The 144,179-nt window shown below is 42.5% G+C and overlaps 3 protein-coding genes across 7 annotated transcripts; 1 reads left to right on the forward strand and 2 right to left on the reverse strand.

Moving 5' to 3' along the window:
• Positions 1-14,208: 14,208 nt before the first annotated feature.
• Positions 14,209-86,084, forward strand: ACP6 (acid phosphatase 6, lysophosphatidic). 3 transcript variants are annotated; one of them, XM_003809191.7, is made up of 10 exons: positions 14,209-14,917; positions 27,679-27,807; positions 27,928-28,058; positions 28,415-28,494; positions 32,211-32,298; positions 33,132-33,264; positions 34,915-35,015; positions 37,238-37,333; positions 39,065-39,230; positions 39,910-40,108. In XM_003809191.7, exons 1-10 carry the CDS (start codon positions 14,699-14,701, stop codon positions 40,051-40,053), a joined length of 1,287 nt encoding a protein of 428 aa, XP_003809239.1. In that variant the 5' UTR covers positions 14,209-14,698; the 3' UTR covers positions 40,054-40,108. The 3 variants fall into 3 exon arrangements, with proteins under 3 accessions (XP_003809239.1, XP_054958197.1, XP_034821046.1); XM_055102222.3 differs by lacking the exon at positions 39,910-40,108 and adding an exon at positions 85,007-86,084 and having other exon boundaries at positions 14,222-14,917; XM_034965155.4 differs by lacking the exon at positions 39,910-40,108 and adding an exon at positions 56,400-59,061 and having other exon boundaries at positions 14,222-14,917.
• BCL9 (BCL9 transcription coactivator) lies at positions 61,265-75,725 on the reverse strand. Of its 3 annotated transcripts, none has more exons than XM_034961421.3 (7): positions 75,594-75,725; positions 74,512-74,606; positions 72,873-73,062; positions 71,586-71,685; positions 66,427-68,668; positions 64,952-65,212; positions 61,265-63,639 (listed from the first exon to the last, which is right to left on the reverse strand). In XM_034961421.3, the coding sequence occupies exons 1-7, from the start codon at positions 75,644-75,646 to the stop codon at positions 62,522-62,524; spliced, it is 4,059 nt and encodes a 1,352-aa protein (XP_034817312.1). In that variant the 5' UTR covers positions 75,647-75,725; the 3' UTR covers positions 61,265-62,521. The 3 variants fall into 3 exon arrangements, with proteins under 3 accessions (XP_034817312.1, XP_034817277.1, XP_003809240.1); XM_034961386.3 differs by having other exon boundaries at positions 61,265-63,603; positions 74,290-74,606; XM_003809192.5 differs by having other exon boundaries at positions 74,290-74,606.
• Positions 75,687-75,893, reverse strand: LOC129394575 (uncharacterized). Its single transcript, XM_055102418.1, has one exon. It carries the CDS (start codon positions 75,891-75,893, stop codon positions 75,687-75,689), a length of 207 nt encoding a protein of 68 aa, XP_054958393.1.
• Positions 86,085-144,179: the final 58,095 nt, after the last annotated feature.

Below are 144,179 nucleotides of genomic sequence, written 5' to 3' on the forward strand. Positions count from 1 at the left end.
TGACCAATTGGTTATTTAGAAGCATGTTGCTTAATTTCCACATATTTGTGAATTTTCTGAAATTTCTTCTCTTACTGATTTCTAGTTTCATACCATTGTCACTGGAAAAGCTACTTGATATGCTTCTATCCTCTTAAATTTGCTAAGACATGTTTTATAGCCAAACATATGATCTATCCTGGAGAATATTGCAATGCACTTGAGAAGAATGTGTGTTCTGCTGCTATTGTATGGAATATTCTATAAATGTCTATTAGGTCCATTTGGTCTAAAGTGTAGTTCAAGTTCAATGTTTCCTTATTGATTTTCTGCCTGGATGATCTATCCATTGTTGAAAGTAGGGTATTTAAGTCCCCTGCTATTACTGTATTGCAATCCATCTCTCTCTTCAGATTTATTAATATATTTGCCTTATATATTTAGGTGCTCCAATGTTGGAACATACATATTTACAATTGTTACATATTTGATGACCCTTTTATTATTGTATATTGACTTTCATTGTCTCCTTTTACAGCTTTTGACTTAAAGTCTATTTTATCTGATATAAGTATAGCTACTCTCACTCTCTTTTGGCTTCCATTTGCATGGAATATTTTTTTCCATCCCTTTACTTTCAATTCATGTGTGTCCTTTCAGGTGAAGTGAGTTTCTTGTAGGGTGTGTATATTTGGTCTTCTTTTCTTATCCATTCAGCCACTCTATGTCTTTTGATTGGGTAATTTACTCCATTTACATTCAAGGTAATTAACAATAGGTAAAAACTTACTACTTCCATTTTGTTAATTGTTTTCTGGTTGTTTTATAGATCCTTTGTTTCTTTTTTCTCCCTTGATGTCTTCTTTTGTGATTAGATGATTTTCTCCAATGGTATGCTTTGATTCCTTTTTATCTTTTATGTATCTACTATAATTTTTTGCTTTGTGGCTACCAAGAGGCTTACATAAAACATCTTATAGTCGTAACAGGCAATTTTAAGCTAATAAGAAGTTAATATTAACTACATAAAATAACTACACTTTTACTTTATCCACTCCCACATTCTGTTTTTGAGGTCACAATTTACATTTTTTATACTGTATATCCCTTAAAAATTATTGTGACTATTATTATTTTTAATACTTGTTTTTTAACATTCATACTAAAGATATAAGTGATTTACATACCACCATCACAGTTTTATAGTGTTCTGAATTTGACTGTGTACTTAATTTTACCAGGAAGCTTTATTCTTTCATATGTTGTGTTACTATTAATAATTAGCATCCTTTTTGCTCTGCATGAAGAATTCCCTTTAGCATTTCCTGTAAGACAGACCATGTGGAATGAACTCACTCAGCTTTTGTTTATCTGGAAAAGTTTTCATCATTCTTTTATTTCTGAAGGACAGCTTTGCTGTGTATAGTATTTTTGGTTGATAGGGTTTTTTTCCCTTCAGCACATTTAATATATTATCCCAATATTTCTTGGCCTGCAGCGTTTCTGCTGAGGAATCCACTGATAGCCTTTTAGGAATTCCTTTATAGATGATTTGCTTCTTTCCTCTTCCTGTTTTCAGTGTCTTCTTTTTATTTTTGATTTTTGACAGTTTGATTGTAATATGTCTTGCAGTCTTGTTTGGCTTGAGTCTAATCAGAGTCCTTTGACCTTCCTGTACCTGGATATTTCTTTCTCAGATTTAATTTATTTTCTGTTATTATTTCTTTAAATAAACATAAATTTCTCTCTCTCTTTCTTCTACTTTAACTCCTATAACTTGAACATTTGCTTTTTTGATACTGTTCCATAAATCCCATAAGCTTTCATCATTCCTTTTCATTCTTTTTTCCTTTTTCTCTTCTTGTTGCATATTTTCAAATAATTGTCTTTGAGTTTGCAGGTTCTTTCTTCTGTCTATCAATTCTGCTGTCAATGCTTTCTATTGCATTTTATAATTTAATTCATTGTATTTTCCAGCTCCAGAATTTGGTTACTTTTTCATAATTTCAATCTCTGTTAAATTTCTTGTTTTGGTCATTTATTGTTTTCTTGATTTCAATGAATTATTTCTCTGTATTTTATTGAAGTTTGCTATACAACTATTATTTTGAATTATTTATCAGGCATTTATATATCTCCATTTCTTTAGTGTCAGTTACTCATGTTTTATTTTCTTCCATTGGTGATGACATGTTTCCCTGATTATTCTTGATCTTTGTGGCCATTTGCTGGTGTCTGCTTATTTTAAGAAGTGGAGACTTATTCCAGTCTTTGCAAACTAGGTTTGTTTGGGAAATCCTTCACCAGTCAGCATGTCCAGAGATTCTGGGCAGTCCATCTAGCGTGGCCTGTTGGCGTACTTGCTGCTGGAGTCCTTGGGTGAGTGGGCCTTGTGCCTGGGTTAGCAAGTGGGAAGACCTGGTGCCTGGGTTCATAAGGTTGAGCTTGGATCCTGGATCCACTGAGGTAGATGTATTGATTGGGTCTGCAGAGGTGAGCCTGGAGCCTAGGTCCAAGGGCAGATCTACAGCCTATATCCATTGGGGGTGGCCTGAAGCCTGGTTCCATAGTAGCTGATCTGAAACTAGGTTGAGCCTTAAGCCTGAGTCTGTAGGGGCTGGCTAGGCCCTGGAATGGGTCGGAGACTGGGTCCACTAGGATAAGCCCAGAGCCTGTATCCATGGGGACTGACCTGACACTGGGGTAGACCTGTATCCTGAGTTCATGGAGTTTTGGGTCTATGGGGGCTGGCCTAGAACCTGGGTATTTAGGAGTAGTCCTGGAACCTAGGTCCATGAGGGTCAGCTTAGCACTGAGGTCAGCTGGGACAAATCTGGCCCTTACATCTGCTGGAACATGGGACTGCAGGGGCCAGCCTGGAGTGTGGGGCCACAGGGATCAGCCTGGCACTAGGCAGGACTGAAACCTGTGTCTGTGGTATCAGCCTTGTGCCTGAGATGTACTGACCTGGCACTGAGATGGGCCTAAGGCATCAGGCTGTGTGGGCTGATGTGGCTTTGGGCTGATCTTAAACTAGGGCGGGCCTGTAGCTTGGAGCTGCAGGAGCTAGCTTTATCTTGAGCAGGCCTGGAACCTATATCTGCAGGCCAGCCTGAAGGCTGAGTGCTGGCCTGATGATTAGGGCTGTAGGGGTTGGCCTAGTTCTGAGATAGGCATGAAGCCTGATGCTATGGGGCCCAGCCTGATGCTGGGTTGGGGGGCATCCAGAGCCTGAGACCACTGGGACTGGTCTGACCCTGGAGTAAACCTGAAGATGGAATCTTCAGGGTAGGCCTGGAGCCTGATCTGTGAGGGCTGGCCTGGCACTATAGTGAGCTCAAAGCCTGAGGCATGGGGGCCAGCTAGATGCTGGGGTCAGACTGGAGCATAGGGATGTTAGGGTTGGCTTGGAGATTGAGACTGGGGAGCAGACCTGGAGCCTGGGAATGTAGGATCTGGCCTGGTGTCAGTGAGAGGTGACAGCATGCTGGCAGTCCTCACAGCCCTCTCTCGCTCTCAGTGCCTCCTCTGCCTGGGCTCCCACTTTGGCGGCACTTGAGGAGCCCTTCAGCACACCGCTGCACTGTGGGAGCCCCTTTCTGGGCTGGCCAAGGCCGGAGCCGGCTCCCTCAGCTTGCAGGGAGGTGTGGAGGGAGAGGCGCCAGCGGGAACCGGTGCTGCGCGCCACGCTTGCAGGCCAGCTGGAGTTCTGGGTGGGCGTGGGCTTGGCAGGCCCCACACTCGGAGCAGCCGGCTGGCCCTGCCGGCCCCGGGCAATGACGGGCTTAGCACCCGGTCCAGCAGCTGCGGAGGGTGTACTGGGTCCCCCAGTAGTGCCAGCCCACCGGCGCTGCGCTCGATTTCTTGCCGGGCCTTAGCTGCCTTCCCGCGGGGCAGGGCTCGGGACCTGCAGCTCACCATGCCTGAGCCTCCCACCCCCTCCGTGGACTCCTGTGGGGCCCGAGCCTCCCCGATGAGTGCCGCCCCCTGCTCCATGGCGCCCAGTCCCATCGACCACCCAAGAGGTGAGGAGTGCCGGCGCATGGCGCGGGACTGGCAGGCAGCTCCACCTGCAGCCCTGGTGTGGGATCCACTGGGTGAAGCCGGCTGGGCTCCTGAGTCTGGTGGGGAGGTGGAGAACCTTTATGTCTAGCTCAGGGATTGTAAATACACCAATTGGCACTCTGTGTCTAGCTCAAGGTTTGTAAACACACCAATTAGCACCCTGTATCTAGCTCAGGGTTTGTGAATGCACCAATTGACACTCTGTATCTAGCTACTCTGGTGGAGACTTGGAGAACCTTTGTGTTGACACGCTGTATCTAGCTACTCTGGTGGGGACTTGGAGAACCTTTGTGTTGACAATCTGTATCTAGCTAATCTGGTGGGGAAGTGGAGAACCTTTGTGTCTAGCTCAGGGATTGTAAATGCACCAATCAGTGCCCTGTCAAAACAGACCACTCAGCTCTACCAATCAGCAGGATGTGGGTGGGGCCAGATAAGAGAATAAAAGCAGGCTGCCCAAGCCAGCAGTGGCAACCCGCTCCAGTCCCCTTCCACAACTGTGGAAGCTTTGTTCTTTAGCTCTTTGCAATAAGTCTTGCTACTGCTCACTCTTTGGGTCCACACTGCTTTTATGAGTTGTAACACTCACCGCGAAGATCTGCAGCTTCACTCCTGAAGCCAGCGAGACCACGAGCCCACTGGGAGGAAAGAACAACTCCAGATGCGCCGCCTTAAGAGCTGTAACACTCACCGCGAAGGTCCGCAGCTTCCCTCCTGAGCCGGGGAGACGGCGAACCCCACCAGAAGGAAGAAACTGCGAACACATCCGAATGTCAGAAGGAACAAACTCCAGACGCGCCACCTTAAGAGCTGTAACACTCACCACAGGGTCCGCAGCTTCATTCTTGAAGTCAGTGAGACCAAGAACCCACCAATTCTGGACACATCATGGGCCTAGAATCTGGGGCTGTGGGGGCCTTCCCAGTGCTGGGTTTTATCGGTGGGCACAGTATTGGGGTTTGAGGCAAAGTCTGGTACTTATTTTCCTCATCTTCCCCGAAGTGAAAGGTATCTCTCTGTGGACTGTGCTGCCTGGTATGGAGGTAAGGGTGATGTGGGTAATGTAAAGTTGTCCTTCCTATCCTCTTCAATGTGTCTTTTCTTATTTCTGTGCTACACTCAGGTGCTGTAATCTCTCATTTGGTTTTCTTCACTCTTGTGAAGGTATTTTTATGCATGGATAGTTTTTCAAATTGATGTTTCTGTGGAGAGACTAGCACTGGAAAGTTATTTTCTGCCATCTTGCTGATTAAGACACAACACTTTTCAAATACAAAAATTAATAACCATAAGTAAAATGTAAATATACTTGAACTTTTTTTTTTTTTTTTTTTTTTTTTTTTTGAGGTGGAGTCTCAGTCTGTCGCCCAGGCTGGAGTGTAGTGGTGCGATCTCGGCTCACTGCAAGCTCCACCTGCTGGGTTCACGCCATTCTCCTGCCTCAGCCTCCCGAGTAGCTGGGACTACAGGTGCCCGCCACCGCGCCCGGCTAATTTTTTGTATTTTTTAGTAGAGACGGGGTTTCACCGTGTTAGCCAGGATGGTCTTGATCTCCTGACCTCATGATCCACCCGCCTCGGCCTCCCAAAGTGCTGGGATTACAGGCGTGAGCCACCACACCTGGCCACATACTACATAAAGTTTGAGCTTAAAAATAAAATAGAATTATAATTTTTTAATGTGTACTTAGTCCATCAATGATGTCATCACTGAGCTGTGTAAAGCTTTCCAGTGCTGAAAACCTCTTTCTGAATCTATGCTAGTTAAGAGAATGATAAAGATCTTGTTATAAACTGCTCTTAAATATTTTTCTCTAATCCACTGCCATGGTTTTAATGTGTCCCCCAAAGTTCATGCATTGGAATCTTAATCCTCAGTGCAAGTATGTTGACAGGTGGGACCTTTAAGAGGTGATTAGGCCATGAGAGCACCATTCTCATGAATGATGAATGCCATTATTACAGGAACCTGTTCCTTATAAAAGGACAAGTTCAGCCCCCTTTTCTCTCTCTCACCCCTGTGCCTTCTGCCATGGGATGATGCAGCAAGAAGGCCTTCACCAGATGCCAGTGCCTCAATCTTGGACTTCTCAACCTCCAGAACTGTGAGCCAATACATTTCTGTTCATTATAAATGACCCGGTCTCAGGTATTAATGCTGTAGCAGTACAAAATAGACTAAGACACCCATTATCTACCAACAATCCTATCTCTTGGTTAACAACTTTGAGGAGATTTTTTTCAGGGGCCAAGGTTACATTTCTTTGCAAGAACAGTTTTTTTAATTTCTAACTGCTATGGTTTGAATGTTTGTATCCCTGAAAAATTCGTGTTGAAACATAATTCCAATTGTAAAAAGTAAAGTAAAGGTTCCTCTTCAAAAAGACTTTCCTCCCCATCTAATTAGGAATAAATAGTGATTTCACTTAGAAGCAAATTTATTCAAAGACCTGTGCTAACATTCCTAGATATCTGCTAGCCGTAATAAAGAAATCAATGTACTTTGTGTTCTTCGCTCCCACAATTTAGCCTAAATATTTGCCCTGGCATGCTTATACTGGTCCAAGCAAGCGTTAGGTCATCGCCTGTTCCTCTTCTTTATTTGGAGGTGTTTTTTACCTTTCTCAGCATTCCACAAGTTACCTCCTCCTTCCTTTGTTCTCCACTGCCTTTGCCTCTTTTAAAAAGTTCTAAGTTGCAAGCCAATTGGGACAAATACAGAATGTGAGGTCCCGTTCCAACCAATGGAAACCAGACACAGCAGTAGGGTGGACGCATGAGGTTATAAATAACCTTGTCTCCTTTGTTCGGTGTACTCTCATGGCAAAACTGCTGGTGAGTGTACCCTTTCTGCAGAAAGTAAAAATGGCCTTGCTGAGAAAATTAAATTTATGTTCAAGTGCTATTTCTTTATGGCACCGGGAAACAAGCATTTCTAACACAGTGCAACAGTATTAAGAGGTGGGGTCTTTAGAAGGTGATTAGTTCAGGAGGGCTCCACTCTCATGGGTGGGATTAGTGCCCATAAAAAAGGGCTTGAGGGAGTGAGTTCTCCCTATTTAGCCCTTTATTGCCCTTCTGCCCTTTCATCATATGATCATGCAACAACAGGACCATCTGTGGAGCAGAGAGCAAACTTTCACCAGATGAGAAATCTGCTGGCACCTTGATCTTTGATAACCCAGACTTCAGAACTGTGAAAAGTAAATTTCTATTATTTATAAATTATCTAGTCTTAGATATTTTGTTACAGCATCCTGAATGGACTAAGACAGTAACAAACTTTTTTTTTTTTTTTGCTTCAAAGAAAGTATTTCTGGTTTGTCTTTATTTTTCCATCTCATCTTCCATAAATGAAGATTCTAATACAGACACCTTGTTAATACCAATAGTATTCCATTCATGTCCATGTGTTGGAAAGTCTTTGTGATAGATAATAATTATTCTTGTATTAGAAGCTTTGCTTTGTTTTCTTTTTTCTTGAGGATTATAAAGGCATATAAGACAGCTTTCTAAATACAGTCACCTATACATGATTCCCAAATTTTAATGAAACGTGTCTCTGGTATGTCTCAGAACATAAATGTTTCAGATTTCAGATTTTTTTAAACTTCAAACTAACAGTATCATACCAACAGAAATACCAGTATTCTAGTACCTTTGAAAACAGCATGGAATATCAGAGTGGTGGAACATTGAAAACTGGTATTGTAAGTCACTCTTCTGTGGGCAATGGGGAGCCAATAAAGATGTTTAAACAAGGAAGTCACAAAGATGTATAGACACAGACGTACTCTGTTAGAGTTGTAGGAGTTGTAGAGAGTATTAAGCCCACCTCCCTCTGTCCCTCTGTCGAAAGGTCATCAACTTCAGCATGAGTCACCAACAATGCATACAGGAAGTTGATTAATGAGGAAAGAAGAGATTGGAGAAAGGCATGAAAGACATCTATTATTCTCCCCTCATCATTCATTCACTCTTTTTAAAGTAAAAACAGTTATCTGAACCTCTTTTGAAGAATCGCCTGTACCCCCTAGTAGCTCATTTAGTTTGGGTGGGTTTGACTTCCCCTTCAACTTCAGGGATGGTTGGAAATGACTGGTTCAAGCATTAAGCATATATCTCAAATCTGGCAAAAAATTCTGAGGCCCAGAATTTCTGCTTGTGTGGGGAAAAGAGCTCTTTATTTCCAGTTAGACTGCTTGAGTCATTGTGTAATGAAGGAGTGAGCTCTGAGTCACCAGAAAAAGTTTGAGGACAAAGGCAAAACAGTAGAAGATGGAGCTGGAGGCTACAAAAGAAATAAAAAATCAATATTAACTGAGCTTCTATCCAGCTAAGCCTGAAGGCAGTTCTCCTGAAATTTTCAATTGTGTGGGCTAATCAATTCTTTTGTCTTTTTTCCTGTTAAACCAGCTTGAATCAGGTCTTCTGCCACTTGCAACAGAAAGAACCTAAGTGATATTAAGGAAAAAACAGGAAGCCATCCATCAGGATTGAGGAAATGGTAGGAAAAAAGAGACTTATTGGAGAGAAGTCACAAAGGAAAGTTTTAATCTCTCATCTTACAGGGGTATTATCCATGCTAAATATCACACAAATTGCTACCCCCTCCGTAATATAAGTTAAGCATTATAATATCTGTAATATCTGTGACTCATAGTGTGGGCCCAGATGCCAGACAAACATGGGTTCAAATTTAGTTTACTCAGTTTCTGCCACTTAAGATCTGTGCATTCCTGGGCAAGTTACTTCTCTGTTCTCTAATTTCAATTTCTTCCTTTACAAAATGGTGATAGTACCTACAACTGGAGTTACTATAAGGATTAAATGTCACATTACATAATGCCATGTATATGGTTATGGTAAGCACTTAATTCAATTACTATTATTGATGTTTTTCCTTTTTCCAAGCTTCCTGGAGATATAACTGGGGGAAATAATTTGTTGGAGGTGAAACTACCAATCTTCCCTGCTTCACCATCTATCTTTACCTCCTCCTCTTCATTTTAATAGAAGTGACGACCCTTAATGAAAGATGCAACCCTTCTCTCCTGTCCGAGGGTGACCCTTCCTATTTTTTTCTTTATCACACATTCTCTCAACTCCTTAGGAATTTTTCTCTACCAATTATTTCTTTTTGTCTTCTTGTTTCCCCTCCATTGGGAATTGTCCTCATTGTCTTAGTTCATTTTGTGTTGCTATAAGGGAATATCTGAAGCTGGATAATTTATAAAGAAACAAGTTTATTTGGCTCATAATTCTGGATGGCTGGAAAATTCAAGGTTGGGCATATGCATTAGGTGATGGCTACAGGCTGCTTCCACTCATGGTGGAAGATGAAGGAGAGCCAGTGAGTGCAGAGATAACATGATGAGAAATGAAGCAAGGAGGTGGGGAGGTGCCAGGTTCTTTTTAACAACTAGCTTTTGGAGAGTGAGAATTTATTCACTTCTGAGGGAGGGCATCAATCTATTACTCATGAGGGATCTACTGCCATGACCCAACACTTCCCATTAGGCCCCACTTCTAACACTGGATCAAATCTCAGCATGAGGTTTAGAGGGGACAAACATCCAAACTATAGCACCCATTTTATAAAAAACACCTCCATACTAAAACTAAAACTAACCCCTCTTTGACTCTGTATCCATAGTTTTCAATGTGTGATCTGAAGAGCTTCTGTATCAGAATCACCTGGATGCTTGTTTAAAACACAGAGTTCCAGACTCCACTCGGCTATAGTAAGACATATTGGTGCTTCTGTACCTACATTCTAACAAATAAGCCAAGTGATTATGATGTACCATAAAGTTGGAGAAAACTGTTCTCTATTGGGCTCTCCATGGTACCTGGCAAACCTCTGGTTACCTAGCTGTGACCCTCTCTCTTGTGTATACTGTGGGTATCTTACTTTCTCACATTCCTCAAATTGTCAAGAGCACCAATCACCACCCCTCTAACTCATACTCTGATTTTGCAGAAAAAAAAAAAAAAAACAAAGAAAAAAGCCCCATGAATCTCCATGCCATGAATGTATTTCACCCATGCCTATTCTTTCTTATTTCCCTCCTATAAACATGGAAAATACATACTTTTTCTTTCTGAAGCTAATTATGCCACTTAAGCTCATTTCTGATTTTATCCTGCCCTCCTAAGCACTTAATCAGATCTATTATCCTGTCTCTCCTTATCTGGAAACTTATTTCTATCAACATTTAAACATATATACAAGCTTCTCTCATCTTCAAAAGACAATTCTCCCTTAATTTCATGAATCAAACACCTCCAGCTACTGCATTTTTTCATTCCCTCTTCTCAGCTAAGCTTCTTAAAGATGTCTACACTTACTTCCCACTTGCATTCCATTTCTGCCCCATTATTGGATTAGGATTCCACTATTTCACTGAGACTGCTCTCACTTAACTAACAGAAGATTACTTTGTTGTTAAATCCATTGGACACTGGACCTTACATTACTTGGCTTCTCAGTTCCATTTGACACTATTGTCCATTCTCTTTTTTAAAAAAACCTTTTTTCTCTTGGCTTCCTTGATACCTAAGTACCTTATGATCTACATATTCAAAATTAACTTGGTAATTTCTGCTTAACCTCCTTCCCAGGTGCATGGCATCATCTGCAGGTTGTCCAAGCCAGAAACGTAGTCATCCTTGACTCCTTCCTCCTTCTCACTTGTTAACTACCTCTTACATGTTTCATAGCTGGATTGCTGCAACAGCTCCTAACGGTCCTTTCTCCAGTTTTGCTCCCATCCAATCCAGAGTAATACTCTGGAGGGAAAGATCATAGTTATACTGGCCACTAGATTCTAAATATTTGCTATAGGTAAGTTTGAAAATTAGGCACCAAGCTTCCTGACAACCAAGACAAAATTGAAGGAAAAGTAATCTTCATACTTCTTAATGCTTGTTCTAATTCTAACACTCTAAACCAAATTTCTCAGGAGGAGATTTATAAAGGAAGCAATAAATGATGTAATGAGCAATGGCTCAACAACATTCCTATGATATATCCTATAATTTCATTTGGCAAGTATTTATGGAGTACTTACTACAAGCCAGGCACTGTGCTCACCACTGGGGAAAAAAATGTGAATGTGGTTGTTTCTTATCTAATCTCATTATTAAAACTGAGTTTTTACATAATATTAAATGCAATCCTCTGAAGACAATTTGGCTGGGAAAGGGCTTATTTCCCGAGCCATCCCTGCCTGGTAGTTTAAAACCAGGGTCAAAATAACAGCTACTCAGTGTTCCCCTGCTTCCTGCAACCACCCTAACACCCCCACCCACACGGTCCTACCCTGGGTCAGGACTTCCAGTCTCTCTCTTTCTCTCTCTCTTTTTTTTTGAGATGGAATCTCACTTTGCCGCCCAGGCTGGAGGGCAGTGGTGCAATCTCGGCTCACTACAACCTCTGCCCCCAGGTTCAAGCGATTCTCCTGCCTCAGCCTCTCGAGTAGCTGGGATTACAGATGTGTGCCACCACACCTGGCTAATTTTTGTATTTTTGGTAGAGACAGCGTTTCACCATGTTGCCCAGGGTGGTTTCAAACTCCTGACCTCAGGTGATCTGCCTGCCTTAGCCTCCCAAAGTGCTGGGATTACAGGCGTGAGCCACTGCGCCCGGCCCAGCCTCTTTTAAATTGCAGCTCACTGCCACTACTATCACACACAAGATACGTCTGGACTCCCCATGGTTTGTCTCACATGTGTTGACAAACAGTGCTTTTAACAACCACATGAAATCTGCTATTTTCCACCCTCACTCTGGTTTCTTTTGGAGATCTGCTGCTAAGTTGTTCCCCACACTTCCCCACACTCCCCCTCCAACAGAACACGTGAGCCCTGACAGGACCATTGCTGTATTAGTCCGTTTTCACACTGCTATAAAGATACTACAATTTATAAACAAAGGAGTAAATTTACTCACAGTTCTGCATGGCTGGGGACAGGGGGAGGCCTCAGGAAACTTATAATCATGGCAGAAGGGGAAGCAGGCACCTTTTTCACAAGTTGGCAGACCAGAGAGGAGAAAGAAGGAGGAATTTCCAAAAACTTATAAAACCATCAGATCTCCTGTGTGGAGAGAGAGATCCTTCTTTCTCTTCTTATACAGCCATCAATCCTACTGGATTAGGACCTCACATTTATATCTTCACTTAACCAAAATTGCTACTGGAAAGGGGTCCTGATCCAGACTCCAAGAGAGAGTTCTTGGACCTCGGGCAAGAAAGAATTTGGGGTGAGTCCATAAAGTGAAAGCAAGTTTATTAGAGAAAAAGAGAAACAAAAGAATGGCTACTCCATAGACAGAGCAGGGGCATGGGCTGCTCAACTGAAAATACTTATGGTTATTTCTTAATTATATGCCAAACAAGGGGTGGATTATTCATGAATTTTCTGGGAAAGGAGTGGGATTTCCTGGAACTGAGGGTTCCTCCCCACTTTAGGTCATATAGGGTAACTGCTGGCCCCGACATTCATAAATTGTCATAGTGCTGATGGGAGTGTCTTTTAGCATGCTAATGCATTATAATTAACGTAAAATGAGCAGTAAGTTTGACCATAGGTCACTTCCATCAACATCATGCATTTGGTTGGTGTTGGCCAGCTTCTTTACCACTTCCTGTTTTATCAGCAGGGTCTTTTTGACTGGTTTCTTGTGATACCAGTCCTGCTGACCTCCCCGCTCATCCTGTGACTGAGAATGCCTAACCTCCTGGGAATGCAGCCCAGTAGGTCTCAGCCTCATTTTACCCAGCCGCTATTCAAGATGGAGTCACTATGGTTCAAATGCCTCTGACAGAATCACCTTCTAAAAGTCCTATGTCCAAATGCAGTCACTTAGTGGGTACGAATTTGGCGGGGGACACAACTGAGTCCATAGCAAACAGTATTCGATTTTTAATCACATCAGCACACACAATAAGACTCTGAAAAGTGAGTCCCTTGGCTGGGCTAGGGAGAAAATTGTGACAATATGTAGTGTTCCAAAATGACCCTCCTCCCTGCATCAGGGAGCACTCAGAACCTTCCAGCTTGGTGAACAGAATTTGTTCTCAGGCCAGGAGCCATGCTCTGTAAGTATGTTGTCTTTACATCTGGCCCAGTTTGATCTTTGGAGATAGACACATAGTGGGTCCCAGATTGTGTCCTGTTGCAAAGATCTGGAAACACAGGCTTGGGATACCTGTATATCAACAGAAACCAGACTAGCAGGTGGTAAGGCTGGCATTGTTCTGTGTTCCTAGGTTTTTTTTTTTTTTTTTTTTTTGAGACGGAGTCTTGCGCTGTTGCCCAAGCTGGAGTCGTGTGGCGCGATCTCGGCTCACTGCAAGCTCCGCCTCCCGGGTTCACGCCATTCTCCTGCCTCAGCCTCCCGAGTAGCTGGGACTACAGGTGCCCGCCACCACGCCTGGCTAATTTTTTTTTTTTTTGTATTTTTAGTAGAGACGTGGTTTCACCGTGTTAGCCAGGATGGTCTCGATCTCCTGACCTCATGATCTGCCCGCCTCGGCCTCCCAAAGTGCTGGGATTACAGGCGTGAGCCATGGCGCCTCTTAGGTTCTTAATCACTGGGACACCCACAGGCAAGGCCTGGCTTTTTCCACAAGAAGTATTCTGGATGGAAGTAAACACATTAGTGAGCTTAAAGTTCTACATGATTACAATGACTTAAGCTTGAGAATTTTTTTAAAAACAGAGAAGGGAGTAGTAAATGACTAAATATAAAGCACCTAGTGCTGTGTTTCGCAAATGGCAATCACTCGGCAGGTGTCTCAGCTCCTCGCTGCAGCAACCAGGCTTCCAGGACTGGAAGGAAGTCTTCTACATTCAAAACTAGACTCAAACTACTCCCCTCCACCACCCAATTCTACTCCTGCGCTCGCGATCCTCCTGCCTGGCAAACTCCATGGCCCGACAGATTCACTACCACTCCACTACCGGACCAGGCACGTCCGTGGGCCATCCACGCCTGGAAAACGGCTGGCTGGGCCGGAGGGGCGAGGCCCGCAGGCGAGGGGGGCGGGTACAAGCCACTTCTTGGGAGCCGCGGTACGCGCAGCCTTGTGGGAGTTGTAGTTTCCGCAGCTCTGAGTCTCCAGGCGAGGTGTCACCACAGGACTCGTTTTCCCGTGCTCCTGTGCGCGGGTCCACTTGGGACGGGTCCCTGAGTAGGTGAGAAGGTGGGTAGGAGCTTGCTTATAGAAAAGTGGAATCGAGTAGTCCTTGCTGGTGGAGCCGCTGCCGCCAGGGAACTCAGGGCCGGCTCCTGTTCCTTCAAGAGTGCTGGAGGCCAAACTTGAAATACAAGTTTAATGTTCCTCATCGGGCAAAAGATAAGGATCCGATCTCCCCCGGCCCGGTGTGCAGCAGGAGCGACCAACCCCGACCCGGGTTAAAACTCCCAGGGACTCTTCGCTGCTGCCACCTCTTGTTCTCTTCCCCGTTCCCACTCGGGGTCTCCCTCAGGGCCGGGAGGCACAGCGGTCCCTGCTTGCTGAGGGGCTGGATGTACGCATCCGCAGGTTCCCGCGGACTTGGGGGCGCCCGCTGAGCCCCGGCGCCCGCAGAAGACTTGTGTTTGCCTCCTGCAGCCTCAACCCGGAGGGCAGCGAGGGCCTACCACCATGATCACTGGTGTGTTCAGCATGCGCTTGTGGACCCCAGTGGGCGTCCTGACCTCGCTGGCGTACTGCCTGCACCAGCGGCGGGTGGCCCTGGCCGAGCTGCAGGAGGCCGATGGCCAGCGTCCGGTCGACCGCAGCCTGCTGAAGTTGAAAATGGTGCAGGTCGTGTTTCGACACGGGGCTCGGAGTCCTCTCAAGCCGCTCCCGCTGGAGGAGCAGGTGAGAGGTCGGCCCGGGCTGGGGCTGATGGGGCGAGGACCGTGTGCCAGGCCAGGAGTCTCGCCCTGACACACATCTTCAGAGCTTTACTCGCGCGGAGCGGGGCTCGGGTTGGGTCCAGAAGAAGGGAAAACAGCAGTAGCCAGTGACTCCCCAGGCTCTTGAGCAAAGGACCTGCTGGGGTTAGGACAGCACCGGAACTTCCAGTTTTGCCCTGATGGCGCAGCCATCAGTAAGCGCTGCTTAAGACGCATGGGAGTCGCCTGGGGATCCTGCTACGTTGCAGATTCTGATTCAGCAGGTGTGGAGTAGTGCCCCAGGTCAGCATTTCTATTAAGGGTCTAGGTGAACTTGAATACAAGGGTGCAGTGCACTTCTGTGTGACCATTTTGAAGGTGGTTTGTCAGAGCTGAAGGGCTGAAGGGACTTTAGTGATAGGAACCACTCTTAACTGAGATTACAGTGGATAAGAGGTCGTTGCCTTTGGAAACAAACTTTATAACTGCTTTTTCTCAGGGTTTGCTGGAGGCCATTTGAGATCTCCTGAAGTTTTTTTTTTTTTGTAACAAGAGTTGTATTCTAGGGTTCTCCTTTTCTATTTAAGGTTACTAAACCTATAGTGGGAGGGATTTGAGGTCGGAACAAATTAAAAATGGGCTAGTCTGTGGCAGTAATGTTTTAAAAATCTGTCTGGTTTTGTCAGGATAATTATGACTAAAGCACAAATAGTTTTAAAAAAATGATTATCTTTCCTGGATGTGACTTTTTATAGCAGAAAGGCCTAGTGAAGAGGAACAGGCAACCTGAAATCCCCAAACTCCCAGGTATTACACCTGTGGAGTGCTTTTGTATCGTTGGTCTTCCAGGTTGATGTTGGAGGAGGTCGAAAAGATTGTCCAAAATTGATGTTAGGTATACTCTTCATAATAACAGTTGCTTTCTAGAAACCTTCAGGATTGTGTCTTTACATTGTACAACTGGAAACCCATTTTTCAAGGTTGGCCGCACATGAAATTAAACTTCTAAAGCATTTTCCACATAAATAAATACATTTGGAAGGCACTTAATTCTATTACCAGGTTTCTAGTTAGCCTTACTCTGGCTTTACCACTTGCTCTCTGGAACCGGGATTTCTTCTTTCATTTTGATTCTTTGATTTTTTTTTCAGTCTCTTACTTTGCCTTTTTATATTAGATCACTAAATTTTCCTAATGATTTTGTATGCAGCCCATCTCTGATGCTCCCCTTCCCCCAATTCTTCTCTATTTATTCTTGGTACAGAAGGACTGGGGAATCACATGTAGGAATATATATTATATTCACGTAGAAGACAAAAAATTATCAGTGGTAATGGAGAGTAAAACTTTGAATGTGTAGGCCTAGACCTAGTATGTACCATATATATATATATATATATATATATATATATATATATATATATATATATATATATCCTGAAGGCCCTAGGAAAAGATTTAGATTCTTTCAGGGCTTTATCCCTAAGGGAGAGTGGGTGTGTGATGGATATCTTCTGCCTTTATGGTTGAAAGGTCCGTTGTAGCTTAGGAGACCAGCTTCATTCATCTTCAATCTGTGTAGCCACAAAATAGCATCTGAATCCATGGCCTGACTTTGCAATTAGAGAAGGCATATTACCTCTCCTTTCTGCTCATATTCTCCAGACTTTAGACAGATGCTTTAAACATCTTCGGCTCTCTAGTATAAAGTTGTGTGCATGAAAATCAGGGGTGAACCAACTCTCTTTCAATTTAGGCTATGAGCAAATATTAGCCTCTTAAAACTTGTTTCTGGATAGTCTCTGTCCAGTGTTCATTTCAAGATCCAATTTGATAGAGGTTGTTATTGGGATTTTTTTTTTTTTGAGACAGAATCTTGTTCTGTTGCAAGGCTGGAGTGCAGTGACGCGATCTCGGCTCACTGCAACCTCTGCCTCTCGGGTTTAAGCAATTCTCTTGCCTCAGCCTCCCGAGTAGCTGGGACTATAGGTGCACACCACCAGGCCCGACTAATTTTTGTATTTTTACTAGAGACGAGGTTTCATCATGTTGGCCAGGATGGTCTCGATATCTTGATCTCATGATCCATCCGCCTGCTTCAAGTCTCCCAAAGTGCTGGGATTACAGGCGTGAGCCAGCACCCGGCCGTTATTGGGATTTTTTAATCTTCTTGGTTCTGCTATTACTTATAGTCAGAAGGGACTGCCTGGCAAAAATTTTTTGTCTTTGGTACATGTTTCCTGATTTCTGACTGGTTTATAGATTAATATATGTGACAAGTCACTTCATTCAGCCATCTCACAAATTCTCAGAAAGTAGCATGATTTAAAACTAGATGTTTTGGCTGGGTGTGGTGGCTCATGCCTGTAATCCCAGCACTTTGGGAGGCTGAGGCAGGTGGATCAAGAGGTCAGGAGTTCGAGATCAGCCCGGCCAAGATGGTGAAACCCCATCTCTACTAAAAATACAAAAATTAGCCCGGTGTGGTGGTGGGCGCCTGTAATCCCAGCTACTCGGGAGGCTGAGGCAGGAGAATTGCTTGAACCCGGGAGGCGGAGGTTGCAGTGAGCCAAGATTGAGTCACTGCACTCTACCCTGGGTGATAGAGCAAGACTCCATCTCAAAAACAAAAAACAAAAAACTAGATGTTTTATTGGGTTGTTTTCTTATGGCTTGAATGGCTGTTGGTTTAACCTGTTTTGCTAAAAGATTGTGCTTTGGAAATAAAAATATAGAACTTGATTGGCCATTTTTTTTCCTGATCATTAGAGCAGATCCAAACGCACTATCAAAAGAAAAGATTTGGCACTGCTTCCAGGCTTCCCTCAACTCCCCTGGGTGTCAAGATGGCCTCCACCCAGGGAGATTCCTCAGTTTTTATAAAATAAAGTCCAACCTACCCCAGCTTCACTGTTGATTAAGACATTTGGGTCCCTATTTATTTGACAATATAGATGAGCTGGGAAGCATAATGTAAGAATCTGTTATTGCTTAGTACCTTTCCAAAACTCAGCTAAAAGAAGCGGTATTCAAGAAGCATTACATGAGGTCCACCCATTCTTCAGGATCGATGGTTCTTAACCGTGGTGGAACATTGGAGTCAACTGGGAAGCTTTAAAAAATACACATGCCAGGGTCTCCCTCCGAAGGATTCTAATTTAATTGTTCCAGGGTATCCAGATAATGTAAAAGACTCTCTGGTGAAGCTTGAGAATTATCTGGACTGAAGAGCATTAAAAAAGTGGAGGCCCCACTTTTTTGGGGGATAATCCAAATGCGGTTATCCCAGGTTGGGACTCAGGCATCAGTAACTTTTAAAAAATGTCCGGGTAATACCAGTGTACAGACAAGGTTTAATATGATTGCTTTATTTTAAAATCTACACCTGGAAGGTTTTTGTTTACTTTTATGTAGATTTGTTCTTTTACCTGGAATGTAGTATATCAATCCCAGTACAGAATTGCCTTCGCTGAAATGTGCTTTGGTAAGAGGTTATCTTTCTGTGTTGAGAGAACTAGGAGAAACAATCCCACAGAACTCATTGCTGTGACTGCTGAAAAGATGTTCATTATATTACTCTATCCTCTTTATGAGGACCCTCGGGAGGAATCTGTCTGTTAGCATTAGGAATGGTGTGCTTCTCCTGAACAATTGGCTTGCTTTTTTCTTTAAACTAGTCTAGCTGATCAAGTTTGTTTCTTTATGTAAAAGTCAGGAAGCTGGGTGCCAAGTCTGTGGCCCACCTATAGTAAGTAAACAGATCTTCATGGTGTACATATTTTAGTAACCGTGTTACTGCATCCATTTCTTTGTCCCTACATTTGTTTGCTTTTGTCTTTCTTGCCTACTTTGAATTGGTTGTCTTACTGTATTTTAATTTTTGCTATATCTACTTTATTACCCCTTGAAGAGGGGTATACACAAAATAAGTAAAATTATCAAGTTAGTCTTTGCCACTAACTGGGAAGCTTAAGAGCAGGAATGAGAATGAGAGTGTGTATGTGGGGTGGACACTATTATATGAAACTGATGTATCATCCATTCTTGAAAATCTGAAAACTGTACTTTAGACTTGACGTGACCTGGACTCCAGTCTCCTAGGAGATGCCAAGGGTCCTCTCTTGGTGAATGTGCCTAACAGATTTCTTAGTGAGGCTGAATGGCCCTGTGGAGCTTTGTGTCAGGCCCTGTGGTGGACACTGGAACTACAAGGATGGATAATTCAGTCTTGCCTTTAAAGGAGTTTCAATGTGATAAAGCAGAGACAACAGATATCAATTAAGGCAATATGCTGGGAGCACTGGGAACACAAAGGAGGTGTCTCCAAATGTCCAAAACTGAAATCAGCTTTCCACCTGTTTTTCTGTCTTGGTCTTAGTTTTAGTCAAGGAATATCTCCATTACAAGGCTCAAAAATCAAAGTAGTCTCTTTTTTGTTCTTCTGTGTTTACCTCCCAACACAGTCCCCACATAAAGCTTTTATTTACTCACTTGCCAAGTCTAACTCAAATGTCTTACATCTACCTCTTCTATTGTTACTGGCTTAGATGAGGCCTTAGGCTCTCATGTGGACTATTGCTAACATCTCAAAATGGGCTTTTCTGCATCTAGTCTTCCCATTCCAATTGTGATGTATGCTGCCAGGTTTCAGATTTATTCTGTGGAGCCTGTGGGCTAAGAGGATGTTGAGCGGCTGGAGCTGTGGGATTCCTTCCTACTTCAACTAGAGAAATTCGAGTTTTTGCCTTTATACGTACAAATCTAAAGTTAAACTTTATGTGGTATTTTCTGATTTAAAAATTGGAAAACCATTCCCAGGTTGAGGCAAACCAAACCACTTCTTTGCCATACACATTCTTTACCATCTCTGCTTTGCGCAAGCTTTCTAGTTATTTTTGGAATTCTGAATGTCACCCTTTATAAGTACAGGTATTTGCCTGTCTAAATACTATTCATTTAAAATGCTATTCCCTCAATGAAACTTCTCCTGAATCCCCAGCCAGAAGAGAAGGTCTGTCTTGCCTTTAAACTGCTATGGCCTTCATATGGTTTCTTGCAGCACATGTCAGCTTCTATTATGGTATTGCTGTCATTTACATTCACAGCTGGCCTTTTTTCTTTACTAACTTGAACACCCAGGAAAGGCAGGGTCAAGTTTTCTCAAGATGGGTATCTTCCACAGGAGCTGGCAAATTGTTGGAGCTATTAATTGTACCTACTGTGTGTGAGGCCCTTTGCTGGGAAACAGAAGTCAATAGATGACCGAGTCTCTGTTCTCAGGAAGCCAAGTCTACTGAACAGGACAGACCAGTAAAGGAGCTCGTTTAATACACTTTGGTAAAGGCTACTAAAGAGAGCCACTGAAGCTACTGTGAAAGCATAAGGCCATGACCAAGGTTTCTGGGAACACTTAAGCTGAGTCTTAAGGAATGAACAAAAGTCTTTCTAAATGAATGAGGAGAGAAAATTCCAGGCATAAGAAACATGATACTGAAAGGCCATGAAATATGAGAAAGGAAAGGAAGTTGCGTGGCTAGTGAGTAAGTGTGTAGAATAGGGAAGAAGTGGTAAGGGGGCTGCTAGAGAGGAGGTGGGGCCACATGAGCCATGAACCCTCGAAGGGTTTTTTTTTTATCCAGAGGGGTTAGAGGGTCAGAAAGAGGGAGCAGTGATTAACTGTGAAAGAAGGAAGAAGGCCTCTCTGTGAACACCTGGTCCTCTGATGTGTCAGAAGGAGGTTCAGGTGTTGGAGACCAGGTGCCAGTGGGACTGACACATGCCTTTGGGAAGAATGGAGGGCTCCCTAGATGTAAAGAGAATCTGAGGCTCCCAGTACCATTCTCCTGGGATAGTTCGGGGAGGGTAGAAGATAAATATGACGATATGTGACATAGTAGGTTTCCAAATGTTAGTTTTAAAACTAAACAAAGTAGTAGGAAATTGAGTTAAATATTTTTTTTGTTATCAATGTTATAGGAATTCAGATTTAAAAGATAACCATCAAAAGCCAGAGTGGTCAGTGATAGGGAAGTAAGACTTGAGCTATCCTTGAACATTGAAGACAAGGTGATGGGCAGATAGGAACAGGAGTCCCTCCAAGCAAGAGAAGCAAGCTGGAAGAAGATGCAGAAACAGTGGGCAGGGTCTAGGTTGGAGGGGAGGAAAGAGGCAGTGAAGCTGAGTACAGGGGCTGGACAAAGGGGGTAGAAGTCCTTTTTTTAAATTTTTTTAAGAGATGGGGTCTTGCTGTGTTGCCCAGGCTGATCTTGAACTCCTGGCCTCAAGTGATGCTCCCACCTCAGCCTCCCAAAGTGCTAGGATTACAGGTATGAGCCACTGCACCCAGCCACAATGTAGAAGTCCTTGAAGGACAGATGCTTTCCTCTGAGACATTAGGAAAAAGCTACTGATATGATGACACTGGCTTAGCAAGATTAATTAGGTGATTTTGAAACATACAATGCATTATTATTTATTGTAGTCACCATCCTGTACAATAGATCACTAAAGCTTATTCTTCCTGTGTAACTGAAATTTTGTACCCATTGATAAAAATCTCTCTTTCCCCGTTTACTGCACCCCCCCAGCCTCTGATAACCATCACTCTACTCTCTAATTCTGTGAGTTTGACCTCTTTAGATTCTACACATACAAGCATACCTTGAAGATATTGCAGATTCAGGTCTAGACCACCACAATAAAGCAAATATCGCAATAAAGTGAGACCCACAATTGTTTTTTGTTTCCCAGTGCATATAAAAGTTGTGTTTACACTCTTCTGTATCCTATTATGCAATAGCATGTCTAAAAATGTACATACCTTAATTTAAAAATGCTTTATTCCTAAAAAGTGCTAGTGATTACCTGAGCCTTCAGTGAGTCATGATCTTTTTGCCAGTAGAGGGTCTTGCCTTGATGTTGATGGCTGCTGACTGATCAGGGTAGTAGTTGCTAAAGGTTGGGGTGGCTGTGGCAATTTCTAAAAATAAGACAACAGTAAAGTTTGCCACATTGATAGACTCTTCCTTTCATGAAAGATTTCTCTGTAGCTTATGACACAGTTTAATAGCATTTTACCCACAATAGAACATCTTTTGAAATTGGAGTCAATCTTCTCAAACTCTGCCACTGCTTTATCAATTAAGTTTATGTAATAAATCCATTGTTGTAATTTCAACAGTATTCACACTATCTTCACCAGGACTAGATTCCCTCTCAAGGAACCACTTCTTGTAGTAACTTCTCAAGCATTCAAGTTTTATCATGAGATTGCAGCAATTCAGTCAGAACTTAAGGTTCCACATCTAATTCTAGTTCTCTTGCTATTTCCATCACATCTGCAGTTACTTCTTCCACGGAAGCCTTGAATCTTCAAAGTCATCCATGAGGGTTGGAGTCAAATCTTCCAAACTTCTCTTAATGTTGCTATTTTGACCTCCTCCTTATAAATGTTCTTAATGACATCTAGAATGGTGAATTCTTTCCATAAGGTTTTCAATTTACTTTGCCCAGATTCATCAGAGGAATCACTATCTAGGGCAACAATAGCATTAGAAAATGTATTTCTTAAATAATAAAGACTTGAAAGTCAAAATTACTCCTTGGGGCATGGGCTGCAGAAAGACATTGTGTTAGCAGGCACAAAAACAATATTAATTTTGAAGAGGTCCTTCACATCCCTTGTAAGTTGGATTCCTAGGTATTTTATTCTCTTTGAAGCAATTGTGAATGGGAGTTCACTCATGATTTGGCTCTCTGTTTGTCTGTTGTTGGTGTATAAGAATGCTTGTGATTTTTGTACATTGATTTTGTATCCTGAGACTTTGCTGAAGTTGCTTATCAGCTTAAGGAGATTTTGGGCTGAGACGATGGGGTTTTCTAGATATACAATCATGTCATCTGCAAACAGGGACAATTTGACTTCCTCTTTTCCTAATTGAATACCCTTTATTTCCTTCTCCTGCCTAATTGCCCTGGCCAGAACTTCCAACACTATGTTGAATAGGAGTGGTGAGAGAGGGCATCCCTGTCTTGTGCCAGTTTTCAAAGGGAATGCTTCCAGTTTTTGCCCATTCAGTATGATATTGGCTGTGGGTTTGTCATAGATAGCTCTTATTATTTTGAAATACGTCCCATCAATACCTAATTTATTGAGAGTTTTTAACATGAAGGTTGTTGAATTTTGTCAAAGGCTTTTTCTGCATCTATTGAGATAATCATGTGGTTTTTGTCTTTGGCTCTGTTTATATGCTGGATTACATTTATTGATTTGCGTATATTGAACCAGCCTTGCATCCCAGGGATGAAGCCCACTTGATCATGGTGGATAAGCTTTTTGATGTGCTGCTGGATTCGGTTTGCCAGTATTTTATTGAGGATTTTTGCATCAATGTTCATCAAGGATATTGGTCTAAAATTCTCTTTTTTTGTTGTGTCTCTGCCTGGCTTTGGTATCAGAAAGATGCTGGCCTCATAAAATGAGTTAGGGAGGATTCCCTCTTTTTCTATTGATTGGAATAGTTTCAGAAGGAATGGTACCAGTTCCTCCTTGTACCTCTGGTAGAATTAAGGACCTCTTCAAGGAGAACTACAAACCACTGCTCAAGGAAATAAAAGAGGATACAAACAAATGGAAGAACATTCCATGCTCATGGGTAGGAAGAATCAATATCATGAAAATGGCCATACTGCCCAAGGTAATTTACAGATTCAATGCCATCCCCATCAAGCTACCAATGACTTTCTTCACAGAATTGGAAAAAACTACTTTAAAGTTCATATGGAACCAAAAAAGAGCCCGCATCGCCAAGTCAATCCTAAGCCAAAAGAACAAAGCTGGAGGCATCACACTACCTGACTTCAAACTATACTACAAGTATACAGTAACCAAAACAGCATGGTACTGGTACCAAAACAGAGATATAGACCAATGGAACAGAACAGAGCCCTCAGAAATAATGCCACATACCTACAACTGTCTGATCTTTGACAAACCTGAGAAAAACAAGCGATGGGGAAAGGATTCCCTATTTAATAAATGGTGCTGGGAAAACTGGCTAGCCATATGTAGAAAGCTGAAACTGGATCCCTTCCTTACACCTTATACAAAAATCAATTCAAGATGGATTAAAGATTTAAACGTTAGACCTAAAACCATAAAAACCCTAGAAGAAAACCTAGGCATTACCATTCAGGACATAGGCATGGGCAAGGACTTCATGTCTAAAACACCAAAAGCAATGGCAACAAAAGCCAAAATTGACAAATGGGATCTAATTAAACTAAAGAGCTTCTGCACAGCAAAAGAAACTACCATCAGAGTGAACAGGCAACCTACAAAATGGGAGAAAATTTTCACAACCTACTCATCTGACAAAGGGCTAATATCCAGAATCTACAATGAACTCAAACAAATTTACAAGAAAAAAACAAACGACCCCATCAAAAAGTGGGCGAAGGACATGAACAGACACTTCTCAAAAGAAGACATTTATGTAGCCAAAAAACACATGAAAAAATGCTCATCATCACTGGCCATCAGAGAAATGCAAATCAAAACCACTATGAGATACCATCTCACACCAGTTAGAATGGCAATCATTAAAAAGTCAGGAAACAACAGGTGCTGGAGAGGATGTGGAGAAACAGGAACACTTTTACACTGTTGGTGGGACTGTAAACTAGTTCAATCATTGTGGAAGTCAGTGTGGCGATTCCTCAGGGATCTAGAACTAGAAATACCATTTGACCCAGCCATCCCATTACTGTGTATATACCCAAATGACTATAAATCATGCTGCTATAAAGAGACATGCACACGTATGTTTATTGCGGCATTATTCACAATAGCAAAGACTTGGAACCAACCCAAATGTCCAACAATGATAGACTGGATTAAGAAAATGTGGCACATATACACCATGGAATACTATGCAGCCATAAAAAATGATGAGTTCATGTCCTTTGTAGGGACATGGATGAAATTGGAAATCATCATTCTCAGTAAACTATCGCAAGAACAAGAAACCAAACACCGCATATTCTCACTCATAGGTGGGAATTGAACAATGAGATCACATGGACACAGGAAGGGGAATATCACACTCTGGGGACTGTGGTGGGGTGGGGGGAGGGGGGAGGGATAGCACTGGGAGATATACCTAATGCTAGATGATGAGTTAGTGGGTGCAGTGCACCAGTATGGCACATGTATACATATGTAACTAACCTGCACAATGTGCACATGTACCCTAAAACTTAAAGTATAATAAAAAAAAAGGAAAAAAAAACAATATTAATTTTGTACATCTCCATTAGCGCCTTTGGGTGACTAGGTGCATTGTCAATGAGCAGTAATATTTGGAAAGGAATCAATTTTTTCTTTTGAGCAGTAGGTCTCAACAGTGGGCTTAAAATATTAAGTAGACCATGCTGTAAACAGATGTCCTGCCATGCAGGCTTTGTTGTTCCATTTATACAGCACAGTCAGAGTACATTTAGCACAATTCTTAAGGGCTGTAGGATTTGCAGAATAGTAAATGAGCCTTGGCTTCACCTTAAGGAAACCAGCTGCATTAATCCCTAATGAGAATCAGCCTGTCCTTTGAAGCTTTGAAGCCAGGCATTGACTTTCTCTCTAGCTATGAAAGTCTTAGCTGGGATCTTCTTCCTATATAGGCTGTTTCTTCTGCATTGAATATCTCCATGTTATCAATAAGGTTGTTTCACTTTCTCATTGTTTGTGTGTTCACCAGAGTAGTACTTTTAGTTTCCTCCAAGAACTTTTCCTTTGCATTCATAACTTGGCTGTTTGGTGCAAGAGGCATAGGTTTTGGCTTATCTTAGCTTTCTACATGCCTTCCTTACTAAGCTTAATCATTTCTAGCTTTGGATTTAAAGTGAGAAACTTGAAACTTTTCCTTTCACTTGAACACTTAGAGGCCATTGTAGGGTTATTAACTGGACTAATTTTAATATTGTTGTGTCTCAGGAAATAAGGAGGCTCAAGGAGAGGGAGAGAGATGGGGGAAATACCAGTCAGCAGAGCACTCAGAAAACACACATTTATTGATTAAGTTTGCCATCTTATATGGGGGCGGTTTGTGGCGCTCCCAAATAGTTAAAATAGTAACATCAAAGATCACAGAGTTCAGGATCAGCCTGGGAAACATGGCAAAACCCTGTCTCTCAAAAAAAAAAAAAAATTAGCTGGGCATGATGGTATATGCCTGTAGTCCCAGCTGCTCGGGAGGCTGAGGTGGGAGGATGAGCCAAGGTAATGCCACTGCACTCCAGGAGGCAGAGGTTTCAGTGAGCCAAGATCATGCCACTGTACTCCAGCCTGGGCAACAGAGTCAGACCCCATTTCAAAAAGAAAAACAAATCATAAATCATAGATCACCTTGACAGATTTAATAGTAATGAAAAAGTTTGGAATATTATGAGAATTACCAGATTTTACACAGAGACATGAATGAGCACATGCTGTTGGAAAAGTGGTACTGATAGACTTGCTCAATGCAGAGTTCTCCAAACCTTCAATTTGTGAAAAATGCAATCTCTGTAAAGAGCAATAAAATGATGTATGCCTATGTTACTAAAAGGTTAACTTTACTTATTTGCATCACGTAAAAATGAAAGTATGTGAGCTGATGGATTTTGTTTACATTAGTTAATCATATATCAAATGTAAATATATATGAAAACGTCACATTGTACTCCATAAATATATACAATATACAATTATTTGTCAATTAAAACTAAAACAAAATATTTAAATGCAATAAAAATATTTTTTCCAAAAAGATTAATTAGTTGGCTATGGATGGATGGATTGTGCAGGTCAAAGGGAGGAGTTTGTCACAGGCAGTAATAAGGTTTACATTCTACAATAAGATAATGGAAGGACCATTGGGAGGGACTTTTCTTCTAGGCAGTGATCAACAGGGCTTGGTGTGGGGATAGTGGATCCACAGGGAGCCAAAGGTTTGAGGTTTGGGGCCTAGGAGAACTGTGGTAACATTGAGAGGGACATAGTAGATTGGGAAGGGGAACTGGTCCATGGGATTAGACTTGTTTTTAAAATTGAAGTATTCACATCTGACTCAATGAGTGTCAGAGTTTTATGGACAGTTGGAGCTATGAGACCTGTGGCCACTAGTGATGTTTTGAAATCATTACAGCACAGTTGGGGCAGGAGCCAGATTGCAAGGAATAATGGAAGATGATGAAAAAGCAACATCTTCTGAGATGGCAGCTGCTTGTTTCATGAATTGCATGAAAGGAGGAAAAAAGTATATTAGTTACAAGGGACATTAAGTAGAATCCTTAAGCTGGGATAGGGCATATAAACCTCCAGATTAATTCCTTATAAATTCTTACATATGGTCACTGACATCTTATTTCTTTCATCCATCTATTCATTCATTCACCACGTATCCGCATGCCAGGCATTCTGGTCACTTCTCCCCTTCACTTCAGTGTGGGCTAAGTGCCAGAGCAGCCCCTTAGCAGTCATTACTAGTGTAGCAATAACAGGACATAGGCTAAGGACACCTGGAATAATAAATCACCATCTTTTCTTCCCTTAATTTTAGCTAACATTTCTTTCCTTCCATCCCATAGGAAGGTTGCAGGCCTAGTGTCAGTGATTCCAGCCATGTGTTCTCAGTGCTTGAGATGTTAATGCTGTACATTTCAAGAACCATTTTTAAACAATGTGGTGTGTTTTTTTTGTACTAACAGGTAGAGTGGAACCCCCAGCTATTAGAGGTCCCACCCCAAACTCAGTTTGATTACACAGTCACCAATCTAGCTGGTGGTCCGAAACCATATTCTCCTTACGACTCTCAATACCATGAGACCACCCTGAAGGTAAGCAATGCTTCCTTGCTCTGGGGAGCCCCACTGCAAAGGTTGGGTTGTTTTCTCTGGGCTGAGTTCAGCAGGCTGTCAGGTGTTTTCATTCTTCTTTCTCTTTCTTCCCTACTTTAGGGGGGCATGTTTGCTGGGCAGCTGACCAAGGTGGGCATGCAGCAAATGTTTGCCTTGGGAGAGAGACTGAGGAAGAACTATGTGGAAGACATTCCCTTTCTTTCACCAACCTTCAACCCACAGGAGGTCTTGTGAGTCACTTGAAAGGGGATGTTGCACCTAATTTAAGGTCTTGAGCATGAGGATACCTGTCCTGACTCCCCAAGATGGTTCCCACTGTCCCCCAAGGTAGTTTGGGGGACAACTTGTCATGCTGCATACCCTTATGTCACAGGATCTGGTGAACAGGTCATTCCTGGAGGTCGCATTCATTGCACTTCGAGTCTCTCGGGGGCTGACATCCCACAGAAAAGTGAAGCATTCTTCCTAGTTCCATAGCTCTCCTTATGTACTCTTGAAAGACCCCTGGAGCCTATGTGGAATAAAATAGAGTGTATATAATTAAATATTCCTTTTATGAGTGTCACTATTTTCTCATTTTTTTCAGTATTCGTTCCACTAACATTTTTCGGAATCTGGAGTCCACCCGTTGTTTGCTGGCTGGGCTTTTCCAGTGTCAGAAAGAAGGTTCGTATTTGGGGTCCCAGTCAGTCCCTGTCCCTGAGGGGTCTTGCTTCTCACTTCCGGAGCCCCTATCTCTTTCTTGGTGCCTGTTCCCTTCACTTTTTTTCTCCTGCATGTGTGACTTCCAGTGTGTACCTACTCCAGTGGGTCTTTCCCTGTCTGGCCTTATGGTGCCCCTGCCAGCCTGACCTCCACAGCAGCAGCAGTGTAGCAGCTGCTCTGATCTGCCTCTGGCTCCTGGCTTCTCCCCTCAAGCTTCTACACAAGCTGCACAAGGCAGTCCTAACCATGTTTTGTGAACAATCGAGGGGGCTTTTTATTTAGGTGAGACATTGCTGGAAAGGAAGGACACTGGGACCCAACACTGCTGCTACTGCCCTAATCTTGGTGATAATCCACAGCATGAACACTGTTCCGTCTAGCCTTTCCTAGTTGAGAAAGTCCATCGAGTTTGGGTTTTGATACATTCAGCCCCTGAATGGTTGCAGTCAGTGGTTCCCAACCTTTTCATCCCCAAGGACTGCATTAATTATTTTCCCTCATGGATCCCATGTGTTGAGAGCCTTTGGCCATCACATGAAGCTGCATTTTGTCATTTGTTATTGGCTCAAATTTACATGTAATTACTGGTCTGAGTTTCAGATCATCATGACCTTACTAAAAAGGTGCCAAAAAGCAAAGGTTCTTGTTACTTTGTTTAGCTTTTTGGCAGTATCTCAAATAGAAACAAAATTTCCATCACATTTTTTAAGAAATATGTAAAATAATGGAACCTTCAGGAAAGAGGAATCTGGTCTTGCCCCCAACTGGGTTGGATACTGCTGCTAGTTCTGGCTGTAGTTGGCTGCTGCACACAAACAGTACGTGTCTAGGTCACATAAAGCAGGATGGGCTGCCCCTTACTTCTTGGGAAGCCTTGAGTTTAGGAATGATCCACAGCACCTGATCTTCTGAAAGCTCTCAACTGCTCAGCTTCTAAAAGGCAAAGATCTTCTCAGAAACATCAGAAGTGGTACTGAGAAGGAAAGATGTTTATTGGTGGCAACATTCTCTTTAGGCAGGTCTCAGGCTGGGAATGTCCCAGGTTTCCATCAAGGAAGGAAATCACTAGCCTCAGGTGCAGGTGTCTGGGTAGCAGCTCCCTGCGCTGGACCCACAGTTGTTGGGACTCCAGATTGGCTTCTTTTGTAGCTACTTCCATGCCTTTCCTATATGAAGGGACTTGAACAAAGAATCCCAGAAGGGGCCAGGCACAGTGGTTCACGCTTGTAATCCTAGCACTTTGGGAGGCCGAGGCGGGTGGATCATGAGATCAGGAGTTCAAGACCAGCCTGGCCAAGATGGTGAAACCCCATCTCTACTAAAAATACAAAAATTAGCCAGGCGTGGTGGTGGGCGCCTGTAATCCCAGCTATTCAGAAGGCTGAGGCAGGAGAATCGTTTGAACTCGGGAGGCGGAGGTTGCAGTGAGCCGAGATCGCACCACTGCACTCCAGCCTGAGTGACAGCGAGACTCCATCTCAAAAAACAAACAAACAAAAAAAGAATCCCAGAAGGTGGCACTGTTGATGGAAATGGTGCAACTTTGGGATATTGCTTTAGGAGTAAAATCCTAGAAAAATCCCAGAGGTTACGTATAGGCTACAGAGAATCAGGCTGTGGGGAAAGCTGGAGATTGTTGGTCTGCCCACTGGCCAAGTCATTTGCTCAATGTACATTTGTCTACTCAAGTGTGCCTTATTTATCATAAACTGTGGGTCCAAAATCCAGACACCAATATCAGACTCCAGATGGAAATATTAGAGGTTTATAATATTATTAGTGTTATATATTATAAGTTTAAGTCATAGTTATTCTAACACATAAAGGACTTAGTACAGTCATTCCACAGTATCTAAAAGGGATTGATTCCAGGACAACCCTCTCCCCGGGCAGATACCAAAATCTACAGATGCTCAAGTCCCTTTTATAAAATGGCATAGCTTTGCATATAACCTATGCCCATCCTCCCATGTACTTCAAATCATCTGTAGATGACATAATACCCAATACAATGTAAATGCTGTGTATTATCCTGTACTATTTTCTAATTTATGTTATTTTTATTGTGTTATTTTGTATTGTTCTTTTTTACTCAAATATTGTTAATCCATGGTTGATTGAATCCATAGATGTAGAATCCAAGGACATGGAGGACCAATTGTATGCAGCAAACTTTGTTCTAAGAACTTCACACATATTAACTTGTTTAATTCTTGTAGTAACCCTATAAGATAGGTGTCATTATCCCCTTTTACAGATAAGAGAACCAAGACACAGAGAGGCTCAATGACTTGCCCAGGGACACAAAACTGGTAAATGGTGGAATTAGGATTCAAACTCTGGCAGTCTTGGTTCAGAATCCTACTTTTTCCTTTTATGCTCAACTGTTTATTTGAGGACATGTATATCTGGAGGCGGCATCGGATCATTTGGTTTGTCCTTTTCACAACAAATCTTGCAGAACCCCAGGATTCTTCAGAGGGGTCTGAGGAAGCACAGAAAAGGAGGAGATGGGACATGCAAGTGGACTATGCTTTCGATCTCCACCTTGCAGCCATCAGCACCTCTTCTTTTATTATTATACTTTACATAATAGCCGTAGGTTGGAGGAGGTTCTGTGGCTGATATAGTCCTACCCCTTCGATTTACAGATGAACCCCAGAGAATGGTAGTGACTTCCCAGGACAACTGCTGGTTAGTTCTGGACTGAAGACTAAACTCATGACTTTCAGTGTGGTTTCTTCTTCTGTCCAGACCAACGATGTGTGTGTGAATTCTGATATTCTAGTAAAGTTATAGGCTATTTTTAAAGTCCTTGGTTCTGACTATCAATAATTTGGGAATAAATACCCCTTTGGGACTTTGATTCAGCTGATCACTCTGTAGATGGACCTCAGTGAATCCCAAATTGCTGCCGGGGAGCTCCTTCTTTTGCCATCAGGCTTGAGCAGTGTGGAAAAAGAACCTACCACACAGAGATGGCACTTGCCATCTCTGGCACAGAGCAAAGCATGGGAAGGCGTTAGGACACTTTCTTTGGGCATTGACGGGAGGAGACAATGGTACTGAGGGGGTCTGAATAGCAGTGAGCTGCCATGAGATATATGAGAAACATTGTTTGTAGTTTCTTTGGTTAGATCTTTGGTTAGACCAGCAATTCATCTAAAAGCCTGGCTTTTTATTTTGGGCAAGGCTATGGGGTCTCTGAGAGGATCTGTGGCCTTGTGTCCACTTTTCTCAGTTTGTTATGTGATAAGTCACCACAGTGGCCTATAGGATCAGGCTTCAGGAAGCAACTTAGTTCTGATAACGCTATTCTTTATTAGAATGCCCAAATGCTGGTAGTGCTTTACAGCAGGGACTTTTTGGAAGGAGTTGCCAGTCTGTTTCAGGTCTATTACCTGCTCTAGTCTATTTGTGGCCCAATAGGAGGGCTTGCGCTAGACAGAACAAGGCTGCTGCCACTAACTTTTTTCATTGCTCAGATTATAGGAGAGCCTCCTTTGGCAGGGCCAGGGCATGTCGAAGGCATTTTCTGTCCTTAAGGAGTAACCTTGATGATCTGCCTCTCAGAGCAGATCTCTGCTCCATCTCTGTAGACAAAGAGAAGGGGGTGGAGATGCTGAGAAGAACAAGCTGAAGCCTCTGCCTGCCTGTGCTTCCTACCTTTCTTCCAGGACCCATCATCATCCACACTGATGAAGCAGATTCAGAAGTCTTGTATCCCAACTACCAAAGCTGCTGGAGCCTGAGGCAGAGAACCAGGTAACTGCCCCTGGGTTCTTGCTCACCAGTTGGGGACAACCTTTTACAACCTTTGCTGGCAGAACTCTGTCTGTACTGAGGGCCTGTCCAGGCTTACCCTACTGGCAATAATGGATGGGAAGGTTTAAATTACACTTAAGTGTGACATCAGCTGTCTAGGAAGCGAAGAAGTCTTGTTCACAATGACAGACCCATGGTGAAGGCCAGGAATTCTGGGAAGAGCCGCACACTGGGCTAGCGAGATGATACATACAGCCACGAGTGGGCCTTTGCCATTTACAAAGTATGATCCTTCTGACAACCCCGGTCTCTCAGGTGGGGCAAATGAGAAAACCAACAGGTTAAAGAAAAGATGATTGAGACTGTCTTTAACCGGCAAATCCAGTTGTACAAGCCCAACAAGACACAGATTTTTCTTCTCTTACCAATATGTTTCTATGTAAGATAGATCGGTTTGGGCTGATGACACTTTTCAGGTATCTCTAGGCTGCACTAAGACTATATGGTATTTATTCCGTAAAGAAAAGAAAATGCTGTTTTCAGACAGACCTGGGCCATGCTTGCATCATTTTTGATGCAATGCAAATGCTAGAGTGAGATTTGGAAAATTTCATCCTGTTATCCTAACCCTGGTACTTGCTAACTTAACGTTATAAGTCATTTGACCTTATAGAGCCTTAGTTTATTCATCTATAAAATTGGGATAATACCAGCTAACCCCATTGGGTTGTGGGGATTAAATGATATCCCAAATGATAACCCAAGTGTGAAGCACACTTTGTAAACTGTTAATCACTATAGAATATAAGGCATTACTTTTTATTTTTTGTCAGAGGCCGGAGGCAGACTGCCTCTTTACAGCCAGGAATCTCAGAGGATTTGAAAAAGGTGAAGGACAGGATGGGCATTGACAGTAGTGATAAAGTGGACTTCTTCATCCTCCTGGACAACGTGGCTGCCGAGCAGGTGAGTCCTGGGGTTGGGGAGCCTGGGATAATAGCCTTGGTGGGCTGGCTCCGGAGTTAGAACCGGGTGGAGAGAAGTGGGTGGAGGCCACCTGGTTTGAAGGCAACTGTGATGAGACCTACAGATAGAATGGATGTGGGGACTGAGGGATAGGGAGCAATCGAGGAAGACTCCTTACCCAGGTAGGAACACAGACACTGAACTCTAGACCAGAGCTTCTTGAGGCATGTTCCCCAGAACACCCAATATGCAGTGTGTGTTTGGGCAGGCGGGGGCAATGGGTAGGGAGGGATGAGTAGGGTCTAAAAATTTTGGAATCCTTATTTATTGCATCACTTCTTGAGAGTACTATATGTACATCAGCATATTAAAAAAATCTGAGATGCCCTTCATAAAGAAAGCTGGTTAATCTTTAAATCTGTTTTCCTTAAGCTTATTTAGCCATAGGATCTTTTTTTCTGTAATAAATACATAAAGAAGACTAACAATGGGAAAGGTTTCTCTAGATTTAAAAGTTGGACATCCAAAGTTATATAGGATCCTCCCCACTCTTGTGAAAATAAAATGACAGTGTACCCTAAAGGCAGAAACGCACCTTGCTTTTATGTGTAAAATAGGTTTAAGGTTAGAAGGCAAGAGTTCATATCATGTATTTGTATGGCGTATTTTTTAGACGTCATTTTGGGAAAATGAAGATCAAGTAGGAATTTATGAATTCCTTGCTTTGTATTTTATTCATCTTTTTTTTTTTTAAGTTAAAAAATACAGGCCAGGCATGGCGGCTCATGCCTGTAATCCCAGCACTTTGGGAGGCTGAGGTGGGAGGATCACAAGGTCAGGAGTTCGAGACCAGCCTGGCCAATATGGAGAAACCCTGTCTCTACTAAAAATACAAAATTTAGCCGGGTGTGGTGGCGCACGTCTGTAGTCCCAGCCACTCAGGAGGCTGAGGCAGAATACTTGCTTGAACCTGGGAGGCAGGGGTTGCAGTGAGCCGAGATCACGCCACTGCATTCCAACCTGGGCGACAGGGCAAGACTCCATCTCAAAAAAAAAAAACCAGTAAAACAGGCCGGGCGCGGTGGCTCACACCTGTAATCCCAGCAATTTGGGAGGCCGAGAAGGGTGGATCACGAGGTCAGGAGATCGAGACCATCCTGGCTAACACGGTGAAACCCCGTCTCTACTAAAAATACAAAAAAAATTAGCCGGGCGTGGTGGCGGGCACCTGTAGTCCCAGCTACTCAGGAGGCTGAGACAGGAAAATGGCGTGAACCCGGGAGGCGGAGCTTGCAGTGAGCCGAGATCGTGCCACTGCACTCCAGCCTGGGCGACAGAGCGGGACTCCGTCTCAAAAAAACCCAAAAAAACAACAAAAATGCTTTTCATTTTTGAGTGGATGGGGAGTCATCAGAAAGGGAAGAAACCCTTTCTTTTTTTTTTTTTTCCTGGCCTTCAGGTATCTAGTAATAGCTTTGAAGAGCTTTAGAGACATAGCTTCTTGACCTGTTAACCGACATAGCTGTTCTTGAGCCCGTCTTCTCTTCCCCAGGAGAAGATGGGCTCCTGCGGGTTCCATGGAAGCTGATCAGCTGCCAAAATCAGTAGGTGAGAAGCATTTTTTTCTAAAACTACATGTGGCCCTTTCAGGCACACAGCCTCCCAAGCTGCCCCATGCTGAAGAGATTTGCACGGATGATCGAACAGAGAGCTGTGGACACATCCTTGTACATACTGCCCAAGGAAGACAGGTGAGGGGCTCTCACTGCTGGCATGAAGTCACGCTTGGTCAGACATCCAAGTGTATGGGGAAGAGGAGCTCATCAGGCCCACTCACACCTGACAGCTGATGTCTCCTCGTGTAAGGAGGCTGAACCCCATTCTGCCCACCTACCAGTAGGCCCTAGGTCCTCGCACTTCTACAGCTGGGACTGGTGGCCTAGTGCTTCTGTTCCCTGTTATGCATAACCAGGAGCCACCACCCTCATGACTTTATCACTTGCCTTTTCCTTTTGCTTTAAGGTTTAAAGGATTTGGGTGGGGGGAGCTGAAGAAAGAATATTCATTTCTGTCTTTAGTCATCATGTTACAATTTGCAAACCATCTTCACATTCTCACTGTGAGGTGAGAGAGCTACCTTTCTCCCTGGCTTTATAGATAAAGAAACTGAGGCTGGGAGATATTGCCTACCTGGTCTAGGCCCAGCTAGCAAGTGATGGAGCCAGAACTTGGACCCAGATCCACTGACTGCCTATTCTGTGTTTTCGCTATATTACTAGCAGTTAGGGTTCTGTTTCTAGGTCTGTTTCCTGACTACCAGAATGGAAAGTTTTTCTCTCACCAAATTTCAGAAGACACCTTTTTTTCTGATTGGTTGAGAGCATTCAACTTGCACTAAAAATAGGTGACTTGATAGAGGAGGGGAGGTAGGAAGTAGCCCTGGGAAAGATGAGTAGGGGGGAAAGGCATCTAACAGTTCAAGAATTTGCACGGTTGGGTGCCCAAGGATAAGAGCCCCTGACTGCATTCCTTCCACTCAGGGTCAGTGTGTCCACTTCTGTGCAAGCCTAGGGCATCTAGAAGGTTCCTGCCAAGCCACACAGCTTGCTGCCACTCCCTGGGACTTGCCAGCTTCCCTTTTCTGCTTGTGAAGGGGTGCCACCGTACCTAAATTGTTACTTACTTCCCTCTCCTTTATCAACACACAAACACATATTTAGTAAATATTTTAAGCTGTCAGGATCATGCAATTTCTGTTACAACTACTCATCTCTGCCCTTGTAACATGAAGCAATCAAAGACAATATGCAAACAAATAGACATGGCTGTGTGCCAGTAAAATTTATTTACCAAAACTGGTCAGATTTGGCCAATGGTATAGTTTGCTTTATTCTGGTGTAAATCATTTTAAACAGGACCTTGTCTATTCCATTCCAATTAGCCCTGGTTTTGTAAAACTAACATTTCTTCAAGGACAAATGGTTACAACCTCACAAGGCCATCCAACTTGGCTTTGCCTGTATACATTCTTCTGAAAAGTATGTGTTGCATACAGTGTTGGTTGCCTGCTCTTCATCCATTGCTGCAACATTCCTTGACTTATAAAGATGGTCATTTACCCAATCACCACAAATAAGGATTTGTCTAAGCCAATCATGGCAACCTTGTTTTCATTTGTCAGTGACTGGGTTCTGGGAATTCTAGGAGGGGTGTTTTTTTCTCTTTGATAAAAAGCGAGAAGCACAAAAACAAGGAGAAGACCAGTCTCTGAAGTCTCCATGGAAGCTGATCAGCTGCTAGGATGAGTAGATGAGAAACATTTCTTTCTTCTATAGTAAGTGGACTTTGTTCACTACTGTGAGTGAACATGCTTTAAGCTGCAGTAGTCACCTGTGGCCGTGATGTGACAGGCCTGAGAATGAAAGTGGTGGAGCCACACAGCCAAGCCTGGGAGCACGACCACTGAACTTCTTCTGTAAAATAAATAAGACATAAATAAGAAATGTCCTTATGGCCCAAACTCCGAAAGAAGGAAGGCTGGCACATAGGAAACAAAATTAAGGATGTTCTTGTTCCTTCTGATTATTTTTCTAAGGGCCTTCTAGAATTCCTGGAAATTATTACCCCTTCTTCTTCCCAGCTTGTCAGCTTTGTTCTTTGATTCCCCAAGGCCTAGTTGGTCACGGCTTATCCAGGTTACCACTCTCCTGCTCCCTCAGCCCCTCCCATCTCAGTTGTGTTCACAACAGGTCTGTGTGCTGGTGCCTGTGTTGTTGGGAGTCTTTATTCGCAGAGGACCCCAAGACCGGACTCGGTGCCATTTCTCTCCTTCTGGCCCGTTGCTGGCCCTTATGCATTACTTGCCTTTTTCTCAGCTCTGTCTGGACTCATGAGGTCCTGGGGGCAGAATCAGTCTGTGTCCCCTGAATGCTGAGTGCCCTCTAGGTGCTTAAATGTTGTTCACTTTTCACAGGGAAAGTCTTCAGATGGCAGTAGGCCCATTCCTCCACATCCTAGAAAGCAACCTGCTGAAAGCCATGGACTCTGCCACTGCCCGCGACAAGATCAGGTACCTGGCACAGCAACTCTGCTTTGTGCAGCTAAGGGCCGTGGGAACTTCTGGCTGTAGGGAGGGAACCCAAATCTTAGTGAGGCAAGAACCAGGCTGTCAGTGACCGAAGGTAGATGTTTAACAGGCCTCAAGTCTCAAAGAGGTTCACAATCTTTTAACCTTTCTTCCTGCTGCACCCCTCCTACCATGTTTTGAAAATTTTATTTTTGCTTTCTCTCTCTTTTTTTATTAATTGAAGATATGTCAAACAGTAGCCAATTATGATGTCACACTGATTTGATATGATAATAGTCCAAAACAAAGATAAATTGCTTAATGGATTGTGTAGTTTGAACCACTTTCATTGAGTGTAAAGAAGGTATGATATCCATAAGGCATTTAAAAATATTGGAAGTGGCCAGGTGCAGTGGCTCACACCTGTAATCCCAGCACTTTGGGAGGCCAAGGTGAGTGGATCACGAGGTCAGGAGATTGAAAACATCCTGGCCAACATGGTGAAACCCTGCTCTACTAAAAATACAAAAATTATCCGGGCATGGTGGCACACACCTTTAGTCTCAGCTACTCGGGAGGTTGAGTCAGGAGAGTTGCTTGAACCCAGGAGGCGGAGGTTGCAGTTAGCCAAGATCACACCACTGTACTCCAGCCTGGTGACAGAGCCAGGCTCTGTCTCAAAAAAAAAAAAAAAAAATGTTGGAAGTAGCTCATGAGCCTCCATTGCCACTTTTGGAGCCTTGAATCCAAGGTTGGGACTACGGCTGTGGAATATTATGTGTCCTAGGCACTTGCTAAGTGCGTTCTGCAGGAAAACAGCTTCACCGTTGCCCAAGAACTCATCAGGTTCTCAGGCTCCAGCCTGATCTACTGAATCAGCATCTGCAGTTTAACAAGATCCCCAGGTGATTGATAGTCACCTGAATTTTGGAGAAGCACTGTTGTGGTATTACAGCTAGAAACTCATGATGGCGTAAGAGGAATAGGGGACAGTGAGTTGAAACAGGAATTTTGGGCCAAGATTTGTAATAGCAAATCTTGTGAATACCATTTCCTATCCTTCACAGTACCTGCAATGACAGTACATTTTTTCTGGCTTTTGCCACCTTGCCACCTTCTGCCTTGGATCTTTAGAACACCACAGGATCCAATGCTAGTCTTCTAGGATGGGGGTCCATAAATAAAATCCTTGGTCTTTCCTAAGAGATGGATACTGGTGTCAGGCAGATGTAGATTAAAATGGCATTCTTATTACAGATTAAAGCCATTTGGAGAATGTGCTGAGGGCCAAATGGGCTTGTGAATATTATTTTGAAATAAACTTAATACCCCAAAACTTCAAGCTTCCCCAACAAGGAGCCCTACTAAACTCATCCCATGGCTGAGAGTAGGAAGGGCATTCATGTAGGCTGGCAGGACCCAAAGAGAGAAGAGAGGTAGGGTCTAAGCCACACACGCTCAGTTTCTTCTTTGAAACTCACCAGGGAGGAGTGAGTAGGTGGCAAGGAGGCCAGGAGAATTTCTCTGGTGGGGACCCTCCTCATGAAGACACGGGGAGTGGGAACAAGGGTTCTTCCCACGATCTACTGCAAAGGACTTTTATACCAGGCTCAGCTGATTTCTAGATGTCACCTAGTTTCTGAGGCAAGTGTGTCTTACGTAAAGGAGGCAGGCCACATCCTGACCTTCAGAGTCCTGAGGCAGAGAATTGTGGAGAGCTGTTTCCTCTTGCAGAAAGCTGTATCTCTATGCGGCTCATGATGTGACCTTCATACCGCTCTTAATGACCCTGGGGATTTTTGACCACAAATGGCCACCGTTTGCTGTTGACCTGACCATGGAACTTTACCAGCACCTGGAATCTAAGGAGTGGTTTGTGCAGCTCTATTACCACGGGAAGGTAATACCCCTGAGGTGGGGTTGGGTGGTGGTGCGGCACCCTCCTGCAAAACCCACCTACCTGAGTTAGCACCAAGTCTCCCTCCTCAGGCCCAGTGGAGTCTCTCTTGGCACAGTCAGCTCTCTGAATCCTATAGGGCAACTCCTGGCTATGGCCCAGGGGTCAGGCAGAACTTGACAGATGGTGGCAGGATGGGGCTTGAGCCTTATCCCAGTTCTGTTACAGACTCCTAGGAACAGGGTCCCCCTCCTCTTCTCCTGAGCGTCCCTGTCAGGATGTCGCCTCCTGGCTGTGAGACCTGTTTTGGAGATTGTTGGTGGTATCTTTGGGAGGTGATGTGTGCTGCTGTTAGCACTCATGGTGTTGGCTGCTTCATCAGGGCTGGGGTCCAGGGCAGAGGCCAGAGCACGCCCCAGGGATGAGCCTGTTGGCTCTCCCAGCTCGGGGATGTAACTCGACTCTTTCTTCCCAGTCAATTCAACAATTTTTGAGTGACTTTTACAAGCAGAGCATAGTGCTTTTATTCTGGAAACTCACCGGGTAGTGGGGCCTTCCTGTCTGTAATATGTATGCACATGTATACCACATGGATCAGAGCCTCTCAGATCTCTGGGCTTAGCTGGAAATAGCAGAAGGACAGGTTCCTCGGCGGACCTGCTGAGTTATGTTTCTTCTGCAGGAGCAGGTGCCGAGAGGTTGCCCTGATGGGCTCTGCCCGCTGGACATGTTCTTGAATGCCATGTCAGTTTATACCTTAAGCCCAGAAAAATACCACGCACTCTGCTCTCAAACTCAGGTGATGGAAGTTGGAAATGAAGAGTAACTGATTTATAAAAGCAGGATGTGTTGATTTTAAAATAAAGTGCCTTTATACAATGCCTCCTGCTTTGTGTGTTTGGGAAGAGGAGAGAGCAAGGGGTAATGTACTTTAATATAAGGTAAGGGTATTTCCTTTCTGTGGGTTTACTAAGATTTCTTCCTGAATGGAAAAGGGGTATAATATTGAGACCAAAAGGATATTTCTCTATTTTGTGAGTTGGTTTCTAAGGTTAGAAGCATCTTTGTGTGACATGGGCTGGGGACATCATGACCCTGTAGAATTGTGTTGGTTTTGGACTTTAGTTCTTTTCTCCTATATTAATTTCACATGTATTGAGCTACCTACTAAGTAGTGATCATTATAAAGGTGAAAACATTCTGCCCTTAAGTTGTTGCAGTCCAGTGGGAGAGGCAGCCGAGTAAATCAGTGATACAGTGCTGTGTGTTTTATGCTGTCATAGGTATTTGAGGGGCTATTTGGGTATAGAGAAGAAACTTCCTGCTCACATGGCAGGGGATGTGGGGAACAGTCAAGGAAGGCTTCTGAAAAAGTCCTGGCCTGATCTGAGTAGAGAAAGGTGGGTAGGAGTTAACCAGGAAAGCAAGGACGAAAGCGTGTTGCGTTTAGGTAAAGGATAGGCTTCAAGGTCAGGGAACGTTGCTGGGTGGTGAGATGGAACCCTGATGTGGAGGCTCAGCAGGAAGAAGCAGGAAGGACACTGGGCCCCTGGTGGTTTTAGTTCCAGAAACAAATGTGGGCCCCAGGGCTCTGCAATGGTAAGGCTGGAACTACTCAACATAAGAGCTCCACCTTTAACTGTGCCCCCTAAGAGTACCTGATGATCCCCCTATCTCCTTGTCAATGTTGCTGTTCTTCTCCAGAATCTATTTCAACCCTTCTCTGATTTCAAACCACCAGTCCCTTTACCTCTCAGAGAAAACAGCAACCACAAAAGCCTCCCCACTTCCTACTATCTTAATATTGACAACTTCCAGATCAGGGAGCTGAGATATCTCAAGCTCAGGTTTCTCTTCTGAGCTTCAGACACTTTTATCCACTTGGATTTCACTGGCACAAAACTTTCCATGTTAGAATCAAACCCCCCTCCTCCCAGACCTGCTTCTCCCACACACTTCCCTATCTGAATGAAAGACACCTCCACTCTCCACCCAGTTGCCAAATCAGAAATCTGTCTTTGTTTTCTTTGTCTCACATTTTCCTATGTCTAATCAGTTAAGTTTTATCAATACTACCTGTTTATTTCTTTAATCTATTCACATATCTTTATCCTCAATCTTCAGCATCCCCTTCCCATCCTCAGTCTGCTGGTTACTGTATTTCTTATTTTACTAAGAATCTAAAAGAGATCAGAAGAAAACTTCCACATCCCCCAACACCCAACCACCAAATCTGCTAACCCAGTTGCATTGGTGCTTTTATAGCCTTCCTTCCTCCCTCTTACTAAGAATGAACCAACACTATTCCTATCAAAGCCCAACCCTCTAGCTTTACATTGACTCCTAGTGTCTTTTTTCTGGATTGTCAATTTTTTTCCTGACCAATTATTCTATTAGCAATACAAATATGCTGTAAAATCTCTTAAACTTTTTTCTCTGCATCTTTGAACTGCTGTTCTCTTTTCCTTCCCCCTTTATAGCAGAACTCCTCAAAAGAGTTGCTACCTCTGATTCTTCCCTTCCAGTTCTCTCATGAACCAGCTACAATTAAGTATTCACCCCCACCACTCCATGGAAACTGCTCTTGTCAAAATCATCAATAGCCTTTGTGTGGTGAATCCAATAGCCAGTTTTCATTCTTCTTACTAAGCTTCTCATCAGTATTCCTAGACTATTTCCTTCACTGGCTTTGACAAATGCTTTCTTGGTTTTCCTCCAATTTCTCGACTTTGTTCCTGCTGAATCTACCTTTTTCTAATCTGTAAGTGTTGGGGTGTCCCAGGGCTTACTCCTTGGACCTTTTTTCCACCTTTTCCCCTACACTCACCCACTAGGTGATCTCAAGAATTTCCAGTTTGAGGCCAGGCGCGGTGGCTCACGCCTGTAATCCCAGCACTTTGGGAGGCCAAGGCAGGCAGATCACCTGAGGCCAGGAGTTCGAGACCAGCCTGGCCAACATGGCAAAACCGTGTCTCCACTAAACCTGCCTCTACTAAAAATACAAAAATTATATTTTTATAAAATTATTATAATTTTATAAAATTATTATATTTATGGGGTACAATGTGATGTAATCCCAGCTACTCGGAAGGCTGTATGTGTCTATTTATGGAGTACAATGTGCCTGTAATCCCAGCTACTTGGGAGGCTGAGGCAGGAGAATCACTTCAACCTAGGAGGCAGAGGTTGTGGTGAGCCAAGATCGTGCCATTGCACTCCAGCCTGGGCAACAAGAGAGAAATAACATCTCAAAAAAAAAAAAAAAAAAAAGAATTTCCAGTTTTAAATATTTACACAATGTCTCCTAAGTTTATACCTTCAACCTAGACCTTTCCCTGTGAATCCCAGTCTCATTTCCAGCAGTCTAATCAATGTCTCTATTTGGATGTTTAAGATATACAATAGGTATCAAACTTCCCATTGTCCACAATAAACTCTCAATTTCTGTGCCTTTTCAAACTTACTCCTTCCACAGGCTTTCCCATCTAGGTAAATGACACCACCATTCGCCCTGTTGCTTTGGCCAAGAACTTTAGAACTGCCCTTGACTCCCCTCTTTTTCTCATATCCTACCTCTGCTACATCAGTAACTCCTGTTGTATCTCTCTTCAAACTATATCCAGAATTGACCATGTCCCAATACTTCCATTGCTACTGTCTTAGTCCCAGTGTCATCTTTTACCTGGATTATTGTAAAGGCCTCGTAACTAGTCTTCCTGTTTCTGCCCTTCCCTTCTCTGCCCATCTATTCTCAACACAGTGTTGCTTTTAAAACAAAGTAAGATCGTGCCACTCTTCTGCTCTAAATTCCCCATTGGTTTCTCATCTCAAACTAAGGGCCAGTCATAATGCCCTCACGGTCCTATGACATCTCACTGCACCCTAGCCATACTCGCCATCTTACCATTCTTCTTCTTTTTTGTAATAAAAACTTTTTACTTTCTTTTTAGTTGACAGATAATAATTGCGTATATTTATGGAGTACAATGTGATGTTTTGATATATGTATGCATGAGGGAATGATTAAATCAAGCTAATTAACATATTCATCACTTCATCTACTCATCACTTTCTTGTGGTGAAAATGTTTCAGATATACTCTTTAGTAGTTTTCAGGTGTACAGTCGCTGTGGTTTGAGTGCTTTTGTCTTCTCTAAATTTGATGTTGACACTTAGTGCCCAGTACAATGTTACTGGGAGGTGGAGCCTAATGGGGATGTTTAATGGATTAATGCCATTATAAAAAGGGCTTGCAGGAATGGGTTCCTTCTCTTTTGCTTTTCTGCCATATGATGACAAAGTGTTCCTCCTCTCTGGAGGATGCAGCAACAGGCACCATCTTTGAAGCAGAGAGACCAGGCCCTAACCTTCTGGTGCCTTGATCTTGGACTTCTCAGCTTCCAGAACTGTGAGAGAATAAATTTCTGTTCATTACAAATTACCCCATCTGTGGTATTCTGTTATAGCAACACAAAATGGACTAAGACAACAGTATACTGTTATGAACTATGGTCACCATGCTGTGCACTAGATCACAAAAACTTATTTCTACTGTTTAACTGAAACTTTGTACATTTTGACTAACATCTCCCTTTTTCCCATCATCCCATCCCATTCTTACTATCGTTGAAGATGGAGTATGCCAAGTAGCCCTGAGCCATGTCCTCACCTCGGGGTGAGCACCTGTTGTTCCTGTGCCTGGAATGCTCTCCTAGACATTTGCGTGGCTAGCTCCCTCTTTTCATTCAGATCTCAGCTCATTGTCATCTCAGAGAGGCCCTCCTTGCCCTCCTTCTACCTCCTGCCTTAGGTATACTCTGCCACCTTCTGTCATGGGCTGAATTGTGTCCCCCCTAAATCCATATGTTGACATCTTAACCCCTAGTACAGTAAGTCCTCACTTGATGCTATCAATAGGCTCTTGGAAATGTCGGCTTTCAGTGAAAGGACATATAGCAGGTCCTTGAATAACATTGTGTTTTGTTCAACATCGTTGCCTTGTAACACTGATGAGCAAAACAGTTGGTTCTCTAATATGTTGTTTTACTTAAAGCTACAGTTTCCAAGAACCTATCAATGATGTTGAGGACTGAATGTACCTCAGGTGTAATGTATTTGGAGATAGGGCCTTTTAAGAGGTAAAGTAAATGAGGTCATATGGGTAGGCTGTAATCCAATATGACTGGAATCCTTATAAGAAGAGGAAATGAGGACACAGACACAGAGGGAAGATGACTATCTACAAGTCAAGGAGAGAGGCCTCAGAAGAAACCAATGCTGCTGACACCACGATCTTGGACTTCTAGCCTCTAGCACTGTGAGGAAATAAATTTCTGTTGTTTAAGCCACCTAGTCTGTGATACGTTGCTACGGCAGGCCCTAGCAAATGAATACACTTTGTCTTGTCTTTCCCCCGCCCTGCGATATTTATCAGTGCTGGATATTACATATTTGTGTATCTATATGCTTATTTCCCTGACTAAAATGGAAGCTCCATGAAGGCAGATTTCCTCTTGTTCACTGATGTGTCCCCAGCACCTGGAATAGTGCCTAGTGCATGCCAGTGCTCAGACACTTGGACATTTGAATGACATATCCCCTCTGTCACTTCTCTCCGGGTCCCAAGGCCACCCTCCTAGGTTACCACAGTGGCTTCCTAATGGGCCATACCCTCACTTGCTTTCCATCACCCCCGAGACCTGGCCCCTGCCTACCTCTCCAGCTTCACCCCTCACATATCTCCCTAGCCAGACCTATAGTATGTTTAAAAAAAAAAAGGAAATCGCACTCCTCTGGCCTCTTTACCTTGGCACACATTTTTCCATCACCTGACCCCTGACCCACACTCCCTTTTCCTGTGTAATCCAATTATCTCTAGGCCTCCCGTGTTTCTGTTTGTCCTTCAATAGAAGGTTGTTTGTCTTGTCTTTTATTGTATTTCTAGAACCAAGTGCAGAGACTGTACAAAGTGGACCTCAGCAAAGATTTACTGAATGAATAAATGAGTTCAGAACGCTGACTTAACTCTTCTGTTGGCACCCAGGTGGCTTCTATGCACTCTCCTTCCACTCACCACTAGGGGGAAGCATGGAGTAAAGGAAAACACCAAGGCTTTCGCTGGGTTCAAATTCTGACAGCGTATTTATTTCCTTGCAACGCTTGGACGGGTGTTTCTGAGCCTGTTTTTCCTCTCATGTAAAAATGGGCATAATGATACGTACTAATTAGGGTTGTTGTGAGAATCAATTAAGGAAACGTATAAGTGCCTTCAAGTATTCTTATTTTCCCTTTTCTCTTTCATCTCACTTCCCACGAGATTCTTAACTGTGGTAGGTTTCGCAAGCCAAGGGAGCCTTTGGGGATGCTCCTCTGCAGGCAGCGCCCCGCCTCCGCCTGCCCTTCCCGGGGCACTGTGCCTGTGTGTGCAGGAGATTTGTACAGAACCCTGGCTCCCTCACTCACCAGTTGTGTGACTGTGGGCATGTCACTTAATTTCTCTGAGCTTCCATTTTCCCAACTATAAAGCGGGGAAGTTAATGTTTATCTACCTGATGATTTGTCCTGAGGATGGAAAATAGGGTGTGAAAAGCTCTTCATAAATTCCTAACCTGTCCCTGCCTTGACTCCTTTCTCTAAGGGGCCTCAGAGTGCTGTTGAGGTTTAAAGAATTCCCACAGGAGGCTCTCACCCGTGTATGGCAAAGTGAAAGGCTTCCCAGGACGGAGGAGAGCCAGGCTTGCCAGGGAAGGCCGACTTCATCTGCGGCTCCCCTGATAGCTCTTCCCGAGGGCCTCGTGGCTTATCTTACAGAGCTCTTGGCTCTGGCAGGCCCTGGGATGAAGGACTGTCATTAGACAAGACCCTTCACTGCCATGTGCCTATTCCCCTGTAACAGTTAGTTCCACGTGGATCGTTAAAAACTACAGCAAGGGGACAGAAACCCTGAAGGGCCCAACTGAAGAGGGAGGAGGAGAGAGTTCCCGTCCCACCCTCCCCTAGTCCTCGAAGCACCGGGACCTGGAGTGCTGACCTGTTTATTTTCATTGTAGGAAACTCAGGTCTTCGTCAGTGGCACCTGGCACCCCTTTTCCTCAGCTGGAATCCTCTAGGGCACCGCCATCTACCTGCAGAGGAGGCTGGGCGGGCTGTGGGGGGAGGGGTGGGCTAAGGGCACCTACCCTGTCTACTACATGCCAGGAAGGGTTCATTCTTCGGCTTTGGGCTAGAGCGTGTCCTGGGGCTGCTAGGCAGCGATGAGTCTCTTCTGCTGGGTGGGGAATTCCCCGGGGAGATGGCTGTGTGCTCTCTTCAGACCCTGCCCTCTAGTGGCCAAGGGGACTTTGCAGCCCGGCCCCTCCCAGTCCACCCTGCCAGCCTCTAGAAACCTGACCCCTGTCTAAGGCTGGCTGGAGAGAACTGAAAAACACTTTCCCCAGCAAAAGGCTGGTCTTCTCAGGATTCCGCTCTCCGTTTGGCCTTTAAATAAAATGTACCTTTTCCTGAAGAAATTGGGAGGGGGGCAGTGGCCCACAGTCACCATGTCTGAGAACTCAAGAGACCACTGATCTTGGAGTCATGTGCTCTGAGTTCAAGTCCTGCTCTGTACCTACTACCTGTGTGACTTTGGGCAAGTCCATTAATTTCCTGTTGATAAGCCTGTATATCTTTATTTGTGCAATGGGACTCTAATATAGCATCTCCCTCATGGAATTATCCTAGGAATCACATAGATTAGGTATGGAAAGCACTTCCTAATATGAAAAGTGTTATATAAATATAAGCCATTGCTCCTGCTATGCCAGAGGAGCCTCTTTGTGGCTCCTCCGGAGCATTCCTCAGGGCTGTGGGCAGTGGGTGCCTGGGGACCTAGATGGCTTGCCCCTGGGTGGTAAGATCTTGGTGGCTGAAGACTAGGCTGTTTCAGGGGTGTTTAAGCCACATGAAGGATGCTGAAAGAAGCACCTACCTTGGAGATAAGAGCCAGGGATTTGGATTCCAGTTTTACCACTTTCCTGGGCCCTGTGACCTTGGGCAACTCCTTTAGCATGGCAGAGTTTCTGTTTATCCACATGGAAGGATGGTGATACTATCTGCTGGGGTTAGGGGAGGGGGATGTAAGCAAAATAACCATGTGAAAGGGTATGGAAGGTGCTACCTCCTCAGATACAAATTTTGAACCTGCATCTTCTTGTATTTGGGGCTTAAGGAAACTAGGGTCCAGCAGCTTACTGTAAGCCAAGAAGTTTGAGTCGCTCTGTGTTGTACAGAGATTTTTAGAGAAGGCAAGTATGTGTGCTTTGAAATCAAAGGTATAGCTAAGTCAAGCAGTAAAGGGAGTGTGCCGGGAGGCTGGGGCCAGTGTTGGTAGAGCTGTTTATATTGGTAGGAAAGCAGGGCATTTTTCTCTGAGGCAAGCCTTTCACAAAGGAAAATCTGGATTTGAGAGAGATTAAAAGTCTCAAAGGTAGGGGAGAGATGTAAGGAAATGGCCTGCACTGAATCACTGCAAAGGACAGTATTCATCAGAGAATTAATTTGGAAGGAAATAGAGTGTGAAATAACAGCAAGGCTTTCAACTCTGGGTACCATGGCCTTAAAAACCCAAGCAGTGCTTCAGAGGCTTGCCAGGACCCAGCCTGGGAGCTACCTCCGGAAAAGCAGCTGGGGGATGCCCAGAGACCACAAATTGCTGAGCTTGGGAGGAACTGATTGAGTGTGTAATTAAGGGGAGGGTTGTATAACACTTGGGTAAGTAGAACTTGATGGGGTCAAACCAGCAGGGCTTTTGGGAGATGAGAGAGCAGTCCCTGGAGCTGTTAGTAACTGAAGCCAGCTGCATAAAGGTAGGCACAACTTACCTGGGCCTTGCACAGAGAAGAATGGAAGAGATCAGGAAGGGGAAAAGTTGAAGGAATGGTTGTTCTCTAGGTCAAAAATTCCAAAATGCTGAATACCTCAGGGGTTCAGTTCTAGGAGTAAGGTAACATTATGGAACAATGGGGAAATATCCCTGGAAACTGAAGATCAGAGAGCCTGTGGCTTGGCCAAGGTCATATAGCACCATGGAGATTTAATGGATTCTGAACTGCAATTGTACATCTTGGCCAGGTGGCTCACACCTGTAATCCTAGCACTCTGAGAGGCTGAGGTCAGAGGATCGCTTGAGCCCAGGAGTTCGAGGCTAGCCTGAGCAACATGGCAAAACCTCATCTCTACAAAAAATTTAAAATTTAGCTTTACATGGTGGCAAGTGCCTGTAGTCTCAGCTACTCATGAGGCTGAGGTGGGAGGATCGCTTGGGCATGGGAAGTCAAGGCTGTGGTGGCCCGTGTTCGTGCCACTGCACTCTCGCCTGGGTGACAGAGCAAGAATCTGTCTCAAAAAAACAAAAACAAAAGCAAAAACCAGTGTATTTTTCTGTGCCACACTGATGGTGAAGACTGGAAGGTAATGGTTTGGAGTATAAAGGGAATGTCCTTTGATCATGTATGGGGATCAGGAAAGGAAATTGTTCGCAGTATATTTATGGACAAGATGGGTATGTATGGGCTGGATACTGAAGCAACTAGGCATGTTCACCACTGGTTAAATTACTGGAGCCCCAATCCCTGGTATACAAGGCCTCATGGAATAGGCCCCCTGCCCACCTCTCCAGCCTCATCCTCCACCACACTCCCTTTTGCTCTCCCGCTAGATCTCAAGGAGTTGGCTGCCTCTTGTCATTTTAGATCTCAGCTTAAATATCACCCTCTCTCACATGGGAATATATGTATATACGTATATATTTAATTGAGTGTTTATTTCTACAGAGACAGAGTAGAAGCCCAGTGGTTAAACACACAGGCTCTACAGATAGACTACCCAGGTTGATGCTCCATCCTTTAGGATCCATATGACCTTGAGCAAGTGACAACTTCTCTGCATTTTAATCTATAAAATGGGAACAAGAAGAGTATTTACCTCATAAGGCTTTGTGAGGAATAAACACATAAAGCATTTAGAACAATGGCTGGCACATAGGCAAGCTAAAAAATGTTAGCGATTATTTGTTTTTAAGTGTTTATTATCCCTTGTAACCTTCTCTGCAAAAAGCAGGAACCTTGTCTGGTTGGTTCACTGCTGTATGCAGTGAACATGCTGGATGCTATCTGTAGATCATAACCTGGCATGTAGTAGGGACTCAATTTGTACTTACTGAATGAATTTGCTGAATTAATAAAGAAACTAATTCAGTGGTCAGCTGTTCTTCAGGGAAGTGCTCCATGTTGTATGATAGGCCTTTGCCCTGTTGGACACGTTTTTTTCAAAGATTTGCATAAAATACAACTGAGTAAAGATACAGGGTGCAGAACTGGCCACATTTACTGAAGACATACAACTGGGGAAAATCACTTACTGGATGACTAATAGAATGAATGAATAAATGATAGATGTCTTAGATATGTTTGTGCTGATATCAGTTTTAGATCCTAGGCCAAATATTTTAAGATGGAACTTAATGGAGACAAATGCAGAGTTCTGATCTTGGGGCCTCAAAATCAGTTGCCCACAACTGAAGAGGGGTTTTAGTGAGGGATTTGTTCAGTGTGAATCCATAGTATGATGTGTTCCTCAAATCCTAAATGTGCAATGGCTATCCTGGTACTGGAGTGAAGGAAGTGATGTTCCACCCTGCACAGTTCAGAGCACAGCCAGGGAACTGTGCTCAGATCTGAGAGCCAGACTTGGTAGCAGAGCTAGACAAGCTTGTCAATTGGAGAAAGACCATCAAGAGGAAGGGATCAAAGAGACAGAGGGCATATCAAATATTTGATTTATGTGGGCACTGAGGACCACACGCAGAACAGTATTGTGTAAGTTGCAGGGATGTATAGACTTGAGATCAACATAAGGAAAACCTTTGAAATAATCAGAGCTGACCATGGATGAATTGGGCTACCTTAGAGGGTTCTTTTATAAGCTTACACTGGCATTAGCCAAAGTATTGTAGAGGGTCACACACGGGCCAGTCCCTGCCTACCATGAGAATCTGAAGTTCTAGGATTCCACAGCATCCTTCATTCTCTGTGAACAGTTTGAGTCAGAGTCAGGCCTCATTTTGCTTTTCATGTGGTCAGGGATGGAGTTTGGTCCTCTAATTGGATGATTCTGAACTTTAAAAGCAGGAGGAGAGAAGTGCTTGAGAATCTGGTGACCCCAGTGTAACCCTATTAAAGTGTTGCTGTTATCCCCACCTTGGGCTGGCTGGGCCTGGGGACTCCAGTAGCTCTTGAAAATGCCTTCCTGCTGTGGCCACCACCATCCCATCATGGAATTTCCACTGTGGTGCTTCTTTCTCTATGGCTTTTCTGTGCTACCTTTCAGTGCCCAGGAGGGCAGCAAGAGGGGTCCCTGGGTGTCCCTTCTGAAAGAAGAATCATGATTTTCTGCTTCAGCTAGAACCCTCTTACTGCCCAGCTGGTGTATCTTGTGAGCTTTCTAATTTACCAGAGCAGCCATTTCATATCTTTTTGCATTACAGCCTAAGGCATCTCTCAAAAATGCTCTGATAACTCATACTAGGCATACACACATGTTGTCCGATAACAGTTTCACAAAAAGCCTATGACATCCAAATGTGAAGCAGCCAGCTCAAAGAGATCAAAGTCAAATATCCAGGGAGAGGCAGAGGCAGGACTCAAACTTTCACCTTTGACCTGAGGATCAGCATGTTTTCCTTCCATATCTGCACATCTGGCTTCCGGGATGTGTCCCTTTGTCTCTTTGCTTTATCTGCTTCATCACACATGGCACCTTTCTCCTTTCACTTCTGGTATCTTTCTTTCCCCAAAGCTTACCGCTACCTGTGCTTCAGTTCCTGTCCTGCTTCTTGTGATCTTCCTGCCAAAGATGGCAGGACTTCTTTTGTGTCCTCAATCCTTCCCACTCAATTGGTTCCTTCCTTTCTGTCTTAAATTAGTAGTACTTCTGTTGTCTTAAACTTTGCTTATTTATATTTTTCTTCTATCTAACCATCCTATTTCTCTTGCCTGGTACTGCCAAACCTACTGAGCATGTATAACTCAGTATCTCTTTGCCTCTTTCATACTTACACCCTTTCCCCCACATGCTTAGGTTTCTCTTTCTTCTGCTTTACCACAGCTACACTCTGGGAGACCAATACATTAATCAATTTCAAGTACCATCGTTAGTTTCCTCACCTTTTTTGATTGATCAGAAGTATTTGGCCCTGTGGACCACCTCCTATTTCTCGAAAGCCACTCCCCCAACCCCTCAGGACTTATGCAACTCTATATTTTCATAGCTGCCTTAGTCACTGATTCATTTTTATCTGGACAACCATTTCCTCATCAGTTAGATGGGAGAGGTGGGCTAGATCATTTCTGTTTTCTTCCTATTCTGTGAATTTCCGTTTCTTTTGCTGGAACTTCTTCCTGCCTGCGGACTGTGCCAATCCCTCATGACTGAGTTCTTGGCCCTCCACTTGGCTCTCTTTTCTCTCACTCCCATAGAGAAATAATCTATATTCATCTCCATGTGGAGGAATTCACATCTCCATATCTAGTCCAAACTGCTCATTCATCCCTGTCTCTTATTTCCAACTGTCCACACATAGACACCACTTCATCATTTCATATTCAACACTCCCTCAACCCCAACAAGGACTTCTCCCCAACTTCCCCAATTTTTACTCATGATAATACTAGAAGCTTGGGCAAGATTGGGACAGGAAGAGGAAGCTAAGGGCTCTTAAGCTGTATTCTGAGAAAAAAAGTAATGAAGAAGTAAAAGATAGGCTCAGCGTCTGGGGGAGAAGATTTAATAGAGGAGAGAGAGAAAATGAAAGCAGTTAAATCCAAATCCCTCTCTTTCCTAGTAAGTCTTTCCTAACAACAGAATCTACCTTTAAGCCACAAATGGCCCAAGATTGCTGGGAGGGATTGAAATCTTAGAGCAGTGAGGACAGCACCTGGTTGATGTCAATGAGTTCGGATCTTCCTATTTGGTAGGTAATACCCTGGAGTAGATAAAGTTAAGTTATAGATGTCACTTCAGACAGTAATCTATGAGAAATGAAGATACTCTCAGATTTCTAGTCTCAAAGAACCAAAATACAAAGGCAAATGTGGCCCTAGTTTTTAAAACCCATAAAATGATAGACTCCAGAATTTAAGGACTGGAGAGCTCCTTGGTCTAGAGTGGACTTTTAAACAAAGGAAAAGTCTGTGGAGCACTTAGGAAAGAAAGCAGCAATCATTATTAGTACTTGGCTGAACTATTTCCTTTCTCCTTTGGGTTAACAGACCAGTAGATAGAAGATTCTCAGGAAATTTGATAAAATATTTTAGGTTGCACTTCCCTGTCTTCAATGTGGGCAGCTTCCTTTTCTTTCATGCCATGACTGTGCTTATAATTGCTTATTCAGTGTTCGACTTCTTCAATAGACTCTGGGTTTGATGAGCTCAGGGTGGGACCACTCCTGACCAGTTCACTGCTGCATCCACAGTTCCTAGCCTTGTAGAGACTGATGAATCAATCAAAGAGCCAATTACTCAATAGGTAGATGGAGAATGTGAGCTAGATGATAAGAGGTAGAATTATAAGTGATTACACAAGTATATTTAAAACATTTAAAAATTTCTGAATTGATGTCACTCTAAAGATTAGCTCTAACTATAAAATCTTAGAAGACAACACAGGGGAAAAGCTTTATGACATTATATTTCACAGTGATTTCTTGGATATGATACCAAAAGCCCAGGCAAGGAAAGAAAATATAGATAAGTTGGATTTTATCAAAATTAAAAAAAAAACTTTTAGGCATCAAAGGACACAATCAACAGAGTGAAAAGGCACCCCATGGAATGGGAGAAAATATTTGAAAATCATTTATCTGATGAGGAATTAATATCCAGAAGATTTAAAGAACTCCTACAACACAACCACCACCAAAAATCCTCATCAAAAAACGGGCCAAGGACTTGAATACACATTTCTCCATGGAGGATACACAAATGGCCAGTAAGCGCATGAAAAGATGCTCAACGTCACTCATCAGAGAAATGCAAACCAAAACCACAATGAGAAAACAAACAAAAATAATAAATGTTGATAAGAATGTAGAGAAATTGGAACCCTTGTACATTCTTAGTGGGAATGCAAAATGGTGCGGCACTTGTGGACAACAGTATGGCAATTCCTCAAAAACTTCAGAGGGAGAAATGGGGTTATTGTTTAATGGGTACAAAGTTAGAATTTTACATGATGAAAAAGTTGTGGAGATGGATGGCGATTATGATTGCACAACAATGTGAATGTACTTAAAGCCATAACACATTAATGTATACTTAAAAATGGTTAAAATGGTCAATTTTTTGCTGTATTTTTTACCACAATTTTTTTAAATGGGTGAAAAAAGCACCTCAGTTATGAGCTCCAGGTTTTTATCCTGGGTTCTTGTATCACTTTGATGAAAATATTACCAGCTTTGCTTTTGATAGAAAAGTTAGAACCAATATAAAGATTGTTAGAATAAGTTTCTAAGGACTTTCAGACTGTGGAACAACAGATCAGAATGAATATTGAAATTAAATAGGAATAACGAATTCTGAATATAGGATAAAAATAAGCAAAATAATGCACAGGATTAGGAGTGATGACTTTTTTACATGAAAAAGATCTTGGGGTTTTCATTTCCTAAAATTCCAATATAACTCCATAGCAGTTAAAAAAAAAAAAAAAGAAGAAACTTTTGCCTATTAGTGAAACTGTGCTCAGATAAAAGAAAGTAATAGTCTCACTGTGCTCTCTGCTGATCAGATAGTACTGGGGCACCAAACACTTTATTTCTTCTTTCAAGGTATGTGTAAACTGTGATAAAACAAGATAAAACTATGAGGGCAGTTAGGGAACTCAAAACCTGATCTCCTTGGTCTTAATTGATGGACCAGGGCATTTAGCTTGGGAAAAAGAAAATTAGGAGGGAAGTAATAACTGTTTTCAACTATCTGAAGGGCTGGGATGAGAAAGAAGGACTGCTCTTATTCTGTATTTACTCCTACAGTCAGAATTGGGATGAATGGGCAAAAAACTAAAAGAAGCCTGATTGATTAGGCAGCAGAATTTTCTAAATATTAGAGCTAATGATGTTCAATAGAATGGGCTCCCATTATCGGACGGCTCAAGTGGAGGTGCTGGCCACCTGTCAGGGATACTTAGGGCAGTAGGATGGCCCCTTCCAACACCACGATTCTACCTTTCTTTCTTTCAGCTTCTCAGTCTCAAAATCACCACATCGTGTTTGATTCCTACCTCTTCTCCAGTGATTGTCCCCATTATCCAATGAAGTCTTAGGGGTTCTTCCTTCACAGCTGTCTTTGCTTCACCCTTTACTCTCCACTGAATCGCCAGGAGCCTCACCTCCTCAACCCCAGAATAGGTGCGTGCTTCCAGTTAGCTCTTCCCGCCTGTCCTTGCTTCAATCCATCCTGCTTGCCCCTGCCACTCACTTGATAAAACACTTAGCATGTAAGTCCTCTGATTAAGACCAAAGAGTGGGTCCCAATTGTTTCCCATATCAAGATGAAATTCCTTTTCTTGGCTTTTGGGGCTATTCATTCTTCCCTCCCTTTTCAGTTTCACATTCTATTGTGCACATGATCAATTTTGTTTAAGCTGTTCCCTTCACTGTCATCTGGCCTGCTTTTCTTTATCCGTCCATTCCCACTGCCATTTCCTCATTCGTGTTGTTCTCTGTGTGTCCTCCACCCCCAGCCTCATTATAGGGTCCACCTCATGTACCACAACCAGCATGAAATCTTTCCTGGCCACCCAAGCTCATATGGATCCTTCTTCCCTCTCATTTATTTAACAGCTATTTACTGATCTTTGATAGAGTGCAGACACTATGCCAGATGCTGGTGAACAAGTGATGAGCAAGAAAAATTTGGCTCCTGACTTCACACAGTGGGCAAGATAAAATACATAATTGCTATGAAGGATACAAACAGAGTTGTGATATAAAATGATGGTGTGTGTGTGTGTGTTGGGCATAGGTAGGTATTTGACAGGGTACTCAGAGAAGACCTCTCTGAGGAGATGACAAATAAGCTGAGACCTGAGGGGCATGGAGAAGCCAGCCATTGGGAAAGCCTGGAGTCAAGTATGCCAGGCCAAAGAACTGGTGTGGGTAAGGTCCTGTGGCAAGAAGGCCTTGGCACGCTGGAGATACTGAAATTAGCGTGGTTCGGCTGGAGCACAGTGGGTGGGGGAAGGGCATGAAGCAAAACTGGAGAGGCGCTGGGGCCTGGCAGTCCTGCCAAAAATCTTGGGTTTCATACTAATTACATTAGGAAGCCATGAAAGGGTCTTAAGGAAGAAAGTGGTGTGATTCATACTGGTTTTTTTTGTTGTTGTTGTTGTTGTTTTAAGACAGAGTCTCACTCTGTCGCCCAGGCTGGAGTGCAGTGGCACGATCTCAGCTCACTGCAGCCTCCGCCTCCTGGGTTCAAGCGATTCTCCTGCCTTAGCCTCCTGAGTAGCTGGGACTGCCGGTGCGTGCCACCAAGCCCCGCTAATTTTTGTATTTTTAGTAGAGATGGGGTTTCACCATGTTGGCCAGGATGGTCTCGATCTCTTGACCTTGTGACCCACCCACCTCGGCCTCCCAAAGTGCAGGGATTACAGGCGTGAGCCACAGTGCCCAGCCAATTCATACTTTTTAAGGTTACTTTGTTTATATTGTGGAGAATAGACTGAAGAGCTAGAGTGAAAATACTGGTTAAAAAACAAACACGTAATAAATGAGGTGAAAGATAGTAACTTCATCTAGAGTGATGAAGAAAAGTGCATGGATTTAAGATATGTTTTGGAAATTGGCATGAAAGGATTTGCTGATGGTTTTACATGAGGAGTAAAGAATTAGGAATGAGTCCCAGGTGTCTGATATGAAAACTAGGGGATGGATATAATGTCATTTACTGTGATGGGGAAGTGGGGTATGGAGATAAGATGTGAGAGAAATTCAGAGGTTAAGTTTAAGACATGTTAAGTTTGAGGTGCCTGTCAGATAATTTCTCTCCTGGGCCTGGTTCTTCCTTTGTATGGAAGTGATCCTTGTATTTCCTCATTGGTATTATCACACTTTTAAATAATGATGATTTTATTTTAAAGGACTTGCAGGTACCAAGCATAACAGGAATGAAGAAAATTCTAGGGCTTTTCCAGCCTCATTGACAAGGAAAAAGCAAACTACTCTTCATTGCAGTGTTGACATTTCAAAACTGGCATTTAATTATTTACATACTTTCATATATTAAAGGTACATATACATGTGTATAAGTAAATCTGTATGCGTATATGTGTGTATAAAAGTTTTCAATAGCTCGACTACTCACAGCTATCCTAGAGAATTTTACCAAAGCCCAGGAGATCTTCTGCAGTTTGGAGAACAAAATAAATCACAGTAATCCACCATCCCCTGTAATCAAATACATTTTGACTGAACCCAATAACAATGACTCAGTTTCTAGCAAGGTGCCAGACGCAGCCCTTGTCTTCATTTGACGCTGAGAACCGAGCAGCCAGAAGCCAGTACTCCAGAGCCCGTAAAGCACCGCCAAAAGCGTGGCCTTAGATCACAGATTGATTCATGGGGACGGGCAGGAGTCTCCAGGGAAAACAGCTCATGGGGTAGCTGTTGAGCTTCTATGTGGGAAGTGAGGAAAATGAAAGCTCCTGGAAGCTTGGTAAAGATGAGAAACAAACATGAGCTCCTGGGGTCTTTAATAAAGAGAACTTTGGCTGTAGAAAACAAAAAGATTATTGAAAACTAAATTCACCCTCAACACTAATTAATTGGACACTGGATATAACTGAGATTTGTAAGCTGTTTCTGCCCTTGACCCTGGCTCCAGCCTCTGGAGAATGGAAGAGTGTGGCTAGCACAGAGCTGCGGGTCAGCCCCTCATGAGAGGGAGTTGCTGGTCTAGGTGCAGGTGCTGAGGTATGAGAAACCCAGCCGCCCAGAGCCACACAGCAACACGCCCAGCTGGCCCCGGTGAAGACATGCAGTTTCCTAGGGCTGGGTCTCTTTAACCTGTTCTTTGGAACCCCAGGGTACCCACATAATTGTTCGTGGACACTAAGCAGGTATTTTGCAAGAGAAATCTGGTTTCTTTCGTGTTTGGTGAAATAACTGAATTTTCCCATGCTTTAACTATGTGTGAGGAAATAATTTCTGGTTCTTCTGTTTATTTTCTCTTTCTGTGGTCATACATACACTCACCGTCTTCCTCTGACAGTATTGATTACCAAGCACAATTAAGCACTGAGACAGAAAGTTAACAGCTGAAGCGGGGTCACCTATAGGCAGAAAATAGATTCGTGTCTGTTTAACAGTAACCCAAATAAGAAGCCATGTTAAATAGAGACAACTTTTATTACAATCCTTATAGCATACCTTCCTTTTAACATTATTTTTATGATTTAGCTCCCTCCAATAGGAAATGTTTGGCCACCCACTGGTTTTGTGCTTTATATACTTATTGCTTTAAATGTGTTATTAAAATCTTACCACCAAATTAGGATTCCATGACTTTTCTTAAATGTAAGGGTTTGTGACTTTGAAAAAAATTACAGGTCTGAGTTAGAGAAAAGAAAGTGGCAGTGAGGCTCAAGTTGCCTAAACAGCATGGGAAATATGATACAATTTAATGTTATTTCAAGCAAAAGAGATGAGTCTGAGGATTTTGTAGAATAAGCAAATTTTTGCAAGTGATCTTCCTGTGGTTCTCTCACCCCGCCCCCAGGCTATCTTCCACAATCTGATCACCTGATCCTTTGCTTAAAACTTTGAAGTTCAAACTCTTTAGTGGGCCACACTGGGCTCTCTGTGACCCACTCTCTCTCTAGGCTTATTTCTTTTCTTTTTTTTCTTTTTCTTTTTCTTTTTTTTTGAGACGGAGTCTTGCTCTGTCACCCAGGCTGGAGTACAGTGGCGCGATCTCGGCTCACTGCAAGCTCCGCCTCCCAGGTTCACGCCATTCTCCTGCCTCAGCCTCCCAAGTAGCTGGGACTACAGGCGCCCGCCACCACGCCCGGCTAATTTTTTGTATTTTTAGTAGAGATGGGGTTTCACTATGTTAGCCAGGATGGTCTCGATCTCCTGACCTCATGATCCGCCCGCCTCGGCCTCCCAAAGTGCTGGGATTCCAGGCGTGCGCCACCGCGCCCGGCCTAGGCTTATTTCTTACTTCTTTACCTCTTCCTCCCTTAAAGAGGCCATCCCATCAGCAAGCCCTTGCTGTTCCCATTTCCTCTGCTTCAGTGCTCACCACCATCCTCCAGGAATGCTCTCTCCTTTAAGAGTCAGTTCAAAAAATCACCTTTCCTTTGAGGATTCATTGAATTTTCCTTTCTGGCCCATCGCACCCTGTCCACACCTTCACTGTAGCAATCATCATATTACATCGCAATAACTGGTTTACACACCTGTTTCCACATCCCAGCCTTTGCACAGTTCTTGATACACAGTAGGTGCTCTGTAAATATTTGCTAAATAATGAGTCCTCGGGTTAAAATGCAACTTCCCTCTCCTTTCAGCACCCTGAAATTACTCAGAAAAGGAAAAGGAAATGACTGAAGTGTAGACAGTTTAAGCGGAACACAGCAAGTACCCTGCCTGAGGTGCTCCTGGCCACTAGTTAAGGAGAAAGAATAAATAGGGAGACTGAGGTCCCAGCACCTCTGTGGAGCTGTTGTGATTTCTGTTTACAACAGCCTGGCTAAGCAATCTGTGGGACCCAGGGCGAAATGGAAATGTGGAGCCCCTATTCAATAATTAAGAACTCCAAACAGTGACAGTGGAGCATTAAACCAAGCCGGAGTCCTGTCCAACTGCACAGGTGGCACAGATGACCACAGTTGCGTTGTGATGATAATATCAAGAAGTATAGAGCGCAGGGAGGCTGGGAGAAATGTTGGATCCATTTTTTAAGGAGTAGCTTTAAATATGTAAAATTGTTTTCAATTTATTTTCTCATGCCGCCTCCTTCATAAGACCCCTATAATTATGTCTGTTTTCATGTATAAGTGCAGAATCGTTTCTAAAGTAAATTATTTTATTTTACATTGTTTCAGGGAAAATGCTACATACTTCTAGTTAGTCCTTAACAAATGCTATGAGCCACACACACTCCACCACTTTCCCCTGAAGTGAACAAGTCACTACTGCATTTTCTCCATTCAGTCCCAAACTTCAGGAGAGGAAAGAGAGAAGATTGGCTGGGCTTTCACAGGAATATGTTAATATGAAACATCTTTCATCACTCTTCCACTGATTTTTTAAAAATCTTGCATCAGTTCTCCATGCAGTAGCATCCAGTCTCTCTAAAGGTAATTTTATTTTATAACAATCTTAGTAAATGATAAATTGTTGTATTTAGACCCTAAATTTGGCTTGTCAGACATTATCGTGATGAAATGGCATGTGCTGATAAAGTGAATGAAGTTGTATGATGGGGTATTTTAAAAACTCAGGTGGGGAAGTTGATCTGCACTGCCCCAAGTTCTCCAGCAGGGGGCTGCGAGAGGAGTGCCACACATCCAGCTGCCCACAGCAGCCAGACCCACCGGTCTCTTGCTAGCCCTCTAAGTGAGTACCTGCTCTCCTATGTGGGTACCTTTTATGCCTTGACTCCCTGCCTGTGAGAGTAACAACAGGACCACACACCATTAGTGACTGCAACACTGTTGGGTACAGCAAGGAGGGGAGCAACCCAAGAAGCCAGACCAGTAGACAAATGCCAGGTGGGACCCTTCCTTCAGGTTCTCATCTTGTGCTAACCATGCTTGGCTGTTAGTCTGTTCTCATCTATATACTTTAAAGCCAGAGAACCCAGAAACATGGCTAAGTTTGTGAAACAAAATCTTCATTTTACTATCCTAATTTCTCTACAACATGAAAGTTTCACTACCCAGCACCAACAGAATACATCAGATTGAATCAGAATTCTTAAACTTGTGAGCTCAGTTTTCTCATCTGCAAATGAGATCATTACCACTCACTTCACAGGGCCCCTTAAAAATCAGCAAGATAAAGTGCAGGGAGGCGACTGGTAGAGTAGGTACTCAAATGTTCATCTCCACATTTTTTGTTGTCTGGGGCACTTGTGTTACTGAGAAGACAGGGCTGCTGAAAAGGAAGAGAAAATGGCTCTCCAAAACAATTGTTGGAGAGAAAAGCTCAGACTGTGAAACACCAGCAGAGCCCAATTTGTACAAGTTTGTCTGCAGATGACTCTGCACCTGCCGCTCCTCGCTTAGATTCTCTCACCTAAGAACACACACAGACGCCCACTCACTGAGCTAAAAACACCTACAACTCAAAGAAATACACACACCAGAACAGAATTAACTGCACAGAAGCACAACAGCAAGTCCATTAGACACATACCTTGCAGGATACACACTGATCTGCTGAAGATGTGTGTGGTGAGAAGTGAACCGTGCACAAAGACTGAGCAGCGTTAGCAGAGGTGATGGGGTAGGGGGGAGGTGGGGAGCCAGAAAGGACCACAGAAACCCACGGACTGTGGAAACCCATAATTTGCAGGTATAGTAATAATATTCTACCTTAACAAGACCAAGGGACATCTCATAGCTTATTCAAATAACTAAACATACAACCTTTGGCCTTCTTAATTACTTCATACCACTAAACTGGCTCTCACAAACATTCCTAATAAAGACCATTAATTGCCCTAAAGGTAAAGTTCAGCAATGGGACCAGGGTTGCTCTTCTGCTTATAACTAGGATTTCATGACTGAGATAGGAACAGTACAGAATAAACCTACATGAGTAGTTATTCCTTAACAGCATGGAATGTGCTTTGAGAAGGTACTTTTATTTGGTTTCCCTAACCATCACCTTACTGATCAACTCCAATACAAAGAGTCTACGCTTCTGGGTCACATGGCAACCGGTATGCCCAATACTAAACAATCAGGAATCCAAATGAACAAAAAAGGCAGTTCAATTTTGTAAGAAACAATATATTTTATTTTTCTGACACCACAGCTCTGGCGAGTGGTTTTGTACCAAATTTAATGGAGGTTACACAGAACGTCTTACGCATGGGAGGGGGAGGAAAGGGAAGGAACCACAAAATTTATAACAAACAGAAACAAAATCCTGGATAGCTTTTAGCATCTGTTCCACTCCCACATTAATAAAATTCACTTGGGAATTCCTAATAAAAGGAGAACAGAAAACAAGGTGGGCAGGGAAGGGTATGATGGGAAAGAGAAAGACTTAGGGGAAAAAAAGACCAGAGAGCATCCCAAGGACAGACCTTTCCCTCTCAGAGCCAAGAGGACGCTCGGCATGGAAGGCGAGGCTTTGCTAGATTTATTTCCCCAAAATAACACTGTGTATTGCAGCTGCCAAAGGGAAAGAGAGAGGGAAGCAGAGGGTCACCAGCGGGGGGCACAAAGGAAGGAAACACTTAACTGAGGAGACAGAGCAAAATCGGAGAGAGAAAACAAGAGAAAAATGTGCCAGTGGGTTGGTATATTGGGAGACAAGACAGTGCTGAAGAGCACTTGAACTGAAAAACAAATGTCCTAAGAGTCATTATTTTTCAAAAGAAAAATCTCCCCCCTCCCCCCACCCCTCGCTGAACTTAGTTCCTTTTTTTGTGCTTTTCATTAATACTCTGCTCTGAGGTCGTAGTTTGGTTTTTCTATACACTGCAGTTGAAAGAAAATAGTCCAAAGGTCTGAAGATGGATTCTCCACCTAAAGTAAACAGCCCAGCATTCCTGTTCTCCTCTTGCCCCAAAGACTAAAGTCTCTGCTAAAATCCCTTTTACAATATAGTACAGTACACAGAAAAAAATAAAGCCCAAATCAAAAAAACAAAAACAGAAAAGAATCCTGGGAGAAGCCAGTCCAAAGGACGTAAACATACAGAGAACGGTGCAACACATGACCGATGGCAATTCTCAAAGCACAGCTACAGATTCCCAAAAGTAGGTGCCATCATGGATACCCAAGTCCACAAAAATAATTTTTAAAAAATAAATCTTAAAAAAAACACACCTGTTGATTAAATGAATAATTTGTTTTCAGGTAAATCCATACATTCTCGAGTTCCCCCCTCCCCCAAAGCAGCCCTCGGGTCTCTGTTCTCCTATTGCATGACCAATAGTAAGTACTCCTGGAACTCCCTCAAAGCAGCTCTCAGGACCTGGAATCTCATCTTGACAAGGATCGGCACATCCAATCTTAGCAGCTTAAAACATCATGTTTCCTGGGTTGCCAGGTCCTTGGCTAAATCCACCCATGCCCACGTCAGCAGCCATGCCCCGGGGCCTCATCTGTGGGGGGATCATGATGTTCTGTTGGGGTCCCATCATGCCCTGCATGGACATCATCATGCCTGGAGAGCCCACAGGCCCAGGGTGGGTGTAGAGCCCGGCAGGCCCCCGATCCTTGCCAGGAATCATGCCCACGGCAGCAGCTGGATTGCTCATCAGGGTGGGCTGGCCGGGCATTGTAGATTGTGCTGGTGACATCATCCGATGGTGAGGTCCCATCATGCCTTGTTGGAGAAAGGCTGGTGGTCTCATGGGGTTGTGGCCTGGCATGGATGGAGCTGTACCAAGAGGGATGTCCGGAGTTCCCACTGGCCCTGGACCTCCCATGCCAGGTAATGCTAGTCCCATTCTGGGGGCTTGTTCGCCCATCATCCCCTGCATGTGTGAAAACCCAGGTCCAGGACCCTGGGGCTGTTTACGGCCTGGAACTTCCCCTCGAGGGAAATATTGCAGCGTCTGGCTGGGCTTCTCAGATGGAATAATGCGGGATAGATCAAACTCAGGTATTCCGGTGGCTCCAGGTCGGATGACCTCCTGCAGATCTGGGTCTGTAAACACCGAAGGCATGCTGTTCCCCAGGACAGTGAAGGAGTCAGGACCCCCGGGGCCTCCAGGCTTGCAAAGTGCTGCATCTGCTGAACTTTGGGGCAGGTTGCTGGGGCGGCCAAGGGGGCCTTCTCCTGGGAAACCCATCCCTCCTGGGAAGCTGCCCTGCCCCCCACTGGGGCCATTGTGAGGGAATGGAACCTGCTGTGGGGGAGACTGTACTGGAGGGAAGCCCTGGGGGAAGCCCATCCGTCCTTGAGGTACCATCGGTGGCTCCTGGGACCCATGCCCCATGATAGGATTGTGTGACATCAAGCCAGGCCCCATTGGGACCCCGTGAGGAGGTATGTTGGGTCCCATGGCATTTGGAGAGGGCATCTGATTGGAGTGAGAAAGTGGCTGGGTCATTCCCATTGGGCTGAGGGTTGGCATCGGAACCACGGGGTTTGGACCTGAAATTCGAGGATTCTGTGTATTAATGCCCATTCCTAGAAAAATAAAGATATCAAAGGAATCAACTTAACCAAAAATCAACTCAGAAAAACTATAATAAATTAACAAAAAAACTATTGTGCATCCAATGTGCATAGTATAATGCTGGGAAAACATACAACACACAATCCCTGCCATCAATAAGATCATAATACATCTGGGGACATACAAACCAAGAGCTCTACAGGACAATATATTATTGAGTCTTAAACTGTGTGTAGAAGATAGCAAGGGAGAAATTGTCATGTGTGAAAAGTTATAAATTAGCACACAAATGAGTTTCGCCTTCGTCATTGGAGATATTTAATACAGAAGAAAACAATTTACCTGAATGACTCAAGTACGGTCCTTTTGGAGAAATCAGTACTACAATCCCAATGATCAGGAATCATAACAAAGAAACTAAACAGGTAATTTTTCAATTGGCATTTGGCATTATTTTATAAGTGCCTTATAGAGAAAGCATTTAAAACTCGAGATTCCATGAAATGTTCAAGAAATAACTTTTAATAGAAAAGGAAAGTAACATATTCTAATACAGTCCCTGGGACATTGAAGTATTTGGTGTCTCTGTGGAATTACCACCGAGTGTGGCAGGGGGCTTATGCTGTTCCTGGTACATGTACTAACCCAGTTAATTAGAGTTACTGATAAATAAAGAGCATTTGTAACAATCAGAATAGAACTGGAACCAGAAACTCATGGCTGAAAAGTCATGGTCTCTTTGCTGATTGCTTTCACCATCCTGATCATTTTCTGTTAGTCAGGTGGCAGGAGTCGAGGTGAGGGGTGGGTATAGGAATGAAGGTGTACCAAATGTGTAGGGAAGGGAAGGATTTTACTATCTCCCTAGTCCTAAAAAAAAAAAAAAGGCTTGTCTAGGAAACAGGGGCTTTCCACTGTCTGAAATCCTGTGGCTGCTTGTGGTTTGAGGCTGTTCTTCCAGAAAAAAATACTTGAGAACTAAAGACATTCCAATCAGCCTGTTAGAAACTGCTCTCTATATTGCTACATGAGGACCCAAAGAGAAAAACAAAAATAACAAACCCTCAAAACCATCCAGGTACACAGAAGCATCAGAACTATAAAGAAACCTGCTTTCTTACAAACAAATAAGGAATCAAGCTAATAAGAAATTATCTTCCTCTAGTCAAGACACTTTCATTCCACTGAAACTACCTTAGATGGAAGATTTTTTCTACTTGTTGAACTTCCACCTATTCAGGTGTATAGCCATTGAGAAAACGCTTCAAGAGGTTTCTCTTTGGTCTAGCACTCACTCCACAACCTGCCTTTCTGATTTCTTACCTGGCATATTATTCATTGATGGCAAGTTGGGAGAACGAGCTGGAGGGGAGTCGTCATCTGAGCTGGCCACAGTCTTGATAGCATCATGGTATAACGGGGTGGAACTGGGCATTGCAAACTTGGACATTCGAGACATCATAATAGAGAGTGGGTTCTGGGAAAGGGTTGGCTCTGGAGGCATGGTATAAGGTGTACTAGAGGGAAGACTTCCAGGGATATTCACAGAGGCAGGCTGGCTGGCTGTAGGAGGTGGGGGGCCACCTAAAAGGAAGCAAAATAAAACAAAATGGGCAGGGAATTAGATTCCTTTTGAAGGGTATTGGGCCCTATGATTATGAACTAGCAAGGCCAGGAATGAGACAGATGAACAGGACAGTGTTATTAGATCCCAGACACAAATCATCAATCTTCTAGTCAAGCTCTGTGTGAGTGCAGAGGGAGACTGCGGTGTGATATGGAGGTGACATGACCGATCAGCAGATGTGAAGACAAACACACCAGGAATGTGTTAGAAATATTAGTTCAAGCTTGGGGAAAATATGGTTTACAGACAACCATTTCACTGAATAGAATGTGAAATAAGTGGATCTCTTTCCCTTGCCAATCACAGTTTAGAATTCGACTCAGGTATTAGTATGCTATGAAGCCAGACTAGTGATATGATCCCAGGTACTAACGACATCACCCTACACGCATTCTTGATTAATTTCCACAACCAAGATGTTTGAACCAAGAAGGTCTGAGGGGGCTGTTCCACTGTACTGCTTCAGTGAACTGCTACCCCACAGAGAGGCACTTTAGGCTGGTAGGATAAATCTTCTATCTTGCTCTGATTCTAGTCTTTCTCAGGTGGAGACAGCACCAACCTAGTATTTACACCTTGGCACTACTTCCACTGACCACCTCTAGTCCCACTCACAAAACCATCATCATCAGCAAGAATCTCTCCCAGGAAGAAAATCCTCCTAAATTGTAGCTGATCTGTGAAAACAGTGGTCTATCAAGGAGAAGGTTTTGGTAACTGTTTCTGTGGTCAACAGGTATTTACAAGAACCACACAAGTCTTACAGCAGCTTCCCCTCTCTCTGCTTAGGATTATACCCAGAATCTCGATTCAAGGGCAGCCCCTTGCAGTGGGTCCAGTATTTAAAGAAGCCACATTCATCCACTGTTAAGACATTTTATTGCATTTGTTCATTGTGCGAATGTAAATTATTCTGTGAACCCAACACATATTCCCCATTTCCCCTCTTCCTTTTAACAGTCTCTCTGACATACGTATTTTTTGCTGAGATTGGACACTTCTGCATAACCCCATGGAAGCACTGATTATGCACCTTGCCACAAATATGGCCATTTCAACAAAGACTGCCTCCTCTGTCTGTGTACTCAAGACACCAGTTTTCTTAAAGTAACTATCAGGTCTAGCAGTCTCCAGCTACTAGGTGCAACTGTGAGGATGCAAGCATACTGACCTGACTCTACATTTCCCAGCATGGCTGGGGAGGCCATGGTGAGGGGTGCTTTATGGTTTGGAGGGATCCCAGGACTCTGAAGGGGAGGTTTTGGAGAAGAGGTCCATCCAGGTGACGGGGCAGGAAGTGATGGAGACTTGAGGTGGACAGGTGAAGCAGCAGCAGACCCCAAAACAGGGGGGGACTTAATGGAAGCAGCAGCAGCTGGGCCCGCCAGCATGCCTGCCAGCTGCGATGGAGTCTGGGGGGACTTGAGGTTCCCCGAGGGCGAGCCCAGCATTGGTGACTGGACTTGGTGCATCGTGGGAGACTTCAGAGGGTTAATGCCTGGGGAATGCACCTGGCTGCCTGCCACAGATATATCCAAGGGCTTCCGCCCCAGGCCGCGCTGAACTGGAGGAGCTGTGTTGAGGCTGGTGGGGTTACTGGAAGGGTTGAGAGGTAGTGGTGGCATATGACTGAGACGGCTGTTAGTCCTCTGGTCGGGCCCAATTGGTTCTCTGAGATTCCGCAAGCCACTGTTGCTGCCTGGACCCTGAGACATGGGAAGGAATGGTCTGGGGCCCATGCCATACTCCTGCTGGGGGTGCTCACCAAATGGCAGTGGCACCATCTTCTGCTGAGCAGGCAGTATGTCTGAGCCACCTGGGCGTAATTTCAGCATCTCCTCAGGGCCCGCCCCAGCCTCTCTCATCTTCTGAGGTATCATCTGAGAGTTGGATCCCATGTTGACATTTAGATTGACATCTCCCTTCATCCCACTAGGAACCATCCCAAACTCAAGTTCCCGACCAGGGCCCATCTGTGGGGGAATTCCTTTTGGAAAGTCACCCCTAGAAGGACTCAGAGGGCCCTCAACTGGTATTCGAGGGAAAATGGGGTTATTCCCAGGCTCCATGTGGCGCTGGGAGCCTGGAATCATCCTGTTCATCTCCATGCTGGGCCTGATGCCTTCCATGGCCATCCCTGGGGGAAGACCCAGCTGTTTCTCTGCCAGCTGCTGCTGAAACATCTCTTCAGACAATCCTTGGGGGTTTGGGAAGCGTTCCCCTCGGCCAGGACCGCTGAAAACGCCCTGGCCAGGAGGAAAATTTCGACCATCTGGGATTTTTGGCACATCATCTGGCCAACTGACTCCAGAAAGACCTGGTCTAGATGCAGGGTTGGGGACATTCGGCCCTTCCATTTCAGAGTTTATCATGCCTGCAAATCCAGGGAGGCGCATCTGGCTCCCTGGCATGTTGGGGTGGGGAGCCATGCCCCTCGGGGGCAGAGAATGTGGCATGTTGATACCATCAGAAAATGGCTCTGTACCCCCAGGTGCCCAGCCTTCACTAGGGGTCATCTGGTATGGAGGGGGGGGTCCTCGGACCACTCCCCGAGGCCCGTGCTGATGGACCATCATGTCCTGGAGGGAACACTGCTGGACAACCACTTGTTCCTGCTTCCTCCTCTTTTCTTCATAAAACTCCTGCTGCAGTTTCAGCCACGCTATCTGCTCGGGAGTCATATGGTCAAGGTGGTCGGGTCCTATGGTCCCAGACTGGGAGTTCATAGAAGGTGGAACCATTTCATCTGGAGAAAAGGGTACATCTCTATGTCCTTGAGGGCCAAATGGAGCTCCCACGTCTGTCCGGGGCCCAGGTCCCTTACCTAGGCTTTGGGATTGGGCCATCATGGCCTGTATTGGCCCTTCTGGTTTTTTCTGAGGCCCATCTAATACCCCAGGATTCTGCTGGGGTCCCCCACTTTGTGCTCCTGTGAATTCTTTCTCATCAGGAAAAAGCATGCGCTGGATATCTCTGAGAGTTTGTAAGGAGCGCTCCCGGTGCTCCAACTGCTCCTGAGATAGGCCATCGGGATTCTCTCCCAGTGTGGGGGGCTCGCCACTGGACACTGGTGGAGGCGGAGGGGCTTTGGGATCTGCTGAAGAGCTATTGCTCCCCTGGGAGACAGGGGTCACTGCCCTATTGTTGGGAGTTGAGTTGGGCCCAGTACCATCTGGGGGCAGTGGAGTGGAGCTGGCAGGACTTCCTACAGAAGGAATCAGTTTGTTTTCTACCCCAGGACTCTCCCGGTCCAGGGAACGTGGGGGTGCGGCAGGCTTGGGTGCTGGTGCCGGAATGGGTGGAGTTGGCTGCAGTCTGGTATTCTGGGAAGAATTCTGGTCCTGGTTGGCCGGAGCTGGGGGCTGTTGTGGGAGAGGTTTCGGATCATTCCGAAGGGCAGATATCTGTGTGTTCTGAAGACAAACAAATAGTTTAAAAATCATTAGTAAACTGAACAGAAGGGCAATTAAAAGAGAAAGATATGTTATAAAGGAATTGTCCCCAGGCACATAAATCTAACTGACACTGGCTGTAGAAATTGCTCACGTACAACCCTCTTTTGGGCATGGAGACATTTTGATTTTTTTTTTTTTTTAACTTACTGTCAAATGGTATCCTCTTTCCCTTGCTGAAGATTAGGTTTCAATAACTTTAAAAGTATGCCAGGGGAGAGCCACTCTGCCAAAGTGAATACATTTCAGTATCTATTTTGAGGAACAGGTTTGATATCACATGTCTACTATGTGTTTCTGATTCAGAGAGAGATTAGTTTCTTGGTATGTGGGAGGCTGTACCTAACACCTTTTTCTTTTCCCTGAAAGTATAACTGGGTATGTAGACTTCTCATTGTCAATCAAAAGGCCTGATGTTGCCATCTTGAGAGAGAAAGCGTAAGTCACTTGCAGCTCTCTATTCTACCAGCCGAGGAAGCAGCTGCTCCATTTCAACGTCTCCTCTGGCAGGCTGACTACTGAGGCACTCCCCTCCTGGAGTTTCCAGGAGGCCTGACATCTCTGGTTTCTGTTTTTGGTTGGTGATCACTGATTCCACATTTGATAAGAATTTGTACATTAACTGTAGTGAGATAATCTGCAGGCAGGAAGCTTCTGTGGAGAAATCTGAGGCTATCTAGCTCATGGTGTCTCTTGAACTGTTCTTTCCAATAGGCAGTAGACTGCCCTTTTTTAATATGCTGGATGATTGCCTTATTATTGTTTATTAAGTACCACTGCTATACTAAGTCCAGGGTAGAAGCACACTCACCTACAATAGGTGACATGGACACCTTGAATGTTTGGAAGAGAGATGTGTATGTTCTGGGTCTAAACCAAGAGCACTGCTGAAATGTAAGAGGGCACTGATGAACAGAAGGGCTTGATCTACAAACCCTGTCTCAGAGACCTTTCACCAAAGGCCTTTCTCCAGACCCTTTTTTCGTGTTCATTTGCTCCTACTTGTTCGCTTAATCCAGTCTGTATTTCCAAACCCTTCAGGCTCTTACCTCCTCACCTACTCTCTGGAATGTTTACCTGTGTGCAAATATGTAAACAAATAATTACGTGTATCTCTGCATATGAACAATTTGTGTTGTACACACATGAAAACATATCTTTGAGCACTTATATTCTGTGAATATATATATAAATGTTGGATTTTGAGGTATCCATGCACTTCTGCCTATAGGTATCGAGTTGTGTGGGTAAGATCAGCTGAATCTTGTATGATTCTGTACAGTTAAAAGTATATTTCATATCCACACTCCTAACTGGAGTGTAGAGGTCACCTTGATTTTCCTTCTAGTGCCATTTTAAGTTTGGTTTTGTTGGTCAGGTTTTGTTTGTTGTGGATACTGATTTCATATAACGAAACCATGACGGCAGAAAACATTTAGATGTGGAACAATGGATTATTCTCAATTCCTTCCTTAACTCCTTTCCTGATTTTAGTAACAGAGAAGGTGTAGGTGTAGGTATTAAGGTGTAGGTATTAAGAACTGCCATTAAGTCAATAAAAGGTTGGTTTCAGTTACACTGTACCATATTCATTCCAGGACAATAAGCATTTTAAATATAATTGTATGCATCTTCTACCCTTGAGTAGTCAAGATGCATGGGGAATGTGAAATTCCTTTTCTAAGTTTAGGAAGGCCTAAGCTCTGCTTATGTCTACAAAGATGGAGACTTTTCTGATACACAAAATAGGAAAGATGTCACCTGTTTTATCTTGAATTGTCACTTTGATCATTTATTGTCAATTAACTTTTCCCATGTTTAAAACTCATCCCAGTATTAGATTTCATGCTCCCTGAAAGCAGGGACTGTGTCTTGAACTTCTTAGTATCCCCCATAGCATTTGGTGCAATGGCTTGACGATGCCAGATACAAGAAGTATCTTTTGGTTCAATTTGGTAAACTACATGCATTAAAACATCCACTGTATGCCTTTTTTTTTTTTTTTTTTTTTTTGAGACAGAGTCTCACTCTATCTCCCAGGCTGGAGTTGCAGTAGCACAATCTCGGCTCACTGCAAGCTCCGCCTCCCAGGTTCAGGCCATTCTCCTGCCTCAGCCTCCCAAGTAGCTGGGACTACAGGCACCCGCCAGCATGCCCGGCTAATTTTTTGTATTTTTAGTAGAGTCGGGGTTTCACTGGGTTAGCCAGGATGGTCTCAATCTCCTGACCTTGTGATCCGCCTGCCTTGGCCTCCCGAAGTGCTGGGATTACAGGCATGAGCCACCACGCCCGGCCACTGTATGCTTTTTCTAATGGAGTTTATAGCAGGTGCTTAAGATCCAGATAGAAAACAGACTAACATTTATTACAATTTTACAAATATCAAGCAATTAAAAGCATTCAATGGTCTTATCACTTTGAAATAAATATGAATCACTCTGAAAGTCGATGAGGCTCTGATTATGATACTGTCATCATGTACTCTAGAAGTTTTAATTGTTGCTTTTTTTCTGTTCTTTCTTTGTTATTCAACTAGCTCAAGAGTGTTATTTTTTAAAAACCTGCTCTGTACACAGGGTCTGAATTTAGATTTTCCCAGAGACGATTACATGAAGGAAATCCAAAGATATCTGTATAGCTCCTCTTTTAGTTTGCATCTTCTTCCCCCTAGTAATTCATCAATCTACCAGCTTTCTCGTAGAAAAGGCTAGTATAGTATGATATGCCTAATGCCCCACAATGCCAGAATTAGGTTAAATGCCAAGAACGCAACTCATGCCATCAAGACTACCTTCCTATCAATTAAATTCACCACCTCCTTTCCTTTGCAGTCACTGTAGAATCATGAAACCATTACTCAGTTTCTGAAACAACATACCAGAGGCGCTGTGCTTCTCTCTGTCTTGTTGTTAGAAATGTTCTGGATGTGGAAAGAGACGATAGTTTCAACCTGGCCCTTCAAAACAGCTTCTGCAGCTCTGCAAAGATGGAAGAGACAGCACACACTAGAACTTGTTTCTATTTCACTAACTGTAATTCCAAAGCACTTTAACCACACAATAAACTTGTAAGGGAGAGGAAGGAATAGAAAGAACCACCAGAAATGTTGAAGAAGAAATCAAGACAAACATGTTTCATTATTTATATTTACCACTTATCATCAAACTTCTAAAATTAAAAGACAGCCATTAGCAAATCCCAAAAGAGGCATTAAAAGACAAAAACCAAGATTTTCTCCTGAAACCAATCCGCCGTGGTAGGTGTTTTATAGAGAATCCGAGTTCAAAATCCCAACCCAAGAAGGGGGAAGATGAGATCGTACAATACCTAGTGATAGTTTAAGGCTGTTAAGATTCACTTTTTATCTTAAGTGGAAAAAAAGTCAGAAAACCATATATGTAGGGTATAATCACAATTCTGATAAATAAAAATTGATGCATCCATCCACTAAAAATTTATATATAAAAATGTTTACAGTAGTTATCTCTGTGAATTCCAGAGATATTAATTTTTAGTTATACTTTCTAATTATTCTAGAGTGGACATTTGTTACTTGTGTTGTTTAGAAAATAATAATAGGTAGGTTGCAGAAAAGTGTGTATTGTGCAATCAATTTCTTCTGTTTAAAAGAGGTATATATGGCCAGGCGTGGTGGCTCATGCCTGTAATCCCATCATTTTGGGAGGCTGAGGCAGGCAGATCACCTGAGGCCAGGAGTTCAAGACCAGCCTCGCCAACATGGTGAAACCCCATCTCTACTAAAAAATACAAAAAATTAGCTGGGTGTAGTGACGGGTTCCTATAATCCCAGCTAATCAAGAGGCTGAGGCAGATGAATTGCTTGATCCCAGGAGGTGGAGGTTGCAGTGAGACGAGATCTGCCACTGCACTCCAGCCTAGGCGACAGAGACAGACACCATCTCAAAAAAAAAAAAAAGAAAAAGAGATATATATGTATATTTGTACAAGCACGAAAAATTTCTGAAAGGGAAGCAAAGGATGTATTATCAGTGGTTGCCTCTGGGGGAGTTTGGGTTGGGGAGGTTTTATGTTTTATCTGTACTGTTAACTTTAGGTGATAATAAAAGATCAATCTGCAATGGGAATAAGAACTTAGGTCCCCAGACAAGCCCTGCCCAACAGCAAGACACAGCCATCAACTTACTTATTGGCCATCTCAGTAGAAAACACGTACACCACTTTGGCTGGAGTCTTCTGAGCAGGTGTGGGCTCTGTGGCAGTAGTTTGGCCATGGGAGGGGGTAGAAGACCTGGGGGCTGTAGCATTTGATGGGGTCATCGAGTGTGGTGTGTGCTGGGAATCCTGGGACTTTATGTGGTCAGCAGAATTACATTCTAAAAGAATAAAATGACTCGTCATAGAAAGAATAAAATTTCCTTTCTTCTGCCAGCATATATAGCATCACAACACAAACCCACCTTGAGAATTTCAAGGAAGTACCACCTTGCTAAGAGGAAACCTCTTCTACTTATAAAATTTCAAATACTCTTCTCTCTCAAATGACTAACCATAAAGCAGTCTTCCCCAGCTTCCTTACCTCTCTATTACACCTCCTTCATATATTAGTGTAAATGTCCCTTCTTCTGGTAACCTTTTTGAAACCTCCTAGACTTAACTGGGGATGGATCTCACAGCCCTCTAATTTCTCTTATTTCAGCATTTATCATATTTTACTGTAACTGTCTAATAATCAGCTTTCTAGGTGCATTCAAATCTTTGAGGACAACAGCTGTATCTATCTTGCTGACCATGGCCCCCCAGCATAGTGCTGGCACTCATAGCAGGCCTGCCAAAATACTTGAGGGAGGAGGGGAGGAAGGAGGGGAGAAACAATCACCCAAGTTTCCATTTCTAATTTGGGTTGGAAAATCATACTTCCATTCCTTGAATACTAACTTCATGTTCTGGCCTACAGTTAAGACTTTTGGTCTTACACTAGGAGGAAAAAGCCTAAAACCACAGCTGTTGGTCCCATACCCTTCTTGGCTCACTGCATTTTGGTGCCTGCCAAATCTCTACACATCTGGTAGCCACTCACTCCTGCTACACTAAAATCAGCTGTAACAAATCTGGACTACTGCCAGGGCCATTAAGGCTTCCTCTTGTGTCTGAAGTCTGGCAAAATGGCAACTAGAGAACACAAGACCCAAGCCTTGGAGGATTGCTCTGATGGAGAAGAGAAGGGGATACCAGAAAAACTGCCCCAGTGGGGGCCACTGGCACAGACAAACTAGAGCGACTGGCTTGAAACTAAAGTACAAACAGCATAGAGGCCAGAAACGTGTACGAACAGGGATAGGCCTGTGAAACATCCTACCATAACCCCTAAACCGTTGCATCCTTAAGGGCAAGAACTCCTCAACTAGGAGGTTCCAAACAATTCTTCAGTTAGTAACAAAATGAGAAGAAATAGTTCCATCATAAACTGTGAGAACTCATGAATCTGATACCTACTCTCCCCACTTGTCTGATATTAGGCTCTCTGGCCTCTGTCGAATGTCAGAGGCCTTCCCTCAGGAACACCTACTTCCCTCTGAGTCTCAAAGATCTTATAGACATACCTTTAATGTCAGAGTCATCGTTTGGAGTCCCAGGATCTCTCTGATCAAAGGAGTCGGCGGAAATACTTCGCTCCCTTTTCCCCTTGCCCTTGGCACCATTTCCAGCCCCATTCTTCAGCCCCATGCTCCCACCTGGGCCAGGGAGTGCTTTAGGGGTATGGCCCCCACTCTTGGAGTCACAGGGGGATGGCTGGGATTGGCTGGCTGAGCCCCCCTGTTTACCCTGATTGGAGAATTTGGAATCCAGCTGGGGGTTTCCAGATGGGGACATCACTGTAGGGGGACGGACCATCACCTCCTGCTTTGACTTAGGGCTACTAAAAGAAACAAATAACAAAGGAAGATCAGACACCAGATACAGCTGGTCAGCACAAATTAGGGAGAGGCAGTTTCTATTGGGGGTCAAGGAGACCCTTAGGACTAAAATAACCACCCCATGATTCACCTCAGCCATTTGCTTGCTCCCGCCACCCCGATCCCATCTCAGAGCTATCAACAGAGAGGAGGATCAAGCAGAGTGGCCTGCCAGGTTTCAGGAACCCTAGAGTCACATGGGGACCCATCTCCAGGGCTTCTGTCAATAAAGGACAACGGTTTCTATGTACATAGAGAGGTGACTCTTACACTAAGACTAGCTCAGAGTAAACAAACAGGCATCGTTAAGATCAAAATACTACCCACCCCCAGGCTGATGACAAGGAACAGCTGTAGGAGAGCCTCACTTCCCTGTTGGAAAATGCAAGCTGGTCCCAAAGAGCACGGGAGCTGGTGACTGTCAGGTTAGGGAAATCCTCCAGGATACTAATCCCTCCCAACAAGCAGTATTACACCAAAGCAGATAAACCAACCACTGCCCTCAGGGAGTGAGGACAAAATTCTTTTAAAGTAACAATTTAACTACTGTGAAACCGAGGAAAAAGTGGCATAGTGGGAGTCCGGGGAATAACGTTTTAGTTCTACGACATTAGGCTTCCTCACCATTCCAGGCCTCAGTTTCCTTGTTTGCCAACTTGGGCAAACTGTACTGGTTGGTCTCTATGGTCCTTTCGTTTGTGCTTTGGCAGGGAGGTGCGTGGAGAGGTCAGGGAATGATGGACAAAAGAATAACAAAGGAAAACTCTAACATAAGCTTTGATTACACTGTATCCTGCTTACTGTTATATTACTATTTACTAGTCTATTTTCTCTTCCTTTCCCATTTGGGTTTCATTTACTTCTAATTCAACATACTGTTTCACCAATGAGTGTTCATGGTGTGCCTATGGCATCCCCAAGGGGCTGCAGGAAGAGGCCCCAGCCCTTACCTCTGTGTGTTTCCTGATGGAGAGCTCCTCACTTTAGGGTTACTGGAATGCATTGATTGAAATCCTGAGCTTGCAGTCACAAACGGGACAGGCTCACCGAGTTCCTCTCGGGTTGCAGCAGAAACAGCTGCTGGGGGCAGTGGCACTGGCCCACTGCTTGCTGGGTGCGTCCCTTAGCGCTCGCTGCCTGTATGCCTTTTTCCTCTTTGTTTTTCTCTGCTGTGGAAGTGGGTCCTTTCCCCTTGCAGCTCCAGCATTCTCTGGGTGCGTGCCTCCTGCTGCCAGAGGAAAATCTCGCATCTCCAGGGCATACTACAGGAAAAGGCCACCCAAAAAAAGTTGGGAGCAAAAACAGAGACATAAAACACCCTCACAACAGGATCAAGGTGAAAGCACTAGCCAACTCAGCGAAGCAGCTAGACCATGCCTCCACTTCCATCAGGGTGAAAGGAAAGGGTGATGCTCCCATTGTGGACAAAGGTTCAGGGGCCACACCAGCTGGAGGGTGACTAGGACTTCCTGCCAAGCATGCAAGCCTCCCCCGCAAGCAGCATGGACCAGGCAAGGGTGAGCAGGTGAGAAAGGCAGTTTTCTCTTTAGCTATGTATTCTCCCTTACATTTCTGTAGTTTTGAATACAAAACCCTCAAAAACTTGTGTCTTTCTTTTTTCAAAACAATGCTTTGAAACCCCTAGGTACCGCAGATCCATAGTAACTATCTGGTGTTTCAGTTCTGATGCAAACAACAGCACTGAAATGAAACAACCCCCTCAATTTCAAACCATGATGCAAATTAATCTATGTTTACACTCTCAGGGCCTTGGGGGTGGGGGGACTTTAAAGGAGGTACTTCTGAAATCAAATATTGAACCAACACCAAATACAATCAGTTCTGCCCCCTGATTTCCATGATCTTTCTATTAAATTATGCCAAGTATGTGTCTAGTGTTCTCACTGCTTAATGACAGGGACTGCAGGCATGGGTAAGCATGGGAATGATCCATAATTCTGAAAGTAAAAGAACATCTTTGAAGGCTAAGATATTTTTTGAGCCAATTTGCAAGGCTAATTTGAAGCATAAAGGTCAAGAAAATATTCCCAAACCTAGCTAGAGAACAAATGAGAAAGTCCTTTATTCAGGGAAGCCTAGACAAATTCAGGTAAAACCAAGACATACTTTAAGTCTCTGCTCCCTCCCAGGGTAATTCCATTATGGTTTTCTTGTAACCACTATCCTCTTATCAACCCCCTTCCAGCTTCTAGTATCTTATTGACAAAGTATAGGAATGAAGGAGGAGAATATTAGGTGCAGGACTAGTGACTACAGAACCAAAGGGAGTTAGAAACAGCTCAGGTGTTGCAGCTTACATGGACTTTGAGAGAATGGAGACTGGGCTAAAATTGGGAGGATCAATTATATCCTAGGTTGTAGCACTATGATCACTGTCACATGTTAAAGGTCTATTTCTTCATTTAGAAATCTGCAATAGTCTCAGCTATTTTACCTGGGACAGTGAAAGAAATTTATGGAAGTTCTGAGTACACTCAATTAAATTTTTTCCTTTTCAAATAAAAAAGTCAGGAAAAAGAACTAGAATAAAAACATTATGAATGTTTCTATGCTGACCTCAGGAGACAGCATGTTAAAAAACATTTTGGTCTTGATTATATTTAAGGTTCTATTTTTATCCCCATCAGCTTCCAGCTTTTTTTTTTTTTGGTTTAGACTAAGAAATGGATTGTGGTTGTCAAGTTGGACACATATAATCATAAACCATTTTGTAACCTCTCAATGAACATTAGAAATCACTGGGAAAATAGAAGTAGAAAATGAATCCTGCATGGACAAAGCCATCAGAAAACATTTACCTCAGGAAAAGAAAAGCAGTTACCACCTATATAGTCCCCCTCCACAACTTCTTCTAGTACTTTCTGTCTGCATCACGTATTCTAGTACTCAATCACATGTCGTACTGAATAATACTAGGTGTATATTTTATCACCCTGTGAAAACTATATTCTTAGAAGCCAAGAACCTTGTTTTAAAGTTCTTTTGTTTTTCTATAATACTCAGCATGATGTACTAAGCATGTAGTTAGATCCTCTGTGACTTATTCAAGTTCTCCCATAACAGAAACACCTGGCATTTGTGTTACACACGTCTTCCAAAGAAACTCAAAACATTACAATTATCAAATCACCTCATTAATCTGCCAAGCATTTATGATGAGCTGGTAGCAAAGATTATTTCTAATAATAATGCTGTGAACATAAAACACTTTTATTTTCGAAGTACTTCTACATACAGTTTCATTTTCTCACAATTTGCCTGACTTTGATTGACAGGCATTTTAGAGATGAATGAATGGAGCACATGGGGTGTGAATGGCTTCTTCCAGGTTTCCAATCACTGCTCTCAGACCCTGGCTCTTTCCTTGAAGCCATCTTCCTTCCCATTACTTTATGGAGGGAGAGACAGCACAGAGGTTGAAATAAGCATGTGGGCTCACCCAGTGACTGGGATCAAAATCTAGGTTTTTCAATCCCTAGTCCAAGGAAATAAGTTGTCCCTACTTTTAGCCTTTCTGATGATAAAAACGACTGAGCAAAAAGTCTGCCAAACATCTTCTATAGTTCCAAAGAATAAAATTAGGCTCTTCAGGAGGTTAGAGTTCAATTGTTTAACCACCTTTAAGGACTGGAAAGGATCTTCCACAGAATCATTATAGCCAGAGAGATTTTTTTTCCCCCAACATAACTACATCTCCTAACACCTTAGATCTACTTATACAATGTTTTTCTCTTCTCTTCTTAAATTAGTACTTAAAATTTTTACTATGTGCCATGCATTGTTCTGAGTACTATACAAACATGTTAACCCAGTCACAACAACCCCAGGAGGCAGGTGCCACCACTATTTCTATTTTAGAGATGGGAAAACGGGCTCTGCAATGTTAAGTAACTTGCCCAAGCTCACACCCTAGTAAGTGGTAGAGTGGGCATTTAACCAGCACTCTGGCCACTCCGGCCCCAAAGTCTATGCTCTTCATCACTGTAGTGCCTGTTAAAGTAGAGCCTTGGTGGGCAAGGTGAGCTAGTTCATATAAAGTGCTCAGCAGTATAATGTAAGCACTCCAGTGTTAAGTATTACTATGACTACTACACTCTCTAGCAAGCACGCTGGCTTATCATGCCAGAAGCCATTTCAAAATACCTTCTACGTCTCCTAGGTACCCCGTTTCCTCCCTTCCTTCCCACTCCCAATACCTGGACTTGCCCAGTACTTAATAGGAAGAGATGTTGCCAGGCAGAAAGTTCTTAACTGCTAAATACACAAACCAATTTTCATCAATATCTATCTCCTCTTTCTTTTCTATTACTGAAACAAAAAATAGCCCACTTTCTCCCAAAAGTCAATCCAGCCACAGGTGGACTAAGCCTATCCCTTCCAGCCTTCTGAGAGCTCTCATTCTCCCCTCTGGCCATCCCCTCTGTCTGTTGGATCTTTCCAATCAGCATTCAGACAGGCTGTAGAATCTTTCAGTGCTAAAAAAAAAAAAAAAAAAAAAGCAAAACAAAACCCAGGTCTAGCATTCTATTACCCCTTAGAGCCAAATTTCTCCACAGAGTTGACGAGACACAGGGTTCACTTCCTCACTTGCCATTCGACCTTTAATCATTTTAAACCAACTTCCACCCCCAGATCATAGTGACCACTATTTTTGTTAAGGTCACCACTGGCCACTTTGCTAATCTCATCTTACTCCATCTCTTAGATTCTGCCAGTTGCTCACTTCATTCTTGTTAACTCTTCTCCTGGTTTCCATAACACCTCATTTTCCTAGCTTTCCTCCCACCTCTCCAGGCCTTCTTTATCTGCTTCCTTTGCAGGTCCCTTTTTTACCTGATCTCTCAACTTTAGAGTTCCTCTGGACTCTACTCTGAGTCATCTTCTCTTCTCATGCTGCAAGTTCTCTCCATGCCAACAACTCCCAAATTTGCAGGTCCAGTCCAGCAGATCTGTATACACATCTACCTGCTTGACATCTCCCTGGATGTCTCAAACTTAACAGGATCAAACATGAATTCTTCAATTCTGTGTATAGCCTTCCTCCTGAAACCTTTTTCCTTCAGTTTTCCATATCTTAATAAATGGCTCCTTTATCCACCCAGTTGCTCATGCCAGAAATTTGGAAGTAATTCTTGACACCTCTCTCCCTAAACTTCAACTTTCCCATATCAAGTTTGAATAGTTTTGTTGAATGAATGAAGTCTTGGCTTAAGTGTTTCTTTTTCAGAGGAGAAGAATCCCTTAATGCCATCAATCTACATAAAATTTTCTATTACATTCTTTTTAAAGCATCTAGGGTTTTTCAACATTTTTCATGCTTTGTAATTACATATGCAATTTATGTGATCATCTGTGTAACATTCACCTCTCCCACTAGACCATAAGCTCCATGAAGGTAGGGACCACAACTGACTTACTCGTCTCTGTATACACAGCAATTACTATAGTGCCTAGCACATAGTATTTGCTTTAAAAATTTTTCGTTGTTAATCAAAGGAAATGAAATCAGTATACGGAAGTGATATTTGCCCTCCCATGTTCACTGCAGCATTATTTACAGTAACTAAGACAGGGGATCAACTAAGTATCCATCAACAGAGGAATGGATAAAGAAAAGGTGGTATATATGCACAATGCAATACTATTCGGCCTTTAAAAAGAAGGAAATCCTGTCATCTGCAACAATGTACATGAACTTGGAGATAGTATGTCAAGTGAAATGAGCCAGGCACAGAAACACAAATAACACATGATCTCATTTATACGTAACACATGATCTCATTTATACGTGGAATCTAAAAAAGTTGGTAGTAGAAGCAGACAGTAAAATGGTGGTGACCAAGGGCAGGAGCTGGATGGGGAGGCAGCGGGAGGGTTGGGTGATGTAAAGAAAAAAAAATCGTTAAATAAAAGCTGAAGCTTTTCCCTAAGCTCATTCTTCTAAGCCAGGCGTGTGCTCCAGTGCTATCAGCCATCAGTGTACTCACCAAAACCCCAAGGGTCACGACACTGCAGTGCTCATCCTGGAGGTGAGGAGTCCAGGAACCCCCTTCTCAAAGATGACCCTTGTCTAGACGAGAAAAAAAAGAAGTCCTAAGCAGATTTTTAAAAAAATCAACAACATCAATTTGTCAATGAATATCTTAAGAGAAAAACAGGTTTCTTATTTATTCCAGAATATCAGTTTAAGAGGAAGCTGTCATCCCCCACACAAATAGAATCAACTCCCAATTTTTGAAGGATCATATCTGATCTGTAGCCAGTTCAAGGCTCTTGTGGCTTTTCCTCCTTCCCAACTGCACATTTTATTTTCAGAGGCTGGAGAAATATAAACTGCAAATCAAGTTTTCTACTTTTTAGAATTCTGGGAATTTAGTAGAAAGAAACTCCTCATAATTTTGCTTCTTTCCATTCCTTATTAGTATAGAGATTTGAAAGCTGACTGTAAAGGTGAGAAGAGACAAAATTCCAGATATGTCTCTGAATTTACAAAGTGAAGATCATTCACAGTTCTCCCTGCTCTCCACCATAACTCTACATCCAGCAAGAACATTTATTTTCATATACTTGTGGGGAACTTAAGAGCTGAATAATGTGGCCAGATGACTTCCTTTTATTCAGTGCCTACTGTGTGCAAAGTGCGGTACTGAACTGAGCTGGCTAAGTCAATAAAACACTAAGTACTGGCCAAGCAGAACAATTTCCACCATTAGTCCTTGTAAACTAGAATTATGACACTGAGCCTCCCTCTTTGCCCAGAATTTATAGTTTTGAAGTGGCAAGGGAGAAGCAAGTTGCAGACTGTCTTAGGGCTAAATTATTTAGGAATCTTTAGAAGGATTCCTAGAGAAGCATGCCATCAAGTTGTTAAATTCACAAATTAATCTAACCAAGCTCAGAATCACCTCTATGATTCCAATTTCAACTCTTCCAATGATGCTTTCCCATTTCCCTGCTCTAAGAAGTCCAGTTTATTAGAACAATGTCATGTTTAACAAATTTCATTTCTATGTTATGACTACTCCATAAAAGGCATAGTATCAAACTTAGAATGTGGAACTAAAAAGCCTCAGGATTCCATTCCTAGCTCATTCTTAACTTCTGGCATACCGACTACTAAAAGGCTTCCTCTCAGAAAAAGTACACAATAGGAAAAACCAATCTTTCCCCAACATGTGGAGAAAGTAAACTATGCAATGGGCATGTAGAGAAAACCTTGGTCCAAGCAAAATATTAATGTACATTTTAGTACTCATGGGGTAAAAATACCTCTGTCACCTTTTAATAGCTAACTTTAAGCAAATTAAATTTTATATCAAGCTAAAGATTTTTGACAAAATTCAAGCATTCAAAATGAATTTCAACTATCACCATCTGGAATAATGGCTACCCAAAATATTATTTCAGCACAGATGTCCCTTCTCTGTGAAATTCTCCTTGATTACCAACTCTCCTCTGTATGTCCTCCATGGCCCCCGGCATTATAATCACAAACTATTATAACACAAAACTGTATGTGTAGACACGGAACTCTCTGAGGGCACTGTCATTCCTCCTCTCAGCACCTGATACCTGGTAGAAACTCAATCAATGCTGTTTGATCCATGTATTATAATGAGCTTGGGGCTTGTGTATTGCTACCTTTACCTTGCATTCACACACAACGATGATATGATAAATACCTGTTTAACTTCTCACCACCTGCCTTTATCCTTGGCCCTATGAAATGAGTTATTGTACAAGTCCCTGCTCACAGAAAGGTGTAACTGCTCTTATATTTTTGACTTGCATTTAGTTTGATGACTTTTGCCTTGAGAATTCTTAGAATAATGAATAAACGTAGTTTTAACTTACAAGAGGCCCTATAGAAACAGAAACAAAAATCCAACATATTCAGATTGAATCACAAAAGGAACTGACTTATCAGGATGTTCTTTACCTTTCAATATGTCCAATTTGCTATTTCTTCTACATTGGGACACGGAAGAACTTTCCAAAAATGATCTCTGCCACCCAATCAGATGGGAATGTTTAGGTCAAAGCAGAATGACGCCAACTGGGCCCACATTCAGTCCTATACAGATAAGGAAAAAGAAAAGTTCATACTCCAATTCATGCTGATTCCAAGGAAAACCACCCATTCCCCAGTGCTCTGCAGCCAAAGCAATCTTTGGAAGAAGAAACAGTAAGAAAACAATTAGGTCAAAAAGGGAGAAGGAAGGCAAAACCACTAAAACTCAAAATACAAGAAGTCCAAGATAGGGTCACTGCAGCCCAAATCCATCCCACTGAGGCCTAACCATGCTAATGGATGACTGGGAATTTAGAAAAGCAAAAGCCACCAGATACAAAAGCCTCATTTTAATCATTGTTTTTAACATTTTCCACAATCAAAAACAGTCATCACAGGTTGTGAAATGGACTTTTGTTTCATGTCTTCTCTATGCTCCTGTTCTTAGCATGGTGGAGATGCTAAAAAATACTGCAAAGCCTAAAATGCAAGTGGCCATGAGATAATATAACCTTCAATTCAAAAATCAGTTGGTCTAGGGTAAGAGTTCTTAACTTGGGATCCCACGGACTCCCAAGAGGTCTGTGGATAGACCTGGGGGACGGGAAAATGTTTGTGAACCTCCTGGGGAAAGCTCAGATGTTCATTTTGACCAACCTCTAAGTAAAAATTTGCATGGCCTTCAATGGCGAATGGAAGTAACCATCCCTGGTATTATTAGCAATTCTGTGACCTTGTCACCAACAGAAACCACAAGACATTTTCATGTCACATAGTTGTTGTAGATATCTTGGCATAACATATACACTACTTCAAAAATTACAGTCTCATTAGACCTGCAGCTATATTTTATTATTTAATGTGTTATAAACATACTGTTACAATTAATATTTTGATGACTGTTTCCATTTGATTTATAATTCAATGTATTTTATTTTGTGCATTTAAAAAACATTCTCAGAAGGGGGTCCTCTGTTTCACTAGATTGCCAAAGGAGCACATGGGACATTATAAAGTTAAGAACCCTGATCTGGCCGGGCACGGTGGCTCAAGCCTGCAATCCCAACACTTTGGGAGGATGAGGCAGGCAGATCACAAGGTCAGGAGTTCGAGACCAGCCTGGCCAACATGGTGAAAACCCCATCTCCACTAAAAAAAAAAATTTACAAAAATTAGCTGGGCATGGTAGCGTGTACCTGTAATCCCAGCTACTTGGGAGGCTGAGGCAGGGGAATTGCTTGAACCCAGGAGGTGGAGGTTGCAGTGAGCTGAGATTGTGCCACTGCACTCCAGCCTGGGCAACAGAGCAAGACTCTGTCTCAATTTAAAAAAACCAAAACAAAAAACCCTGATCTAGAGCAAGTAATCTTCACCAAAGCAGACAGAGAAGTTATTCTGCCAACACTATTTCATAGCTGAAGAAAATTAAGCTGCCAGGAAGCCAGGAAACATATCCAAGGCCTCAGACATTTGGGGTTGGCGTAGCCCAGGTTAGTACTCAACAGCATCTATCTTCCATCTCCATGGGGACCTTTGCTTACATTTCTACAATTGTCATCACTATTACTGTCTTGCCACTAAAGGGAGAGAGGCATTACCTTTCAAAACTAATATAAAACAAAAACCCAAACAACAGAACAAGACAGATGTACAAGATACTCCTTTTTGTTCCTTGATCAAGCACATTACCAAAGCTGAATTTGGTCTGTTAGTAAGACTGTAGTTTTACAGAAATTGGAAGAGTTGGGCTACATAATCTCTCATTCTAAGAGATGTTCAGAGCACTTTGCAGTTAGGCATTAACCTGTTAGGCAGAAACGCCATTATGAGTGGTTAGGGCAGGTGGTTTTACTACTTTGTAGATGGGAAAACTGGAGAAATATAAGGGATTTGTTCAAAGTCACACATAAGTCAATGGGAGAACGAACTTCCTGATTCTACATCCAAGGCTCTAACTACTGTACCAAGTCACCATGAACAAATATTTAGTTTATTATAATGCTTGTGAAACATCTGTATTCTTTTCCCCCCACAAACAAGAGAGCATTTTCTTTTATTCACAGGAGCAGACACTTCTGAGGAAGCAAGTGACATACACTTGCCTTATACAATGAGAACTCTATGGAAATTGTTCTTTTATCTTTTAGCCAATGACCTCCCTGTCTATCTACCATCTCTTTTGAAACCATTATCATCTTATATTCAACATGGTTATTAACAAAATGTTTTAATGGTTCAATTCCAAATCTCTAAGTCATAAAACTTCCAAATCTCATACTCCCATTCCTCATATCAACTTTTCTCAAATTTACATTAAAATTTCTCTTCTAGGCCATGCGCAGTGGCTCACACCTGTAATCCCAACACTTTGGGAGGCGGAGGCAGGCGGATCACGAGGTCAGGAGTTCCAGACCAGCCTGGCCAACATGGTGAAACCCTGTATCTACTAAAAATACAAAAATTAGCTGGGCATGGTGGTGCGTGCCTGTAATCCCAGCTACTGTGGAGGCTAAGGCAGGAGAATTACTTGAACTGGGATGGGGAGGCGGAGGTTGCAGTGAGCCGAGATTGTGCCACTGCACTCCAGCCTGGGCTACAGAGTGAGACTCCGTCTCAAAAAAAAAAAAAATTTCTCTTCTAGCTGGGCACGGTGGCTAACACCTGTTAATCTCAGCACTTTGGGAGGCTGAGGTGGGTGGATCACCGGAAGTCAGGAGCTCGAGACCACCCTGGCCAACATGGTGAAACCCCATCTCTACTAAAAGTACATAAATTAGCTGGACGTGGTGGCATGTGCCTGTAATCCCAGCTACTTGGGAGGCTGAGGCAGGAGAATAGCTTGAACCTGGGAGGCGGAGGTTGCAGTGAGCCGATATTGCACCACTGAACTTCAGCCTGGGCAACAGAGCGAGACTCCGTCTCAAAAAATAAATAAATAAAAATAAAAATAAATAAAATAAAATACAATTTCTCTTTTTATCCAAGCCCTCAAACAACTAATGGAACCTCCATTGCTCAAAGCATCCTTATGCCATTTAACTAACAGCTCCTCTTATAAACCCATCTGTGTCTTTAATAGTTTGGGTGTTTTTCAATAGTGAATAAGGATGTCTTTCTTAAATTTTTATGTAGGGCCTTCACACTATTCACGCAAACATCTCTTCCTTGCTAAAGCTTTCCAATCACTAGTATTCAGTAGAAAACACAAAACAGGACAATCATGTTGCACAATTTCCACAAAGGTTCTAAACCCACATGAGTCTTACCTCCAACATCCTTTTGCCCCCTCCTCCCATCTCTCAATGATTTTACAATTTATCCTTACTGTCTGTTAGTTCTAATTCATCACTTTGCTCAGTGCACAAATCCAAATCTCTGCCCCAAAACGAACATTTAATTCCTGAATATATCAAGTGCTAACTAATACTCCAATACCCATCATTGACCAAAATGTAACTCTTTACATAGAAAATCATTTCCCCACTGAAATCACTGCCAGGGATTTACCTATGTTTGCTGTAATCAAAGTCAAATTTTGCATCAATTCTATCCCATCTTACAGACTCTCCACTAAGAGATAGTTATGTCCATTTCTCTAACTTATCTAGTAACTTTATTAGTCCCCAGCTGGACTCCAATCTAGGCTCTAAGTCTCTCCTATCACTAAAAACCCATTTTTCCTTCCCCCTCCTTCAGACCTCTTGGAGGACAGATTTCTGGCCTCCTCCTTCATGCTTGGTAGCCTTCCCATAAGGCCCCCAGCAATACTATTACAGGCCTCTGGCCCCTCCCTCTCCTTCCCTCTGGACATAATAACCAACCCTGCTGTTGTTTTACTTAGGATATCTCCACTTCACCAGGCTCACCCAGCACTCATCAGTGACATCTTAATAGTCTTTGCAACTTTCAAAGGCCAGTGACTCCGGCTCCACTTTGGAAATCACTGGTGTGTCCCAAGACCCCCACAATGACTCAGTGACCTAGACATCACCAACTCACCTGCTTGGGCCCTTAACTACTCATACATTCTTCCCAGCTTCCACCTCCCCCTACCCTTCAACAAGTCACTGGCCTGCAAAGTCCCCTTTACCTCTATCCATCTCAGGGGTCTTACAGACCCCATCAAACTCAATCCCAATTCCCTTATTTAGCTCTCCATCTCGCCCCTCCAACACTCCTGCATCCCAGGACCCTGGGACTGTCCTCACTCTCCTGGTTTAACCTCTCCAAGCACTGCTTGGGACACAACCTTTCAAAAAAAGAAGAGATGCCCTCTCTCTCCACCGCCCGTGAAGCACCCCCACCTCCCCCCACAGGTTCCTCCAGACTCGCCTCACTAAATCCGCAACCCTGGCCCCCGCCCCTTTTCTGCCCCCCTCCACCCCGCTCTTCGCGGCTGTGGCTACCCCTGCCCCCAAACCGGCTCAAAACACGCGGACGCGGACCTGGCCCCCACTACTCCCGGCTCCGGTCCTTCCCCTCCCCCTCCCCCAGGTGCCACTTACCCCGGAGGCAGGAGTGGGGGAGGGGAGAGGAGGTGCGGAGCAGGGAAGGAGGCTTGGGTCCGGGGCGGCTCTCAGCCCCGGGGGGCCGGGGCCGGGGCCAGCGGCAGCGGCGGCGCAGCGTCTCCCCCCGGCGGCGGCAGCGGCGGCAGCGGCGCCGTCCCACTCCGGCAAGCACACATAGGCTCCATTGTCCGCCGGCGCCTCCCCCTTTCCGGCTCCCCCCTCCCGGTCCCGCCCCTTCCCTCCCTTCGGCCCTCCCCCGCCGCACCGCGCCACGAAAGGTACAGCCGGCCCCGCCTCGGACGCGAGCGGAGGGTGCCCCCTCCCCCCCGGCCCGACGTCCCGCCCGCGGGGAACCGGGACCGCCCCGCCCCGCCTCAGCGTCCGGCCCCGCGACCGGCAAGGGCCCGCCCCTCCAGGGAAAGTCGCTCGTGCCCCTCCAGGGAAAGTCGCTCGTCCCCCTCCCCAGATGCGCGCGATGGTACCAACCCGCCGCGGCCTCCTCCCGCCCCCAGCTTCCCGCAGGGCCCCGCCCACCAGGCCGCCGCACCTCCCGCCGCCCCGCCCCCGATATTTTACTACGGGCCCGCCCACCGCCGGCACCACCTCCTGGTTTGCATAGGCACGCCCGCCAGGGCCCGCCCCGGACCGTCACCCGGCCGGAGGGGACGCCCACTCCCCAGCTTAAAGCGGCAGAGCTCTAGTCCCCAACTCCAGAGCCTCCCGAGGGGCCGGCGGGGCGGGAGGTTCGGCACGGGAGGGTCTCCTCTTCCCGTCCCCTCCTCCCCACGCGCGCACTCTCCCGGACCTTCCCGCCGCCTCGCGCAGCCCTGGGAGCAACCGGGGGGGGGGGGGGGTGCCAGGAAAGGCGCGGAGGGGGAAGGGCAGCGTGGAATTTGGCCATCTTTTGACAGAAACGAATTGAAGAGCCGGTCTTTCCCTCACTCTTCCCTGCTGCCCAGGTCCCGGCCTAGCCCTCAACCTTCAAGGCCACTTCCTCACACCTTCGGGACGCAGTTCCACCCCGCTTTCCGGTCCCTTCTCTCCACCTCTGAGTCTGCACCGCCTGGGCCATGGCCGGCTCTCTCCCCTCGCAGGAGAGCAGCCCCCACCCAGGACTGCGCTCTCCTCCGCCCTCTGCGAAGTGCAGGAGTCCCGCTGATGCGCCGGGGGTGCAGGGGTCTCCTTTCACATCCGGCCCAGCCCAGCCTGGCTCAGGCATCGCTGCCTGGTGCCCACAGAGGGAACCTCTGTCCAGGACCTCACGTCGCTTCACAGCCGGGCTAGCTCCCCTAATCTTTCGGAAGACCTCTGCTCTGAAGGGGTCAAAGCCTGAGTATCCCGGCGCTGTTGTGAGAGGGTAGCCTATTAGATTACACTTTTTCTCAGAAGGAAAAAATGACGGCATCATGGTTAGAGCATGTTGCTGAATCAAAGCTGAGATTCGGGCTATTCTGCTCCATCTGTGTGGCCCCGGTTGCTGCGGTGAACAACCGTTATTATAGATCTGTCTGCTCTGCACCCTCCCCAAAATACACTGTTGTTACACCTCTGTCCTTGTGCCTTGTGGGGTCTTGATCTAAGTTAGCTGCTTCGGCAACTGTGTGCACTGACCCCGCAGCTCTTCTGGATCCGTTAGGTGAAGACTGCCCATGTTAGAGTGTACTGCGTGTTCTCCCTGGAGACAGATGGAGGCAATATGGCCAGGAGGACGAGATAAATCTTCTGCTCTTGCTTCTATCACCCATGGTTTTAACCAGGGTACTTATTCCTGTGTCAGTTTCCCTTCCTAAAGGAAACCTTCCTTGGGCAACCTTTTAAGGAATGGTGCTAGTTGTAAAGGATGGTCAAGAGAGCCCTAAATGATAAAGCCGATCTGCTTTCAAAATCATTTAAAACTCTTTAACTGGTCAACGTAAGTTACCATACCCGCCTCCCCTGCTTAGATCCTATGAAAAACTGTGGCAAGGTATTTTCTCTTTGTCTTCTGTCATGACTGAGGATATAAATTAAATAAAGAAGAAAGGCAATAGTTGGTATAAACAATATCAAGATCAATTGAAGAATTCCAAATAGAGAATAATTAAAATGCCTTTTGTCAAGTTTGGGGCATAGAATATTTGATGTAACATAGCTAAGAACCCCTGTAAAAGAAGGCAGGAGGAAAAAGTCAGGTATGGACTTACGGACTTTTCTTATGGTATTAGAAAAGACAACCAAATCAGGAATATGCAAGAAACATTTGGGATTGCTAATGTAGGTGGAAAGAAGGAACTCACAGAACTTGTCTATAAGAGAAAACCACTGCCAAAATAAGCTCTGGCCTGGGGGGAATCCCAGACCAGATCACCTCTGCTCAGCAAGCTCAAAACAAACTCATTAAAACAATAATACACATGTTAAAAGAAAGTCTTAGCCATTTTACTAAGCGTTAAGCCCTCATGCAGCCATTATGTGTCAAAGTTCAAAATTATTATTGAATCAGAAGAAAAATGCAAATGAATATTAAACATACGACACTAGGGTAAAAGAATAATACTATTGAGAATTTAAGCATGCTAAAACGTCATGAAATCTAAAGGTTAGAGGTTCCATAGAAATGGTAATTTAGCTACATTGCACATGGGATAGAAATGTGTTTTAAACTAGGATTTATTCTATTAAATAGGTTATTTTACTAGAATTTTTGCCCTCTGAATTTTCTACCTTGTATGCATTTTCATCTCACTTGAGAAAGAATTCTATTTTGGTGTATAAGGATTTAACACACTGTATATACATAAACATTAATGGATAATGAAATGCTTTTTTAAAAGCATCCTATGAATAAGAGCTTCAAACTGTTACTGCTACTCTAGAAATTTTAAGATAAGAAATCTTTTTTTACCCAAATGGTAAAATTGCTAAAAAATAAAGGATTTTGATGCTAAAGAGACTTGGTTTTGATTTTCTCACTTACTGAAATTTGCTTCTCATAATGATGAGCACTCACTGTGTTGCAAACATAGATGATGTAAGTTTGACTTCTTAGTTCTTTAGCTAATCATAGCATTTATGTTAGGTTTGCCTCCAGTTTTTCCACCTGTAAACTCCACTTTCAAGTTGAGGCAACAAGTGCTTTTGTTTCCTCCGTTCTTGATAAACTTACACCTAAATTTTAGGATTGGAAGGAATTCCATTCTGTCTTACAGAATGCTAAGGCATAGAAGTTCAATGATTTGCCAAGATTATGCTCAGTTTTAGGGACTAGAATTTGAGTCCAAGACTCCACAGCAGTATTCTAAATTCCAATGATTGTTCATTCCTAACAATATTTATTATTGTAGGAGAGAATATGAAAGTCTTCCTCAGAAATGATGAAACCAAGACTAACAAAGGTTGAGCCCACTCAGCCAGCTAGTATCAGGGTTATAAGAGGGCTTAACAAATTCTTGCCTTGGTCAAAGCCCTCAGCTTGCCCATGGGCTCCTGCTGCTTGTACTATTAATATTATTACCGATTCATCTACCTCATTGTTCACCAAAACTGGTGAATTTCAGCTCCAAAAGAATACTACCAAGAGAGTCATTAATAATTGAAAATGATGGGTTAGAATGGAATAGCATCTAACCATTAGAAAGTCAGTCTAATCTCGGCCAGGCGCGGTGGCTCACGCCTGGAATCCCAGCACTCTGGGAGGCCGAGGCGGGCGGATCACGAGGTCAGGAGATCGAGACCATCCTGGCTAACACGGTGAAACCCCGTCTCTACTAAAAATACAAAAAAATTAGCAGGGTGTGGTGGCCGGCGCCTGTAGTCCCAGCTACCCGGGAGCCTGAGGAACGAGAATGGCGTGAACCCGGGAGGCGGAGCTTGCAGTGAGCCTAGATCGCTCCACTGCACTCCAGCCTGGGCGACAGAGCGAGACTCCGTCTCAAAAAAAAAAAAAAAAAAAGAAAGAAAGAAAAAAGAAAGTCAATCTAATCTCTTGACTTTCATAGTGCTGTGCCCCAATGCTGTAATAACATAGCCAGGAAATTATTTCTTTTTTAGGTTTTCCAGGCAAAAGAAACAAATCTCCTTATCCTACCTTTCACCAGTCTATTGAAGTCAATGGGGGAGTCCCAGAGCTTCATCCCTGGCTGGAAAATTTAAAACTAATTGTCTCCTTCGTTAGGTGGAAATCAATTTTCCCACCTCCTTTCCTCCTGCAGCTTCACCTGAGGCCCTTGGCATTCGATGAGAGCTTGAGTCTTGTTCTGTGTCACCACATACCTGCTCTTCACAACTTGAGAATCAGAGTCACCATTCTTAAGAAGCTTTGAAGTGACACTCAGATCCCATAAGAAGGCACCGCCAATGCTTCCCCTTTGTTTTCATGCTCAAACCTTTATGGTTGTGCCTCCTACTCTCATTACTCTACCTTCTAAAATTCAAGTTTTGTGACATTCTCATTTCCTGAGCCCTAAATGATTGACATAATGATCCTGATCCTTCCCCACTTTTCCAATTTAACCATTGTCCATCATGCCTTACCAAGGGACAATCTACGTGTTCCACATGCTTTAACCATTTATCTCCAAATCTCTTGACCTTCATACCAGTTCTTCACATCCATTCTTAGAATCCCACTTTCCTTTTCTTCCTCAATTTCCACTAATTTATTATTTATTTATTTATTTATTTTTTGTAGAGATAGTCTCACTATGTTGCCCAGGCTGGTCTCAAATTCCTAGCCTCAAGCAATCCTCCTGCTTTGGCCTACCAAAGGGTTAGTATTATAGGCATAAACCAGTGAACCCAGACTCATTTCTTATTCATAACTGCTTTCCCAACAATAATTCCGGATGTTTCTACTACTTCATTTTGTTTCATTCTCCTAGATATTTCCCTAGGAATTTTGCCCTCCAGATGACCTATTTTGTTTTTCCTGATTTCAGCCTGTGCTACTGGACTCTTCCCAGCTCACACAATCAATCTCTTCCCAGTTTCTCTAGAATTACTACCCAACTATTTCAGCCTTGATTTCACCTTTGTGGTTTGCATTCAGGTTGCACCCACTGGCCACTTTGTCTCCATAGAATCCTTGACCATCCACCATTCTGGCCACGGAAATTTCTAATGCTAAGATGTACCTTCACTTCCTTGTTTCCACATCTGGTCAACCAGACCTTGCTAGAAAAAACATGAAGCCAATAAAATGGATCCCAACCAAAATTAAGGTGATGATGCTGAATATCTTTACTTACCACTTTGTAATCCTTTTATGTATCCTCATTGTTGCTGCTATCATTTTCCACAGCAATTATTCCAAATTCTATCCACACTTCTTCTACACTGCAAGACCAACCTTGTCATCTCATCTCACCTCTGAAGGACGCTGCTCACTCTTCTCCCATCCATTGGCTTCTTACTCTTTGCTTTAGAAACTTCAGTAACATTTTTCTTACATTAGTATCCTTTTTCCCCCTTTCTTTTTATTCCCAATTTATCCAAAGGGCAACCTACATTCTCTGCCACAACTATTGTGTTTCCTCCTCTGTAATTAACCCAACCATTCTACCAAAATGCTCTGTCCAATATGGCCAAACCTAATTGCCAAATTCACGTAATGAATATCCTTTCCTCCCTGAATCTCTTTTTAGTTGTTAATTCCAAGATGTGATGATACAGTTTTGCCTTCTTTATTGATTTAAATTCTTCCCATTGTCTCTTAATTGTTGTTCTTTAAAGTTGTTTGTTCTTGATCTTGTCTCTCTCCAATTTTCCCTAAGTCATTTCACTCTCCTAAATTTAGCTATCATCTCTTTGAAGTTTAAAGAACTTTAACTATGACCAGCACATCTACAAGTCTAGCTCAGGCCTCTCTTGAACTTAATCCTGCATTTCTATCTACTCAGCTTGCTCATCTAAAGTGACTTAACATATCAAAAAGCAAACTCACCATCTGTCAAGATTAAGTCTCACTTCTGAATTCCCTATATCTTTCACTTAGGCTTAAAACTCTGTGGTAATCCTGGCTCAACATCTTCTGTCTTTGTCTCCTCTCATCACCAGTGTCCACAAATTCCTCCTTAAATCAATTTCTTGTTTTCTGTTTCCAAGATGGGACCGTTGCAATAGATATTCCTGCCTCCAGCCTCTCCCCTCGTCAGTCAATTCTACATGCTCTTGCCAGATAGATCTTTCTTTAAAAAGTGGTTTACGTATACCACCATTTTTTACATAATTCATGCATTGTCTATTCCTTTCTAATTATTTAAGCCCTACTGGTTCTGCTGAGCCCAATGAGGGCCCCTCTATCTACCTTAAGATCTCAACAGTATTGTATAAGAGAAACAATATTGGTTTTAGAGTCATATGGACCTGGGTTTAGATATTAAACTATATTTTTGTAGCCAAGTAATTTTGGTCAAAAACAATGTTTTCTTTTTCATCTATTTTAGTGGTAGATGTTTTTATAATCAACTTAAAAATATAGCCTAGATAGGCAAATTTTACTCTAGGTCCCAGTCTTCCCCCATATCCCAAGAGCAGAATCTCACATATCTTTTGTTTTTCAATTACTTATTCATTGCAATATTTATTGAGCAACTACTAAGTACAGGGCTTGGGGGATACAAAAAATGAATCCAACATTCAATTCTGTTTTCAAAGTATAATCAAATTTGTATGGAGGGTTCATTCATTAATAAGAAAAAAAAGAGTTTACTAAGTGCCTACCATGTGCTAGGTATTGTGCAAAGTACTGAAGATTCAAAAAAGTATAACTTAACTCCCCTGATGTTGGGATCAGTGATCTAGCTTGTTAAAAATATTGACAAGCAAACACTTATAATAAGTGGCATAATATGAATAAATACCAAGTGTTTTGGGCGTGCAGAAGAGAGGTATCTAGTTCAGGCAGGAGAGTCAGAGTATGCAATAAGACCTGAGTGGAATCTTAAAGAATGCGTAGGAGTCAGCCAGGCAAAGGACTCAGCAACGTGCAAAGGCTCAGATGTGTGACAATGTATATAAATAACCACAATGCAAGATAGAAGGCAATAAATAAATAAATGGCAGAGCAGAAGCAAAAAGTAAATCAGCAATCAGAGGAGATACATTATTTGAGGGAGAAGACATGAGCAGAAACTACTTCATGGAGGTGGAAGCACTTGAGGCAATCTGAGGGTCAGGATTCAGGCATGCAGTGGGGCTGGATGCCTCTTTGTCTTCTCAGCACCTCGTGCAGTGCCCTGCACACAACAGGGACAGCACCTTGCTTGCTGTGATGATGATGGTGATGGTAATAATGATAATATCTAGGTTTGTTTCTCATGAAGTTTGTTCCTCTGTTTTTCCAGAATGCTTACAAGGGGAGACGCGTGATTCAAAAACCCACTTCAGGGTGGAAACCACCTGATTTTGAATCTTACCTCTGCCATCAGCAGGCTATATAACCTTGGAAAAATTACCTAACCTCTCTAGGTTTTTTTTTCCCCCATAAAGTGGAGTACTGGTAATAGGTATTTGTCTCCCAGAGTAGTGTGGGAATAAATGAATGACTGTAGACATGTAGGAATAGTGCCTAGCACATAGTTAAGTGCCCGATAAATGTTGGTTCTTATTATTGCATTTGGTCATCTCTGGATTTTCCAAAATGGAATTGGCCTGTGGGGAGATTTTAGGGACACTGAAAGGCTATCCCCTCAATACCTTACTCATTCTCACACCCAACATCACTTACTGATATCTCTTCAACTCTCCTGACACACTCTTTTAAATTCTGCCATTAGAAGTTCATACTTTGGATTTAAGATGTCACTTCCCCCAGCCCTTGGGGGTGGATAACATAATAAAAGGTTAGCCTTGTTTCATTTTAATAAGTTATCTGGCCAGACCTCTATCCTCCTTAACTGCTAACTGCACTGAGGGAATATTGAGGGGAAGAAAGAAAAGGCTAATTTTGAAGCTTGGAGAACTCTCCCCAGAAATTCAAGATAGAAGGAAAGATACTCAGAGGGCTTTCTGAGGGCAGCAAGTCCTCTGGGATTGGAAAAAGTGGTTGAGATTGGCGAGAGATGCCAAGAAGTGGTGAGGAAAACAAAAACAAGGTCATCTGTGCCAGTAAAGACAGGCTTTGCTAACTTAAACAGTGCTGACCTTGATTTGGGGGTTCTGTATCAACTGCTCTTTTCTCTACTCTGTGCTAGTGTTTTGGAATAACACTGCTCAGGATCACTCTTGATTCACAGTCATTGAGGACACTATCCAGGTGGTTAAGGAACCCCTGTTTGTAAAATCTCATAGTGACTTTTACATGTTTGCTTTCTTAGTTATTGTTTATCAGTCAAGCATTAGTAAGCACCTACTATGTGTCTAGTGCCAAACTAAGCAGAGTGAGAGCTTCATTAGAAGCTGGATAAATACCCCTCCTCCAGAACTTTACAGTCCAGTTGAGGAAACAACTACAACAGAAGATGTTTAATAATTAATTTCTAAACAGAATTACAGACACCGCACAAACCATAGATTTCTGGGGAGTGGGAGGGCAGGACGGGAAGCAATGATTAGAATCTGGACTAGTGTGTGATAATTTTGTGAAGGATCAGAAGCCAAACTGGCTTGAAGAATAGGATTTGGGCAGTTCCAGGAGGGGAGGATGGCCAGGAGGGAGAGACAAGGAGCCAAGCCAGAGACTGAAAGGAGCACAGCATATGTGTGGGCAGTGAATCAGAAAATGATAGTGGTAAAGGTTATTAGAAACAAACATAATGGCAGTCGCTGTTTATTGAGTATTTAGTATGTGCATGTGCCAAGCACTATTCTAAGGACTTTCTATGATCTTATTTATATACGCAATAACCCCATGAGGTATGAATTGCTCTCCCTCAACTGTTTTGCAGTTGAGGCGCCAGATACTTAACAAGGTAAGGTAACTGTGCTGAGTCATGTGTCTAGAGAGTGGTGGAGCTGAGATTAAAGCCAAAGTCAGCCTGAGGTGAAAATGTTTAATCTTTCCACATTATAGCCTCTCTTCAATGTATGTGTTGGGATCAGTGGGGAATACAGATAGATAAATAAGGTGGGAATTAATTATGAAGAATATAATTTAGATAAAGTATATAAGAAGAATACACTGAGTTATTTTTTTTAAAAAGCTACAGTTTACAGAATACTGCCTATGGAATAGGCACCATCCTGACAGCATTATCCTGAATGTGATTTATAATTATACCCATTTTACAGATGAGAAAACCCAAATGGAGAGGGTAAATGACTTGTTCAAGCCTCTCAACAGTTAAAAAGCACAGTCCAGATTTGAATGCTAGGCTAATGGCAAAGCCTGTATTCTTGCTGCTATCCTGCACTGCCTTTCTCCTTATGCAAGGGAAAAAAACATGTAAAAATAACATCATTGCAATTTGCATGGTATTTTTCAAAGTTTTTTTTATATTCACAGCCACACTTGATCCTTATGACAACCATATGATAGGCGTAGTAGATAGCTCCCATCATAACGATTAATAATAATGGTCATAATAATCATTAAAATAACAACATTCGCCAGCACTGAGTGCTCTTCATACATCTGTGCACTGTGCTAAGGGCTTTGCATGTATTATGTAACAACTCTATAAGAAAGGTTCTACAATTATCCTTAATTTGCATATGAGGAAACTGGGGCTCAGAGAGGTTAAGTAACTTAATAAAGGAGCTGGGTTCAGGTAAGTTACAAGACTAGTTCAAGGTCATGTGATGATGAGTGGTGATTCCTGAACTAGAACACAGATCCTCCAATTCCATATCCATGCATGCTCTTTTCATGTTACTATTTTAACCATCAGTCTGCAGCTACAGGAAGGAAGATTTGAAGAAAGAGCTACAACAGGCAGAAGAAGAGAGAAGAGAGAAGAAGCCAGGAGAGAAGCCAGAAAACGGCAGAAATTCAGGTGTGAAATGATGCAGATCCAGGTAGGGCAATGTAAAGGTAAATGAAGAAGTAGGAAATTCAGGTGCTAGCTGAAGAAGATTGTAGCAGCTTACTTCCGCAGCATATAAATGTAAGAGGAAGGAAGAATAGTGTAAGTTTGGTTTCTAGCCATAAAATTGGTGGAAAGCAGGGGCAGTGTGGTCAGAAGTGAGATAAATTCAAAAATGACACTAGGCAGGATGTGCTGGTGGCTCATTCTGGTAATCTTAGCACTTTGGGAGGCTGAGGTAAGAGGATGGCTTGAGCCCAGGAGTTAGAGACCAGCTTGGGCAAGATGGCAACACCTCGTTTCTATAAAAATAAAATTAAAAATGACACTGGTCTACAGTAAGCTACCACTACACATCAGCTAGGAATGCCTATAAAAAGAAAGACAATGGCAAGTGTTGGTGAGAATGGAGAGAAACTATCACTTTCATGCATTGCTGGTGGGAATGTAAAATGCTGTAGTCACCTTCAAAAACAGTTTAGCAGTTTGTTAAAAAGTTCAATGTAAGTTTACCATGTGACTCAGAACTTCTACTTCTAGGTGTCTATCTAAGAGAAATAAAAATGTATGTCTACACAAAGAATTGTATGTGAATGTTCATAGCAGTATTATTCCTAATAGCCAAAAAGTGGAATCAATCTGAATGTCCATCAACTGAAGAATGGTTAAATAAAACGTGGTCTATCCCTACAATGAAATATTATTCAGCAATAGGAAATGAACTGCTAACACACACTACAACATGGATGTACCTCAAAACCCCTTTGCTAAGCAGAAGAAGCCTGAAAGAAGCCAGATGCAAAAGACTACATATTGCATGATTTCATTTACATGAAATGTCCTGAAAACGTAAATCTATAGAGACAGAAAGCAGATTAGTTGGGGTGGGAATGGGGATCGACTGCAAATAGTATAGGGATCTTTTTGGGGTAAAGTAAATGTTTTAAAAGTGGATTTTAGTGTTGGTTGCACAACACTGTCAATTTAAAAAAAATCATTAGATCATACACTTAAAATGGGTAAATTTTATGGTTTGTAAATTATACCTCAATAAAGCTGTGTTTTGGAAAAGTGAAGCTGATTTGTAAAAGACAAAAGAGGGTCGAGTTTTAGAATTATGGGTGACTGAACACCAAAATGGAGATGTCTTGCCAGGTGAGAGGACAGGCTGGAGGTGCAGAGGTGAGAGCTGAAGCCAGGAAAATGAATGAGCTCACCAAAGGAAAACATATGCAAGAGAAAAGGAAGATGTCAAGGGTAAAGCTTTCAGTGTCACTACCATTAGGGACAGGGATGATGGTTTGCCTGGGCTAATATGGTGCTCACCCTGGTAACAACATGTCCAGCTAATATTAAAATTCACTGATATCCTCTAAGCATGCATCCACTGAGAGCAGAGGTATAAGCCCCAAGGCATGGCAAACAGTAGGGTAAATCTGTCTGGAGGAAAATTGCCTCTAAATGACTAAAATACACAAAGATAACTGGGAAAGGATTGAATATGTTCCCTGTATTTTGGGTTTAAAAAGAGAACTGCACAAACACTTTAACCTAAATTAGAAATCACATCAGCATTAGGGAGTGCAGGGTCTCAAAAGCAATATTTCACTTAGTCACTAACTACCAAGATGGATATGATGCTGGACCACCCCTAGAATCACGCTCTTTGGTCCCAATATTGACTTCTGAATTTAGAAAGAGCCAGCAGAGACTCTCAGGTAAACTCTGCAACTGCTTTCCCACCTCTGAATTTGGGACAAATCCTCCTCTTCCTCCTGGCCTCGCCCCACCCCGCCCCATGGATAGCACTTCTGGGAGGGGGTGCTCCCAGGCTAGGAAACCAGTGAGCCTCTCTTTCTCCCATAGTCTGACATCTTGATGCCTTGGCTGATGGAGGGAGAACCCAAACAATCCTTTTTGTTTCACCTTATTTCATATTTCTGTAAATGAAGTAAATGTATACTGTCGTTTTTTGTTAAATAAAGGGTAAAAAATAAGAATCTGAGAGTTTAAGGTCAAAGTAGTGGAGAGTAGGAAAGGAAGCCTAGGATCCAAAATGGCACTGGTTTCAAGACTACCCACATCATATTGAGGGTTCAGCCAAGTCAGGCCTCTTAACCCTGGGTCCGCAACGGAAACTAGGGCTAGAACTTGGATGGAGAAAAAAAATACATCTTTGCTTCCATTAACTTCTAGTTGAAAATTATCATTTCCTTCAATTCTGGATCCAGGCAACAGATCAAGGTGGTATGAGCAGCTCATGACTTTTTAACCAGCAGAGTCACAGATATCCCAAATATCGCTTATAGTCATCACTATGACATTACAATAATTATAAGACCTGCCAGTAGACTTTTTAATTAATGTTCTAATAAAGAAGCACATATTACTATATCACAAACTTGACGTTTTTAATATTTAGATCATTATATTTCATTATAACCTATTTTTGTAATCCTACGTAATTTATTTTATGTGTCTTAAATCATTATTCTGTTCATAGGCTTCACGAGACTGCTCATGGGGGCCCATGACACAGAAAAGTTGAAATACCCCTGGGCTGGAGGAACTCTTCCCTAATCCCCATCAAACACCACACACACACACACACACACACACACACACACAGGCCTCACTACAAGGCCTGAAATCCCACCATTAGAGAACATTTCCTTTGGGTTTTTAAGATTCCCATTAAAATGCAAATGCCCCCTAAGGAGAAGAACTTCTCTGAGTGTTATTAGTTAACCCCTTAAATGAGGTTGTTTAGCAGCTAGCTGGGCACAACATCCTACAACTCAATTAAACAAACGTTTATTGACCTCCTGCCATGGTTAAGGAGCCAGACTTGGGAATAGGGAGCAAAATCCCACGAGGTTTCTCCCCTCAAGGGGGCTTGCAATCTAGTAGGGTGAGTAAAATAAGTACAAAAAAGACAGGAAGAGAAATGCAACGGCAGAGGTGCAAAGAGCAAAGCCTGTTCCGGGGGAGGGGCGGCTGGGAAGCAAGAGATTCATTCATGCGTGCATTCTAGAAGGACTGACTGCCTGTGGACTCCGGGCTAGGTCCTCAGAACACAGCCTGAGCCAAGTTCACTGCCTAGTGTTCAAATTAAACAGATAAACCACAAGTAAGCTACTGTCGTTGGGTTCTCTCGGGCGTATAAAGTCTGGAGAAGCACAGGGGAGGGAGTGACTTAGCGGCTATGGGGGCGGGGAAGAGTCTAGAAAGACTGTCATTGTGATGAATGTGGCACGGAGTAAGTGACATATGAGCCGGGTCTAGCAGGGTAAGTTTAGGAGAGACGGGGTTGGGTGGGGAGAGAGGAGATATGTATATACATATATAGAGAGAGAGAGAGAGAAAGAGAGAGAAAACGAACCACATTCCTGGCGGAGGTATGTGTAAAGGGCCTATGCTGAGAACCATTTCGGTGTGGTGGGCTTAGGGATAGCGGAGGAACCAGGCAGGAAGGCAGGAGATGGGCCTGGAATTGTAAAACAGAGCATCTTAAATTTAAGGCTAAGGAGTTTGCATCTTATCCATTTGGAACAATCAGAAAATGCTTCACGAAGGAGATATTTGAGCTGGGCCTTAAAGCATGAGAAAAATTTCAACAGGTGGAGAGGGGGCTGAGAGCGTTTCAGGGTAAAAGAACAGCATAGCCGGGCACAGGGGCTGAAGACTACGGGCTTGGGAAAAGCCTGCGAGAGCAGTGTGTGGTCCATAGGGTCCCGAGCACTGGGATCACATGGAGGCCTATTAAGGGCGGGTCCCCTGGCCCCGGAGCAGACCCGCCAAATCAGAATTGCTCACGGCAGGCGCCTGCTAGCCAAGCTCTTGATGCGCAGTAAAGTTGTTCAGTGGCTTAGTAGGCGAGAAGGCCAAAAAGGAAGGTGACCTCTGAGTGCAGGATAAGAATCTGCACTTAAATGGGAAGGCTCCTGAGAACGGACCCAGTAGGAGAGTGGTATTTATCAGAGCCTTACTTCAGGAAGGTTTACCAGACAGAAGAACTTAGGATGGAAAGTGCGGGGACCCAGTTAAACGGCTATTACAGTAGTCCAGGTAGGGGGTAATGAGGACTGAATTTTGGTAGTGGGAGGGGGAAGAAGAGGGAAGGGACAGATGTAAGACATTTGGGTGGCAGAATCTACATGGCTCCCTGGGCAACTGAAGTGGGTGGAAAGGCTGAGTCACACATGACTTTAGGGAGCTAAGCTGGGCGGTGGGGAAAACGGCAGAGCGTTTAAAAGAAAAGCAGAGTTAATAAGGTGAGTTTAGGAAGGTGATCAGTTGAGAGATAAAGTGCCAAGCACAGAGAGGCCAATAATAGTGATGATTTTTATTTTGCATCCCACTGTAGTTAGTGGGATACAGGATGGAGCACAGGTGGTACTCGTGGGCTGAGAGCAGGCAGAGCAAGGGCTGAATTTATCACCATTTTGTTGAGGATCCCCTAACAAAGTGGCAGGAGCTCTGAGCTATAAACCCAGGCAAGTCCCTTCTCCTCTTAGGAGCTTCTGTTTCCTCCTTGGAAAAGCAGGTGATAATAAAACTTATCACCCACTCATCCCTTGGGAGTGCTGCGAAGAGCAACCAATATAAATACATAAATACGCTTAAAGCACTCAGCAAGAACAAAGTGTGCTAGAAATGCTAAACAATAATAAATTCAGCCACCCCCAGTTCACCATAATAATAAACAAGGTGTCTTTTTTAAAAGCAGGTGTAGTTAACCGGTACTAACTTTGAGGTTGTCTTATATAGCCTCTAACAACAGGTAATTAAATCTGAACTCGATTTTCAAGAGTACTCTCATCAGAGGGTCTCAGAATGACCCTAATACCTCCATGAAACCGAGGCCTGGACTACATAGCAATTAATTAACATGAAAATTACTTTATCATCCCCTCCCCATCGTTAGCATCTTGTGTGACTAATATCAGCATCCACACTACAGGCAATCCCCACAATCCCCCCAAGCTGTACTCTTTGTCACATGTCACACCCCTGAGGTCCGTCTCTTGGCAGAATGGTGCCATATAAAATATTCAGATCCTAGGTAGGTTGTGTGCAACCTACATGGAAAAGAAGGCTGTCAGAAAAACAGAAGGCAAAAAACTGCATTTCTAAAATGACAAAGATTATAAATCCAGTTTTAAAGGAACACATCTCTAATTATATGTTCCATGCATAGCAAATCTCTTTTAATAAATCCCACCACAATCTCCGCTCCCCTAAAGAGCAGACCTGATAGGTAATAACTCCCCTCCTCTGTGGTAAAATCCAATTTTCACACCTGGTAAATGAAATAACTCCACTATGAACCAAGGTTGGGTTGGGGTGAGCCGTTAACAGAAGGTTAGGGGCTGTGCATCATGTAACAGCTCTTCTGGGAGCCCCTTCCAGAGATTTGCTCTTTTTATGCCGGTTGATGCTATTTGGCCAGAAAACCTCCAACCTCCGAGGTTACAAATAGAGCCTTTGTCACCTGGAGTGGTTATGAATGAGAACCACGGTTCATGGTTCACCTATGTGCAAGGGCCGGCCCTGGCCCTCATCTCTTGTTTAGTAGGAAGGTTCCTTACCATTTGTGTACTTTAGGAGCTAAACTTCTACTGCATTCCTGACAAATTGACCAAAAGAAGGAAAGATGCTACTGAAATTTACAGTTGCAAAGGAGTAGTACCTGGGAGGCGCACACAAGACATAAGTCTGAAAATCCAGCCAGGGTCTGTATTCTGTGTAGGCCTAATCAGGAACAATAAGGTGGACATCCACAAGGAATCAGCAACAAAAACAAGAGACACATACACCATTGAACATAACTGGGAATTGATGAAGGTGACATCACAGATAAGTGGATTAAAAAAAAAATAACATTGGAATAATTATTCTACTGTCTGGAAGAAAATTTAAATCTCATACTATAAAACAAATAATTCCAGAGGTTCTGTAGGCCAGAGTTGAAGAAAAAAAAGTTACAGAGGGATGAAAGAGGCAAATATAAAAATGAATCCGGCTGGGCGCGGTGGCTCACACCTGTAATCCCAGCACTTTGGGAAGTCCAGGAGGGCGGATCACCTAAGGTCAGGAGTTGGAGACCAGTGTGACCAACATGGCAAAACCTCGTCTCTACTAAAAATACAAAATTAGCTGGGTGTGGTGGCGTGCACCTGTAATCCCAGCTACTTGGGAGGCTGAGGCAGGAGAATCACTTGAAACCGGGAAGCAGAGGTTGCAGTGAGCTGAGATCACACCATTGCACTCCAGCCTGGGCAACAAGAGTGAAACTCCATCTCAAAAAAAAAAAAAAGAATCCATTAAAGAAATGAAAGAAAATAAAGGTGAATATTTATCTGAACTTGGGGACAGGGAAAGATATTCTTAAAATAAATTTTTCTTTTTTTTGAGACAGAGTCTCGCTCTTGTCATTCACGCTGGAGGGAGGGCAGTGGCGCAATCTTGGCTCACTGCAACCTCCACCACCCTGGTTCAAGCAATTCTCCTGCTTCAGCCTCCTAAGTAGCTGGGATTACAAGTGCCAGCCACCATGCCCAGCTAATTTTTGTACTTTTAGTAGAGACGGGGTTTTGCCATGTTGACCAGCTGGTCTCAAACCCCTGACCTCAGGTGATCTGCCCACCTCGGCCTCCCAAAGTGCTGGGATTACAGGTGTGAGCCACCTCGCCTGGCCAAAAATTTTTAAAAATTGAATAGACTTGATTACATACAAATGTAAAATTCTGTATGTAAAAAAAATCATAAAATTAAAAGGCAAACGATCTAGGCTGGGCATAGTGGCTCACGCCTGTAATTCCAGCACTTTGGGAGGCCAAGGTAGACAGATCACCTGAGGCCAGGAGTTTGAGACCAGCCTGGCCAACATGGTGAAACCCCGTCTCTACTAAAAATACAAAAATTAGCTGGGCATGGTGGTGCATGCTTATAATCCCAGCTACTTGGGAGGCTGAGGCAGGAGGATTACTTGAACCTGGGAGGTGGAGGTTGCAATAAGCCGAGATTGCGCCCATACACTCCAGCCTGGGGAACAGAGCAAGAGTCCATCTCAAAAAAAGTAAAAATAAATAAATAAATAAATAAATAAAAGGCAAACAGTCTAATAAAAGCAAAATATTTCCAACAACTATGATTTCAACAAATGACTGAAAAGACATTAATATTCTTAGTATATAAAGAGCTCATACAAAGGGGTATGAAAAATGTAAATGCCTGAGTTGAAATGTAATATTTCATATACACAGAATGTGAATACAAAAAAATTTACATGAACTTATGGAAAAACTCATCCTAACTAGTAATCAAAGAAATGCTAAGTTAATTGTATTTTTCATGAGGGCCTGTTACGTGGCAAACACTTGGTAAATATTTGTTGACTTGCTCAAATTAACAAAGAATTAAAAAATTCCAGTGTTCAGTGTTAGTATGTGTGTGGTCAAATGAACACTCTCATATGCAGCTTGTAGGATTACATACTAAAGCAGGGATCAGTAAACAATTTCTGTAAAGGGCAGATTGTAAATATTTTTGGATTTGCAGGTCATACAGTCTCTATTGCAACTACTCAGCTCTGCCATTGTACGGTGAAAGCAGTCATAGACAATATGTAAATGAATGAGCATAGTTTTGCTTCAGAAATACTTTATTTATGGACACTGAAATGTGAATTTCATATGATTTTCACATGTGATGCAGTATTATTATTCTGTTGATTTTTTCCCTAAGCATTTAAACATGTAAAAACCATTCTTAGCTCATAGGCTGTACAAAAACAAGCCACAGGACAGATTCGGCCCTCGGGTCCTAGTTTGCCACCCTGTACTAGAAGAACATTTCTGGAAATCAATTTGGCACTAATAGCAAGAGGCTTTTAAAAGGCCATACACAGGGTGTCTGTATTAAAATAACCAAGTATAAATACATTTTTAAATAAAAAATTAAATGTTCATACTCTTTGCCCTAATTGCCTTAATAATTCCCTGTCTAGGAATAAGTTACAAAGCAAAAGGAAATGGAGAAACTTGGACAGAAATTTATACAAAAAAACATCTAAACATAGAGCAGAATAGGAATGGTTAAATAAACCTTGGTACATTCATATGATGAAATATTATGCAGACATAAATCTTTCACAGAAACGTTTTATCACATGCAAGAAATGCTCATGATATAAAGTTATATGAAACAGTAAGATACAAAATGCATACATGGTCTTATCCCAATTTTGCAAAGCATATACATACATACAATTTATATAGACAGAAACATATATGTGTAGAGAAAGGATGGAAGAAAATGCAATAAAATGTGAAAAGTGCTCTGGATGCTGGGTTTATGGGTGATTAAAATCTTTTCTTCTTTTGTTTTAATTCTCCACAATGAATAGTTATTAATTTTGTAATCAGGAAAATGTATAAATATTATGTTTAAAATAAATTGGAAAAAAATCCAGAATCAGAAGTTCACAGAGAATAGTCAGAGAAGAAAAACAGAAAAGCTTTCAAAATGCAACCTAGATGTAAAAACCTGACAAATATCTGCAATGAAAAACAGACTCAGGCAATAGAAAGTCGCCAGCGTCTAAAATTCATGCAAGATCACCACAGGAAGAAAAAAAAGTTCTGATCAAAAGCAGCTGAGACCTGGAATCTACAACTGGCCCTACACTGAATGTATCCAGAAAAAGAAGCATGAGATTAAAGAGCTGCCGTAGGTCCTGTGCACAGTGTGGCTTGGGGACTCACGGGGTTTCCTTTTTCCTACCCTACAGCAACCCACCTTCCCCCAAACAAAAGACCAAAAAACAACCTTCAGTTCACACTTTAGAAGGATGAAATTCTACAGCTAGCACTTGCTTCTTTTGTTTTATTATCGAAGAAGTATGACTTCTCTCTTCCAAGTGTTCATAGCCACTTACACCTTGATGCATTTTTCTAGAAGCTGAGAGTGACAGGAATGAGGATGAGGAATTTAAGAAAACAGAGGGTTCCCTTAAGCGGAGTTCAGCTATTTCACAGTTTGGTCTAGAACCTGACCTATACACAATTAGCGTATAGCTGTCATTTTGGGAGTTTACTGTTTGCTAGTTGATATGCCATGTCTTTACATCTGTTGCTTCATTTAATTCTAAGAAGAAGCCAATAAGGAAGCCTTTTCCCAGTGTTATCTAAGCAATTGTCATACCAGACAAGACATACCAGATAAGACTTTAGAGAGGTCAAATAATTTGCCCAGGGTCACATTGGTAATTAGAGGCAGAACCAGGTTTCAAACCCACTTCCAAGTTTGTGACACCGATGGCCAAAATACTTCTAAAACCAGATTTGAAGAAGAGGCAGGGAGGAGCACCAGTGTTATCATCAAACACACCTGGATGCAAGGCTTGAGGTCATAGTTGGGCAATGGTTTTTTCTGAGCCCCAGTTTTTTTCACTTTTAAAAATGGTAGTAATAAAATCTATCTCTCAGAAGTTTTGGAAGTTCAGAGATAATACAAGGGAAATACCCAGCACATAGTAGGTCCTCAATTATGGTGGCTATTAGAGGAATGGAGCTACTAATAAATTCCTTTGCTAAGTCAAAACAGGCACAAGGTCTCCACCAGGAAAACAAAGGAAAATTAAGGTGAGGTAGGGAAATTGCTTAGGTAACTTGGGAAAGGGGCTTTTCCTTTCCTTCATTTCCCAGAGAGCTTTAATTCTTCGCTTTTCTATTTACAATAAGAGAAGCATGTTTGGGACAATGGATTTAGAAATGGAGGTGCTTTATGGCATGTTTATGCTTTCAAAATTAAGTCTAAACTCTTTAAGACCACAAACCACTGTGCACGATGCTTTTCTAGAAGGGTAGGAGGGATAAACATATTCCTATAGGAAGACTCAGTCTCACAGAGCCCATTAGATGAGCCCAAGGAGAATCTTCTACCCACAAAGAGGAAAGTGGTAACGTCCTTCACTTCCTTTGTGGTTTTAATCTAAACCACAACTCCTCCCTTTTAGTTATAAGTCTTTTCTTTACGTACATTCAGATGTGTGTTAGGTGTCTTCCATCTCATCTGTCACTCCTTTCCCTGCCACATGGGAAAATATCATATGCTTCTCTTCATCCAAGGAAAGCTTCTCCAGCACACAGGATTGGTTTTGAGAGGCTTTCACAATCCATCTATTCTATCCATAGCTGCCTGCAATGAGAGTCTGTTCCCCAAGACCTTTGGAAGACTCCAGAGTTCTTCCAATGCCCAGACCTATGGCATGGAGGCAGGGAGGATGAATAAACATGTTGTACATCGCTTAGGCAAAAGAGGGAAAGCCTTCTGTCTGAAATGAATGAGAACATCAGAGTTTCCAGTCAGAGATGAATGGAGGAAATATGTCTTGTTTTTGCTTTTTAAGAGAAGAGGAAGAATGAATGAAAGGGGGAATAAACACAATGCTCAAGTCAAGGAAAGAAAAATCAGAAAAACCCAAAGTGACAGTCAGGAAGGTGGGTAGACTGCTTGCTGCCTCCTAACTGCTGCTGTGGTTCGAGTTAATATTTGCCAGACTTAGCATTCCTGTGAGTGCCGTTGGGATAATGGGCCCCACTCAGCATCACGTGAGTTCTCCATCTCAGCCGAGGGACAGGATTTCAACCATATCACACACAGCTCTCATTACATGCAAGGAAATGATCTTACTGAGGAAAGCAGCACAAACCATAAACACATTTACTTAAAAAGGCAAAGCTGTTAGGTGTGCCCCTATTCATGACTAATACAGTGTGCTAGTCTCAGCTTCTGATGTCTAAGTCCAGGATAGCATTTCCCAGCATGGGTCTGAGAGCCCCTTTAGGACATGGGCTATAAGAGGGGCACCCTCAGGTTTAACTTCTTGCTAGCAGGGGTAGAACAGCAGTCATTTTCTAAGGAAGCATTTATTAAGCACCATCTGTGTCAAGCAGTGTATATATTCCATATAGTAGAGAAAGGCAATTCTCTGCATTTGAGAAGTTTGTGATTTTGTCAGGGAATGAATATGCCAAAAATCAAAATGCTAAGGTTAGAAAGAATCCTAGGAATCATTTGATCCATTCTGCCTCACCTCTCCTTCCATCTTTTGGATAAAAAAATTTGAAATCCATGGAAGTTGAATGGACTGTCCTTGGTCACTCAACTAGCATATTAGGAAAGATGAAAACCAAGTTTCAGCTGGGCGCGGTGGCTCACGACTCTAATCCCAGCACTCTGGGAGGCCAAGGCAGGTGGATCACTTGAGGTCAGGAGTTCGAGACCAGCCTGGCCAACATGGCAAAACCCCGTCTCTACTAAAAGTACAAAAATTAACTGGGTGTGGTGGCAGGCGCCTGTAATCCCAGCTGCTTGGGAGTCTGAGACAGGAGAATCGCTTGAACCCAGGAGGCAGAGGTTGCAGTGAGCCGAGATCGTGCCATTGCACTCCAGCCTGGGCAACAGAGTGAGACTTTATCTCAAAAAAAAGAAAGAAAACCAAATTTCCTGACTCCAAGTCTGGGTACCTTTCCCTTATACTTCACATAAAATTCAAAAGGAATAACAAGAACAAATAACCACACAAGTTAATATGATACAAACCATGTGCACAGAAGTGTTATGAAATGCAAATTAAGGGAATGCAAAGTTTGAATAGAGTTAGTCCAGAAAGGTTTCTTTGGAGAAAGGTCTGAAGGATTCCAGGGGTAGGAAATTCTCAGAAATTCAGTTTAATTCAACAACCATTTTCTGAATGCCTAGTAGAAGATTGAGTATCCCTTCTCCAAAATGCTTATGATCAGAAATGTTTCAGATTTTTTTTCACATTTTGAAATATTTGCATATACCTGATGAGATATCTTGGAGGTGAAATCCAAGTCCAAATACAAAATTCATTTATGTTTCATATCCACCTTATACACATAGCATCAAGGTAATTTTATTTTTCCCTTGAGGATGCTGAATAAACTGCTTTCTGACTGTGACCTGTCACATGAAAGTCAGGTGTGGAATTTTCCCTCATGTTGGGGCTCAAAAACTTTTGGATCTTGGATTTTTGGATTAGGGATGCTCAACCTGTATATGCAAACACTTGACATGGGAGGAGGAAGTCCAATAAGATGAGTATCACATGGTTCCTGCTGTAAAAGAAAGCAGTACTGACTAAATTAATGGGGAAAGGGGAATAATTGAAGTCAGTCACACAGTCATTCGCCAGCAGGAGAAAGGCAGACTTTTGGAAATGCCGTGATGGCAAATAGAAGCTGGCCCATGAAGAGCTATTCCTTGAGAGGGAAAACTCAAATCGTATTAAGGTTTCAGAGGGGAAGGTTTTCTACATTTAAGCTGAATAAAAGGGGAAATAATCAATTAACTCATATATCAAAACTAATTGGAATTTGTCTTTACAGACATAATGTCTTCATTTGTCATATCAATTATAGCCACATTCATTCAGAGCTTGATATCATGAAGACATTTATACACACACACACACACACACACACATTGGTAGAAAAACTTTAGAAGCACTGCTCCAAAGCTTGGATGGTAGACTCGGAGAATGGCAAAGACAGAAGGGGCCTTAGGAATCAATTGATCCAACATATCATTACAATGGAATGATCCAGGTCCAGAAAAACAAAACACAAAATTATCTTTCCACTAAGGAAAGCAAAAAGAGTTGGGCCCAACTCTAGAGACACTTTGTTCCAGCTCTAGTGGTTATATTTGCTAAGCCAAAAATTGAGACACAAAATACAAGTGAACACAATGGAACAGAGTACTTAAAATAGAGACTAAAGGTTACTGTGGTCTTAGATGATACCTCCAGAACATTCCACGGCATTCGTCCTTTTGTTTGCCAAAGACACATTCCAGAAGAAAATCACACTCTACTCAGACATGAGTGCCTTCCATAGTCATAAAAGAAGAGCATGAGAGTCTGTCTCCATCCAAGGCAAGCCCTTGGTGAAAAGAAAAGCCACAGGGACTGTAGGCAAGTCTTTGATAAGCAAAATGAGATGATAAATAACTGAAGACTATCAGTTCACAGGCCACCAAGTTTTCTCCAGAGCCGAGCATGTGCAGGGCTCAATAAATTCTAAATATAAACTATCAAAAGCTGACGAGGACCTTGGCTAGTGTAATCCTTGGGTATCGTAAGATACTCATGCTGCAACTACATAAACCCAGTTTATCTGTAGGCTTGTCCAAATGCAATTCAATTATTTTAATTTCTTGGTTCGATCACTTCTGATTATTCAAAAGCCAGAAACAATAAAAAAAATTATAGCGTACTAACTGCAGGAAGCTTTGTGAATTTTCTTGCACTAAAATCATCATCCAAAGATTCATCAAGCCCTGTCCACACAAAATAACGTAATGATGGCACCTTTTATATCAACAGGCATTTCTCTTTTGACGATAACGGATAGATTCTGCAAACCTATTACAGTCAAAAGAGAAATGTCTGTTGATATAAAAGGTATCGTCTTTACATTATTTTGCACACTGTAGGCAACTTGAGGTCACTAGAGGAGGCGGGTGAGAAAGTGACAAGAGACCAGCAGTAAGTTTCCTCACATAAGTTCCCTACACTGACTGGAACCTATCAGCTTGGCTTCTTTATTGCTGGTATTGAGATAAATCGCCACACAGAAACATCATCTAGGAGTTAATCAGAACAGAAAACTCAGGAAGATTCAGGACCCACACTGGATACCATTATTGTCATAAGTCAAGCAGCATTTCTCCTTCATTAGTACCACATTTCATTACAGTATATCACCACAATGTTTAGTAATAGTTTTACAAGAAAATAGACTTCAAAGCTTTGTGCCTTTGGTTTCTATGTAGTGAATTTCTCATTATAACTTTTTATCTTTGCTTAAACTGAAAAGTGAGCAAATTGACCTTTATGAGTCAGTGTGCACTCCGGTGTTTTACCAAGAAATAATACCTTTAAAATGATATATTTGCGTATGCATAGAATATTCCAGAAAGATATGCAAAACTGATTATCTCTAGAGTGGCCGGGAGATGAGGGAAAGGTGGAAGGGGCCTTTTCACTTAGACATTTTTGTGAATTTTATACTTTGTGCAAGTATCATCTACTAATTTTTAATAATTATGTTAAAACTTTTTTAAAGAATAAACAAAAATTCTTGTTAAGGTTCTTAATCCCTGAATATATTTCAGCAGTGACCAAGATTAAATAGCAATGATTTCCCAAGTGTCAAAGGCATTGGCTCCATTCTGATCTAGCCTGTTTCTTATTCCCCCGCAATGCATCATGTGGCATGTTTTCTTTTAAATATCCAAAAAAGTTAATCTGAAAAAAAACCTGAGAATTTTATGTCATCATTCAAAATAACTGGAGATTCTTAGGGTGTGCCAAAACCACAGCTGGGAATCACTGAAATACAGATTCTGAAAGTGTTAGGTACATTTTTAAAGATTTGCAGAATCCAGTGATGTATAAATGCATGTAAGTTCTACCTGCATTTATACATCACATTAGTTTACTCTAATTCTCTTGGGCTTATTAAATTCAATGACCAATTATTTGAATATGCACACAAAGATCTAAATTATAACATCAGGCTGAAGCATTAAGTAGATAAATATAGTGAATGGTTAAGGCATGCATTGCAAAATTTTAAACAGCACTTTGAAATGAGAGGAAAGAAAATCTCTATTCCCCTATCCTTCCTCAAAATACATGTTTATTATAGTTTTGCTACCTAGAAACTTTGGAGTTTTTAACATTAAAAAAAAGGAAGCATGATGTAATGGAAAACACAGGACTACAGAATCACACAGAGTTGGGTTCAAATCATCCAACCTGTCAGTTGGGTAACTTCTGACAATTCATTTGGCTCTTACTCCTTGAACACCTGCTACATTGCTGGCACTTAGCTTGGTGTTGGGCACTGGGCAAAAGCAGTGAACAAGGCAAAAATGAGCTTATGGTTTGGTGGGAAAGGCAGACAATGAAAATATTAAAGTGTATGAAGGAAAATTACAAGGAGCTGTGTCAGGAAACCAACATGGTCTAGGGATCAGAAGTAGCTTTCTAGAGGAGTGATGCTCAAGGCAAGACCTGAAGGGTAACACAGACTTAGTTGGGTGAAGCAACTCCCTCATCTTCAGGTCCTTATTTGTAAAACAGGGACTGTAATAGCTGCCTCAGAGGGCTTTTTGAAGTTTTAATGAATTTGATATTGAAAGCATTTAGCACAGCATCCAGCACATAGTAAATGCTCAATAAACAGTAGCTATTATTATTCGTCTTTTTTGTACAGTCTTCTCTGGTTATATATGAGTCAGCCCTCAAAGGTATAAAAGTTACAAAGTGGCCCCTCAACCATATACTTCTGTTTTCCTATACTTGCTACATGGGAGTCAAAGTGTGGAGTAGACCAAGGGCTCATCCTCTCTGCAAAAATGCCTTTGGCTCAGAGCTGTACACTCACCTTGGCCACTGAGGTAGGTCCCCATATCTTTTTTGTCACAGGGTTAACATGTTATGTGAGTCAGATCTAAAATTTTGGCCCCTTCAAAGGCTGCTGGGTCTCTCTGTTTAATCAGACATGAAACAAATCGCGTGCTGTGGCAGAGGCGTACAAACACGCTTTAATTACAATATTGTAACACCAATTAGAGATCTATCTAATCGAGGACTCGGCACTTCCTGCTCGGATATTACTCCCATGTTGGGATAATTACTGCTAATTAAGCTTGGAACTAATTAGGCTAAATGATCTCATTTATACCAACAAAGATGACTTCTAGGAGTTCATAAGAAAAACTAGGGTGATTTTATCATTCCTGGAGTATTTGGCATTTCACACTGGAAATAAAACACCTTCCCCTGACATGGAGGTGCACAGATGGTTGGTTCCTCCGGAATTCTGGTCCTAAATGGCAGTAGGTTCTTCATTTGTCTACACAGATTCTCCTATATGGTGAAACAAATACTGTAAAAACATTGTCCACTCACATCGCACTATGTTCTTCCACAAATGACAACTGCGGTGTCAGGAAGGGGCTGCCACTGAGAGTGGACACAGTGGCAAAAGCTGACCCCCACACAGCCTTGTCCAGAGTGCCTTTTGCCTTGCAGTTATATTTATAAGACCTCAATATTCTTACCACAGTCATCACAGGATAGAGTGATGGGTTTGAGGGTCAGACAAGCCTAGGTTTATGTAAACTAGTCTGCCTAAGCCTCAGTTTTCTGTCTCTAGAGTAGGGATAATAACAATGTCATATAGTGATTCTGTGAGGATTAAAGAGGTAACATATATATAATGCAGGATAGTACTTGGCACATAGTAGCCCTCAATGAGCCCTCACTAGGATTTTTTTTTTCCCTTCAAGGCACCATAATATCCACCTCTGAACTAAGCTCCACATCTTATCTGTCTTGCTACTCTTTTGTGGCATAGTGCAGTGACAGTGGGAAAAAAACACATGACTGACAGTTAGGAAACCTAGTTAAGTTCAGGTTATCTCTAACTAACCAGCTGTGTGACTTAAAGAAGTCACTTCTCCTTCCTGGAAAATAACAATATTCACTGCATATAGTGAACCAGGCATTGTGTTAAATGTAGTACATGAATTTTCTGACCTAACCTCTACAGCAATGCTCCCCATTTTAGAGATAAGGAAATTGAGACCTAAATAAATAAATAATTTAAAACAAAACAAAACAAACCCTCACTTCTATTAAATGACAGGGTCAGAAATTGAACCCCGGTCTCACTCCGGAGCCTATCCTCTCAATCACTGTCCCACCGAGTTGCTTCCACTCCCTTTTGTAACTGAAGGAACTAGAGAAAACATCTTCAAGGGTGAGCCTTTCAACCTTATTCTTTTTTTTTTGAGACGGAGTTTCACTCCTGTTGCCCAGGCTGCAGTGCAGTGGCATGATCTCAGCTCACTGCAACCTCCGCCTCCTGGGTTCAAGTGATTCTCCTGCCTCAGCCTCCCGAGTAGCTGGGATTACAGGCATGCGCCACCACGCCAGGGTAATTTTTTTGCATTTTTAGTGGAGATGGGGTTTCACCATGTTAGTCGGGCTGGTCTTGAACTCCTGATCTCAGATGATCCACCCACATGGTCCTCCCAAAGTGCTGGGATTATAGGAGTGAGCCACCGCTCCCGGCCTCAACCTTGTTTTTAACAATATTCATCAATTATTAAGTCTTTATTGTGTGTCTAATAAGTCCTCCATCCTATGGAGAATAAGATGCTCACCCCAATACAAAACACCCTGACAAGGCTAATAAGATGTTCCACAAATATGTGGGTACACAAACACATGTGAGTACACACATACAGAAACACACATAGATGTTATTTGCTGGATTATTCCATCCGGAGAAACAAAAATGAATGAACAAAGCCCCAGCTTCTCATCTTAAATGTTACCACTGAGGATTGAATTCTTTTACCTGTGGCCATGTGTAGCGGCTCACGCCTGTAATCCCAGCAGTCTGGGAGGCCGAGGTGGGTGGGTCACTTGAGGCCAGGAGTTCGAGACCAGCCTGGCCAACATGGCGAAACTCCATCTCTACTAAAAATACAAAAATTAGCCAGGCTTGGTGATACGCACCTGTAGTCCCAGCTACTCAGGAGGCTGAGGCAGGAGAATCGCTTGAATCCAGGAGGCAGAGGTGGCAATAAGCCAATATCGTGCCACTGCACTCCAGCCTGGGTGACAGAGCAAGACTCTGTCTCAAAAGCAAACAAACAAAAGCTTCTACCTATGAACCTTTCCTTCTAAAGAGGTGTTAAGGTGATTAGAATGCATACTGGCTGGTCACCTATGGTCAGCTCAGGTCAAAAGCTTTCCCATCCAGCAGAGCTCTAGCCTGTCCTGAAAGTGATGTCTATCAATGCTAGGAGAGGCTGAAATGGAAACACATTGGTCACTTGTCTCTTAGGAACCTTTTCTGAGAAAGCCTGCTCCATGCCTGGCCTTTAGTCTTATACCCCACAAGAATGTAAACTCCAGGACAGAATTGTGTTTTACGGTGTTTTATCTCTTTTACGTTTGTTTTTGTTTTGTTTTTGTTTTTGTTTTTTCGAGACGGAGTCTCGCTCTACCGCCCAGGCTGGAGTGCAGTGGCGCAATCTTGGCTCACTGCAAACTCCGCCTCCTGGGTTCACGCCATTCTCCTGCCTCAGCCTCTCGAGTAGCTGGGACTACAGGCTCCCGCCACCACGTCCAGCTAATTTTTTTTTTTGTATTTTTAGTACAGACGGGGTTTCACTGTGTTAGCCAGGATGGTCTCGATCTCCTGACCTCATGATCCCATGATCCGCCCGCCTCAGCCTCCCAAAGTGCTGGGATTACAGGCATGATGTTTTATCTCTTATACCCAAACAGGGCCTGGCTTATAGTAGGTGCTCAATAAATGTATGTGGATCAAATGCATAGAGAAAATGAATAGAGTCCTGGGTTCTGGTACAGGAGTTTGGGGCAAAACCAAGGAAACTTAGATGCTGCTTCAGGTATGCAGAGGTCTGGGAAGGCACATATTCTCTCCTCTTCCTGTGTTATCTCTGCAGGAGGCAACCCTCAGCAGGTCCAGCTTTTCTTACCGAGTGTGTCTGGAGGGCTGCCTACCACCACACCTTGTTGTGAGGCCATTTCCTCTCTCTGATTTCCATCACCCTGAGGTCCCTCTGTAGGAAAATCGGAGTGGGATACAGGGAAAAGGGTGCTTTTTCACCATTTGAGGAAGAACTAAGGGACTTCAACATAACCTGGGGAGGGGCTAGTGGTAAACTCTCCCCCAAATTCCCAGATCATTGAGCTCCTCCCAACCCAGGAGCTTTGCTTTGATGAAGAGGAGGGTCTCTAGCTGCAGCTACTTTTTTGGAGATTAGAAAACCTGAAACCACTCTTGCCTATGTCTAAAATACACCACCCAAGGGTGGTGTCAGGTTGGTCTTTCTCTGCAGAATGGGAGTATCAGTGATGGTTGGCCAGAAGGCTCAAGAAGGAAGGAAGGATTTGGAATCAGAAGACTCAGATCTGAGACCAGATTGTCTCATTTTTTTTCTAGGTAAAATGGGGATAATAAAAACAATCCTACCCACCTCAGAGCGGTCAGAATCAAAAATGAAAAGTTCTGAGAACAAATGCCACAACCGATCACACACTGCAAATGCCGTAACAATGAGCTATTACCTCCTGACCACGAATTGTCTCTATGATGAGACATGCCTTGGAACGTGTGTGACCTACTATGTTCTCAGGGGCACCTGGTGGGTCCCAGGGTGTACAGCCTGGTGGATGGGAGATGCATGCAAATACCCCGATAGCAACAAGAGCAAAACTCCATCTCAAAAAAAATAAAAGGAAAAGAAAAAAAGAAAATCAGTCAATGGGCTGGGCGCAGTGGCTCACACCTGTAATCCCAGCACTTTGGGAGGCCGAGGCAGGCAGATCACCTGAGGTCGGGAGTTCGAGACCAGCCTGACCAACATGGAGAAACCCCATCTCTACTAAAAATACAAAATTAGCCAGGCGTGGTGGCGCATGCCTGTAATCCCAGCTACTCGGGAGGTTGAGGCAGGAGAATCGCTTGAACCCGGGAGGCGGAGTTTGCAGTGAGCTGAGATCTTGCCATTGCACACCAGCCTATGCAACAAGAGCAAAACTCCATCTCAAAAAAAAAAAAAAAATCAGTCAATAATTTTGTGTTAGGAAGAGTGGGAATGGGGGGCAAAGGGATAGGATGAGGAACAGAAGCAAAAGGCAGAGAGTGTAAATAGACAAGAATTTGAAAATAAAATTTTTGCCCCAAAGATGATACTGCAAAGCTTCCACCTGCCCTGCTTCATAGAAACTGCTTTCGCCAAGGTCACAAATGGCTTCAAATTGTCAAATCTAGAAGGCACCTTCCTGCCTACATCTTGCCCAACCTCTTTGTGGATTTGGACTATTGACTCCTCAATGCTTCCTGAAGTTCTCTTCCTAACATGGCTTCTGTGACACCATCTTTCTCCTTTTCCTTAGCTATTTCTTCCACCTTTTCATTAAATATCGGGGATCTCCAGAGTCCCATCCCAAGACTTTCTCTTTTCATTCATCATGCTCCTTCTAGGTGATTTTCCATAGTTTCAATTGCTGCTTACAAACAGATGGCTCTCAAACCAATAGCTCCAGCTCAGACATCCTGTTAAACACAATATTTAACACACAGAAAATAAGCAGTAAATGCCTGACGAAACTAACTAGAGTTCTAGCTAGATTTTTCCAACCACAAGCTCCGTTAGACATCACCATCAAGATGTCCCACAGAGTCTTTATATTCAACATAAATAGAACTAATCTTCTCCTGTGACTGATTCTTCTTTTTTAACTCCTTTTTTTTCCCTTCAGAAAATGGCCTCTTTAATATTCAGATGCCTAAGCCAGAAACCTGATTCATCTTAGACTCTTTCTACTCCCTCACTCCTACATTATCCTGCAGATTCTATCTCCAAAATGTTTTAAATACATCCCTTCCTCCTCTTTCTCACTGCCATAGGCCCTGATCACCTTTCACCTGTTTCACTATGACAGTCTGCTAGTTAACATCTCTGTCTCCAGTCTTGCTCTATTCCAAAGTACTGTAAGAATGATTTCTTTTTTTCTTCTTTTTCTCTTCTTTTTTTTTGAGACGGAGTCTCATTCTGTTATCCAGGCTGGAGTGCAGTGGTGAGATCTTGGCTCACCACAACCTCTGTCTCCCGGGTTCAAGCAATTCTCCCACCTCAGCCTCCTGTGTAGTTAGGATTACGGGCACATGCCACCACACCTGGCTAATTTTTTTTCTTTCTTTCTTTTTTTTTTTTTTTGTATTTTAGTAGAGACAGGGTTTCACCATGTTGCCCAGGCTGGTCTTGAACTCCTGAGCTCAGGTGATCCACCCTCCTCGGCTTCCCAAAGTACCGGGATTACAGGCGTGGGTATAGTTACCCAGCCAAGTTTAAATTTCTTATCATGAGACAGACCCTTCCTCTTCTGGCCCCTTGCTCATTTCCTTTTACTCTCTCCAAAAAGAATCTTTTTCAAGAAAATACTTATTTATTAAAAAGTTTAGTTCTTTAATAGCTCCATGACCTTGCACATTCTGTTCCCTCTTCCTCGCTGCCCTTCTTCTACTTGACTCCTTTGTCCATTTGTTCACCCATAAGCCTCCTCCAGACCTGTAGAACTCATTCTAAGAGTGTTCTCCTTCACCTGCTTCCACCAGCTACCTGTTGGTTAGATCCTTCTTCCTCCAGGCTTCTATTAATAATTTTTGTCACTTTATATTGGACTGCTTATTCATCACTACTCTACACAGTGTGCTCCCTGAAGGGAAAACATTTATCTTATGATTTCTAGAGATACCTAGCACTTGGCAGAATGGTAGGTACTCAGGGAATGACTGACTGAATTAATGAATGAATGAGAATGGTAGGAGAAACAAGACAGACATAAACTCCTGAGAAAAACCTAAGAACCGAAATAATGACACATTTAAAGAAATGTATTCCTTCTTTTGGAATGCCCAATGCCCTGGGGCTAGACACAGCTGACATTTTTCAAAGATGGCCTCACATCTTACTATCTAACTTACCATGTCTTTTAGAAAGATCTGTAGGGAGGGAGGGAAGCAGATAAGAGGAGATTGTTAATAGTCCTCTTGAATCAGCTCTCCTATTTTGTTTAACCCCTTTCTACATTTGAAAAAGAGAAAAAAAAATCCCCCTCGGTAGGTGTACAGAAATCACAAAATATTAATTCTTGTTCTGTTTGGATCCAAGTGAAATGACTAAGAAACTTGTTTTTTTTTTCTTTTCTTTTTTGCTTTTTCTTTCAACAACCTTTGTATTTGAACAGTGCCCAACTATGAAATTTAATGATAGAAGGAATTTAAGCCTTCAGTTAGAATACACTGTGATTCCTTCTAACTCAAAACTTTGTAATTCCATAATGAAGTGGAGCATTCTAGGTTGTATCAGTCAACAGGGCATTTATTAGGAAGAATTTGCTGTTAGATTTTAAAGCCTCTCAAGGCTATAGAACTGCATTTCTTAGGAGATGATCTGACCACAATGCTTCCCCATAAAGTGCTTCAATCCTATGACAGCCTATTGGGAGAAGTAACAAGACTAGGACTTTCTTGAGAATAACAGGGTAGCTTGGACATTTCCAAAAGGAAGAGGCATTGATTACAGAGGTAGGTGAGATCATTAGCATTTCTAAAGCTTGATATGCAAGGGCTTCCATAAGAAAGGAGTTAGCATGCTTTGTCACAGAGAGATGCAGCTGTATGAGGTTTGCTAGTGTTTGTGTGTGCATGTGAGTTGCAGAGCAGTAAGGAACACACTTTCAAGGTGTGATTGTTAGAGCTGCAATGGAATATAAAATTTGAAATAGATCGCCAGCAATAGAGCAGAAAGGCAGTCAGACCTGCTGGGTCACTAGCAATGCCACCCTGGAAGTAGATAAGGGGATCTGCACATTAGAAGGAAGGAGAGATTGGTTCCTAGCAGGGGGAGGGGGAAGGGGCAGGCTCCTAAGACAAGAACGGTTTTAAGCTTCATTGTGCAGGAACACTACTTGCTTTCACTTCTTGTGGTCTCATTATTTCCCCACATATTTTCCTTCAACAGAGTTAGGCATTATTCTCATTGAGGGTCAGTTACATGCCAAATTTGATGCTTTAAAGATATTGAATTTTGTGCCATTAATTGTTCAGCATACCTTTTTCATAAGTGAAATATTTTATTCCTGCTTTTGCTTGACTTAAAAATAAATGACTGGGTTCCATTTTGTCTTTCCCTCCCAAATTTCCTTTAGGCATATACCAAGTATGTGTGGAAATGTCGACTCAAATAGAATATTTTGGAAATAAGTTATCTACAATTGTACAAAGCAGGCCAGAGTAGCATTCTCTTCCTATACTTACTGATGATGTTACTATTGCAATAGTATCAATAATCTCCATTAAGGAGATTTAAACAAACCAAAAATTCTCTTCTGAAAAATTTCACTTGATTTCTTCAATTCTGTACAGTCCACGAATTCACTCGTACAAGAAAACATCACCAAAGCCAATGGGTTTGTAAAATCCACTTGTTGAAACTATGTGTGTGTCAGCAGAAAGAGGGTTGGGAAGGGGTTGCTTTTCTTAGAAAACAATAAATTAATCAAATAATACATAATCATTTCACTAAGTAAAATAAAACTGTAAACAGATAATATCAGTATTGGAGTGAACTCCTTACCCACATTGGAAGAGGTTCTTGTCCTCCTATTAAGCTTCCCAACCACCCAGACTCTATTTCCCACAGGGCCCAATTTAATGCTTTTTTTCTAGCTTCTGTACAAGATTAGTCAGTAAAAGGTGCCTGATGCAATAACTTTACATATTCAGACTTTCTGTGATTAGCTTCCACCTAGCATTCCCTCTTCACCCCAAATGTATCTTAAACATAAACAAACACTCACAGTTCATCCTTTACACAAAAGCCAATGAAACTTTAGCTTCATGGCCCATGACTTTCTTTTTTTTTTCTTTTTTTTGAGACAGCGTCTCGCTCTGTCACCCAGGGCTGGAGTGCAGTGGCGCGATTTCGGCTCACTGCAAACTCCGCCTCCCGGGTTCACGCAGTTCTCCTGCCTCGGCCTCCCGACTAGCTGGGACTACAGGCGCCCGCCACCACGCCTGGCTAATTTTTTGTATTTTTAGTAGAGACAGGGTTTCACCGTGTTAGCCAGGATGGTCTCGATCTCCGGACCTCGTGATCCGCCTGCCTCGGCCTCCCCAGAGTGCTGGGAATACAGGTGTGAGCCACCGCGCCTGGCCATGGCCGGCCCATGACCTTCATAGTCTCCTTCCAAGGCCCTGCATCTAAGTAATTTTGAATATTATTTTCTTCAGGGGGGTCCCCTGAATTGAGGAAGCTTCAGGCTCCACAAAACCTAGACCCACTCCTGCCTATACATACATTTTATTCTCAGGTACCCAGCTAACCTCTTTCCCAGTAGGGTCCCAACATTCAATTTTCACCTGAAGAATGGACCCTACAGCTACAATGCATATTGGAGAAATAGAGAAACTACACAGTGAAGTTTTTGGCATATTTCCTGCCTCAACTGTGGTGCCCTGTTGTCTTTAGAAATGCTTTTCCAGCAACCAGCTCCTCTGTCTTGATGCTAAATGTCTTCATGATAAATGTTACAAATATTCCCCCTGCCCCACCAACTTTACAACTGTTAGGTACACTGTGCCCTTGATTATGGGCTCTCAGTGAAGATTAATCAATGGGAAAATAATTGTAAGAAACAGTAGTTTGGGGTTCTAGCAACAAGAAGATGGGAATTGCAAGTATTGTGTTGGTTATCTAGAAAAGCGCTGGCCTCTGGTAAGAGGATGGGGGTGAAAGTGGGTAGATCTGGAGGGGAGGAAATTAAACACCTACCAAGCACCTACTATGTCCCAAGAGCTATGTCAAATATCTACTGGGTACCTACTACATACCAAGAGCTATGAGCAAGAGTGTTTTATATCTGTATTGCATGCAATCCTGGGAGACAACAATCTCCATTCCAAATTCTCTAGAAGTTTGCTTAAAGATCCAATATTTCATAATTTAAGTGAGTGTGTAAAGAAGAAGTAAGGCCTATCCCAGGGGATTTTAGCTGGGTCTGGGGAATTCTGAATCACAGAATACTCTAGCTCCCAAAGCAGCCAGCCTTCTAGGACACTTGTAATTTAACAGAGGTAGAAGTGGAAAGATGTGCTATCCAATTTTCATCGTATCTTCACTGTGACATAATGAGCACTCACCAACAGCACTTGGCCAGGCAAGAGGAAGAATGCCCACTGATAACAGCTAGCAAATTGTAAGTTCTGTCTCAGGCATATTTTCTTCTGAGATGGAAGGTATTAGCACTTCTGTGAGAGGAATGTAAGCCTCCTCTATTACTCATGTATTTGTAGTTACATTGTGGAATCAGTAGTGGGAATCCATTGAAGAGTTGCATGGGCTTGAGCGAGTGATTTTGCCTCTTTGAGCTTACATTTTCTCATGTATAAAATTAAAAGGTTAGAGTAGAGGATGGCTAACAGCCTTTAGATTCTTGACAGTCTGTGATGTAGTCATTGGCAAGTACACTGGGTTATTAACTAAAGAATAACTAGCTTGGTTTTATCATGGCTAAAGTTGGGAGAGAAAGCATTAAAAAAATGGAATTCAAGAGAATCAACAACAGTGTTGTCCACTAGAACGTTCTGCAGAGATGGAAATGTTCTCTATCTGCACTGCCCAATATGGTAGCCACTAGTTACATGTAGCTATTGAGTACTCGAAATTAGGCTAGTGTGACTAAAGAGCTGAATTTTTAAATTTTTATTTATTAATTTAAATTTAAATGGCCACATACGGATAGTGGTTACCATATTGGACCGGGTAGATATTAACTTTATGTAAGCCAGACTTTAGGTATAAAGATAAAAGAACAAGGGAGTGGTTTGAGAACTGTTTCAACAGAAGAATAAAGGAAGGCACAGGTTTAATTTAGGCAATTCACAAATAGAGCACATTTATTCTTTTAGACCTTCTAAAAAGAAGGATAGACCCTCGTTTTGTAATGCAGGCAATGATAATAGTACCTTACAGTTGTAATTAACTTTATGCTCTCCAAAAGTCCTTCACAGCTACAGTTTGATCCTCAAAACAACTCTCAGGATGTAGAAGAGAAGAAATATTTCCTCATTTTACAGATGAGGAAATTGAGACTCAGACGTTTTCCCCAAGGTCTCAGACTTCAAACATAATAAAGCTGTAATTTGAACCAATCACTTCAGACTTTATTTTTCCAGTTCCTTTCACGGGCAGTACAACCTCCAGTCCCTCACCTTGCCTGACTTCAACATGGAAATGGTAACAATTTATAAAATACTAAATATGATAATAGAAAAGATGAGAAAATGCCAGGGGCTCAATAATCCACCAACTAGATAATCAAACCCTGACCGAATCAAGAACTACTTGTGTCTGTTATGAGAAATGAAAAGGAGCAAAAACTTATTTTCCCACAATGTGCCAGGGGTTTTACAGATTGCACTCAACAGAACAATCCTACAAGAGAGCATTAGTAGCATCATTTTATTGTTGAGGAAGTTACTAGTCTGAGATCACACGCCTATAGAGTGGCACAGCCGCGATTCTGTTCTATAGCTTCTGTCTGTTTTCAAGTCACATCCACGTTCGAAGGAAATGAAGTTTCCCACCCTTTCACCCCCACTCCTCCTAGAATGCTGCGAAGTAGTTAACAAGCCAGCTTTGGAGTCATTCAGAATGAACCTGAACCTCAGATCTCACACAGTTCAAAGGATTTAACGTTTCTGAGTCTCAATTTCCTCAACTGCAACATTGGAGAATCATTTTACCTGTTTTCAGGATTATGAAGTGGATTAAATGAGATAATGTGTGACAACACTTAGCACGGTGCTTGGTACAAGTGTGTAATGAGTAGTAGTTGTTAATATTTTACATTATTAAAGTGCTGCTGACTCTATAGGCAATTCTAAAATAGAAATTCCAAAAATGACTTCAGACGTGGTAGCATTTCTGCTAAAGTCTACCAAGTAGATGATCTCAGGACACTCACTTGGACACTGAAAGTTAAGTTGGATGGATATCACAGGTTTTAAAACAGTCATTGATAGGATCGGTGACTATGGCAGAAGCACTGAAGTGATGCCTTTGTTCAAAAAGGCCCACAAATTGTCATACCTTCCCCTGAGTTTCCATATCCTGAAAGCAGATGTTAAATCTAGCCCTCTCTTGAGTCCTAACCCCATGTATCTAGGTCCTTGTTGCCCATGTCTACCTGAATGTTGTTATACCTGCATGAGAAGCCAACATTCCCTTAATAGAACCCACTCCTTTATTCATCCATTCAATGACTATTTATGGCTATGTGTTAGGCTCGGTTCTAATAATCAGGGCACAGCAATGAACAAGACACACTCTAGGGGCTTACTTTTGGTGAAGAGGAGCCGACATAAACAAAGTAAACAAATAAATAAGATCATTTCAGATTTTAGTAAGTGCTGTGAAGAATAAAAAGCAGGACCATGTGACAAAGAGTGGCTGTGAGTGAAGAGTAAGAGAATTGATTGGTTAGGAATGGCTCTCTGAAGAGGTGACATTTAAGCTAAGGCCTGACTGACAAAAGGGGCCAACCATGTGAAGATCTGGGGACACAGTGTTCTGGGCAGAGGTTACAGTGAATGCAAAGGCCCTGAGGCAGAAATGAACTCAGTGCATTTGAGGAACTGAAAAAAGGCCAGTGTGGCTAAAGCTAAACCAAAGGAGAGCGTTTTAAGAGATGAGGTCAGAGAAAAGCAGGGACCAGATCCTGCAGGGCTTCCACCACGCCATGGTAAGGGGTTTGGATTTTATTCTAAATGCAGTGAAAGCCATTTTGATATTAAGTGGGACAGCAATGAGATTTGATTTGCCTTTTAAAAAGATTACTTCTAATCCTGCCACCCCCCGTCCACGCTCCTAAGTATAAATGTGCAAGTGCATGCACCCACTTTCTCTTAAGAGCATCATTATTTTGCCAGTTAGGTAGTCACATGTGAGTCTCTCCCTGCCTCCATTCAGTCTATTCCCAAATCCCATCAAGTCAGCCTCAGTAGTGTTTATGAAGCTCAACTCCCCTTTGCATTTTTATTGCCAGCTTTCTAATTCAAGTCCTTATCATTTCTCCCTAGAATTACTTCAGTAACTCTCAAACTGGTCTTCTGATCCTTCTGCAATCTAACCCATGCACTACTGTCAGATTATGTCTCTGAAAAATAAAGGTGTGCATATGTCACTCCTGCTCAAGAACGTTTAATGGCTCCCCAGTACCGAAGAAATGAAATTGTAATTCTCTAACCCACTGTTTAAGATCCTCTACCAGGTACCTTTATTTATTTATTTATTTATTTTTGAGATGGAATTTCGCTCTTGTTGTCCAGTCTGGAGTGCAATGGTGAGATCTCAGCTCACCGCAATCTCTGCCTCCTGAGTTCAAGCGAGTCTCCTGCCTCAGCCTTCCCGAGTAGCTAGGATTACAGGCATGCGCCACCACTCCTGGCTAATGTTGTATTTTTCGTAGAGACAGGGTTTCTCCATGTTGGTCAGGCTGGTCTTGAACTCCCGACCTCAGGTGATCTGCCCGCCTCGGCCTCCTAAAGTGCTGGGATTACAGGCGTGAGCCACCACGCCCGGCCTCTACCAGGTGTCTTGAACTGCTCTTCTCTTTCCTCTCCACATTTGCCTACATTTATCCTATGTTCTGGCCAAACTGGTTTACTTCCTCTTCTCAGAACATGACTCTTTATTTATGCCATTTTCTGGGTCTGAATTGACATTTCCTCCAATAACATCTGTTGAGCTCCTATACTAGTCAATCCCTAGAGAGTCAAATGATACCATCTCCATGACACTCTCGCTGCTCTTTCTGACTAGATGTGAACCTCACACAGGATTTTGTCTGAACCTGTTTAAGGCATTTATTATATTCTTTGTATTACAGTTATCTGTGTACATGTCTTACTCCCCTATTATATTATTAGCTCCTTAAGGATGGGGACTGAATCGTATTCATTTTTTATGCCTATTAAGTTCCTAGCAGAAAACATGACGTGAAGGAAGTGCTTGATAAATATTCGTTGAAGAATGAATGAACAAATGAATAAATAGACAAATAGACACTAAAATTCATGTTTGGGCTGCATCACGCAATAAGATGATTTTAGAAAATTATGAATAATCATAAGAGGGAATGAGAAGGGTCTAGTCCTTTAATCTTCACAATGGCATTGAAGGGCCCCTAGGAAACACAAATAAGCCTGGAAATAGGTTTCCATTGTTTTACATGGAATGGATGTCAGAACAAGTCACTAGGGAGTTGCTGAAAATTATGCACTGTGTTAACAGTGCCCTAGGACATAGATTCCATGTCTGTGCCTCCCCGCTATCCATGGTCCTTCAATCCCCGTGGTAGGTTTATGGGAAATAATGTAAAACCATCTCCCTTAGCAATTAATTTTGAGTTGAGCAGTTTCTTTTCAGAAAAAAAGATAAAAGTTTCAGCTAATTTCCTAATTCTTTGCTGTACTATATTAGCATTCCAGAAAGACTAAAGTGTGTGTTGGGGTTTACCTCAATCAATTGCATTGGTGAGTTCATTTATCTTAAGTGACTTTGCTTTGGAACAAAGATAGTGAATGAACCTCCTCATGGAGCAAAGACTTCTATTTATGTAGAAAATGGGCGTAACATTTGCTTGGAAAGCAATGAGGCAACTTTTCCTCACTCACTATCTTTTGCCTCAGGCACTGACCTTGACTCTCTTTATGAGTAAGAGGATACCTAGGTGTCCCTGTTGTTATTTAAATTACACATATTGTTAATACATTGTAAACCATCTATTATTAATTATGTCTGAGAATCATGAAACTCCATGAAGTAAGGATGCCTTGTTTTTATTACTTTTAAAAAATTATTTATGTATGTATTTATTTTTATAAAGATGAGGTCTCACTATGTTGCCAGGGCTGGTCTTAAACTCCTAGGCTCAAGTCATCCCCACAACCCCCCTTAGCCTCCCAAAATGCTGGGATTACAGGAGTGAGCCACTGCTCCTGGCCTTATTCTTTTTTTTTTTTTTTAGATGAAGTCTCGCTCTTGTCCCCCAGGCTGGAGTGTGATGGTGCGATCTCGGCTCACTGCAACCTCCGCCTCTCGGGTTCAAGCGATTCTCCACCCTCGGCGCCCTACCCCCATCCCGCCCCTGAGTAGCTGGGATTACAGGCACCAGCCACCAAGCCCAGCTAATTTTTGTATTTTTAGTAGAGACGGGGTTTCACCATGTTGGCCAGGCTGGTCTAGAACTCCTGACCTCAGGTGATCCACCCGCCTCGTCCTCCCAAAGTGCTGGGATTACAGGTGTGAGCCACCGCGCCCGGCCTGGCCTTATTCCTTTTTAATAGTTAAAAAGACTCCCCTCCTGAAAGATTAAGGAATCCACCAAAGATCAGTCCCTCAGTGTGAGAGAGAAGCATGGCATTTGACACTCACCTTGGGCTACTGCTTCTCATGAGTTTCGTCTATCCCACACACCTTGCCTACCAACAAGCTTGATAGCAGTTGTGGTCTGAATAGCACAAGTGTTTCCCTGCATCATTTACATTCTTTTTCTGTTCTGTTCTTTTAACTTTACAACAGTCTGTACTTACTCTGAAATATGAAGTTCTCTTAGCATATCCTAGAGGAAGAGAGTGAAAGCAAGGCTTTCAAACTCTGGTTTCCAAGAGTTTATGTAACCAGGGTTTTACTAAGCTTCTGAAAGTCTCTGTTTTCTCTGGGTCTTAGTTCCTGGCCTTCAGGACCCAACAACTGTTCCATTGCTCAGACAGCCCAGAAAAGAATCTTCTTTTTCAAATACTATTTTTCTATCTGTTTCTAAAAGAAGTCAGTGGGGAAAGTAAGGGTGTGAGTACCGTCCTTAGAGAGGAACGAGGTATTTACTCTCTTGCTTGTGGTTCTCTGAAGGAAGAAGGAAGAGAGTACATTTCTATTATAACATTTGGCTCCTTGGGGTCAAAAGCACTCTCTTGCAGTCCAGGAAAATGAGGTAAAAATACCATCTCTGCATTTCATCAAGGTAATCCACAATGGGTACAACCACGACAGAGTAGAAGGGACATGAAAGTTTGGGTGCAAATCCTGGTTCTTCTTTTAACAAACAGGGAAATTCTGTGCAAAATGCTTCACCTATCTATAGTTTGGCTTGCCTAACCTAAACAGGAACAAAAGTACTTGGTATGTGAAATTTTGCAGTTTAAATGGAATGGCACATATAAAGCAACTGCTATGTTTATAGACAAGAGAGAGAAATACAAGCTGATGACAGAGGAATCTGATGGATTGGTAACAGAACAATGAAAAGATTTCTTATGACCTCCCAAAGAGCTCTGTCTTTGAGCCTGTCCTACTCAATTTAGATAGCAATGATTTGGCTAAAACTATAGAAAATACTTTTAAAAATCTCATTTGAGGATGTTACAAAATTAGAAGATCACTGACTTTCCTGGTAAAGAAGAAAAAAAAAAGTAGGAGAGATGACCATCAAATGCCAAAAAAAAAAAAAAAAAAAGAAGAAGAAAGAAAGAAAAAACCTTCAAAATATCAATTCTAACAAGACAAATTTCAAAAGTGATAAAAGCAGAAATAATTTCAGCCCCACATAAAAATTACAAAAGTCCAAGTTGCCTACATAGAAGCATGTGTTTAAAAGGAGGAGGAGAAAAGGCTAGAGTAAAGGAGATGAAGTAGGGGGAGGAGGAGTTTATACTTATGTGATGAGGTGCTGGAAAAATCAAATGCACTCTCAGGCTGCACCCAGAGAAGTGTGGACTAAAGCAAGGGAGGTGATAGTTCACCTACTCCTTGTGGAGCCACGCAATCAATTTTGAATGCTTCTGTTTAAAAGGACCACAGACAAACTGAAGTGTATTCAGTATAGTAGCTGGAGAGAAAGAGAGATTTCTATATCATGTCCTATAAGGAACTCAGAATGTTCTGCTGGAAGAAAAGAAGTCTTCGGGGGACGCTCACACCTGTTTTCAAATACAGGAAGGGCCATGTCATGGTAAGATGCGTAAGGCTCACTCTCCATGTCTCCACAGATAGAACCAGGACCAACAAGTAGATAAAAGCAAAGCCCACTTGTGCTTCCACAGAGCGTGTGTGGTTCCTTGGGGTTGGTGGGGGCAGCAGGCATTATCAGACACCAGAGGAGACCAGACCAAGGAACGCAAGATTTCCTTCTACTCTTAGAAATCCATGGCAGCCATTGACTCGAGTCATCCACAGTTTTCTCTGAGGAAAGGTCTTTGGGAGAGAAGTCCAAAGATAAGTGCTTTTAGGGGGATACCATGCATTTATTTATTTATTTAGCTCTGAGTTCTGGGCAAGTGCTGATTTCAATCAGCAGCATGGTACTAAGGACAGCATACTGGATTTTGAGACAGATTCATCTGGGTCAAACCGCAGCTCTGACACTTACATGCTATTTGACTTTAGGCAAATTACTTGACTTCTCCAAGCCTCACTTTTTTCATCTACCCATATTATTACTTAGTTTAAGGGTTGTTGGGAGAATTAAATGACATACCACATCTCACTGATTCTAAGATGCACATTTTTTAACATTGATAGTATGTATGGTATACATACAGTTTGACTGGGTATGTTTTTTTTCTTTCATAGTGGCACGTAAAGTAATGTGGGTCTTACAAAAATCAATGGCAACTTACATTCAAAGGAATATGGTGACATATATTAAATAATTAGCATAATGGCTGACACACAGTGAGTACTCAGTACAATGTTAATTTCATCCTTCCTTTTTTAGACAACTGCTTCACAACCTCTTGAGGAACAGGGAGGTTCTAAATAATTAATAATTGGAAGAAGCCTACAGATTTCCAATGTGGAAAATTAATGAGAAAGTTTGCACCCATGGGATCCTATGGAAGATTATTTCTTTTATAGACATGCATATATAAAATATACATGTATATATATTTTTTCTCATCCCATTTCCTATGGTAGGGTAAATATTCTACAACTTTCCAACTCTGCTTGCTCAGTATATTTTAGTTCAACGTGAAATTCGTTTATTGAGCACAAGGCTAAATGTGTTTGCCTGCTTTATCTTAGGAAGGAGGATATCCCTGTGATCACCAAGCCTCTACCCTTATCTTCCAAACCAGTCACTTACCACAGATGTCTTGTCAAGCTGAATATCCTCCAGATCTGACTTCTTTCCTCTACTGGTGCTCAATACAAGATGCTTTACTTTGTCACAAGAAGCATATAATAAACTCAAAGCTGCAAGGATATATCTGTAAGGGAAATTTTTTCTTGATCTGGCTGGCCTTGAACATAATCACCAGAAAGACTTTTTGTGCTCAGATATTATGGTTGTAAATGAGGATTTTTTTCCTCACATAAGAATGTATCTAGTCCATTATAAAATGTTATCAAGCAAGTTGTGTCACTGTTATTTTGTGCTAGTGAGTTACCCAGGTTAATTACATATTACTACAAAGTCATCTTCTTTATAGCTGCCTTACATTTTAAAACTATTTAATGGTATATATCATCTTATCTTGCAGCAATATTAGAAATTCATTTGCTAGATCTGTCTCTGTCTCTCTCCCCCTTGCTCAACTTCTAGACAGTAGATTGCTGCTTGGTACCCTGCCTGAGGATGTGCAGTGGCAAAGCCAAGCTTTGTTTTTGTTGGTATGGTCAGTTAGCTAGTCAGTCAATGGTCACTGAGGGCCCACTGTATACCCATCACTGCTCTAGGGTCTGAGACTAACTAGAGAGATACAATCTAGACCTTCAAGGCATTCATCTATGGCAAAGACATGAAACACATGTCATATTGAGCAGGAGCTGTCTCAAGTGACCAACACTTAAGTGACTAATCTGTGGTCTCCATTCACTCCTTAAATGTAAAGATGGCCAGGTGCAGTGGCTCACACCTGTAATCCCAGCACTTTGGGGGCCAAGGTGGGAGGATCACTTGAGCCTAAGAGTTCAAGACCAGCCTGAGCAACATAATGAGACCCTGTCTCTACAAAAACATTTAAAAATTAGCTAAGTGTGGTGATGCACTCCTGTAGTTTCAGCTACTCAGGCTGAGGTGGGAGAACTGTTTAAGCCTGAGAGGTCAAAGTTGCAGTGACTGTGATTGTGCCACTGCATTCCAGCCTGGGCGACAGAGGGAGACTCTGTCTCAAAAAATAAAAATAAAAATAAAAATAATAAATAAATAAAGAAATAAATAAATGAGGCTGGGCGCGGTGGCTCACGCCTGTAATCCCAGCACTTTGGGAGGCCGAGGCAGGCAGATCATGAGGTCAGGAGCTCGAGACCAGCCTAGCCAACATAGTGAAATCCAGTCTCTACTAAAAGATACAAAAAAAAAAAAATAGTCAGGAGTGGTGGCGGGCTCCTGTAATCCCAGCTACTCAGGAGGCCGAGGCAGGAGAATTGCTTGAACCCTGGAGGCGGAGATTGTGGTGAGCCAAGATGGAGCCATTGCACTCCAGCCCAGACAACACTGTGAGACTCTGTCTCAAAATAAGTAAGTAAATAAGTAAATAAATAAATAATTGTAAAGACGTAAGACCCTCAATCTGCTGAGCCTCACTGCTAGTAGTAGGCTACTCTAGGACACCTTCATGCCCTTCCTGCCACCAGTGGAGCTGTCTGCTCACCAAGAATCAGTGTTTGTTCCCAAGCCTATTTGTGCTACTTCTTCCTATTATTGTAATTACATAATTTAAGCTTACTTAAAGTAATGAAATATGAGTGCAAAAGAGATGTTGTTTCTGTAAGATCTAAGGTGAATGTTTAGAAAAGGCTTTAAAAATGAGTTACTAAAAAATGTGCTATCAACTTAGGCATGAGAGAGCCAACCACAAAACATCATTAAATCTGGAAAATCTGATTGCCCCACAAATGTCTTTAAGATCTTGCTCCACTTTAAAGAATCCGGGACAAAAAATGATTGGGAAAGCTTCAGGGGTGTGACTTATGTAAGAAACGAGACTCAGAAGTCTAATAGGAAGCCTTCGACTCCAAAGATGGGGCCTTGGCCCAACATCAAAAACCTGAGGTATGTTTTAAGTTAAAATAAAAGCTTAAGGTATGTTTCCATCATTTGGTATGATTCCTGCCTTAACTAACTTGTTCAACTAAATCGTTAATTATTAATTGAATTGGGTATAAGGGTCTCTACTGTTGTTAACCAAATAATACGTTAAAAGCTACAATACAGGGTGTGAAGGCAAACAAGATGATCTCTTACAGGGGAAGAGAGGGCTTAGGACAGCCTCCATGGGGGCAGGTGAGTCCTGAGTTGGGTGCCAAAGTATAGAGTAGGAGTTCCTAGGGAAATAAGGAAAGCCAGTCACTTCCCAGGGGAGAAATCAGTATAGTCACATAACTCAGTGTTCTAGACTTCGTAAACCAACCCAGAGGCATGATAGCATAAGTTTGACTCTTTAGTCTGCCATTACTGTGTGTTCTTAAACAAGTCTTCTATGTCTCGGGGTCTGCATCTGAAAGATGAGGATAATAGCAGTACCCACCTCAAGGGGCTGCTGTGAAGATTACATAAGATGACCTCTAATTAATCATACATTAATAAAAATGAGTGCAAAATTATTTTAAGGCTTTTCAGGAGCAAGGGAGTAGGAATGCTGATTCTGAGATGAAGAAAATGTTTTATACTTCTAAAATCTCTTGCCAAGATCATTAAGAAGTAGGAGATTGAAGAGAAAGAAAGGTGGTGTGTAAGCACCAGGGACCTGGAGATATGTTGGCCCCTGAGGCAAGCACTCTCAGCAACCAATACTCAACCAGCACAGTGCAGCCATCACTTCCAACTAGCTCACTCAGTTCCCCCAAAGATCCTGTAAAATAACTATTTCCACTATCTCCATTTTACCTATGTAGAAACTAGGTCTCATAGAAGTTAAACACTTCATTCAAGGTTGCGCAGACAATAAACAGGGAGCAAGGACTAGAACCCAGGTCGCCTGATTCCAAATTCTGTGGACTTCTCAATAGCCCAGACTGCCTTTCTCATGAGCTGTTCACTTCACAAACCCTGAGCTGTCATGTCTGGTATTATATTTATTCATTTGTTAAAACTACTGGTAGGACAGGATGCTGCAACTAATAGCTAAAATGAGGATTGGAGATTATCAAGGATTCCAATTATCCTGCCTATCTCTGACCTCCATTACTAAGGATAAACAGAAGCCAGCTCCAGCAATTTTCTGAAATTTTCATTAATTTTAAATAAATTTATACAATGTCATCTTTCCCTTTACCCAAAATTAAAATGTCCTTGTCTTTTAGTTTCTCATTACAGATAAATCCCTGTATGTCTTTGAGACTGTCTGTTGTTTTTCCCTGGAACCTTTGTATTTCTGCTTTGTTTTCTTTGAAATGAAAGGACCCAATGCTGATTTCTGATTTTAAGGTGAATCTTAACATCAGTGTATATCATTAAAATGTTTTATTTTAATTACAGAAATAGTCAATGCCAAATTATGCACACTATATTATTTTCTGCATTATTCTTTATCCCATTCTCAAAGTTAATACAGCCTATTATATCTCATTCATTCTTCTGACTGCTGCTGCACAGTGAGCAGATGTCTCCATTGAGCAATCCACAATGAATCCAAGATCTTTTTCCTGAGCACTTACAAGTAGAGTAATTCAGAGCCCATCAGTGAGTATGAGCTGTTTCAATTGTTCCTTCCAGTGTACATTAGTTTGCACTTGTCTACATAAAATTTCAAAGAATCATAGATATTGAAGATGGAAAAGACCAGTTAGTTTATCAAACCTGCCAACTCTGCTGGCAAAAGCAAGCAAAGGAAGTAATCCTATCAGTTCATACTATTTTAATGATGCTTATTAATAATAATTACAATTACTGCTTATATTACATGGTGTCTTTCATCCCAAAATCAGTTAAGATGCTTTTTATTTTTAAGGCAGCATTTCTTTTCCAAAAGGGAACTAGGGCACAGACATCAATGTTACCATACTCAAAGCAAATCCAATGAAGCCAATAATTCAATTCAGTTGAGTTCAATAAACATCTCTGAGCACAACCACTTGTAAGGAGAGGAACTCTGCTGGGTGCTCTTGGAGATGCAGAGGTGAACAGGACCTAAATCCTTACCCTCTGGTTTACTCTCTATTAAGGGATTTGTGATAGTGAACACATATAGCTAATATGATCATTCTAAGCAAAGTAGAATATAACATGGATGCAAGAGTCCTCTGGCTCTAGGAATTGAAAAAGACCGTGCAGAATGTGACATTTGAGCCAGACCTTGAAATAAGAATGAGTCTAATGTCCATCTGCAGAGTTTGGGAAAAGAGAAGCTAAGTAAAGAACCAAACCAAAACAGAATAAGAGAGCTTAGCTGAGGTTCTACCTTACAGTGTAAAGACCAGTCAGTATGCACTTTGTCACAGCAAGTGAACAAAGTCCATAACGCAGAAGATGTCTACTAGGCCCTCTTTAAACAGGATTCGGATGTAGAAACTCAATATAACTGAACAACCTGAAACAACCACCAGAATATACTGACTACCAATCATGAATATACTTATGGAGACAAGGCAGAATGTTTTAAATTAGGACTGTCTCCAAAAAACCCACCAAATCCAGAAAGCTTGGTATTGTATGTAAAAAAAAAAAATTGGAAATTCCCAACTGCAGACTAAAATCTCAAAGAGTAGATGAATAAATGACCCATCTGTCAGTACCTTAGTACTCCTTTGTACTGCACAAGAACTCACACTAGTGTCCCATATGGTCACACCAGGGATTTATAGGCCCTTGTTAGATTGCTGTTCAACTCTAGAACCCAAACCTAGAAAGCATAGAACAGGGTATTTCATTGTGTGATTCCTTCAACAGAACTCTGGGTAAGTACAGACTAGGAAAATGCCAATATAGTCTTATGGTTAGTAAGAGTGGATATTTATCTGCTTTCACTCAAGGAAACTAATCTTTAAAAGCATTATTATCTGTTAATCTTTTCGTTTATTTGTTTGTTTTATTTTTTGAGACAGAGTTTCACTCTTTTTGCCCAGGCTGGAGTGCAATGGTGCGATCTCAGCTCACTGCAACCTCTGCCTCCTGGGTTCAAGTGATTCTCCTGCCTCAGTCTCCCGAGTAGCTGGGATTACAGGCATGCGCCACCACGCCTGGCTAATTTTGTATTTTTTAGTAGAGACAGGGTTTCCATGTTGGTCAGGGTGGTCTCGAACTCCTGACCTCAGTTGTTCCACCCGCCTTGGCCTCCCAAAGTGCTAAGATTACAGGTGTGAGCCACTGCGCCTGGCCTCAATCTATTATTCAGTCATTACAATGCTACTTTATATCACCCTTTATAAAACCACTGGTGTGAAGAAAACTAAACTATAGAAGACGTCTAGTACTTCCACATTCATCCCTCAAGGACCATTGCAAATGTCATCTCCTTCATGAAGTGTTCCCCAATTCCTTCCACCATTATTCCCTTCACCACCAAATTAATTGTTCTCTCCCGTGACTACCACAGTTCTTTTGATCCATTGGTATATGCTTTATAATTAGTTCTGTGAATATCTGTCTCTCTCCACCAGGATGAAAGCACCTTAAAAGTAGGGATTCAAGCCTCAATCATCTTGCACCCCACAATGCCAAGCTAATTTTCATTGCCTGACATACAACAGATATTTATCATATTTGTTAAATCACTTCCTCAGGTCTCAGAGACCTTATTTTGACATATTTAAATTATTAAAACTTTTAAAAATCTATACCTTAGTCCATTTTCTGCTGCTGTAACAGGATACCACAGACTGCGTCATTTATAAAGAAAAGAAATTTATTTGCTAGAGTCTGGAAAGTCCAAGATTAAGGGGCCACATCTTGTGAGGGTCACTCCATAGCAGAAGGCATCACATGGTGAGTGAACATGTGGGCATGGCAGAGGGAAAATGGGGGCCAAATTCATCCTTTTATCGGGAGCCCACTCCCTTGATAACTAACCCACTCCCAAGATAACAGTGCTAATCCATTCATGAGGATGAAGCCCTTATGACCTCTCCGCCTCTTAAAGGTCTTACCTGTTAGTACTGTCATAATGGCAATTAAATTTGAACGTAAGTTATGGAGGGAACAGCTGAACCATAACAGTACCCTATCCAAAACTTATCCTTGACTAACCATGGCACTCAGAGTCAGAGACCCTAATAGGTGTGTGCCTGCCACTATCCTTCATTCAATCAGCATGTACCTTTGGCTGTGCACTGAAGAAGTACTGCCCTTAACAAGACCTGAGCCTTGACTCGGTCACTTAGCAATTATATGACTGGAAATCCTTTGCGGTCAGACTGACCCAGCTTTAGATAGACTTACACTCTAGTTGTCACTTACTAATTGGATGATGCTGGGCAAGTTATACTCTGTAGACCGCGGTGTCCTCAACTATGAGATGAAGGTATTAATAGCACCTATCGCAGTTTGAATGAGACAATGCCTGGAAGAGTTTAGCTCAGTGTGTGGCACATAGCAAATACTCAATTATTATTATTGTCTCCTCATTTATAAAGTAGAAATAATAATACAAGTCCCTCAGGATTGTTATAAGGAATAAATGATACAAAAAGTGGAATTTTACCCAGCACATTGTTCTGTCAACATTTCCTTCCTCCTTATGTTCTAGAATAATTGCTACAGCTGATTGAGTGCCTTTTACATATCAGGTAATGTGTATCAGTCACTTTAAATATATGATCCCATCTAATTTAATTCTTAAGACAAGCTATTTAAATAACAATTATTATCCCTATTTTACAGATGATGAACTGAGTTTCCGAGAGAATAAATAACCAGCCCAAGGTCACATAACCAGTTCAGGACAGACTGTTCCAGAAGCTACAAATAAGTTGGATCAAGTACAGAACAGGGAAGCATAGGAAGAAAGCACAGGAAGAAAGCACAGGCTTTGAAGCTCCCTATGGAGTTTAATGCTTCTATTTATCCTCATCCTGGTCCCCAATTCCAGTAGTATGCTTGCTTTTTAAACTAGCCTGTGGGATCCATGTCAATATATTCTCACTCTCACTATTCACCTATTCTTGCTTTTTGATAAATACATGAAATGACGTCACTCATCTAAGAGCTAACTCTAATACACTTCCCTCTCCCAATTTTTTTTTGTTATAAATTTGCCATTGTTCTCATGGTCTTTTTATCTCAGTTATACTAATTGTCACCCATGAAAATTTTAATTTTTAGTAATCTAGTTAGCCTTAATTTCCTAGACTTCCATAATGGGCTTATATTAGCTGTGTCAAATATATTCATTGCCAGTTACGTGGAAGGGAAGATGGCCCTTCCATGGTTCGTACTAAAAGACAATCCAGTTTTATACCAAGTGACAACCGCTCTACCCCTACCCATCTCCCTTTACCACAACATCCTAGACTAGAGGTGACCTTCTGGCTCACGGACAGCTCCAACCTTAAGCTGGCTAAGAACCTATAAAGCATGGCAGTGAAAAGATGAGTTGGGTTAACTGGATCCTTTCTTGGGAATCTAAATTAGGGAATTCTGAGAGAAGGAAGCAATTATCAGGGAAAATTGCAGCTGAAAGAATGTAAGGAAAGAAACCATGAGGAAAAGCCATGAAGTGGGAAGAGTAGAGAGAGTAGATTCTGGACATGGGGCTCTTGACAAGTCAAAGAAGCAACAATTAGGGGTGTAATTAAAAACCTATGAGATTGAGAGTGGTTACTCAGAATAAAGCTAGAAGATCAAAGCAGTGAGTAGCAAAAGAGCCTGAGGAAAGCAAACACAGAGGGAGAGAATCAGACTGATATGAAAGAGAAGGTTGTCCCCAGAGCTGCCTCAGCACCTAAAAGGTTTCCGAGTCTTGATTGCAGGCTCTATCTGTGAGCATCTTCACGATGAATGTCACTTTTCTAGAGGAAACCTGAGTGAGTTAGTCCTTTGCAACCAGAAGCCCTTTTCTAGAGGGTTTAGCACTTAAAACCTTTTTTAGAAAATGAAAGTTAAATTACAGTGACTCCTTCTTTGTTTCAGATGGTCACAACTGCAGATTCCTGGAAGTCAGGCATTCACCTTCTATTCTCTGATTGTCCAGACTTCCTCAAAGATCTCTGATTTTTCCTGTTTCTGAGCTAGAAGAAACTTCTCTTCTTTAGCTACTACCTAAATATTAATAAATAGCAGGTAAGATAGGCAAACTTAACTAACTCATTTATCATCTGTGATTCTTTGACATAAAAAATAAAATTGTAGGAAATCACAAGGTCCAAGAGTGGGAAACATGAAAAACAAAAGCTTTAGGGGGAAAAAGCTGGGCATAAGAAAGGAGAGGAGGCCAAGTGCAGTGGCTCATGCCTGTAATCCCAGCACTTTGGGAGGTTGAGGTGGGTGGATCGCTTGAGGTCAGGAGTTCAAGACCAGCCTGGCCAACACGGCAAAACTCTGTCTCTACTAAATATACAAAAATTAGCTGGGTGTCATGGTGCACACCTGTAATCCCAGCTACTTGGAAGGCTGAGGCAGGAGAATCGCTTGAACCCAGGAGACAGAGGTTGCAGTGAGCCGAGATCTCACCACGGCACTCCAGCCTAGGCAACAGAGCAAAACTCAGTCAAAAAAAAAAAAAAAAGAAAGAAAAAAGAAAGAAAGAAAGAAAGAAAAGGAGAGAATTTGAGAGTATACGAAATGCTTTATTATGATTGTATATTTTATTCTTTGCAACAGGAGAGAAAACGGATACCCTATGAGAAATTTCCTTTCTTTAATGCAACATAAGGTTGCAATTTAAGATTCTTCTTGTCAATTCTTTTTGTATTTATACTTTTTTTTTGAGACAGGGTCTCACTATCTCACCCAGGCTGGTCTCAAGCAATTCTCCCACCTCAGCCTCTGGATGTATATTTAATTAAATTTATTAATTAGCTCTATTTCAATGTGAACTGTTTATTCATTCACCAACATTTATTGATTGCCTGTTCTGTTTCACCCTATGCTAAGGATTAGGGGTACAAAAACTACAAACAATCCCAATCTTTGAGGGGCCACAGCCCAGAGCAGGAGGCAGATGATTCTAGTGCAGTATGATAAGAGCCACATAAGTGCATACCCAGTCTAGGAGGTGGTAGAGCAGGAATGACATGGTTTGGGTCCAGGAAACTTCCCAGAAGAAATGCCCAGGATAAATCTTGAAAGGAGCAGCTGGAGCTGGCTTGGAAAAGATAAGGCAAAAAGACATTCCAGGCAGAGACAGCAACGTGGGCACTGGCACAGGAGTTAAAGTCCTGAATTCTTTAGACTATGGTTGCCTTAAACACTCCAGTGTGTCATGGATGTCTATACAGTAAACCACCAATCCAAGCATCCTTAGAGCAAGTATGACCTTAACCTTCACTCAAAATGACCCTTGTCCACAGACCCCCAGCAAAATTTCTCTCCTCAAACATATACTAACTACACAAGCCCTAAGGATAACAGAAAGTCCAACATATCTAGTATTATCCAAGATAAAAAGCTACTCCAAGGTTCATAAGTTTCTCTTCTGAGCAAATGACAGCTTGGTTTCCTTCAAATGCCATTAGTGGTAGTTTTGAATTTGTGTATTTTTCAGGAAAAAGAGTGATTGTGATTTTCATGGAATTACTAAAGCTCTCCAAAGTTTTAAACTGAAGGCATTTTGAATCTTTAAGAATACTTTTGATAACTACTTAGATCATTAAAAATTAGATTGGCAACAATAATATGTAGAATATGCTTTTCTTTTCCTTTATAATGTTTAGCATTCATCGGTAACCAAACGCTTCACAAATTTCTACAGAGTACATTCTTAGGTTCTAAAAGTCTTACTGGCATGTCCACTTCACTAAACTATTTCTTTTTTCCCGTCTTTAAAGTTAATAATAAATTTCTCTTATGCATCTACTTATTATTATTGTTACGACATTAAGCAAGATATTCAATGTCAGGAATTTTAAGCAACCCAGAATAAAGGAACATTGTAAGTCAAAAAATTATTACATACAGTGTGAAAAATCCTCTTTCCCAGCTAGAAAGTAATTATATCTTACATACTATTTTTTTCCAGATGAGAAAACGTAAAACTAATTAAAATAGAGTCAGTGGTTTACTGTCAAAGCAACCTTGAACTGGTTTCCCTTGCTCCAAGCAAGATGATATTCCTAAAACATGGCAGAAAATTTACTCTGGAGTTCTAAAAATTGCATTAAGAGCCATTGTGTAAAATTTTTAAATTATATCTTTTCAAAGGTTTAACCAATTTCAAATGAATAGTGCTTGGAATTACTCATAGAGATGACATGATTAATGAAAACATCATTCATTCTCTACCCTCTGTCTCACCCTCAATCACATTTCAGAAGCAGCTTATTACTCATATCTTAAAGGCATATATAATATATATGCACACACATATTTTATACACACATACACATACGTAACATATCAGCAAGTCTTCAATAATCTCTTTCAGGAGTTGCATGTCATAAAGATTGTCCTGTCATCCCCAAAAGCATAGTGTTAAACGCATAGCATGTATCATCAGCACTATAGTTGCTTACACTGTTTCTTTGCATCCTCAAAACAACATGTGAGCACAATATAAAAAAAAAACACGATTTTTATGGAAAAGCCTGTGAGAACAGCAAAGCTAAGAGATGTACCCAGTGCCCGTCCATTTTAAATTCATACTTATACAGAAAAACATGCATTCAAAACAGCCTATTCTTTCAGAAATGGTTCTTTGGTCTCTTGCACATGTGTCTGCATGCTGACTGGCAATTTCTCCTAAAAGATATAAATTAAAATCTCACTTTTTCCCATTGAGCTTTTCACTTCAAAACGTCAACATAGTCGGTATGATAGATATAGACGTATAGGAATGAATCCTATATATCCACAAAACCCACTACCCTTTCCCCTTTGATAACTATAGTTCTTGAATTGGGCTTCATATAAGGTGACCAAAGACCAGATTCATGAAGTATCCTATTCACAGAATCAGAAAAACACTGAATAGCAGAGCTGGAAGGAAGCTTAAAGATGATTTAGTCCAATTCCCTCATTCTGAGAGGTCTGGAGAAGTAGAATGGGGATTTCTAGGCCACAGACTGGCAAAACCAAAGCTAGAAGCTGGTCCATTGCACTTTGTAGAAAACATGTCATTATTAAACTAGAACTAGGATCCCTTTTTTCGATGAACACTCTAAATTCTAGTGTTTAAAAAAAAGGGGGGGGGGATGGCAAAACTTAGGCAACTATTATTATTTATTATTTTTTTTTTGGAGTCTTACTCTGTCACCCAGGCTGGAGTACAGTGGCGGGATCTCAGCTTACTGCAAGCTCCTCCTCCTGGGTTCACACCATTCTCCTGCCTCAGCCTCCGGAGTAGCTGGGACTACAGGCGCCCGCCACCAAGCCCGGCTAATTTTTTTTGTATTTTTAGTAGAGACGGGGTTTCACCGTTTTAGCCAGGATGGTCTCGATCTCCTGACCTCGTGATCCGCCCGCCTCGGCCTCCCAAAGTGCTGGGTTTACAGGATTAAGCCACCGTGCCTGGCCCAAGGCAATTATTTTAATGCCAAGTCAACACGTTACCTTTAATCTGAATGTTGTGGTGATTGCCTCTGTTCTCTGCTTCTCATCTCTTGCAGAGATGGCCTAACAGGGAGATTTAATTAGCTAGCAGTTTCACCCCTCATTTTCTTGTGAGTCCTTGGGTGAGTCACATAACCTTACTCAAATATAACAGAAGGATAACAATACTGTTTAATTCACAGAGCTGTTATAATAGAGGACTAAGCAGATATTTTAAAGTGCATTAAAATGTCAAGGTTTAAAAGGAATGGAGAAAATTTCCATTGTACATCTTATATTTATGTCTCTTGGAAGTAGAAAAACTACAAAATCCCCTTCAGTAAAGCTATATGCAGAAGCCGTATTTGTAACTAGTGAGTTTTGGGAATGTCCTGCATGTTGTGTTGGTTTTACTTTCAGCAGGACTAGAGACTCTAGAATTTTTATTTATGCAGAGTACCTACACATTGCACCTTTAAAATGTCATAACAGTCTTCAGTTTTCTTCCCTCAGAGTTAAAGATGACCTGTTATCACTGCTGTCTGGCTCTCCAGTTCTGTTAAATCTTTCCTCTGACCAGATCCTCATTTTACTCACTCCTCCACTCCCCACTTGGATTACTCCTCTTCTTAGATTACTCTTCCAATGCCAACTCAGACTGCCTCCCCAAGAGGCAGCTCCCCGGTGAGTAACACACTTGGGGTGGGGGAGAGTATGTCGGAAGTGATCAAAGACTTGCAAATGAAGTGCATACCGCTCAGAGGAGGAGGCGTTGGCCACAGGTGCCAAATGCAGACCACAGCAAGCTGGCAAGCTCCGGTTTAGGTTGTTGCTACAATGTGGGCTGGGCACATCCCTGTGTAACAATGCTGGGTATGTAGAAATGACTCTTATTTTTCTCATGACACGACTTAACCACACATTATGTGTGGGTTCCCAAAGTATAGGCATCGAACCTATGATTTATGTGTGGGTGGGCATGTCTGTCTTCTAAAAAAACTATTAAATTAATCTAAAAAAAAAGATGGATTGACAACACTGAAGACAACACTCCACTGAGTACTAGAGAAAGACACGATGTAGAAAATGGTGATGCCAACATTAACACAAATCTGCCTCCGTGGAAATGACTGGCATTTCAACCAGACACTATATTCTTTCCAAGAAAGGCCACAAATAGGAGGAAGAGAGAGAGAGAGAAAAAAAACATTCTATCTTTGATATCACTAAACCAGTCAGATTTTAATAGCACAACCAGAGATCTGCTAAAAAGGTATTTAATTTTTTTTTCCCTTTATGAGTCCTCACTGGGAGGGGTAGGATATGTGTCCTTGCTGGGAGGGGTAGGAAAGGTCATTTTATTATATTGTCTTTGGAATTCCAAGATGACAGTGATAATGGTGGAGTCTCTTGCAGCTGAGTGTTTAGTACCAGCCCTGGAAGAACGATGGAATCAGTAAAACGAGATCAGAGTCTCACTAACCACGGTCAACATGAATTATCCAGGTAACAATGTTAGGCTGCTCACTACAAGAGTGAAGTTACTTCATGGCACAAGTGTAGGGGATTAGCAGATATTATTTGTTTGTCTGTGTGCTAAGAAAAAGAGAGAGAGTGAAGGATGGTGAGAGAGGGAAGGAGAATTTTCTGCTCTTTGGAATTGCTGGCCTCCCTGTGAATAGGAATGGCACCAGTGGAATGGAGGTCAGCTGGGGCAAGGGGAACTCAGCCACACAGAGAAAGAGAACAGTTAGCTTATGTCTAGTTACACACTTTGAGTCAATAACTTATGCAACTCTATGCACTCCGTCATAATACTTGCATGCTATTCAATAAGTATCATCAATATTATGATTACTGGTTTGTGTGACCATGTGGTTAATGTTGATCATACCAACAAGACTGTAAGTTCCCTGAGGGCAGGGGTATATCTGCCTTTCTCTTCCTATATCCTCAGTGCCCAGTATTTGCCTGCTGCAGAGTAAAGAGCTCCAAAATATAAGTTGAATGAACAAATGAATACATGAATGAATTTATGCAAATTCATGTTGTGGACCCATGTTTGCATATTTGTACCATTTGATGACATGAGCAGGGCAGAGTGTGCTGCTGTAATCCAGCACAGCAAGCAGAACTACAAAAGGTGCCTCTCTTTGCTTGGCCAAGTGCTGGAGTTTGTAAAATCAAATGTGGGTGTGAGGTAAGGGTACCTGGCATGAAGACCCTTGGGGTACTCTGAACCCCAGGGTGTGGTCTAGATGTTACCACAGCTTTGTTGCACCTGCCTCAGATCAGTGCTTATCTCTCTTGGACCTTAACATCCTCATCTATAACATGATGGAATAACACTTCTTTTTCCTTGCAGTTCTTAAATTCTAACATTTTAGGAAGATATCTGGACCCTGAAATCTTGTCAGGAACAACCATGGTAAGATCTCTGACTATCAAGTAGAAAACAATTAAGTTTTCAGATATATATATGCATAAAATACAGCTTTATTTTAATAAAACCTTAAATGTAGGGGGACCTTCTTGCCAGATCCAGGCCAACTAATGGCTTTCCTTCAGCCTTTCCCATACTCAGAAGTCAGGTTTCCAGGCCTCTGTGAAAAGCACATAAATATTCTCAACCAGGGCTGGCCCTTTGCTTCAATCTCCAGCTATCACAGGGAGTCAGTCTGATAAACATTTGCAGTTAGAATGGAAGGAGGCACAGCCTC

This window comes from Pan paniscus, chromosome 1 (genome assembly GCF_029289425.2).
Source record: "Pan paniscus chromosome 1, NHGRI_mPanPan1-v2.0_pri, whole genome shotgun sequence".
Classification (NCBI taxonomy): domain Eukaryota; kingdom Metazoa; phylum Chordata; class Mammalia; order Primates; family Hominidae; genus Pan; species Pan paniscus.

Bases quoted from the DNA above. Each gene is read 5' to 3' on its own strand.
- LOC129394575 (XM_055102418.1), bottom strand. From the start codon at position 75,893: ATGCGAGATTTTCCTCTGGCAGCAGGAGGCACGCACCCAGAGAATGCT.
- BCL9 (XM_003809192.5), bottom strand. From the start codon at position 75,646: ATGCATTCCAGTAACCCTAAAGTGAGGAGCTCTCCATCAGGAAACACA. The intron at 71,686-72,872 runs GTAAGTTGATGG...CCATCTTTGCAG, and splicing joins TCTACTGAGATGGCCAATAA to AGCTGCAGAAGCTGTTTTGA. The intron at 68,669-71,585 runs GTATGTTGTTTC...GTTTGTCTTCAG, and splicing joins AGAGAAGCACAGCGCCTCTG to AACACACAGATATCTGCCCT.
- ACP6 (XM_003809191.7), top strand. From the start codon at position 14,699: ATGATCACTGGTGTGTTCAGCATGCGCTTGTGGACCCCAGTGGGCGTC. The intron at 14,918-27,678 runs GTGAGAGGTCGG...TTGTACTAACAG, and splicing joins CGCTCCCGCTGGAGGAGCAG to GTAGAGTGGAACCCCCAGCT. The intron at 27,808-27,927 runs GTAAGCAATGCT...TCCCTACTTTAG, and splicing joins ACCATGAGACCACCCTGAAG to GGGGGCATGTTTGCTGGGCA.